This window comes from Ctenopharyngodon idella, chromosome 8 (genome assembly GCF_019924925.1).
Source record: "Ctenopharyngodon idella isolate HZGC_01 chromosome 8, HZGC01, whole genome shotgun sequence".
In the NCBI taxonomy this organism is placed as follows: Eukaryota; Metazoa; Chordata; class Actinopteri; order Cypriniformes; family Xenocyprididae; genus Ctenopharyngodon; species Ctenopharyngodon idella.
In genome coordinates, this window is record NC_067227.1 from 33,597,783 (window position 1) to 33,711,639 (window position 113,857).

At 36.1% G+C, this 113,857-nt stretch overlaps 4 protein-coding genes and 1 long non-coding RNA gene across 13 annotated transcripts in view; 3 read left to right on the forward strand and 2 right to left on the reverse strand.

Moving 5' to 3' along the window:
• Positions 1-6,835, forward strand: part of znf608 (zinc finger protein 608) — a 13,749-nt gene extending 6,914 nt beyond the window's left edge. For 2 of the 5 annotated variants that reach the window (XM_051904332.1, XM_051904336.1), the window contains exons 4-8: positions 1-1,065; positions 1,405-1,798; positions 2,865-3,004; positions 3,110-3,265; positions 6,103-6,835. The exon at positions 1-1,065 is cut by the window's left edge and continues 1,189 nt beyond it. In XM_051904332.1, the coding sequence (XP_051760292.1) occupies positions 1-1,065; positions 1,405-1,798; positions 2,865-3,004; positions 3,110-3,265; positions 6,103-6,204 (1,857 nt within the window). In that variant the 3' untranslated portion in view covers positions 6,205-6,835. Of the gene's footprint in view, positions 1,066-1,404; positions 1,799-2,864; positions 3,005-3,109; positions 3,266-4,051; positions 4,115-6,102 lie in introns of all 5 variants that reach the window. The other 3 variants (XR_007931432.1, XM_051904333.1, XM_051904334.1) reach the window with 3 other exon arrangements.
• Positions 6,836-8,109: 1,274 nt separating this feature from the next.
• On the forward strand, positions 8,110-27,428 carry LOC127517799 (centrosomal protein of 120 kDa). 2 transcript variants are annotated; one of them, XM_051903890.1, is made up of 20 exons: positions 8,110-8,308; positions 8,762-8,918; positions 8,999-9,113; positions 11,321-11,456; positions 11,778-11,926; positions 12,163-12,360; positions 12,465-12,689; positions 12,796-13,129; positions 13,951-14,113; positions 14,189-14,338; positions 14,458-14,640; positions 15,091-15,184; positions 15,281-15,412; positions 15,585-15,674; positions 17,110-17,202; positions 17,282-17,443; positions 21,294-21,416; positions 21,514-21,612; positions 26,101-26,246; positions 26,919-27,428. In XM_051903890.1, the coding sequence occupies exons 1-20, from the start codon at positions 8,260-8,262 to the stop codon at positions 27,109-27,111; spliced, it is 2,991 nt and encodes a 996-aa protein (XP_051759850.1). In that variant the 5' UTR covers positions 8,110-8,259; the 3' UTR covers positions 27,112-27,428. The 2 variants fall into 2 exon arrangements, with proteins under 2 accessions (XP_051759850.1, XP_051759851.1); XM_051903891.1 differs by having other exon boundaries at positions 8,111-8,308; positions 12,796-13,066.
• An 8,717-nt stretch (positions 27,429-36,145) lies between these two features.
• prdm6 (PR domain containing 6) lies at positions 36,146-66,235 on the reverse strand. Of its 3 annotated transcripts, XM_051902790.1 has the most exons (8): positions 65,751-66,235; positions 65,164-65,590; positions 62,641-62,948; positions 54,556-54,683; positions 46,336-46,460; positions 43,672-44,014; positions 38,671-38,847; positions 36,146-36,415 (listed from the first exon to the last, which is right to left on the reverse strand). In XM_051902790.1, the coding sequence occupies exons 2-8, from the start codon at positions 65,582-65,584 to the stop codon at positions 36,301-36,303; spliced, it is 1,617 nt and encodes a 538-aa protein (XP_051758750.1). In that variant the 5' UTR covers positions 65,585-65,590; positions 65,751-66,235; the 3' UTR covers positions 36,146-36,300. The 3 variants fall into 3 exon arrangements, with proteins under 3 accessions (XP_051758750.1, XP_051758749.1, XP_051758751.1); XM_051902789.1 differs by lacking the exon at positions 65,751-66,235 and having other exon boundaries at positions 65,164-65,699; XM_051902791.1 differs by lacking the exon at positions 65,751-66,235 and having other exon boundaries at positions 38,661-38,847; positions 65,164-65,699.
• Positions 66,236-68,688: 2,453 nt separating this feature from the next.
• On the reverse strand, positions 68,689-70,144 carry LOC127517341 (uncharacterized). The gene is made up of 3 exons (XR_007931241.1): positions 69,792-70,144; positions 69,368-69,471; positions 68,689-69,222 (listed from the first exon to the last, which is right to left on the reverse strand). It is a non-coding gene; the product is annotated as an uncharacterized LOC127517341 (long non-coding RNA).
• A 1,462-nt stretch (positions 70,145-71,606) lies between these two features.
• On the forward strand, positions 71,607-81,447 carry ppic (peptidylprolyl isomerase C). 2 transcript variants are annotated; one of them, XM_051902806.1, is made up of 5 exons: positions 71,607-72,025; positions 72,481-72,594; positions 72,682-72,772; positions 78,645-78,829; positions 80,127-81,447. In XM_051902806.1, the coding sequence occupies exons 1-5, from the start codon at positions 71,921-71,923 to the stop codon at positions 80,253-80,255; spliced, it is 624 nt and encodes a 207-aa protein (XP_051758766.1). In that variant the 5' UTR covers positions 71,607-71,920; the 3' UTR covers positions 80,256-81,447. The 2 variants fall into 2 exon arrangements, with proteins under 2 accessions (XP_051758766.1, XP_051758765.1); XM_051902805.1 differs by having other exon boundaries at positions 71,622-72,025; positions 72,679-72,772.
• The last annotated feature ends 32,410 nt before the right edge of the window (positions 81,448-113,857 follow it).

The following is a 113,857-nucleotide window of genomic DNA, read 5'->3' on the forward strand; positions in this document are numbered from 1 at the left end:
TGCAAAGATCCCCGGAGTCCCAAAAGTGACCCGATTTACACCAAAACGGATGATGCCAAAAGCACCGGGAAAGACTTTCCTGTAAGCCTCTTGAAAGAACACTTGAGCAAGCAAGATGTTGTGAATGGTCCCGGTGAAACGCAGGAAAGCCGCATGGCGAGTATTAGAGCCGAGGCTGACAAGGTGTACACCTTCTCAGACAATGCGCCGAGTCCTTCCATTGGGAGCTCTGCAAGAATGGACTGTGGCCCTCTTACAAACGGTGATGGAGGGACTGCTAAAACAAACAGCCCTGCATACTCCGACATATCCGATGCAGCCGAGGACGGTGGATCAAACTCAAGATCTAGAAGGAACTCCACACAAGATTCAAACGCCAATATCAATCCCAAAATTCCCACTGTGACCCCAGGAAAAGAGGTCCAGTCCACATCTCATGGCCATGGCTATGAATCCCATTGTATCCCAGGTTACATGCACTCTGGGCAAGCCAATTCCACTTCGTTCCATAAGGTGGCATCACCTTACGGTCGGACAAAGGATGACTTAAATGAGGATGTAAAAAGCTCAGAATCATCTAGTCACTCTCAATCCCAATCACAGCTTCAGTACGCTGAAACGCACACAGCGCTGGCTCAGTCCTTGTATTACGGACAGTACAGCCGGGGTGTTTCCATGGACCAGAAGGTTCTGATGATGCCCAGCACCCACAGGCCGCTCAGTGAGGTGTGCTGTGAGGAAATACAGTATAGCAAGCAGAGTAGAGGTCAAGTTAGGCGAGGATCTGAGCAAAAGGAACGAACAAAGGATGAGCAAAAACAATTTATGAGCTCTCCTCAGTCTATTCATAAGGGGGCGAACTCTGTTAAGATTAACTGTGCGAAACCTGGCTTCATCTATGTGGAGTTGGACAAGCAGCTGTCATTTCAGCAACAGCAGCAGCAGGGAAAGCCATCCCATATCGCCATGACAAAAGAACAAGGGGTCCTTAAGGAATCTGAAGACCTCAGTTTGGAGAGTTCAAACTCAAAATCAAATGTGGACACAAATGTAACATTTCTAAATGTAAGTTACTGATGTTACTTATCATTTACTGAGGAAATGTTCTTTTAAAGACATTAACAGACTTCTAGAAATGTCCTTGGTTATGCTGGAATAACAGTCCAACGCATGTTGTTTTGAGTGGTGTTTTTGGAAATATGGTCCTTAATCATCAAATGATCGAATTGCCAGGATTCTTTGATGATTGAGATCATATTGATGTTGCCATCCTTTTGAAGTTTTCAATGAACGCATTAAACACAGGGCTACTGTTTCATAACAAAGGGCTTCCCTGTAAGGTGTGTAATTTCTTTGGTTGTCAGAGCAGAAACTGTTTGACAGTAGATGTTCCTCTGGGTTTAGGCTTCAGAATCTCAGTCCTGGAGCCACTCTTATCAGTCCAAATATGTGAAGCAGCAAAATCAAGAGGTCAACAAGATCTCTGAGGAAATGAGTCTCAGTCCAGACAAGGGGAAAGACTGGCACATTCCCGTAGAGTCCGAGTCCAGGCTGGAGGCCGAACTCCAGAACGTCAAGTGTGAGACAGCTGCTGAGGTCACCGAGGAAAGTACCAGACCGGAGGGGGACGAAATAGCGAGCGAGATGTCTGAAGACTCGCAGACTGCTAGAGGGGCCGCCTCGTCACCCCAGCAATCCTTCCTCCAGTTTCAGCACTCCTACCCCTATTTGCACCTGTGTGAGGCGAGCAGCAATGCGTACAGAGTGATGTCTCCAGCTTTGGTGCACAATTACCCAGGTAATCATCTTCTATACGCTGTAAATATGACACCACAAATCTTTCTTGAAGTGGAGCTTGTACAACAAACTTAGGAGCCATGTAATGAGAATGTCATGTGACCAAGGGTAGAAGTGGATGTCATTAACTATGTGAGGTGTATGTGTTACGGCTGATTCACACGGGGCTTCAACGCATGACGGAGGCCGTGTCTGAAGCTTGCTGCTGACGCGACCGACATAGTGGCAACAGCCAACCAAATTACTTCTAGCTTACTTACATGCTATGCTAGTGTAGCCCCTCCAGTTCGAACCGCACTAAGCGGGACTTGAACCTGGGGTCCGCCATCATGGGAGTTGGCTGCTCAAACAAGGAGGCTAAAGACCGCAGTCTCTAGCGTCAGTCTCTAGAGCACTTCTTGAGATCAGGGGAGTGAGGTTTACACAGCTCTTACTAGCCTACATCCGTTACACTCACCCCCCTAAACCTCACTCCCATTCCCCTCCAGTTCAAACTGCCCGCTCTAAGCGGGACTCGAACTCGGGTCCGCCAGCATGGGAGTCGGGCTCTCTAACAAGGAGGCTAAATGATTCAATGATAAACAGAGTACACGGACACAATACAAGCACAATACACACCTCCTTCCAGGCTTGGTCCCTCTGGAATAATTCCCGGTACGTATATAAAGACTGATCTCCATTTTGATGTTCCTCTATTTTCCGGTGTTGCATGAACTGTCTAGCTTCTGCGCTAGGGTATTTGCATAAGACGATCTGATTGCATTGGCGCTTGAAAAGTTGATAATTTGACGCAGTGGAACCCACAATTCAGTTCGGCAACACATGACATCACCCATTCAAAGTAAATGAGAAGCATTAATGCCGATGCCCCATGTGAATCAGCTGTTAGCATGGAAGAATGGGGGTGAGTGCAGGAGCACATATTTTTGTTGACCGTACAAAGCTTTACAAATAAAACAAGATGTGAGTATCAATGATTGGCGTGTCACAGAAGTTATTCCCTCCCCGGGTATGCATTGTTTTTATTGTGCCGCTACAAAGAGTAAGCTGTGTGTTTTCCTTTCTAGGTTTCCATTACCCTCTGTATGGAAAAACGGCAGGGAGAGAGGATTCAGAAGCAGCTCAAAGCAGCAAACCAGTGACAGATTCGACAGCATTAGAGCTTCTGTCGCATCCTCTCCTGCCTTATCATGGCAAATCTCCTGTTGTATGTATTTTAAGAGCGTATGGCTTCTAACCAAATAAAACATGACGAATGTCATCGTCTTCACAGTATTTCAAAGTTTACACGTTGTATGTTTTGCCCCTTCAGCCTGGAGAAAGAGGATCTCCAGAGCAGGAGCGAGAAACTGAACGGGAGAGAGAACCGGTTCCGTACGGCCGCCACCTTCAGACGCATCATCTCACTCACCTGGGCATGAGCTACACGCTGGTGTCCGGCCAGTATGACCCCTTTCAAGGTGAAAAGGTCAAAAACAACTGAACTATATTATTACTAATAAACTCACTATAGCCTATATTAAAGGGCTCATATTGTGAGGAATCAAATGTTGCTTGATCTTGTAAAGAAGAAGTTCCTTGTACTATTAAAACATACTCTAAATGCCCCGATATACTATGGCAAAGTTCATTCACAAAAGAAGGGTAAAAAGAAGAATACCTTTGGAGTGATAAACTGTTACCGAACATCCCGACGCTACTGTCCAGCTAACAGGAAACGTTCTGGCAAGGTTCTCTCAACAAACGTTCTTCAGTAACGTTAATAGAACATTCGTTTTCTGGTCTTTAATAATGTTCTCAAGATGTTAGTACAAAAACATTGTTCATGGATCGTTTTTCTGAAGTGTTTTAGTTGGATGTTTTTAAATGTTACTACTCGTTCAGAGAACATTCAAAAGTATGCTCATGGAAAACTATGAACAGTTTTGGGTGCAAAAACTAAGTGGACAATATGAGCCCTTTGGGTGTTTACTATGGAAGCTTGCGACTTTTTATCTCTCATTTCAGATTTTTTTTTTTCTCACAGTTGCGAGATTTAAACTTACAGTTGAGAGTTATAAAGTCAGAATTGCAATGAACTCTCAATTCTGACTTTATATCACACAATTCTGAGAAAAAAAGAAATTGTGAGATAAAAAGTTGCAATTACCTTTTTTATCGTTTATTTCATGGCAGAAACAGGCTTCCATAGTTCACCGTGAATGGTTATATGGTAAGAGTTGATTGTAATGTTGTGTGATCTATGATCCTGAAGGTTTGAGCTCGGCGGCTCTGGTTGCGAACCAGCAAGTGACGACAACACAGACCTGCTCCAGCGGTGAGGAAACAAATGCAATAGAATACATCAGTGCCCGCCCACTTTTTTAGGGGTGCGGAACTATAAAACTACTCATTTAAAAATGTTTATGTATATGAAAACAATATATTTTAAGTTCATTGCAAAATATGTATAAATATATTCAAATATTTAAGTATTTTGAGAGCATGGGAGTGGTAGTGGGCGGAGCTAATGAGATGATTGGTGGAATTTTTTGTGCAGCATCATGGGTAATGTAGTTTCTCACCACAAATTCTGCTTTTTAATATGATTATTTTAAAAGTGGGCAGAAGACAATACCAAGAACCTCATAGCTCACAATAGGTCCGTCTTTGAAGGTTTATAAGTTATCGTTAAAAATCAGTTTCCCTATGGAGAAAACGAACGGAGCTTTTACTTCTCGACTGTTGCGCTCTATAACCAATACAATAAAATAAAATGAAGCAATGAAACATTTAATCAGGGATAAGGCTCTGAGTTTTACCCAGCTAACAAAAATATGTTCTAAGAACATTCCCATTAAGTTATGAAAATGTTATTTCTGAACATTCAAAACATGTTTAAAAAACAGTGTTCAGGGAACATTCCGTGTTCTCAGAAAACGCTCCATGAATGATGTATAAATAATGTTATTAAATACCGGATGACTTTCATCTTGTGCGTGTTTCTTACGATCTGTTTAATCTCTGCAGAAAACAACGTCATAATTTTATGTCATAATTTAGACTTAGTATGTCATATTTTTGACTTTTTATGCCACAATTATGTTTTGAAATATTATTTTTGAAATCAGAATGTTAACTTTGTAAGAATTTCAACTTTTTAATGTCATAAATGTCTTTTTGTGTCATAATTTTGACTTTTTATGTCATAATTATGACTTTTTAAGTTGGAATTTTAACTTTGTAAGAATTTCTATCTTTTTATGTAATAATTATGACTTTTTAAGATAGAATTTTAATTTTGTAAAAATTTTGACTTTTCATAATTTTGGCTTAGTATGTCATAATTTTTTATTTTTATGTCTTAATTTCGATTTTTTTTATGTTATAAATATGACATACTAAGTCGAAATTTTGACTTTTTATGCCAAAATTTTTGCTTTTTAAGTCAGAATGTTAACTTTGTAAGAATTTCAACTATTCATTGTCATACATATGACTTTTTATGTCATAATTTCGACTAAGTATGTTATACTGTATTTCTGACTTTTTATGTAATAATTATCAATTTTAATTTTGTAAAAATTTCAACTTAATGTCATAATAATGATTGGCTTAGTATGTCATAATTTGTATTTATTTGTCATAACTATGACTTTTTAAGTCATAATTATGACTTAGTATGTCATATTTATGACTTTTTATGTAATAATTATGACTTTTTAAGTCAAAATTTTAACTTTGTAAAGAATTTCAACTATTTAATGTCATAAATGACTTTTTCTGTCATAATTTCGACTTAGTATGTTATACTGTATTTCTGACTTTTTATGTAATAATTATCAATTTTAATTTGGGAAAAATTTCGACTTAATGTCATAATAATGATTGGCTTAGTATGTCATCATTTTTATTTATATGTCATATTTATGACTTTTTATGTAATAATTATGACTTTTTAAGATAGTGTAAAAATTTCGACTTAATTTCATAATAATTTTGGCTTAGTATGTCATAATTTTTATTTAAATGTCATATATATGTGATTTTTTTGTCATCATTTCGAGTTTTCAATTTCATCTTATAAACTTGTAATAATTTTGACTTTTTATGTCATAATTATGATCTACAAAAGCCTTTTTTCTTATGTGGTGGAAATGGGCTTCCATTCATCTATTATTTTCCATAAAAAGACAAAAGATGTGTTATTTATCTCAAATGTGTGACGTGCTCATCCGTCCTACAGGGGGACGTATAAACAATGTCGTTAAAGACCGGATGGCTTCATCCTGTGCGCGTTTCTTACCGTCTGTTTAATCTCTGCAGAAAACGACGGGAAGATGTGAGACGCTCCCGACGCACACAAGGATTCACAGACATCACTTCCATGGTGTTGAACTCATCGCCTCTTTGGGAGGCAGTGACTAATTTCCCTTCTAACCAATGAATGTAGGAATGAAGAGGCCTGAAAGACGTTCTCGAGGTCTGTGTAAACGCTCTGCTCGCTACTCTGCCTGTACATGGCTACATCTAGCTGTTCGTATGCACTTATATTGTTGTGTAACCATACTATTGAATGTATTTGCTCTCTCATCATCTCTAAAGGACGGTTTGCAATAGATTACAAGTGACTGTAAGTAAGGTGGCTCGCTCTGCATTGACTTATTAACATGAATAAACTGTTATTAACAGCCATTAATCTATTGTATCGTATAAAGTGGATGTTCATCTCAGTGCCATACAGTATTATCGTGATGTACATAGTTGTACATAGTTTCCCGAAGCTCAACAGCGACTATAACTAGCTTATGTACCTTTGTATTGATTCAGTGCAATGTCTGGTCGTCTGCCGCCTCACCGACCTTTGTTCCTTCAGTCGTGATGCATAACTGGACATGTTTACAGTGGTTTTCTGGACAGAAGTCAGTGGTGTGGCTGGGTCGAGTCCCGTCTTTAGGTTTTCTTGATGTCTGCTGTATCATCAAACTGCTGTTGCTTTTTATACTGTCTCTGCCTTAACATGTTTGGCAATCCAAATAAACAGTCAAGGTTGTTTTTACACGCGAGTCCTTGTTGTTCTTGTTGTGGAAAATGATTCCGGTGTGAGAATAAATGGAGTTTAGACAGTGTGTGTGAAATAAACCACGTCATTATTATGAGATAAATGCTGATCTTATCACATACCAGGTCATGATTATGAGTAATTCATACTTCAGAGGTTTAAAAGTCAAAATTATGAGATGAAAAATTTACTTTTTTTTTCATAATTGTGACTTTTTAAGACAATTTTTACTTTTTGACATTTGTAATAATTACAACTTAGTATGTCATAATTGACTTTTTATGTCATAATTTTGATTTAGAATGTCATCATTTTTACTTTTTATGTAATAATTTCGACTTATGTCATTTTTTCTTTTTGTCATAATTTCCTCTTAGTATGTCATAATTTTGACTTAATATGTCACAATTTTTAATTTTTTATGCCACAATTGACTTTTTATGTCATAATTTCAGCTTAGTATGTCATATTTTTTTCTTTTTGTCATAATTTTGACTTAGTATGTCAATTTCGACTTTTGTCATATTTTCGACTTTTTATGTCATAATTTCAACTTAGTATGTCTTATTTTTTCTTTTTGTCATAATTTTGACTTAGTATGTCATAATTTAAACTTTTTATGTCATGTTTTTGACTTAGTGAGTCATTTTTGACTTTTTATGTAATAAAGTCAGAATTTTACCTTTGTAAGAATTTTGACCTTTTAATGTAATAATTATGATTTTTGTCATAATTTCGACTTTTTATGTCATAATTTTGACTGTCATATTTTCCACTTAGTATGTCATATTTTTGTAATATGACTTTTTAAGATCGAATTTTAATTTTGTAAGAATTTCGATTTTTTAATGTCATAATAATGACTTTTAAGTCATAATTTTGGCATAATATGTCATTTTTATTTCTCTGTCATAACTATGACTTTTTAAGTCATAATTTTGAGTTTTCAATTTAATCTCAAACTTTTTTTTCATAATTTTGACTTAGTATGTCATAATATCTACTTTTTATGTCTTTTTATATTTTATGTCATATATATTATGACAAGTCGGAATTTTAACTTTGTCATAATTTCGACCTTTTAATGTAATAATTATGACTTTTTGTCATAATTTCGACTTTTTATGTCATAATTATGATCTACAAAAGCCTTTTTTCGTAGGTGTCGAAAATGGGCTTCAATTCATCTATTATTTTCCATAAAAAGACAAAAGATGTATTTGTATTAAATGTGTGATGTGTTCATCCGTCCTACAGGGGGAGCGCGAGTCACACACAAACACGCTTCTGTTTCCGGCGGAAGTGCCGCAGACTGACAGTTACCGTCGTTATTTGAACACAACAGACGCGCTAAAAGTAAACAAGAGATAAAATCACACTTGAGTCATTATGAGTGTGTTTAATTAGCGCAGAGAGATGACATGGCTTCAAAATCAGAGCAGCTGCTGATCGTTGTTTCGATTCTGGAAGGTAACAGATTCACTCCTGCCATCAAAACAAACTGAATACAGCGTCATATTAATGATGATTAATGATTTTAAATCATATTAATCACCTGTCTTCTCGAGGCATGACACGCTCATTAATTCTAAAAGGATTTTAATGTCTATTTTGCTGAGAAATATGTCATTAATAAAAGTACAATGGTAATATAATTATTCGGTGCACGTAACATGGTAATACCACAGTATTCTCTATAGTACATTGAAATACCACGTATTAGAACCATAGTATATGAATATGGTAATCATCTGATACCGTGGTATCACTACAGTACATTTTTTGTATTTGTAATATAATGTCTGAATGTGAATTAGTCTCATGTTTGATGAAGTTTCATCATTGATCACTGTGAAGCTGCTGTGAATCAGTCTGTGGAAATAAAGCAGCACGACGGATCTGATCCGTGTTTTCTCTCATCAGGCCGTCAGTTTCCCAGAAGTCCTCGGCTCTCTCTGGTTGTGGAGGCTCGCTTTGACGGAGAGACTTTGGCCACGGATCCGGTGGAACACAAAGAGCAGCCGCAGTTCTGCACTGAGCTGGCCTGGGAGCTCGACCGCAAGACCCTTCACCAGCACAGGTGTGTTCCTGCGCTCTGACCCGCTCATGATCAGCGTCCGTCCCTCCGTCACTCAGTGTCTGTGCTCTTCCTTCACACAGGCTCCAGAGGACACCCATCAAATTACAGTGTTTCGCCGTCGACTCCGGCACGTCTGTGAGAGAGAGTGTGGGATACATCGTCCTCGACCTGAGATCAGTGCAGGAGATCAAGCAGGTCAGATCGTCTCCCTGCGGATATAAACGTCCTGCTGCTCTATAAAGTCTCTTCTGCTCACCAATGCTGTGTTTATTTAATCAAAAATACAGTAAAAACAGTGAAATATTATTCCAATGTAAATCAGCTGTTTTCTATGTGAATATATAGTAAAGTGTAATTTATTCCTGTGATCAAAGCTGAATTTTCAGCATCATTACTCCAGTCTTCAGTGTCACATGATCCTTCAGAAATCATTCTAATATGATGATTTGATGCTCAAGAAACATTTCTGATTATTATCAATGTTGAAAACAGTTCATATTTGTGTGGAAACTGTGATACATTTTATTTTTCAGGATTCTTTGATGAATAGAAAGTTCAAAAGAACAGCATTTATTTGAATTAGAATCTTTTGTAACATTATAAATGTCTTCTGCGTCCTTGATGAATAAAAATATTAATGTTCTTAACCTCAGACTTTTGAATGGTAGTGTATCCTCCTGGTTTCTACAAAAATATTAAGCAATAAACTTGAATAATAATCATAAATGTTTCTTGATCATCAAATCATCATATTAGAATGATTTCTGAAGGATCATGTGACACTGAAGACTGGAGTAATGATGCTGAAAATTCAGCTTTGATCACAGGAATAAATTACACTTTACTATATATTCACATAGAAAACAGCTGTTTTACATTGGAATAATATTTCACTGTTTTTACTGTATTTTTGATCAAATAAATGAGCAGAAGAGACTCTTTCAGAAACTTTAACAAATCTTAATTATTACAGTCCTTTGAACGCTAGTGAACGTGTCACAATTATTTTTTAAGCCACAATTAAGTCAGAATTTTAGCTTTAAGAATTTGAACTTTTTAATGTCATAATTATGACTTTGTCATAATTTTGACTTTTTATGTCATAATTTAGACTGTCATATTTTTGACGTTTTATTTAATAATTGACTTTTTAACTCGGAATTTTAACTTTAAGAATTTTAACCTTTTAATGTCATAATTTCGACTTAGTATGTCACATTTTTGACTTTTTATGCCACTATTCTGACTTTTTCTGTCATAATTTTGACTTTGTAAGAATTTCAAACTTTTATGTCATATTTTTGACTTAGTATGTCATATTTTTGTAATAATTATGATTTTTTTAAGATAGAATTTTAATTTTGTAATAATAATGACTTTTAAGTCAATCAATATACACTACCGGTCAAAAGTTTGGAAACATTACTATATTTAATGTTTTTGAACGAAGTCTCTTATGCTCATTAAGGCTGCATTTATTTCATAATAAATACAGAAAAAACAATAATATTGTGAAATATTATTACAATTTAAAATTATGGTTTTCTATTTTAATATACTTTAAAATATAATTTATTCCTGTGATCAAAGCTGAATTTTCAGCATCATTACTCCAGTCTTCAGTGTCACATGATCCTTCAGAAATCATTCTGATATGATGATTTGATACTCAGTTATTATCAATGTTGGAAACAGTTGTGTTGATTAATATTTTTTTGGAACCTGTGATACTTTTTTCAGGATTCATTGATGAATAAAAGGTTAAAAAGAACAGCATTTATTCAAAATATAAATCTTTTCTAACAATATAAATCTTTACCATCACTTTTTATCAATTTAACACATCCGTGCTGAATAAAAGTATTAATTTCTTTCAAAAAAAAAGAAAGAAAAAAAATTATCGACCCCAAACTTCTGAACCGTAGTGTATATTGTTACAAAAGATTTCTATTTTAAATAAATGCTGATATTTTTTAACTTTTTATTCATCAATAAATCCTGAAAAAGTATCACAGGTTATAAAATAATATTAAGAAGCACAACTGTTTCCAACATTGATAATAAATCATCATATCACAATGATTTCTGAAGGATCATGTGACACTGAAGACTGATGCTGACAATTCAGCTTTGATCACTGGATATAAATTATATTTTTAAATACATTAAAATAGAAAACCATCATTTTAAATTGTAATAATATTTCACAATATTATTGTTTTTTGTGTATTTATTATGAAATAAATGCAGCCTTAATGAGCATAAGAGACTTCGTTCAAAAGCATTAAAAATAGTAATGTTTCCAAACTTTTGACTGGTAGTGTACGTGTCACTCAAGGTTTTAGTTTACTCTTTGACGACACCACCTGACTGTATTTCTGAATCTTGATTGTGTTCTTCAGGCTCCTAAATGGCATCCTCTGCTCAGCAGCAAGTACACGAAGCTCAAACCTGCCCTGCTGATCAGTATGATCTTAGAGAACGACACCAAACAAACCGCTGAGCCCTTCAGAGCAAAGAAAGCTCCACCGAGAGCAGGTACACTGACTGCACATGAACGCTTGGTTTGTGTTTGTGTCCTTCTTTCCCTCCCGTTTTCCTCTTCTTCTCTGCTTCTGTTGATGGGCTGCAAAGCTTCATGTCCTACATACGTGTTTGTTTCTCCACACTGTGTCTCAGGTTCAGTTCGTCATTGTTCAAATCAACATGAAATTAAAATGTACAAAGAATAAAATGATTGTTTTTCACCAAAATGTAATAACTGTCTCCTCCACTAAAACAAACTAATGTGATGAAACTTGACCATGTTGTGAGTGTCGTTCATGCTGACTTTAATGAGCGTTTTGTTGATGATGTCAGGTTCTCCAGCGCTGGTTCCTCTGGAAGCTGCTAAACTCAGAGCGGTTCTGAACGAGGAAGAAGGTTTTCATCAGATCGGACCTGAAGATCTCTGTACGGACATATTTGTGCTGTCCGTAACGGTTGCGTTTGCTACTAAACTGGAGCAGGTACGTGAATCTCATTACTATATCTGCTTTTGTCCATGTTCATCTGTCTTTAGTGTTGCTGTTTGAGCATGAAAAAGCTCTGCAAAGTTCCAAAGCACCAAGTTATTCTCTATATCAGTGTCCCTGTTTTTGAAATAATGAACATTCAAGCAGGAAAACCTGTTCTAGTAGAGCCTAAAAACACAAAATGGCCTCTTTTAACAAAATGACATCATGACACATTTTCTGCTCTTCAGTTGATCTCCAGCTCGACTAAGCTGTCCAGTGAGGGCTCCGAGTTCTTCTTCTATTACACTCTGCTGGGGAACGACGTCACCAGCGAACCTTTCCAGAACCTCATCAGTCCAAACTTTGAGCCAGAGCGGGCGTCCGTCCGCATTCGCAGCAGTGACCGAGTCCTGCGCCTCTTTCTCAGCCAGCAGCCCTGTCTCCAGGTGAAATGATCAGTGACAGACCTGTGTGATTAATCACATGATATCTGTATCTTTAGTAATGGTGATGAATGTACAGGATGTGATGTCGCATGTTTTGTGCACAGATCCATCTCTGCTGTGGAAACCAGTCTCTCGGCAGCACCGACGTCAGTCTGGCTGGTTTAATAAAGAGCAGCGCTGATCTGACCAAACATTCTGCCACTATAGAGGGCGCTTTCATCCTGCAGCCCCCGAACCGGGTTAAACCCAACTTGCAGTCTGTCCCGCCGGACCTCCAGCCGACTGTGGGCATATCTGTGACATTGAGAGCTGAAGATATCAGTAATCAGGTGTGATCATACGGGACGCATCATATGCAGGGTTTTTATAGTTAAATAAAACTAAAAATATATATTTTTAATCTTTCAGTGTTTTAACAGATCTTTTTATAAACAGTTAGATGTTGAAAACGGGCCTAAAACTCCAGTGAAGAAAGGCCCTGTTCCAGCCGGCCGTCATGAGGAGCACAGAGTCCCGATGAGCCCGTCACCTGCCAGGAAATCACCGGACCGCCCTGTCTCATCTCCAGCTGCTTCTCCTGAGCACCAGCACTCTGAGAGCGAGGCCGAGAGTCTGTCCAGTGACGTCAGACAGGCTCCGCCCACTACACATGACCGACAGGCTCCGTCCACCGCACTTGACAGACAGGCCCCACCCACAGCGCATGGCAAGTGTTCACACACATGCAGAAGAACTTCATTTTTTGAAAATAAAATAAAACATAAAAAAGGTAATTGCAACTTTTTATCTCACAATTCTGACATTTTTTTCAGAATTGAGACTCAATTGCGGGTTATAAAGACAGAAGACAGAATTGGGTGATAAAAACTTATAATTGCAACATGTTATAGTGTGGAATTGTGAGGGGAAAAAAGACTGACATTTTTTTCTCAGAATTGTGCAGGTTATATCTCACAATTCTGACTTTATAACTCAAATTACATGTCATGCTAAATTAGAATTGCAAGATGTAAACTCAATTCTGAGAAAAACCTCGCAATTGCGAGAAAAAAGCAATTCTGACTTTATAACTCGCAGTTCCGACTTTATGTCCCGCAGTTCCGACTTTATGTCCCGCAGTTCCGACTTTATAACTTGCAGTTCCGACTTTATAACTTGCAGTTCTGACTTTATAACTTGTTGTTCCGACTTTGTCCCGCAGTTCCCACTTTATATATTTAGCAGTTCCGACTTTATGTCCCACAGTTCCGACTTTATGTCCCGCAGTTCCCACTTTATAACTTGCAGTTCCGACTTTATGTCCCACAGTTCCGACTTTATGTCCCGCAGTTCCCACTTTATAACTTGCAGTTCCGACTTTATGTCCCGCAGTTCCGACTCTATGTCCTACAGTTCCGACTTTATAACTTGCAGTTCCAACTTTGTCCCTCAGTTCCGACTATAACTCAGAGCTCCGACTTTATGTCCCGCAGTTCCGACTTTATAGCTTGCAGTTCCAACTTTATATCACGCAATTCCGACTTTTTCACTTTGTCACGCAATTCCGACTTTATATGTGTTGAAGTATCAATAACTGTTTGGTTCTTTCAGATGTTCCTGTTGCTCCAGATGAAGCTGATGCCGCAGATTCGTCTGTGTCAGTTTCTGCTCCAAAGATCTCCATCCCTGCCTCCGCGCACCACTACTGCTTCTCTCTGGACCTGCGCAGCGTCCGGGATCTCAGGACCAGCTTCCCCGTCAACTGCATCCTCAGGTGACTCAGGACACGTGAACGAACTCTCCTGAAGCGTTCCTACTCATATCATAACACGGTTTCTTCTGGTTGCAGATACGCTTACCAGTTCTTCGGCAGTGCGGCTCCCATCATGACGAGTCCAGCGGTGGAGGTGAAGAAGAACACGGAGGTGTTTCTGCCGCAGTCGTACTGCGCCTTTGATTTCGCTGCTCTGCCCAATCAGCTTCAGGACACTTTCCTCAGGTGAGATCAGAGTCATTCATTAACCCTATAAACCTACGGAGTAATATTTGATGCTCAAATTTCTAAGGCCTCTAAATGATCAGCATGATTTAATAAAGCTGTTGTTGTTGTGTGTTCAGGGTTCCTCTGCTGGTGGAGATGTGGCACAGAGAGCCGAACTCTCCAGATGCTCTGCTGGGTTCTGTCAGTATTCAGCTGTCCCGCCTCCTCAGCTCAGAGAAAACACGCTTCCTCGACGCGTCCGGCCGGCAGCGCTGGAGACAGAGCTGTTCTGAGAGGATTCCCATCATTAAAGCAGACGGGTTTGTGTTGGGCTCAATCTCAGGCCCTGTTCTCAATCGTGCACTTGATGTGGAGTGAATGAAGGGTTCTTTACAGTCGCCTGCAGACATACTTTACTACATCACTAGGCCGTAAATAATACAGTTTCAGTTGTTGGAACATATTCTGCAGCACACAGATCTCGCCTCTAGATGGCGGCCTCTAAACACACAGTGACTGACTGCTGGTGCATTTCTCTTAAAGGGACAGTCACCCAAAAATGAACATTCTGTCATCATTCTTTCTTTTTCACAGCACAAAAGAAGATATTTTGTACAATGTTGGGAAACAAACAACATTAGACCCCATTAACTTCCATTGTATGGACAAAAAAACAAAAAAAAAAGGCGTTCTTCTAAATATCATCTTTTGTGTTGAGCAGAAAGAAAGTGACATGAGGGCGAGTAAATGATCATCTTCTGTGTCTGTAGGTCTGAGAAGTTGGCTGAACTCTGTTATGTGAGCGTTCTTGAAGATCTGGGTTTTGTGAAAGCTCAAGAAATCCTCGTCTCTGAATCCTCACAGGTGCTCGACTTATTTACACATCTGTGTCATGAAGATGTTTCTGTACTGGGGTATCTGTGAATGAACGGTAGGATTATGGGTAATGTTTGTTTGCAGGCAGCAGTGGCTCCTCCTCAGGGTCACGGTGGGTCAGAGACGCTCACCCGACCTCGGGAGACCCTGGAGTACAAGGCAGCGCTGGAGCTGGAAATGTGGAAGGAGATGCAGGAAGATCTGTTCGATGATCAGGTAGCAGTTCAGTTCATCAGTCACCTGTCTTTAATCAGTGCTCATTTCATATGCAGAGTTACTCATTGAATATGCAAAGAGTTTAACCAATCATCACCACTTCAGGGAACCAATAAAATGCTAGATATGTTTGAGTTATTGTTTTGTCCTTGTGTGTTTGTTTGGTCCTCAGCTGAAGCAGAAGGAGTTGAGTCACATGCAGGCGCTGGCGGAGGAGTGGAGGAGGAGAGATCAGCAGCGGGAGGCGCTCATCAAGAAGAAGGTCCGGACACAGCAACTAAAACTCACTGCATTAAGGGTTAAATCACCGCAGTGGAACACAGAAGGAACGTTCAGGCTGTTTAGTCTCAAATTTGTCTCTGTTCCTCAAACAATTAGTCGTTTGAACTATTGTTATGATGCTTTATGGTGTTTTTATGTGCTTTCTGGAGCTCGACAGCCTCTGATCTCTGTCTGCTGGCATTTGTATGTAAAAGAGCAGCGTGAACATTCTGATAAACATCTCATGTGATATACAGTCATACAGGACTGGAATTAGTGGTTGACTCATACTGATTTTTTGCAAGTGTAGCCGATTTATATTAAACATTGTATTTATTTAGATCTCACAGCTGGATTCACCAAGGTTTGTGAAATTAAATGTTTAATTATACAGAATATTTTAAATAAAAATGCGTACTTTGCTGGATGCTGACGATAGATGAGAAAGAATTACAGAGTTTCTATTACTAATAATAGAAATGCAAACGCTATAATACTTTTTTGTACACTGTTTACTTTGTTTAACAGTTATTAGACAGAACTGTTAAACATTTATGGAAGCTTGTTTCTGTCATGAAATAAAAAAAGGTAATTGCGACTTTAAAATTGTTCGAGAAAGTTCTGACTTTTTTTCTCGCAATTGCAAGTTTATACCTCACAATTGTGAGAAAAAAGTCAGAATTGTGGATATAAACTCGGAAATTGTGAGGAAAAAAGTCTGAATTGTGAATATAAATGCGAAATTGTGAGGGGAAAAAAGTCAGAATTGTGGATATAAACTCGAAATTGTGAGGAAAAAGGTCTGAATTGTGGATATAAACTCAACTGCGAGGAAAAAAGTCTGAATTGTGGATATAAACTCAATTGTGAGGAAAAAAGTCTGAATTGTGGATATAAACTCGGAAATTGTGAGGAAAAAAGTGAATTGTGGATATAAACTCAATTGCGAGGAAAAAAGTGAATTGTGGATATAAACTAGAAATTGTGAGGGAAAAAAAAGTCAGAATTGTGAATATGAACTCGAAATTGTGAGGGAAAAAAAAGTCAGAATTGTGAATATGAACTCGAAATTGTGAGGGAAAAAAAAGTCAGAATTGTGGATATGAACTCGAAATTGTGAGAAAAATAATCAGAATAGTGAGATAAAAGGTTGCAATTACCTTTTTTTATGTTTTTTTATTTTGTGGTGGAAACAAGCTTCTTTTAAACAGAGGTAGTAAACAAACAAAGATGGCGAATGTGAGCTCAGGCGCTGACAAAATAAAAATCCTGCTTCCAATGGCAATAATTAGAAAAAAATGCTAAATATTGGCCTTGGTGATATAGGACCACTAACTGGAAAAACATGACAGTGAGCAAGTAATGACATGATTTTAATTTTTAGGGAATCTGTAGTAGTTTCGTCACACTGAGGTTTATGAGACGTTGTTTTTCAGGAAATGGAGTACGGTCTTCTGGAGGAGCAGCTGCAGAAGACTCTGTCTGATCTGGAGAAGAGAGAGAAAGCTCTGGCTCACGCTGAGACGGAGGTGAGGCGTCGCTGCCGTGTTTCACGCTGAGCTTCAGATAACGTGATGTCTGACTGTGATTGTGCCGCGGCTTGTTTAGACGCAGAGACTGCAGCGAGAGATGCGCGCCGAACACGAGTTCAGCATGCGGGAGCTGCAGGACAGCGGCCGGCGTCTGCGCGAGGACTGCGCCCACCAGGTGGAGCTGGAGAGGTCGAAGGTCAGGCAGCTCGAGGATCTACTGGCCCGGCAGCGACAGCAGGTAAACACAGCAAACACGACCTGTGAGGTTGATCTCTGCCCTTCTAAAAGCGTGAGCTGGGAGGGGCCTGTTGACCCTGGGATCATGAGGTCATGAGGTCACGCCCCCAGCTGATGTCAGTACTCTCTAATCCACCCATTCTTAAGTGAAGAGGTTTTCCTCTAATCCAGTGTAGAGGTGTGCTGAGTAATTGTTGATCTTTATATTCTCTCAATAAATAAAGAAGTTAATATTAAGTGACATTAAGTGACATAAATGCCACTTCAGATGAAGCTTCTGCAAAGATGAATTTTGTTGATACTGATTTCATTTGATGGGGAACTATTGTTTATTATTGAATTTGATTAAATGTAAGAATTTGATAATACAAATATTTAATTAGGTTAAAAAATGGCTTTATGAAGGTAAAAATGCCCACAAAAGGTAAAAGTCATATTAGAAAAGATCATTTCTGTCTCTGCTGTGAACTGACCATCACACAGAATATGAAGGATATCAAAACTTCAGGAGTCAGCACAATAAACACACTCAGGAAAATATCATCTAATTATACTTATCGAGAAAATTAGGGATGCACAGTATATCGGCCACCATATCGGTATCGGCCGATATATGTTCATTTTTAATGTTATCGTTATCGGCCCGATAACAAAATTTGGCCGATATTTTAAAGCAATAAATAATGGATTATTTCCTCCAGCTGAGACACTTCAGATTCACACTGTTCACCATGATGGTTTTGAATTGCTTGAAATATGATTGAAATCACTTCAAAAAGTACAACATGTGTATAAGCTGCATAACATTATAATGAGAACATCATAATTGTGTGTTTAGGACATGGCTTTTAATGGTTAGATTTTTGTCTTTGTAATCAGTCTCTCAAAAATTATATATAGATTTAGATTTATCGGTTATCGATATCGGTTAATATCGGTTAAGCTCAGAATCGATTAGAAGTTTTCAGAATCGTTGAAGAGAGACTCATGATGCATCAGAGAATCTATTTTGTTCTCCAGTCCCTCATCTGAAAGTGTCTGGGTTACTGAAGTAAAGCCAGTAATATTGTGCTGGTCATGTGACTCAATGTGGCGGCCACCATAAGAGCTTTTTCTACAACCACTAAGTACTCCAAGTCTCGTGGATGTCTTGTTTTAAACATGTTTGTCAAAAGTACTATTCTTGGTGTAAATGACTTTTATCAGTTCTTTGAAGCGTCAATGAGTGTTGAATTAATTCAATTCAAGTTTATTTGTATAGTGTTTTTTCACAGTATGAATTGTTTCAAGGCAGCGATTACAACTTGTGCTCATAATGATTACAATATAAGGATAATATAAATAGGGCCCTGTGAAACGCGTTTTATTTTTTGTCCAAATTTCGTTTTTTTCCGTTTAAATTTTTCTGGATTCTGTCTTTTTGGACTCTATTTGAATGGTTAAATTACATTTTAGTAATCAAAAAGCATGTCTAATTAATTGACATCATGAAACTCATACAATTTAACAATTTATTAAAAGTTTAACAAAAATTACCTTTTTTGGGACCCTTTGAAATACATTTTGTATTTTTCTCAAATTCCATTTTATTTATTTATTTTTACCAAATTCTGTTTACTGGATTCCATTTTAATGGTTTAATTAAATTTTAATAGTCAAAAAGCATGTCTAATTAATTTAATTGATAAAAACAACAAAATGTATTAATTATTTAAAAAAAAAAAAAAAGAATTCTATGAAATGTTTTGTTTTCTTCAGAAATCCTGTGTTGTGTATTTTAATTTTTCTGGCAATCAAATGAAGACATAAGATATTATTTTAATCGATCTTTTAATCATGGGACATTAAACACTTTTTTTTTAATCAAACAAAGTGCTGCAAAACAGAGTACTATTAAAATTAAAACATGGAAGAATTGTGATTTATTCCTTAAAAATAAAGTTTTAATAATAATTTATTATTATTAGTGTTAGTATTATTATAACATTGAGACGTAGCTATACTCTACTGTACAACAGTAATATATTTGTCACAATTTCTTCAAGTTAAACCGAACTTTTATTTTGACGGGTTGCCGTGAAGACTTTCCAGTTTCAGTGTTTTTATGATGCAATGATCCTTTTTCTCAAATGGAACGGTAAAATGCTGATAAAGAGCGGCTCTGGAGATGAAGTTCATACATTCAGGTCCTCATATAGTGAGGCGACAGAGAGTGAAACAGAGCGAACGTCACGTGTGTTTTATTGTGTGTGAGGTAAAAGAAACCGCGTGTCTGCGCCATTCATTCACACAGAACATGCAGGACTCATATTTAAATAGTCTTTTTGCATTTTAATATTCACAGACAGTAGTCTATATCACGATTTGATTTAAGACCTACTTTTTATTTTTTCATCTCAAATTTGACAAATTCCGTGACATTCCGCGTTCTACTGTAAATTTATGACTGAATTCCGTGATTCTGTGCATTTTCTGCATTGCGGAAATCATAAGGCCCTATATTACAGGATAATATTTCATCCAAAGTTGCTGTCATCTAAAATCTGCGCAAGTGTCGGCGTCGCCTGAAAACATCGCAAAGTCTGGATTTTATCTGTTTTTTCTCTGTCATTTGTTTTTGAAGACGCACTTTCATATGCTGCCATAAGGGTCAGAAATTAGTGGGGGCTTGAAGTAAAAATACCCCACAAATTCAAGATAAGTGTCAAAAAACACCCCTGCACAATTAAAACTAAATCTATCAATGTCACGATTAAAATGAATGAAAAGTCTCGACTGCAGCATCACATTTAGATCATCATCAGATTCTGCAGCGGTTTGTTGAATTATCTGTTTGGTTTTTTTGAAGACGCACTTTCATATGTTTGTTTTACGAGGTGATCGTAATTGTTTGTTATTGCCATCTTTCTGCATTTCAGACATCTAGAATCATGTTCCCAGAAGTTCTCGTTATCACTGACGTAATTAATCACCAAACATAAAGTGGAGTTTTCTGCAGTGAGATCCTGCGTCTGTTTCCTGTTGAATCTGTCGGTGAAATAGAGCGTCTCACCGTCTTCAGCTCTTTCCTCAGACAGCCCACCTACTGAAATACTTCAGCCTGCCGACTCATTTTTTCCCAGAAAACATCTGGCCCGGCACAGCGCTAACAAATCAAGCAAAGTAGGTTTCTGACATGCGAAAAGAGAAGAGCCCGTGATGAGAGCTCTTTGGCCACGCAGCGCATATATCGTCTTCCCTCTGGTGTCAGTAACGTGTAAACATACATTTGTCCCGCGTCGACACACTCTAACCGGTTTATCCAGGCAGAATCCTCCCCCTTCTTCTTCTCTTCTTCTGGACACAATCTCCTCGTTTGCGAATACCAAACATGGTGTGTCAGATTTCGCCGGCATCTGCTTTCTGTCAGCGAGAGAAGCGGGCGAATGGAGAGCGCTTGTAAGGTTTTAGTTGGACTGGACGCTGTCTAACACCCTTGAAGTGTTTCAGCGGTAGCCGCTCGCGAGCTGATGGATGTGCTGCTCGACACACAGACGTGTTGAACACACACACCCCTGAACGCTTCTCTCAGTTAAACTGTCGGTTCACCTCGGACATCATTCACAGGCTCAGTTCGTCTCACTCAGCTGGTTTTTCTTCTGTATTCTCACTATATCAGACGATATGAGCCATAAAAGCACAAATATGAAACAAAACATACTTTTTTATGTCTAGAGGTTAAAAAACTGATTTTTCAGACTTTTTTGTCATATGTCAGGCTTTACAGGTTTACTTAGGTGATAATTTCTCATGCACATTTTTTCCATTTGTCTTTTGCTCAATCAATCATCACTCTGTTTTCACTCTTAAAGATGCAAGAGGCTGAGAATAAACACAAGCAGCTGGAGAAGGAGTTTCAGCAGTACCGGGATCAGCAGAGCGTTCGGCCGGAGATCCGTCTGCAGTCAGAGATCAACCTGCTGACCCTCGAGAAGGTCAGAGACACTAAACTTATTAAAGCACCATAATGTATATGTTTACGTATACATACACATATACAATCATGGAATCGTGCATGTTTTTATTGTCAAGGTGGAACTGGAGCGGAAACTGGAATCGGCGACTAAATCTAAACTGCATTACAAGCAGCAGTGGGGACGAGCGCTGAAGGAGCTGGCCAGATTCAAACAGGTGAGACATGTTAACTGTCCAAACAGACTCGGACACTGAGCGATGGTGACGTTCAGTGGTTCATGTACATCACTAGAGAGTGTGTTACTCTAGTAGTTTTGACCCGACTGTAAATGATGCATGAAAGCTTTCAGACGTTGTTCTGTAGTTTTAACCTCTCAGACAGGATCACATTATTTTGTGCATAATTATGAAAATTAATCGAACTGGGTCAATCTCATGAAAACGTGTCCCCATATCTCACACCCAAAAATATATTTTGCATGAAGAAAATTAAGCCTGTTTTAAAGACCATTGTTTATTTATTTTATTTTTTTCCCATTGTGATATTATGTTAATGACAATTAATGACATTTACTTCAGATTCTCATGACAGTAATACATCTTGATGATTTTACTTGGAATTGGCTTGTAATTCTCATTATGCAGTTTTTCTTTTTTGTTACTTAATTCAAGTTATACTAAAAATATGTTAAAAATATAAAAAATATATATTATAAATGTATAATAAAAATACTGTAATAAAAATATTATAAATGTATATAAACATTTTTACTTCATTCAAGTTAAATGCTTAAAATAATTTTACAAATATTATAAATTTAAAATAAAAATGACTGTATTCAAGTTATACTAAAATACTTACAATATTTTTAAACATATAAATATATATAAAACACTATATTCAAGTTATTCTAAAAATACTTTATAATTTTATAAATATATATTTTTACTACATTTAAGTTATACTAAAAATACTTATTAAAATACTTAAAATTATTTTAAAAAATATTATAAATGTAAAATATAAAATTACTGTGTTCAAGTTATACTAAAACTAAAATATTTTTAAACATTATATATATATATATATATATATATACATATATTTCAAGTTATTCTAAAAATACTTAAAATATTTTAAAATATAAATATATAATTTTTTACTACATTCAAGTTATACTCAAATAAATCATTTTTTAAATATTATAAATGTAAAATAAAAAATACTGTTCAAGTTATACTACAAATACTTAAAATATTTCTAAACATTATAAATATATATAAAAATACTAAAAATAAATATATATAAAAAATATAATAAATGTATATAGACATTTTTACTGTATTTAAATTAAATACTTGAAAATAGTTTTACAAAAATTATAAATGTAAAATAAAAAATTACTGTAGTCAAGTTATACTAAAAATAAAATATTTTTAACCATTATAAATACATATAAAAATAGAAAGTTATTCTAAAAATACTTTTAAAATATTTTAAAAATAGTATACATAATTTCTTACTACATTCAAGTTATACTAAACATACTTATAAACTTATAAACGTTTTTTTGTACTGTATTCAAGTTATACTAAAATATATATACTTAAAATATTACAATGTTATACTTAAAAAATAATAAAAGTATTTAAAAAAAATTATATATTTCAATAAAATTATAAAAAATTATAAAATTAAAATTTAAATCAGTATGAAGTCAGTACAACAAACACTGTAATAGAGCATTAATTCTTTAGCATTTAAATATATCTTTGTCCCATTAATGAGACAGTCATGAGGAATTCGGTGTAAATGTGCTTCAGTGTCATGAAAATAATGTTACAATGTAAAAAATCTTAATGGCTCTAAAAATAGTGGAGTTTGTGCTCTGGATCCAGTCAGACCGCAGGGTCTCGAACGCGTTCAGAAGACTAATGGACTGGTTTACTGCACTAAAGCAGACGTGAATGTGAGTTCTCATGGAAAAAAAACATTGAGAAACGGTGAGCTGTCACGAGCCGCAGTGAAACATCGGGCCGCGTCTCCAGTGAACCCTGTACGGGACCAATACAGTATAAACAGAGGCGCCGCACGGAGCTTATCGGCCTGCTAATAACTGTTACAGACACAAACCAGCTGGAGCGTCTGAAGCCTCGCTTTTTTCCTCTTCTTTCTTTTCAAGTGCCAGATATATATAAAGAAAACATCTGATGATTCATGGCGCTCTGAGGCCTTCATAACTTAATATGATATTGAACTATAAATCAGGCCTGTATTATGTTCAACATTAAACATCTGAATATCAAGTTGGCTTGTTGGAAGATCGATGGGTGAATTTAAGTGCATCGTTTTTCACTGAAATAATTCCCATGTAACTCAGTCGTAGAAACACTACATGTATGTTCGGGATCTTTTATGAGACGACAGAGAGCACAGATTTTCATTAGAAATGTACGTAAAGATCTGCAGCGATATAATCTGTCAGCTCTGTTTGGGTTTTTGGGGAAATTTCATCAGTGAAGCGGCCCAAATGTTCCCCGTCAGGGCGACTCTCTCCAGAAAACTGCTCTTGAGTCGCGTCTGGAGCGTCGAGACGGGTCATTCGCTGGTCACGCGTGTTTACACAAGCCATCTTCAGCCATTATTACAGCTGACGCTCAGCGCCACACACTTCGACAGAAACTCTGGGAACGCCGTTAACCGCGGGTAGCGAAGGAAACTCCTCAAATCTTCAGGATAATTGTGTGTGTTTTCCTTCAGCAGATTTTTGGCTGTAAGTGAAGGCCACATCTAAGTGTGTTTGTTTTTCTTGCACTTCTGGCTGCAGCGAATGTTTTACTATGTTGTAACGCATCAGGAAAACTGCAAATTGAATGAGATTACCTCAAACACATCATCAATAAAATCAAGCTCATCAGAGTTTTCACAGGCATTTTTATATTGACGCACTGCTGGAAAACTGTTCAACCTACAGATTTCACGTTTCTCATTAAAAGTTTCCCATTAAAATCATTGATCGAAGAGATGTCCTATAAAAATACTCAGTTATTTTAGGAATTAGGGCCCGTTCACACCAAGAACGATAAATACAAAGTTCTGTCATGAAACTCTAGATGCCGCAGGCCTAAAGGTTCATAACTCAACCTGATTACAATCACATCATTCTCTATAGGGCACAGCTGATTGGTTCCTGCTATATCAGTAGCCAATGAGCTCACTGCTCAACCTTCAAATACTCAGCATTTGCTGTAGCAGTTGCAGCGCGCCTCCACCTTCCCCAGCTCCACCTGTATAGATCTGCTGTGGGTAATTCATGTAAGCTATATTGTACAGCAGCAGCATGTCTTGCTCACAGCAGTGTGTCGTGTATGTATTGGCAGTGGCAAGTCCCGTACTTGCTCTGCAGCAGCAGAAATAAGCAGCAAAAGCAGGAATAACCAACAGTAGCAGCAGCAGCAGCAACAGCAATAACCAACAGCAGCAGCAAAAGCAGCAATAACCAACAGCAGCAACGGCAATAATCAGCAGCAGCAGCCAATTAGCAGCAACAAAAGCAGCAATAACCAACAGCAGCAGCAAAAGCAGCAATAACCAACAGCAGCAGCAATAAGCAGCAAAAGCAGGAATAACCAACAGCAGCAGCAAAAGCAGCAATAACCAACAGCAGCAGCAATAAGCAGCAAAAGCAGGAATAACCAACAGCAGCAGCAAAAGCAGCAATAACCAGCAGCAGCAGCAGCAATAACTAACTGCAGCAGCAATAACCAACAGCAGCAGCAATAAGCAGCAAAAGCTGCAATAACCAACAGCAACAGCAAAAGCAGCAATAACCAATGGCAGCAATAACAGCAGCAGCAGCAAAAGCAGGAATAACCAGCAGCAATAACCAACTGCAGCAGCAAAAGCAGCAGTAACCAACAGCAGCAGTGGCAATAATCAGCAGCAGCAGCCAATTAGCAGCAACAAAAGCAGCAATAACGAACAGCAGCGGCAGCAGCAATAATCAGCAGCAATAACCAACAGCAGCAAAAGCAGCAATAATCAACTGCAGCAGCAATAAGCAGCAAAAGCAGCAATAACCAGCAGCAATAAGCAGCAGCAAAAGCAGCGGTTACCAATGGCAGCAGCAATAAGCAGCAAAAGCAGGAATAACCAATAGCAGCAGCAATAACCAACAGCAGCAATAACAGCAGCAGCAGCAGCAATAAGCAGCAATAACCAACAGTAGAAGCAATAAGCAGCAGCAAAAGCAACAATAATGAGCAGCAGCAGCGTATCAGATCTATTCTGCCAAGACCAAACATAGCATTATACCCATTACCATGCCTAACACTTCGAGAGCTGTAATGACAGAACTATAATGATATTGATATATAACGATATTGTTCTGTTTATTATAAACACGTTGCAGTTTTGTCGTCTACCACTTTAAATGCTCGAACTCCTTACAGCAGGATTGATTCTGATTGTCAGTTTTTATTGTTCATCAGCTGGAAAAAGTCGCCCTGAAAATGATTCCAGTGATATTGTCGTTCTCATTGTGCTGTTGTAGACTTTGCTGTTCTTTTAATTAAATTTCTAAAACTTTATCGTTATCGTTCTTAGTGTGAATGAGCCTTTTTTGTCCCTGTGAGTAATAAGATGGTGGTGGTTCTGCTGCTGGAGTATGAAAGCGTCATGGCTCTGTGTGTGTTTGTGTTCAGCGTGAGCAGGAGAACGCCATGACACGCTTGAAGAAGCAGCAGCAGGAACTGGAGCACATGAGGCTTCGCTACCTGGCAGCTGAAGAGAAGGAAGCTGTCAAGAACGAGAAGAATGAGCTTCAGGACATCCGCAATGAGCTGAACAGGTAAAAATCGCTGCACTTGAGCATCTGTTGCTTTCAGTGACTTTTATAAAGTATACGACAATTCACAAGTCAACATGAAAGAAAAGTTGCGCTCGTCTTTTCGTATCTATTGTGCTGTATATCTGAGTGAAACTGCTTCGCAAACAAGAACAAATGTAGGGCGGGGCTTGATTTTGTCTGTGGGGAATTGATTGGATGGTTGTGGTTTGCTATTGGTGGATCTCATGTGAGTGACAGGTTGCCCCGCCCTCATCATCAGAGAAGAGAAGCTGCAAGAGAGAGGAGAAGATATTCTGATTCAAGATTATAGTAACGTGAATTAAAAAAAAATAAAAAGTCAGTTTTGTCTTTTGTTGACTTTAAATCAACTGTATTTAGATCTTTTTAATGCCAGTTTCACATGGAAATACTTCACAATACAGTCATTAATTCTGTCAAATGACTTTAACAGCAGAGAGAGCTGATGTATATCAGCCAGATTGATTAATCGTGTAATTTGGTCCGTTTTTAGATAATCAGATGGTAACTATGTGGCCAGATATGGTATTTCCCTCATAATAGTGTCAATAAATAAAACAGTTTTTCTTGTAGTCTCATAATTTCTGTGTGTCTCTATAAACTATTATATGTAGCCTATAGATATTGACATGAGGCATTTAAATCTGTGATCAGGCTGAAGGAGGAACCGCGGAGCTGGACGGAAGCGGCGCGCGCGTGCGTGAGCGAGAGCGCGGATGAGCATGTGATGCGTCTGCTGGAGGAGAGAGACACGCTGCTGCGCACCGGCGTTTACACGCACGACGACCGCATCATTTCCGAGCTCGACCGGCAGATTCAACAGGCCATGGGCGGCAGGAGCACGTGACTAAAGCCCCTCTGTCTTTTATAACGCATTAATGTTACTAATAAATAATACGCGTCAGTGAAGACTGTTAGAGGAGAGGTTGGTTTTGTTACCTCATACCATTTCACTTTGTCAGAACATATTCCATGACGTTTTGCACAGATTTAATGTAAATGTGTGTGTGAGCTTTCAGCAGGTGGTGCTGTTTCTCAACAAATCATTTTTTAACACTTTAGCGCCTTATCAGGGATTATATGTGACTTTATTTATAGTTTGTCTGTGTGTTTTGTACTAGCTGTGTGAATCTCGGATGAAATAAATATTTTTCTGTTTTCCTATTCTGTCTTCTTTTTGTGTGTGTAAGGTGGTTTAAATATAATTAGATATCATCCTCACAGCAAACAATGATGTTCTTCTCTGTGTTTGTCTTGTTTTCCAGCACAAATATCTGCCTGTGGAGTCAGAAAAATAATGTTGTTTTCTCTTTGAATTAAGATTATTTTTTCTGCCTCCATTAGCAGATATTTGATCTTGTTTTAAGCACAAACTCACTTCATTTTGATTCATTTTTCAGTCTTAATATCTTCAGTCATTTCTCTTCTCCAGTAAATGTATCTTGATTTAAGAATGTTTAGATATTTGTGCTGAAAAACAAGACCGAAACACTGAGGAAGAACATCATTTTTAGCAGTGTATGTTGTTTTAAACCCATCTTCTGTTTTTCTTGTCAGTCGTTCTGTGTGAGAAGAGCAGCTGAACGTTCTCCAGAAATCTTTCTTTTGTGTTCTACAGAAGAAATAAATTAAACGACGAGCTGAATTGTCCCTCAAGCGCTGGCTTTGGTGTCTGTGTTGTTTTGAGCTTCTGTAAGTGATGAATGAACACACGTTTGGTCTGTGATGAAGCTGCTGCGGCTCTTTATCTGCGTCTGGAGCTGATAGTGGCGTTAAACAGTCCATCAGACACGGTTCACAGCGCTGATAGAGACTGACGTCCACACAAGTGCAAACATACAGGGATCCTTTTCACGAAACATTGCTGTTTGTGCTGAAAAACCAGTCGAGAACTTTAGTCAGTCTATCTTCTTTTCTAAAGGAAAGCAGGAGAGTTTTCATATGAAAAATGAAAATATTTCTCCCAATTCTGGCTCAAAGTACCGGCCAACAAAGTGAACTGATGGCTGAATAAATTCTAGTGGTCACTCAGTTTCTATCATGTAAATCACTTCCATTTTTTTAATTTGTACACTAACCAGAGTGAAAAATGAAAAGTATTTGTCGAGACAGAGTTCATCAATGGCAGGGATTTCTGAGAATGAGCCGTAAAGGTTGTGTATTAATCAGCTGCTCTGAAGGCTCTTATTGTTCATTTCAGATCCCAAAAACAACCGAACATCTCTGAAGCATAATAAGCTTATTACAGCATTTTATGAACTAATATTATTGTAAGTGTTCCTCTTAACTTGGACCTTTTTAAATGAAAGAATAACATGCAGCTGCTGACAGTGTAAGTGCTTTCATGTGGTTTATCGCCCCTCGTGAGCACAAGAGCACATATTTCCACCAGTGTTATTATTCTAATGTGGTCATGATATCAAAGTTTGACATGGCAGTCCTGATGGTTTTCATAAATGCTTTCGTGAACTCGTGAACTCGTATGATGTTTGGAGCAGAACGCAGAACCGCTGAAAACAGCATTTGACGCTGATGATGTTTCTCTGGTTTCTCCTACCGTACGGCTCCTCCGAGACGCTCGACCTCTGCGCTGATGCTGCTGACATCACAGTCGTTACGCTTTAATATGGAAGCACATTTCTGCCACATCAAAAAAAAATAAAAATCATGCTTTGGTAAAACAAAATTATGACATAAAAAGTTGAAATTATGACAAAAAGTCAGAATTATGAGATTAAAAAGTTTAAATTTTATATATATATATATATATATATATATATATATATATATATATATAAATATAGAAATATATTACAAACACTAAATCATAATTATATTAGTGAGTCAAAACTATGACAAAAAGTCAAAATTGTCATTAAAAAGTAGAAATTTTATGACATACTGAATCATAATTATGAGATAAAAAGTCAAAATTATGACAAAAAGTTGAAACTGACAAATTGAAATGGACAAAAAGTTGAAATTATGATTTTAGAAAGTTGAAATTATGACAAAAAAAAAATCAAAACTGACATAAAAAGTTGAAATTATGATGTCAAAATTGACATTAAAAAGTGACATCCTAAATCATAATTATGAGATTATAAAGTTGAAATTATGACAAAAAGTTGGAATTATGAGATTAAAAAGTTGAAATTATGATGTCAAAATTGACATTAAAAAGTGACATCCTAAATCATAATTATGAGATTAAAAGTCAAAATTATGACAAAAAGTTGAAACTGACAAATTGAAATTGACAAAAAGTTGAAATTATGACAAAAAGTCAGAATTATGAGATTAAAAAGTTTAAATTTTAAATATATATATAAATATAGAAATATATTACAAATACTAAATCATAATTATATTAGTAAGTCAAAACTATGACAAAAAGTCAAAATTGTCATTAAAAAGTAGAAATTTTATGATATACTGAATCATAATTATGAGATAGAAAGTCAAATTTATGACAAAAAGTTGAAACTGACAAATTGAAAATGACAAAAAGTTGAAATTATGATTTTAGAAAGTTGAAATTATGACAAAAAAATCAAAACTGACATAAAAAGTCGAAATTATGACGTCAAAATTGACATTAAAAAGTGACATCCTAAATCATAATTATGAGATTATAAAGTTGAAATTATGACAAAAAATTGGAATTATGAGATTAAAAAGTTGAAATTTTATGATACTAAATCATAATTATGAGATTAAAAGTCAAAATTATGACAAAAAGTTGAAACTGACAAATTGAAATTGACAAAAAGTTGAAATTATGATTTTAGAGTTGAAATTATGATATCAAAATTGACATTAAAAAGTAGAAATTTTATGACATCCTAAATCATAATTATGAGATTAGAAGTCGAAAATATGACAAAAAGTTGAAACTGACAAAAAGTCAAAATTATGATTAAAAAGTCAAAATTTTAACATACTAAATCGAAATTATGACAGTCAAAACTATGACAAATTGAAATTATGTGATTAAAAAGTTGAAATTTTATGACATGCTAAATCATAATTATGAGATTAGAAGTCGAAATTATGACAAAAAGTTGAAACTGACAAATTGAAATTGACAAAAAGTTGAAATTATGATTTTAGAAAGTTGAAATTATGGCAAAAAAATCAAAACTGACATAAAAAGTCGAAATTATGACGTTAAAATTGACATTAAAAAGTAGAAATTTTATGACATCCTAAATCATAATTATGAGATTATAAAATTGAGATTATGACAAAAAGTTGGAATTATGAGATTAAAAAGTTGAAATTTTATGATACTAAATCATAATTATGATTAGAAGTCGAAATTTTGTCAAAAAGTTGAAACTGACAAAATGTCAAAATTATGATTAAAAAGTCAAAATTTTGACATACTAAATCTAAATTATGACAGTCAAAACTATGACATATCGAAATTATGTGATTAAAAAGTTAAAGTTTTATGACATGCTAAATAATTAGAAGTCGAAATTATGACAAAAAGTTGAAACCATGACAAATCGAAATTGACAAGTTGAAATTATGACAAAAAGTCAAAATTTTGACATACTAAATTGAAATTGTGATTTTATAAAGTCGAAATTATAATTAAAAAGTTGAAATTTTGTGACGTACTAAAACAATATTGATACATAATTATGATATTAGTAAGTCAAAATTGACAAAAAATTGAAATTGAGATTAAAAAGTCAAAATTGATGACATACTAAATCAATTATGAAATTAGAAAGTCGAAAATTATGACAAAAAGTCGAAATTATTTGATTAAAAAGTTGAAATTTTATGACATACAAAATCATAATTATGATATTAGTACATCAAAATTATTACAAAAAAATTGAAATTGAGATTAAAAAGTCAAAATTTATGACCAACTAAATCAGTTATGAGATTAGTCAAAACTGACATAAAAAGTTGAAATTTTATGACATACTAAATCATAATTATGATTCTAAATATAACAAAAAGTCAAAATTATGACAAGTTGAAATTATGACATAAGTCAATTCTAAGATTAGAAAGTCAAAATTATGACACTACAGTAAGTCATTATGAAATACAAAAAAAAAAAAAAATGATGGCATAAAAAGGTCAATATTATGTGATAGAGACAAAATGTTAAAATTACTTAAAAAGGTCATAATTATGGCTTTTTAAATTATAATTATAATTTCAACTTTTGATCTCATAAATATGCCTTAGAATGTCATAATTTAACATTTATACATCATAATTATGATGTACAAACCTTGATTTTTTTGTGGCAGGAATGTGCTTCCATACTTTAAAGCTGTAATGAGCGGCGTAACGAACACACCGGCCACATTTGTCATGTGAATAAACCGTGCGATATAATCTAGACGAGAAGAGGCATTTCTCACAGACTCTATATGTTTCCAATTAGACTTTTTGGAGACGTTTAAGAAAGTCTGACTTTATTGCTAATTGGTTGTGAAAGTGTGACCTCAGAGCGGCGAGCAGGAAATTCCACAGAAAGCAAAAGCCCAGGCGCTGAAAACCCACGGGCCACTTTCACATGTATGTTTGCAAAATAATAATTCTCATCTGATCATTTGTTTGGCCTCTGCGGTTCACAGGTCTCCGTTCCCATGGCCGGGTGCCGTGATTGATGCTGCAAATCTTAACTATTTGTTTTACAAATGTGCAACGCTCCCCTGGGAACAATATGCAAGAACTGGGAACGTTCTACTGTCTGAAGAATTATTAAAATAGTTGTGCAAGAGAAAACAGGTGGACGCTTCCACTTTCACCAAACCGCAGACGAGAACGTCAGTCGATGTTCAACGTCAGGAAATAAATTCTCAACATTGTGCAGTTTAATGTGACGTTTCCCTTGAGAGTGACACATCATTCATCAGCTTCTCTCACACAAACTCCCAGAGAACAGAGAACGTTCTCTCAAAGTTATGAACAAACCTCCTTCCAGTAACGTTAATAGAACATTCATTCAACGTTGTCTTTAATAACATTCTCAAAACATCAGCACAAAAATATTATCTGTTTCTGAAACATTTTAGTTGGACGTGCATCTTAACATTTTTACATTATAAACTACTTGTTTAAGAACGTTCCCATAATGTTTGTAAAATGGAATGTTACTTTAAAGGGGACCTATTATGCCCCTTTCACAAGATGTAATATAAGTCTCTGGTGTCTCCAGAATGTGTGTGTGAAGTTTCAGCTCAAAATACCCCACAGATCATTTATTATAGCTTGTCAAATTTGCCCCTATTTGGGTGTGAGCAAAAACACGCCATTTTTGTGTGTGTCCCTTTAAATGCAAATGAGCTGCTGCTCCTGCCCCCTTTCCAGAAGAGGGCGGAGCTTTAACAGCTCGCGCTTCGGTCGCTCAACAACAACAAAGCTGGAGAATCTCACGCAGCCAAAATGAGGATTGTCAGTAACGGTGTTCAGCCTTACATTGTTCAAACCGGAGTCGACACTGATGGAGAGACTCAGGAAGAAGTTACAACTTTTAGACGTTTCTGAATGGTTAGTGGATAAATGTATGTAGTTGCTGTGGAGTTGATTCAACTCATCCACTAGCATGTGCCGTCATGTTAATCTTTTGTGTTGAATTGACCCTCGTTTGTGAAGCAGTCCGGCGTAAAATGACGGCATTTACAACAACAACTCTTCCTCTTCTCTAAAGCAGCCCAACATGGCCACGCCCCCTTTATTGTGTGTTCTCGGGGGCGGGGTTTATGTAAATTTTAGATTTAGTGATGTCACCAACCCAGGAAGAAGCTCGTTGTAGTCCCTACCAGCCTTAAAAAGCAATTTCTGTAAAAGAAAATATCTCTCTTTGCATTGAACTTTGAGTGTCGTAATTTTGCAGATGTTGTTTATGATCAAACAATTATATTAACATTACACACTAATCATAATCAACCACCCCTTTAACGTTTGTATATAAAAAAAATTTTTTTTTTTAATATTTTTAAAAAACTGGATATTGTAAACTTTCAGAGAACCTTTAGAAATAATGTTTTCATAACTTAATGGAAACATTAACAAAATGTTTTTCGAACATATTTTTGTTCTTTCCCAGATAAAAATATTTTTGAAGAATTTTGCTAACATTCCCATTAAGTTATGAAAACATCCAGTTTTTTACATTTTTTGAAAACACCTTTTCTTGGTTTTGTGAATTTTCTCATTCTTCAAACATTATGGGAACGTTACTTTTGAATTCTCTGAACGTTCTGAAACAAGTAGAAACACTTAAAAAACGTTAGATGAACGTCCAACTAAAACACAACATGAACAATGTATAAATAATTGTTTTTTCTCCTATATGACAGGGAGGCAACCACTTGTTTTATACCAGAAGCACAAATCATCCACCAAATCCATCGGTTCTGGTGTACCTCAAGGTTCGGTCTTGGGCCCTCTTCTTTTCAATATTTATACTTTAACAATTGGACAAATAATCAAACGCTATGGGTTTAACTTCCACTGTTATGCTGATAACTTATTTTAGCACACAGTTTGTGCTTAAAACAAGAACAAATATCTGCCAATGGGGTCAGAAAAATAATCTTGTTTTCCTTTGAATTATTTAATGTCTTTGAATTTTCTGACTCCATTAGCAGATATTTGTTCTTGTTTTAAGCACAATTTTTAAATTTTTCAAGCTTATTATCTTCAGTCATTTCTCTTATCCAGTAAATGAATCTTGATTTAAGAATGTTTAGATATTAGATACAAGAGGAAGAACATTTTTTACAGTGTAGCTAACGCTCTCTGTCCGCTGGTTCGTCACTAAACGCCCAAAAGAACCTTGAACTATAATAATTATGTGTAATTGGCAGCGCAGGGACTCTGAATAGCAGCAGATTTTCCAAAGACTACAGTCAAACTAGGGGGCCGGTACTATATTAAGACCGTAAGTATTGCTCTAATAGTGGGCGGCAGCAGACGAGCCAAACAAAACACAACAAAGCCAGAAATGTTCGGAATAATGTTGATGTAATACGCTCCAATCATTTACCCCGTTTATCAGCGGCACGGCAAACAAACACACGAGCGCTCGAGCGCCACATGAAAGAAGGGCTCCAGCCTGAAATCGGGGAAAAGGTGCGCGGCCTAATAAATCAGATGGTGCGCGGGTTCACGTGCTGCGGGTCAGATGTATAACCCCTCGACAGCTGCCCGAGACGCGCCGGCGCTGGGGGACGTGACCTTCCCCGCAGACACCGCAGGGGCCCGGGGCCCGAGAGCCACCCTGATACATCACCAGCGGCCGAAGATGGATCTCACGCTTCTGCAAGAACAAGGGAAGAGCGGAAAAACTCACTCTTGTGTTTATAAAGAGGAAAACAGAAGCCGCTCCTGCGGAAAAATATGTTTAAATCAAGGTGAATTATTGTACACTGAACGCAAAATAATATCAAATACAGTCAACCAGTTTAATGTTAATCAAAGTTCGGTCATTACTTTATTCACAAGAACATTTTTTGGCCTGTTTATGTACAAAAATGTTGAAATCATGCAAACAGAAGGTGGATTTGAGCCGAACACATCTTGAAAAAACAGCACAGCGTTTCACATGATTCATAAAAACAAAATAGATTCTGTGTGTTTAGAAAAGGAGCACATTTCCATCGAGTGGCTTTGGTTTGAGTGAAACATCATAAAGCTTCATGACTTTGATTAGAAAGTGTCTCGTAATCATATTAAAGCTCTGGAAACTGAAGATATAAAGTTCAGTAACAAAGTAAACGATCCACATTCAGTCTGCTGTGATTCTCTTTACATGGTGCTTCATACGGAGTTGAAATATTAAATAATATTAATTGTCAAAAGTGCCATACAGCATGATATGGGAGAAATATAATATTCATAATTTACATTTTATACAAAGAAAAGTCATTTTTGGTGAAGCAGTCGCTGCCCTTGTACGTCATGCTGCTGAAACGGTGCGATTACACAGACGTGGAGCGATTCTGTCCGATCGACCCTGAACACACACGTCCTCATAAAGCAGTCAAACACATCTATATATATATATATATATATATATTATATATATATGAATCAGTTTTCGTGTGCTGGACAGAACCTCGACACTGCAGAAAGAGCTGCTCTTCCTCAGGACTACAGTCTGGTTTTACTGAACAAATGTCTTGTCCTGATAAACGTGTGTGTGTGTGTGTGTGTGTGTGTGTGTATTTGTGTATATATATATATATATATGTGTGTGTGTGTGTGTGTGTGTGTAGTATTTTTAATTGAAAATTTTAATATCTAAAGACACGTTCACTGGAAATGCAAAATGACGTGAGACGAGAAGTCTTATTTTTGAGAAATTGATCAAAATGAAGCAAGTTTATGCTTGAAATGCTTAAAAATATCTGCCAATGGAGTCAGAAAAATAACCTTGTTTTATCTTTGAATTAAGATCATTTTTCTGACTCCATTGGCAGATATTTGTTCTTGTTTAAAGCATTTTGATCAATAATATCTCCAGTAAATGAATTTTTAAGAATGTTTAGATATTTCAGTAACTCTTTACAATAAGGTTCATTTGTGAACATCAGCGAACTAACAATGAAAAATATTTATATTAGTTTCAACATTTACTAATACATTATTAAAATCAAAATAATATTATTTAGCTGACATGAACATGAATTGTGTTTTTATCAACTAATGTTATCAAAGATGAATAAATACTGTAATAAATGTACTGAATAAGTGTTTCCAGCGTCGAGACGTGTCCTGAGAGAGAGCGTCAGCTTCTGCAGTGTCTTCTGAACACAGTCTCATTTGACTAACTCATGAATAAATAATCTCCCCAAACCTGATGGCCCCGCCCCCGCCCCGCCCCTATCTGTGCCAGGATCAATAACTCTTAACATCTCACTTATTTTATTACTGCTTTTGGTTTTCTGCGCGTGATTGAGAGTTTCTCTTAGGAAATCTTTGGTTTTGCTTAAGTGTCCGTGACATTTAATCATGATTTTCCCTCGCCGTTTAATTCCGGCCGGTCAATCAGTTAATCCACCTCGATTGATTCGCTGCTCTCGCTGATGGGTTTGCACTCGTTGGGCATCCGCTGGTGTCTGCTGAGCTGAGTGGCCTGCGTGAAGCTGCGGTCGCATCGCTCGCACCTGCACACACACACACACACACACACACACACACGCGAGTCAAACAGAGCGGCACAGATGAAACCACAACTGACACTTGAAAGCGGTGGGAAGCGTACGGGCCGGAGAGGTGTAATTGCGAGTCCTGATGACGACGACGACGGGCTTCACAACACAGAGAGCTGTCAATAATGTGAGCGGATGGGCGGCCCCTGGAGACGCCTGTCCAGAAACGCTGTCACTTACCACAGATAAAGAATAAAAGCAGCTCTGGCGAGGCTGCTGATCAAAGAGAGTCGCGTGTCTTTATTCGGCTGGAGCAGGTCTGAGTCTCCAGAGTCTGAAACTGAACATCAGCACAGCTATTCACATTCATGCATCCGGCAGATGATTTTATCCAAAGCGTCAAGATTTACATTGATTTGCATGCATTCCCTGGGAATTGAACCCATGACCTTCGTGTGTCGCGAGCGCTCAGTTGTTTGAGCTAAAATAATAATGTTATTCTCCATATACATACTCTCTAATATATTAAAGAAAATCATGTGTAGTCATTTCTTTTTTAATTGTTTTTTTATTTAATTAGAAATTTACAGCTAAACTTTCAAGAAATTGATTTATTTAATTTTATACACACATATATATGTTTAATAATTTAATATAACTGTATTTTTAAAAATATTATATATATATATATATATTTAAATGATAAAAAATGAGAGCTTGAATAAATATTTAAAATAAATATTTAAAATATAATTATAAAAAATTATATATATATATATATATAAATTCATATTTATTTTTTGTATATCAATTATATATATATATATATATATATATATCAAAATTACATAAATATATATATAGAAAATAATATTTTTAAAAATAAAATTATAAAAAAACAAGAGCTTGAATAAATATTTTAAACAAAATGATAAAAATTATATATATATATATATAATTTCATATAGAAAATAAATTTAAAATAAAATGATAAAAAATGAGAGCATTATATATATATATATATATATATATATATGTATTCATTAATGTTTTATTTTTTGTATATAAAAGTATACATATCAAAATTACATAAATATATATATAGAAAATAATGTAGTTTTTTAAAAATAAAATTACAAAAAATGAGAGCTTGAATAAATATTTAAAACAGAATGATAAAAAATAATATATATATATTAATATTTTATAATATAAACTTATTTTTGTATATAAAATTATATTTATTATATATATAATTCTAAAATGATGATTATATATATATATATAATTAAATAAATAATACAACTAAAAAAAATGTAATAATACAAAATAACATTATCCTCTCACATTCTCAGTCATGCATGAATGTTGTTTAAATGTAAATCATCTAAATACATTTAAATAAATGTAAATAATGTAAAATATCTGAACCGAGATACATTTACTGGAAATGCAAAATTACATGAAACAAGAAATGAAGTGAGTTTATGCATGACATGCTTAAAGAAAAATATCTGCCAATGTGATCAGAAAAATAATCTTAATTGGAAGGGAATTTTTCTGACCCCATTGGCACATTTTTTAAGCATTTCATGCATAAACTCACTTAATAATATCTCAATATCATACATCAGTCTCCAGTAAAATGATCTTGATTTCAGAATGTTTAGATATTTGTGCCGATAAAAGCGTCTGCTACAGTAAACGCATGAGTGTGAGTGTGAACGAGCTCTCGATGCCGTTCGATGTGTTTATGATCTCCTGACAGACGCATTAAACTGAGGAACAGCCTGATTCTATCAAGCAGATCGGCTCGATCAGAAGAACTCCGGCTTATTGACCGACTAAAGATTTCTGTGGCGCTTTCATTATTGTCTTTGTGCTCTTCGTCTCTGGAGCTCCTGAAACGCTGATGACACGTTTGTGTTTCACTGATTGCTTATTAGATGCTTGATTTGTTACTGGAAGAGAAGAGAAGAGCGGTGAAATCAGATGTTCTGAGCTCGACATCTCTATCTTCACTTCTGTAACACTGAACAACAAAGACATTTACTAATAATCTGAACTCTAGTGGTTCTGGGTAGTGTTTCTTCAGAGCTCTACTCTGTGAAGCGCTTGTTGAACTAGTTTGATTATTTTAAAGAAAGCGTATGATAATATTCTCATGATGAGGTTTGAGGTGTGGCGTTTGTCTCCAGCTAAAGTGTGACAGAGCAGGTGAACAGTGAAGGAAGCAGTTCTAGGAATCGATGGTACTCACTGTTACTTACTTGAAAGGCTTCTCCCCGGTGTGTGTGCGGATGTGGTTGTTGAGGGTGGTGGCGCCGGCGAACGCTCGGCCGCAGTAGCCGCACTTGAAGGGCCGGTCGCTGGAGTGCGTGACCACGTGATTGCGCAGCTCCGACGGCTGGGAGAAGGACTGGGAGCAGTGTCCGCACTGATACGGTCTGAAACACAGAGCGCAGAGATCACGGGACGTCCCGATGCGGTTACCATGGCAGCGTGACCCTCATCAACACTGGGGCAAGAACACAGTTCGGGCCATCGATCAATATCTGCAGCCGGTCGCCACGCGGCTCTGAGCGTCCCGTTCGAGAGCCCGTGTCTGTCAGATAATGTGTTCACATTCAGAAACAACTAGATGAACTGATGATGCGCTTCTGTCTCATTATTCATTTGCTTGAAGAAGAAATACTGAATCGAGTTGATCTCAGCAAACAAACATCTGAACTCACTGATGAAAACAAGCTTTACAAATAAAACACTCATTTTAAAATGCTTTTCTGTGAAGCGCATTAAAGTGAGCAGATCCTCTTACAGTCTTCTGCTGGCGTCAGTCTCTGTTATGAGACAAAAATCATTGTGAAAAATAAAAGAAAATAGAAAAAATAAAATAAACATTAAAAATAATATACAGAATATATGTTTAAAAATCTAAAATAACTCTTTCTCTCTCTCTATATATAAGAATTTTAAATATACATTTTATTTTTTAATGAATTTTTCTCAATCATTATTTTTCATAACAGAGTACAAAAGAAACTAAATATTTAATATATATCTTGTTTTTGAAAAAGATAATAAAAAATATTTTATATATTATTATAATATATCTATTTTTAAAAGTATATAATTATATTTATAAAATAATGTAATATAAATTAAATGTCTATTTATGTATCTAAAATTTTAAAAGATTTTAAGAGGAACAAAACATTTATTATTTATATATAATTACATAAAAATTGTATAACATAATATATACATATGTATATATTATATTATATATTTATCTATGCATCCATCCAAAAATGTCAAAATTATTTTTGATTTTTTTAAAAAAAAAAGAAAAAATATTAATTAATAAGTCTCTGTTATGAGACAAAAATCATAATAATTGAAAAAAATAATGAAAAATAAAATAGAAAAAAAATAAATATTAAAAATAATATACAGTATACGTTTAAAATTCTCAAATAATTCTATATATATATAGACACTTTTTTTTAGAATTTTAAACATACATTTTCTTTTTTTATTAATTTTTCTCAATCATTATTTTTCTCGCATAACAGAGTACAAAAGAAACTAAATATTTAATATATATCTTGTTTTTGAAAAAGATTTTTTTAAAGAAAATATTATATATATAATATCTATCTATCTATATGTAGTATTTTATATATTATTATAATATTATATCTATTTTTATAAATATATAATTATATTTATAAAATAATTTAATATATTATATATCTATGTATCAATCTAAAACATCAAAAAAATATTTTTTAAATAAAAACAAAATATTTAATTATATTTATATATAATTACATAAAAATTGTATAATATAATATATATATAGTTATATGTTATAATTATATATATATAAAATATGATGTAATATATTATTAATCTATCTATGTATCTAAAATGTCAAAAATATTCTTTAAAGAAATAAAACATTTAATATTTATAATTGCATAAAAATTGTATATCAACATTATATATATATATGTGCATCTATCTAAAATGTCAAAATTATTTTGAATTAAAAAAAAAAGAAAAAATATTTAATATACAAACAAACAAAAAATATATAAAAGTATATAAAATTATATTTAAAAGGTTAAAAAAAAATGTTATATATGTTAAATAAAATAAAATTTAATTTATAAAATAATGCAGTGAGGTGGAAACTGACGATTTTTTGACAGTTTCTGTATTTAATGTCGGGGTTTCCTGAGAAGAGCCTCCACTGTCAGCGTAATCAAACTGAGCGTGTGACTGAAGTTTTTCTGTTTGCAGACGCAGTGATGGTGAATATCTTAAGATGATGAATGTGTGTGGAGCATTAACTACAGCAGCACTTGTGATTAATGTCGGGTTATTGTTTATTGCTGCAGCGGCCGGTGCAGGACGGGCCTGGACATAAATAACCCTCCGGACCTCCAATACTGCACTTCCAAAACCTTCGCCAGGCCTGTAGTGGAGCCATCTTACAAACCATATTCGGTGCCATTCATATTTTCACCACCGAACACTAAAAGCGCTTCCTCTAGGTGTCTTATTTTACTCTTTCAGAAGCAGAATATTTATTTGAGCTGGTTAATTCTGCTCGATATCGTAATGAATCGCTCTTTTGAGGGCTTTGCTCATTACCGGAGCCGCGCGTCATCACGTGATTGATGTGAGCAAACAAAAACAAGAAAAACACCTCGAGTCCAGACCAGAGCTCAGCAAAACACATCAGCACAAACGGATTTTTTTCCAATGATCCGATGATTTATCCTCTCTAAAATGTACATATAAACTAAACATCAATAAATATGTATAAGCCAAAGGCCATAAAGCATGTGTGAGATCATTTAAAACAGATTCCCAGAGTCACGCCGGCTTCCAGGCCAAACAGCGGCGCATCCCAGATTGCCTTGTTCAGCTAAATTTTATCTGCACCTCAGGGTCATAAAGTTGAATATTGACAAAGCCTCACATTGACTTCATCTCCTCGGGTATCCCGCAAACATTTTTCTTCTGTATGAATATTAGTTTATTGAATAAGTGGCATCTGTTTTCCTCTGCATCACCTTTGGAGTGGGTATTTCTTTGTGACGGCAGCAGCTGATTTATAGACCTGAACGCAGCCGAGAAAATAGAGCTAAGCAAAAAATTTCCAATACATCCTCTGCTGTGTTTAATTAGGTTTAGAGATGTTACACTCCGCGTTTGGACCCGGAAACCATGTTGCTTTCTGAGGCAAAACTCTGGATTCAGAAGGTAAAAGGTTCTCAGTTCAACCTTCCAGAAACTTCATTCTGGAGCTCAGATGTTGCTGTGAGCAGCTCATCAGCGTGTTCTTCACCAGCCGCATTATTCAACCGCACGATTTAGCGTGAAGACGCGGGTTTCCTGGATCAACATGTGAGAGTTGAGTTTACAATGACTGAAAACATTCAATGTTCTAGAAAGAATCCCATCATGACGCTCAGTTTCAGTTACAACAACAGAGATCAAGCCACACGCTTCATCAAAATGATCGCTGCTCTCCAGTGTGACTTCACCTTCTTCTGTTTATTGACTCTTCAAAGTTTAAAAATTGGTGTTCAAAAGACACTTAATATTCAGTAATATTGTCTGACTGCACTGACACTATCAGATGAGAATAGAACTTGAACTGAATTGATCTGAATAATGACACTATTATTGTTTCATAATAAATTAATTTTGCACCATTGACACTGTTACTGAACTGGACTGAATTTGTTTCATAATTGAACTTTTGAACATTTACACTGCTATTGAACTGAACTGAATTTTTCATAATTGATGAATTTTGCAACATTGACACTTTTGAACTGAATTGATTTAATATGGAAGTTAATTGAATTTTTCATAATTGGTGAATTTTGCAACATTGACACTATTGAACTGAATTGATTCAATATGGAAGTTTATTGAATTTTTCATAATTGATGAATTTTGCAACATTGACACTATTGAACTGAATTGATTCAATATGGAAGTTAATTGAATTTTTCATAATTGATGAATTTTGCAACATTGACACTATTGAACTGAATTGATTCAATATGGAAGTTTATTGAATTTTTTATAATTGCTGAATTTTGCAACATTGACACTATTGAACTGAATTGATTCAATACGGAAGTTAATTGAATTTTTCATAATTTATGAATTTTGCAACATTGACACTTTTGAACTGAATTGATTCAATACGGAAGTTAATTGAATTTTTCATAATTGATTAATTTTGCAACATTGACACTATTGAACTGAACTGATTCAACATGGAAGTTAACTGAATATTTCATAATTGATGAATTTTGCAACATTGACACTATTGAACTGAATTGATTCAGTATGGAAGTTAATTGAATTTTTTATAATTTATGAATTTTGCAACATTGACACTATTGAACTGAATTGATTCAACATGGAAGTTAATTGAATTTTTCATAACTGATGAATTTTGCAACATTGACACTATTGAACTGAATTGATTCAATATGGAAGTTAATTGAATTTTTCATAATTGATGAATTTTGCAACATTGACACTATTGAACTGAATTGATTCAGTATGGAAGTTAATTGAATTTTTCAAAATTGCTGAATTTTGCAACATTGACACTACTGAACTGAATTGATTCAACATGGAAGTTAACTGAATTTTTCATAATTGATGAATTTTTGCAACATTGACACTATTGAACTGAATTAAATCAACATGGAAGTTAACTGAATTTTTCATAATTGATGAATTTTTGCAACATTGACACTATTGAACTGAATTAAATCAACATGGAAGTTAACTGAATTTTTCATAATTGATGAATTTTGCAACATTGACACTTTTGAACTGAATTGATTCAATATGGAAGTTAATTGAATTTTTCATAATTGATTAATTTTGCAACATTGACACTACTAAACTGAATTGATTCAACATGGAAGTTAACTGAATTTTTCATAATTGATGAATTTTGCAACATTGACACTATTGAACTGAATTGATTCAATATGGAAGTTAATTGAATTTTTCATAATTGATGAATTTTGCAACATTGACACTATTGAACTGAATTGATTCAACATGGAAGTTAACTGAATTTTTCATAATTGATGAACTTTGCAACATTGACACTGTTATTTTCCTGTTTATCACTGTGAAGCTGCTTTGAAACAATCTGTACTGTATAAGCACTACAGAAATAAACATGACTGGACTTCAGTCCCACACCAGTGTCGTACCTGTCGGGGTTCTGTGTGCACACGTGCATCTGCAGCAGGATTCGCTGCGTGAAGGTCTTGAAGCACTGGCCGCATTTCCACAGGTGCCAGTCACTGAACTCGGAGCTCAGCTGGCTGGTGGACGTGGGGCTGGCCAGCACGCGCTGGTTCTTGGCGCTCATCTGGTTTAAACTGGACTCGGCATGGCCGGTCTTGTCCATCAGCGAGAAGCTCCGCGAACAGGGCGACTGAGGAAAGACCATGGAGCGCGGCAGGACCAGCGAGGAGGGTTTGGGGCTCTTACTGAACGGCTGGAGGGAGTCCTGACGGGTCATGGCCTCCATTACAGTAGACGGCACGTTCACTGCGACACGAGCACAAGCAGACACAAACATCTGAGTGAAAAATGAATTAAGAACATTAATGACAGCAGAACTGCAGCTATATGATCTGAGGTGATCTAACCAAACCTTTACAAAGAGTCACATGATCATTGACACTCACTTAGATACACTAGTGTTCTAAAGTTTGAGTTCGGTAAGACTTTTAATGTTTCTGAAAGAGTCTCTTCTGCTCACCAAGGCTGCATTTATTTGATTAAAAATACAGTAAAAACAGTGAAATATTTTTGTAATTTAAAATAACTTTTATATATGTGAATATATAGTAAAGTGTAATTTATTCCTGTGATCAAAGCTGAATTTTCAGCATCATTACTCCAGTCTTCAGTGTCACATGATCCTTCAGAAATCATTCTAATATGATGATTTGCTGCTCAAGAAACATTTATGATTATTATCAGTGTTGAAAACAGTTTCGTATTTGTGTGGAAACTGTAATACATTTTATTTTTCAGGATTCTTTGAAGAATAGAAAGCTCAAAAGAACAGCATTTATTTGAAATAGAGTCTTTTGTGTCTTTACTGTCACTTTTGATTGGTTTAATTCTTCTTTGCATTGCGTGTTTGCAAGTATTAATTTCTTTAAAATATTTTGAACGGTAGATTTCATTGATCACATAGAAATAGAGCACAAAAACATTTTACAACATTATTTTTCTTTGTTTTAATTTGTAAATAAATAATCGTATATCTTTAATCATGAATGCAGTAAATTTATTAAGTTAATTAATTAAAAATAAAATTAATTAAATAAATTTTATACATTTTATCAATAAAGAAATTTAATTTATTTTTCATTAATTTATTTTTCATTTAATTTTATTTATTTTTATTAAATTAAATATATATTTTTTAATATTTATTTTTAAAATATTAAAAAAAAAAACATTTTTATTTTTTAAATAAATATTTAAAAAATAATTATTTAAATAAATAATAAGGAACTGGCATCTTCAGAGGGTTTCAAAGCTGCTTTACATTCAGACAGCGGAACAGAAACGCTTCCATCATCAAACCTCATTCCACATTCTTCATCACGCAACACACTGTGCACATAAACACTGAATTAGCCGACTGTAAGACGAGACATGTGAGAGCGCTCTGATTTAATAAAGCCAGCGCATTCAATGCAGTATAAAGTATGAATCTCCAGACCTCGTCTGATCACTGCTGAGCGTCAGCTGTAGACGTGAGATTAGACCCAACGTGAAGAGACGCTCTGAAAACACACACAAATCAGCTCAGGCTATTTCAGGACTCGCACTGATTACATGTTAGTCATGGTTTTCAGGACAAACCAAAGTGATATATGTATGTTTTCTGAGTCTTCATATATTCAGATTCAGATATGAATCCTTCAGGGTGATACACTGCAAAAACATGATGTTCTTCCTCAGTGTTTCTGTCTTGTTTTCCATCACAAATATCTAAACATTCTTAAATCAAGATACATTTACCGAAGAGAAATGAAGATATTAAGACTGAAAAATGAATTAGAATGAAGTGAGTTTGTGCTTAAAACAAGAACAAATATCTGCTAATGGAGTCAGAAAAATAATCTTAATTCAAAGTGAAAACAAGTTTATTTTTCTGACTCCATTGGCAGATATTTGTTCTTGTTTTAAGCACAAACACTTCATTTTCATTAAACAAGACTTAATATCTTCAGTCGTTTTGCTTCTCCAGTAAATGTATCTTGATTTAAGAATGTTTAGATATTTGTACTGGGAAATTTTTTTTTTTTTCTGCAGTACAAACCACAGAATTTCAAAAACAGCTTTTTAGTCTCTCTGAAAAGCACATAATGAGATCGATGAAGATCTCTCATGTACAGTATCACATCCATCACACACACGACACGCTCTAGAGAAGCGTTTGGAAGGAAAGAGCGCTGTCTAAACAGAACAGTAACCAGACTGAACTCATAAAGTCTGTCTGGTGTAAACACTCAACTGTCACGTCCAGGATTTCTCAGACTCCACAGGAACAGCCTTCGCTGTGAGGAGCAAGCGCTGGTTTATACTGAGAACATGAATGATTGCTGCAGAAGTACATTCAGAACGAACACTGTCGAGCTCAAACCCGTCTGCAATGTGGGTGAAACATTCACCAGGCCATATTCTGGATGAACTAAGCGACTAAACACTACAAACAGCTAAACGCCTGAATTGCATGTGAAAGATGGAAAAACAATGGCGGAGAACACTCTCAGAAACAAGCATCAGTGACTCTGTAGTGGGAATAACGTGTGAATAAAGTGTGTTAAAGTTTGTGAGACTCTCACAGTTTTCGTCTTGTGCGACGCACTGCAGCGGGATCCCGAAGAAAGACGTGTAGCTGTCGTTGTACCAAACCAGCAGCTCGGTTCCTCGAGGGATGTCTGCGCACGCCCGATAGAAAATACACGACCTGAAACACAGCAACATTACAACAATTCACACTCAATAAAATATCCTCAATCTATTATAAAATCTATCAAATCATTCAATCATTCTTGATGAAACTTAAAATACAATAAAAACTGTTTAAATGGAATTTAATACACAAAATTCATGTGAGCAGCTAACCAGACTAAAGGCCCGTTCACACCAAGAACAATAACTATAACGATAACTATGTTAGCGTTCACACCAGCGGACGATATCATTCTGTTTATTATACGTGCTGCAGTTTTATCGTCTGTCGCTTTAAATGCTGGAGCTCTTTAAAGCAGGATGGATTCTGATTGTCGGTCAATATTTTTATCGTTCATCAGCTGAAAAAAAAATTATTCTGAAAGTCATTCCAATGATACTGTGGAAGCTTTTTTTCCACCACTAAATAAAAAAATAAAAATTGCGATTTTTTTATCTCACAATTTTGACTTTTTTTCTCACAATTGCAAGATTTAAATTGGCAATTGCAATATAAAGTCAGAATTGCAAGACATAAAGTCTGAGTTTTTATCTTGCAATTCTGACTTTATATCTCGCAATTCTGACTTTATAACTCACAATTCTGACTTTATATCTCGCAATTCTGACTTTATTTCACGCAATTCTGACTTTATTTAACGCAATTCTGACTTTATATCACGCAATTCCGACTTTATATCTCGCATTTCTGACTTTATTTAACGCAATTCTGACTTTATATCACACAATTCTGACTTTATATCTCGCAATTCTGACTTTATTTCACGCAATTCTGACTTTATTTAACGCAATTCTGACTTTATATCTCGCAATTCTGACTTTATTTCACGCAATTCTGACTTTATTTAACGCAATTCTGACTTTATATCACGCAATTCCGACTTTATATCACGCAATTCCGACTTTATATCTCGCAATTCCGACTTTATATCACGCAATTCCGACTTTATTTAACGCAATTCTGACTTTATATCACACAATTCTGACTTTATATCTCGCAATTCCGACTTTATATCACGCAATTCCGACTTTATATCTCGCAATTCTGACTTTATAACTCGCAATTCCGACTTTATATCACGCAATTCCGACTTTATATCTCGCAATTCTGACTTTATTTAACGCAATTCTGACTTTATTTCACGCAATTCTGACTTTATATCTCGCAATTCTGACTTTATAACTCGCAATTCTGACTTTATATCTCGCAATTCTGACTTTATAACTCGCAATTCTGACTTTATATCTCGCAATTCTGACTTTATAACTCGCAATTCTGACTTTATATCTCGCAATTCTGACTTTATAACTCGCAATTCCGACTTTATATCACGCAATTCCGACTTTATATCTCGCAATTCTGACTTTATTTAACGCAATTCTGACTTTATTTCACGCAATTCTGACTTTATAACTCGCAATTCTGACATTATATCTCGCAATTCTGACTTTATAACTCGCAATTCTGACTTTATATCTCGCAATTCTGACTTTATAACTCGCAATTCCGACTTTATATCACGCAATTCCGACTTTATATCTCGCAATTCTGACTTTATATCTCGCAATTCTGACTTTATATCTCGCAATTCTGACTTTATAACTCGCAATTCTGACTTTAAAACTCGCAATTCTGACTTTATTTCACGCAATTCTGACTTAATATCTCGCAATTCTGACTTTATATCTCGCAATTCTGACTTTATTTCACACAATTCTGACTTTATAACTCGCAATTCTGACTTTATAACTCGCAATTCTGACTTTATTTCTCGCAGTTCTGACTTTATATCACGCAATTCTGACTTTATATCTCGCAATTCTGACTTTATATCTCGCAATTCTGACTTTAAATCTCGCAATTCTGACTTTATATCTCGCAATTCCGACTTTATATCTCACAAGTCTGACTTTCTATGACACAATTCTGACTTTATATCTCGCAATTCTGAATTTATATCTCACAATTCTGACTTTATATCACGCAATTCTGACTTTATATCACACAATTCTGACTTTATATCTCGCAATTCTGACTTTATTTCACACAATTCTGACTTTATAACTCGCAATTCTGACTTTATAACTCGCAATTCTGACTTTATTTCTCGCAGTTCTGACTTTATATCACGCAATTCTGACTTTATATCTCGCAATTCTGACTTTATATCTCGCAATTCTGACTTTAAATCTCGCAATTCTGACTTTATAACTCGCAATTCTGACTTTATATCTCGCAATTCTGACTTTATAACTCGCAATTCTGACTTTATATCTCGCAATTCTGACTTTATATCTCGCAATTCTGACTTTAAATTTCGCAATTCTGACTTTATATCTCGCAATTCTGACTTTATATCTCGCAATTCTGACTTTATATCTCGCAATTCTGACTTTATAACTCGCAATTCTGACTTTATAACTCGCAATTCTGACTTTATTTCTCGCAGTTCTGACTTTATATCACGCAATTCCGACTTTATATCTCGCAATTCCGACTTTATATCTCGCAATTCTGAATTTATAACACAATTCTGACTTTATATCACGCAATTCTGACTTTATATCACACAATTCTGACTTTATATCTCGCAATTCTGACTTTATATCACACAATTCTGACTTTATATAACACAATTCTGACTTTATATCTCGCAATTCCGACTTTATATCACGCAATTCCGACTTTATATCACGCAATTCCGACTTTATATCTCGCAATTCTGACTTTATTTAACGCAATTCTGACTTTATTTCACACAATTCTGACTTTATAACTCGCAATTCTGACTTTATAACTCGCAATTCTGACTTTATTTCTCGCAATTCTGACTTTATTTCTCACAATTCTGACTTTATATCTCGCAATTCGGACTTTATATCTCGCAATTCTGACTTTATTTCACGCAATTCTGACTTTATATCTCGCAATTCTGACTTTATATCTCGCAATTCTGAATTTATAACACAATTCTGACTTTATATCACGCAATTCTGACTTTATATCTCGCAATTCTGACTTTATTTCACGCAATTCTGACTTTATATCTCGCAATTCTGACTTTATAACACGCAAGTCTGACTTTATATCTCGCAATTCTGACTTTATAACTTGCAATTCTGACCTTATAACTCGCAATTCTGACTTTATTTCTCGCAGTTCTGACTTTATATCATGCAATTTTGACTTTATTTCTCGCAGTTCTGACTTTATATCACGCAATTTTGACTTTATATCTCGCAATTCTGACTTTATTTCACACAATTCTGACTTTATATCTCGCATTCTTCTGTTGTTATCATTATAGTTGTGGAGTTTGCTACTGTTTTACCTTTAGAATGATTTTTAAAACTATATCTATATCTTAAACATTTAAAGTTGTCATTCTTGGAGTGAACGGGCCTTTACCCAACTAACCTCAATCCGCTGCTTTAACCGACCGGAGGAGAAATATTTGACTCTTTGGTCTCACTGGAAGTGCTGAGATCGGCGCATTTTATTAATTCTTTCCACCACGACATCAAAATAAAACAAAGGCTGAGTCCATAAATCACCAACGTCTCATGAGCCACGAGAGAGAAAACACGGCGTAGCATGAGAAACGCGCGGCTCGTAACGCTTCGTCTCTCAGTTTGGCTTCACTCAACGTAAACACTGCAGCGCACAAATAAATGTAGTGGGACTAAATGACTCAGTGGGCCGCTGAAAGAGGGCTGTTTTGGGAGCGATGGGTGGTCTCACACACGCTCTGAGCGAGTGTAAACCAACACCGGCTCTTACAAGCCTGCCGTCACCTCCAGAGCGTGCATGAATCTCTGCAGATCAAAGCCCGTCTTGGATAAGGTTTCCCGCGCTGACATGTATTTAGTATTGTGGTTGGATGAGTCATAAAGCCGCCGGCGGGACGTCCCCTGCGCGGGAGATGCCAGTGGACGTTACTGTCAGAGCAAAACAAAACAGCCGACTCGGACTCCATCCATCAGCGGTGGCTTTGAAGAGAATTCCATGAAGATATTGCAAATCATAACAGGCGGATCTGGATCTGCAGACACGACGAACGGCCCACGGTCTCCAGCTGATCACGTACACGCATCTCAAACGAAGAAGATGGGCTCAAAGTTAATGACCTCAGCGGATCATCAGATGCAGACTAAGGGCCGGTTCACACACAACACGATTTTGCTGTTAAAAGCAAGACGCAGCTCAATAAGGTCTGGAGACGTGTTTTTTAAAAAGTAACTTAGAACGCTAGTCTATAGAAGCTTGATTCCGCCACGGAATTAAAAAAAAAAGGATAATTGCGACTTTTTTCTCACAATTGCAAAATATTAAATGAAAATTGCCTGATATAAAGTCAGAATTGCGAGATATGAAGTCAGAATTGCGAGTTATAAAGTCAGAATTGCGAGTTATAAAGTCAGAATCGTGTTATATATAAAGTCAAAATTGCGAGATATAAAGTCAGACTTGTGAGATATAATGTCAGAATTGCGAGATATAAAGTCAGAATTGCGAGTTATGAAGTCAGAATCGTGTTATATAAAGTCAGAATTGCGAGATATAAAGTCAGAATTGCGTGACAAAGTCAGAATTGCAAGATATAAAGTGAGAATTGTGAGTTATAAAGTCAGAATCGTGTTATATAAAGTCAGAATTGCGAGATATAAAGTCAGGATTGCGAGATATAAAGTCAGAATTGCGAGTTATAAAGTCAGAATCGTGTTATATAAAGTCAGAATTGCGTGACAAAGTCAGAATTGCGAGATATAAAGTCAGGATTGCATGATATAAAGTCAGAATTGCGAGATATAAAGTCAGAATTGCGAGTTATAAAGTCAGAATCGTGTTATATAAAGTCAGAATTGCAAGTTATAAAGTCAGAATTGCGAGTTATAAAGTCAGAATCGTGTTATATAAAGTCAGAATTGCAAGTTATAAAGTCAGAATAGCGAGTTATAAAGTCAGAATTGTGAGATATAAAGTCAGAATTGCGTGATATAAAGTCAGACTTGTGAGATATAAAGTCAGAATTGCGAGTTATAAAGTCAGAATCGTGTTATATAAAGTCAGAATTGCAAGTTATAAAGTCAGAATAGCGAGTTATAAAGTCAGAATTGCGAGATATAAAGTCAGAATTGCGTGACAAAGTCAGAATTGCAAGATATAAAGTGAGAATTGCGAGTTATAAAGTCAGAATCGTGTTATATAAAGTCAGAATTGCAAGTTATAAAGTCAGAATAGCGAGTTATAAAGTCAGAATTGTGAGATATAAAGTCAGGATTGCATGATATAAAGTCAGAATTGCGAGATATAAAGTCAGAATTGCGAGTTATAAAGTCAGAATCGTGTTATATAAAGTCAGAATTGCAAGTTATAAAGTCAGAATTGCGAGTTATAAAGTCAGAATCGTGTTATATAAAGTCAGAATTGCAAGTTATAAAGTCAGAATAGCGAGTTATAAAGTCAGAATTGCGAGATATAAAGTCAGAATTGCGTGACAAAGTCAGAATTGCAAGATATAAAGTGAGAATTGCGAGTTATAAAGTCAGAATCGTGTTATATAAAGTCAGAATTGCAAGTTATAAAGTCAGAATAGCGAGTTATAAAGTCAGAATTGTGAGATATAAAGTCAGGATTGCATGATATAAAGTCAGAATTGCGAGATATAAAGTCAGAATTGCGAGTTATAAAGTCAGAATCGTGTTATATAAAGTCAGAATTGCAAGTTATAAAGTCAGAATTGCGAGTTATAAAGTCAGAATCGTGTTATATAAAGTCAGAATTGCAAGTTATAAAGTCAGAATAGCGAGTTATAAAGTCAGAATTGCGAGATATAAAGTCAGAATTGCGTGACAAAGTCAGAATTGCAAGATATAAAGTGAGAATTGTGAGTTATAAAGTCAGAATCGTGTTATATAAAGTCAGAATTGCGAGATATAAAGTCAGGATTGCGAGATATAAAGTCAGAATTGCGAGTTATAAAGTCAGAATTGTGTTATATAAAGTCAGAATTGCGTGACAAAGTCAGAATTGCGAGATATAAAGTCAGGATTGCATGATATAAAGTCAGAATTGCGAGATATAAAGTCAGAATTGCGAGTTATAAAGTCAGAATCGTGTTATATAAAGTCAGAATTGCAAGTTATAAAGTCAGAATTGCGAGTTATAAAGTCAGAATCGTGTTATATAAAGTCAGAATTGCAAGTTATAAAGTCAGAATAGCGAGTTATAAAAAGTCAGAATTGTGAGATATAAAGTCAGGATTGCGTGATATAAAGTCAGACTTGTGAGATATAAAGTCAGAATTGCGAGATATAAAGTCAGAATTGCGAGTTATAAAAAGTCAGACTTGTGAGATATAAAGTCAGAATTGTGAGATATAAAGTCAGAATTGCGAGTTATAAAGTCAGAATCGTGTTATATAAAGTCAGAATTGAGTGATATAAAGTCAGAATTGCGAGATATAAAGTCAGAATTGTGAGATATAAAGTCAGAATTGTGAGATATAAAGTCAGAATTGCGAGATATAAAGTCAGGATTGCGTGATATAAAGTCAGAATTGCGAGATATAAAGTCAGAATTGCGAGTTATAAAGTCAGGATTGCGTGATATAAAGTCAGACTTGTGAGATATAAAGTCAGAATTGCGAGATATAAAGTCAGAATTGCGAGTTATAAAGTCAGAATCGTGTTATGAAGTCAGAATCGTGTTATGTAAAGACAGAATTGAGTGATATAAAGTCAGAATTGCGAGATATAAAGTCAGAATTGTGAGATATAAAGTCAGAATTGCGAGATATAAAGTCAGGATTGCGTGATATAAAGTCAGAATTGCGAGATATAAAGTCAGAATTGCGAGTTATAAAGTCAGGATTGCGTGATATAAAGTCAGACTTGTGAGATATAAAGTCAGAATTGCGAGATATAAAGTCAGAATTGCGAGTTATAAAGTCAGAATCGTGTTATGAAGTCAGAATCGCGAGTTATAAAGTCAGAATCGTGTTATATAAAGTCAGAATTGAGTGATATAAAGTCAGAATTGCGAGATATAAAGTCAGAATTGTGAGATATAAAGTCAGAATTGTGAGATATAAAGTCAGAATTGTGAGATATAAAGTCAGAATTGCGTGATATAAAGTCAGACTTGTGAGATATAAAGTCAGAATTGCGAGATATAAAGTCAGAATTGCGAGTTATAAAGTCAGAATCGTGTTATGAAGTCAGAATTGCGAGTTATAAAGTCAGAATCGTGTTATATAAAGTCAGAATTGAGTGATATAAAGTCAGAATTGCGTGATATAAAGTCAGAATTGTGAGATATAAAGTCAGAATTGTGAGATATAAAGTCAGAATTGCGAGATATAAAGTCAGAATTGCGAGTTATAAAGTCAGAATTGTGAGATATAAAGTCAGAATTGCGAGTTATAAAGTCAGAATTGCGAGTTTTAAAGTCAGAATTGTGAGATATAAAGTCAGAATTGCGAGTTATAAAGTCAGAATTGTGAGATATAAAGTCAGAATTGCGAGAAATAAAGTCAGAATTGTGAGATATAAAGTCAGAATTGTGAGTTATAAAGTCAGAATTGTGAGATATAAAGTCAGAATTGTGAGATATAAAGTCAGAATTGCGAGTTATAAAGTCAGAATTGCGAGATATAAAGTCAGAATTGTGAGAAATAAAGTCAGAATTGGGAGATATAAAGTCAGAATTGCGAGATATAAAATCAGAATTGTGAGATATAAAGTCAGAATTGAGTGATATAAAGTCAGAATCGTGTTATATAAAGTCAGAATTGAGTGATATAAAGTCAGAATTGCAAGATATAAAGTCAGAATTGTGATATAAAGTCAGAATTGTGAGATATAAAGTCAGACTTGTGAGATATAAAATCAGAATCGTGTTATATAAAGTCAGAATTGAGTGATATAAAGTCAGAATTGCGAGATATAAAGTCAGAATTGCGAGATATAAAGTCAGAATTGCGAAATATAAATTTCTCAGATCGACCTGACGTCTGGGGACACGTTTATCCCCACAGCTGGTTAAGCAGATGTTGTGTGGGTTGGTTTAGTTAACCGGTACTACTAACCTGTACTGCACCACCATCATGTTCTGTTCCCCGCAGTGTCTGGCGCAGCGGATGTACCTCATCCAGCTCGACTTACTGGGCTCGTTGCCGTCGATAAAGTGCTGTAATGTTCCCTCCTGATCATAAATCTGAAACAGAAACATTGACAAACACAGTGAGGAGCTTCTGCAGATCAACTCTCACTGCTTTGAATAAAAATGATTCAATTCACAGAATAAGTAAATGTCATTATTGACAGAAGTCTCTCAGGGCCTGTTGTTTTTACTGTCTGATGGCATTTTATTAACATACATATACTGCTATAACTCTATAACAGAAAAATCATTAGATGATAATAATATGTATAATAATATTATAATCTAAATCAAACTTTTTTCCTAAACTGGGGCTTGTGAGGAAACTGCAGGCGGTTTCCTGCAGTGCACACACACAAACACACACACACACACACACACACACACACACACACACACTCACACACACACACATAAATGCATAAATAACTTCAAATCTCAACGGGACTTTATTTTAAGAACATGTTTTAGCTGAAAGTGGTTCAGACGATACTGAGGGCAGCAGCGGGTCACAAAAAAACTGATCCAAATAAAACAGAAAAGGTTATCATAAAAATGAATCAGATCAGTACTAATATTGCTGTTATAAGAGGAAACACTGAACACACACAAACACACATTCAGTTTTCAAGCATCTGACCATCTCTTCTCCTCAGTGTCCAGATTCTGTCAGTGTTTGTCTGATGGATCTCTGATCAACACAGCTGCAGTATAAAACTCTCTGTGACTGACAGGCGTCGTTGAGTCTCGTGTTTGTTACGACTGTAAGTGAGAAAGACCCTAAACAGGCCGTAAAGCTGATTAATGTGATCTGATCCCACATCAGCAGAGTTTACTGACTGAAAAACGTCTGGATTTCTTATAAACCACGACAGATTTTCTTTATATTATTTCCTACACTGAAAAAAAGGTGTGGGATTTACTTTAAAACAATTCACATTTAGAAACTGCTAGTAAATTTCACAAATAATGACAAGTAAAATATTGAATGAAACGTGAAATTTTGAAATAGTATGCCAATGGAGTCAAAAACAAGTCCGAAACACTGAGGAAAAACATGTTTTTGCAGTGTGAACAGACTGGGATCGGTCCTGATCGGTCCGTTTCTACTGAAGCGAAATGTTTCTTGGTTTAAAGACCCAGATGGACGTGATGAGACGAGTCTCAGGTCTGGGAGGCGATCGATCGCTCCTGACGGACTCCTGTCACTGCGTTACTTACTGCTCAATCTCTCTGGCCGACATTTACGCCGTGCTGATTGGTGCCCGTCACTGACGAAGGCTGTAAATAGTCCTTGAACGAGCTGAACGCGATGACCGGGCCGCGCAGAGAGACAACGTGAGCTGACAGCCGCTTTGACCTCTCGACCTTATTACAGCGAGTAAATCAGGGCCCAACAGCCATTACGCTGCCGGCGGCGCTGAAAGCTTCCAGTGCGTGAGGAGAGACGAGCACTCTGGGTAATGGAGCCGAGCGCTTTATCACGGGAAACACTTAGAGGTCCTGAGGCGAGAGGCTGGTCTCGGCCCACGAGCGTCTCTGGAGGTGATAGCGGCGCTCCTTATCGCTTCAGCCGTATTAAAACACCTCTCCAACTGATTGTGTGTTTACTGAAGAAACATTCACTACACACTGCAACAGACAATGAATGACGTGAAACACAAACCTCCTGTCTGTGTCTTTCTCCATACGGTATTGTCTTTTGCACGAATGATCAAGAGTAATTCAGTCAGTCTGTTTGTATTCAGAGATCACTGATGAAGCTTCACTGAGGAAAACATGAGAATGATCTCCTGAGCTGAATGACAAATCAACTATTGCACCTACAAAACAAGCAGCTTCTCATCTGCTTTACTGCATTTACACAAGACAGGATGAATTATTGCACTGCAAATGTTTTAAGATGTTTAATGTAAGTATGTTGTTTTATTTTGAACTTGTTTTGTGGCCAAGACACTCCTGAAAAAGAGACCTTTTCATTTCAGAAAAGCTTTCCTGGTTAAATAAAGGTTAATAAAATCAATTAATTAATGAATACAATAAAATAAATAAAAAATAAAATAAATAAATAAACAACCAAACAAACAAATACATACAAATAAAATAAAAATAAATAAAATAAGATAAAACAAAATAAAAATAAATAAATAAGTATGAATATAAATAAATAAATAAGAAAAAGTGACACGTGACAAAATTTTTAATTTTTTATTTTTATTTTTTCTTATAATTCAGACTTTATAACACGTAATTGCAAGACAAATGTCAAAAATGTGATATAAACTTGCGATTTTTACTTTTTCTTGCAATTCGGACTTTATAACTCATAATTGCAAGAAAAAAGTCAAAATTTTGAGATATGAACTTGCGATTTTCACTTTTTCTCTCAATTCAGACTTTTTAACTTGTAATTACAAGAAAAAAGTAAGAATTGTGAGATATAAACTTGCGATTTTTACATTTTCTCACAATTCAGACTTTATAAAAAAGTAAGAATTGTGAGATGTAAACTTAAGATTTTTACTTTTTTCTTGCAATTCAGATTTTATTATTTGTAACTGCAAGAAAAAAGTCAGAATTGTGAGATATATAAAATAAATATAAATAACTAAATAAAATAATAAGAATAAATAAATAAATAAATAAGACAAAGTGACATGGTGACAAAATTGTATTATAATTATTATGTATCAATATTTTCACGAACCTCATAGATCTAATTATAAGCAAAATGACTAACATGACAGACTGAATAATAAAACAGAATATTTTAAATGTATAAACAGCAGAACAAACACTGAGACGAATACTGTATTAGTACTGAACAGATTTAGAAGTGACTTTTATAAACTGGACACGCAAAGTTTGACGTCAACAAAAGATGCGTTCAGTGTTTTTCTCTCCTGACTAAACGTCATTATAAGGCTTCAGTTCATTTGATTATTACACATTTAACATTGTGTTTTTCCCTGCTGTCCATGACCATCAGAACAAACCTGCAAAACGGATCTCCGTGTCATTTCTAATATCATACCCATGTTCACATCACAATAATATCATAACAGGCTGAGCTGGACGTCAATATGTGTAATATAAATGTTTAAAGTCAGACGTGGTTTAGAAATGTACAGACTAAACAAGTCCTAAAATAACTAGAAGCAACCATAAAAAACTCAAATGAAAACACAGCGGAGACGCTCGTTCCAGAGCAGAAGAACGAGAGTAAAACCAACAGAAGAATTCGAGTACCAGCATGTTTTACGTTCAGATGAAGCTCGTGTTGACACTGAGAGTCTGATATGGTTAAAGATGCTTTCTTTCACAACAGAGACACAAATGAAGCATAAAATAACTTCAGTGACAAATTACAGTGCTTTCTGTGTCAGCGAACCGACGTTAAACAAGAACAGAAAATAAAATACTTATCCTGGACTGCGGCCCTTCACCATGACATCATCGCGTCCAGCCAATGACGGCAGACGATGACAGAAAATATTATTCCCATCAGCGGCCGACTGTATCAGCCTCATCTGCAGCGATTCTACATATTTATACTGTACGTTTAATAAAATGCATTCAGTCATGAACAGACTATTTTCTATGGAAGCTTCTTTCTGACATGGAGGAATAAAATTAAAAAGGTAAATGAAAAAAGGCTTTAAAAAGGCTTTTTATCTCACAATTCTGACTTTTTCCTCTTAATTCGGATTTTATAACTCGTAATTGCAAGAAAAAAGTGAGAACTGTGAGATATAAATTTTCAATTTTTACTTTTTCGCACAAATTGGATTTTATAACTTGTAATTACAAGAAAAAAGTAAGAATTGTGAGATTAAAACTTGCAATTTTTACTTTTTTTCTCACAATTCGGATTTTATAACTTGTACTTACAAGAAAAAAGTAAGAATTGTGAGATATAAATTTGCGATTTTTACTTGTTACTTTTCTTGCAATTCAGACTTTATAACTCATAATTGAAAGAAAAAGTCAAAATTTCTAGATATGAACTTGTGATTTTCATTTTTTCTCACAATTTGGATTTTATAACTTGTAATTGCAAGAAAAAAGTCAGAATTGTGAGATATAAACTTGCAATTTTACTGTTTCTCACAATTTAGACTTTATAACTTGTAATTACAAGAAAAAAAGTAAGAATTGTGATATAAACTTGCGATTTTTACTTCTTTCTTGCAATTCGGATTTTATTATTTGTAATTGCAAGAAAAAAGTAAGAATTGCAAGATATAAACTTGCAATTTTTATTTTTTCTCACAATTCAGACTTTATAACTTGTAATTACAAGAAAAAAGTAAGAATTGTGAGAAATAAACTTGTGATTTTTACTTCTTTCTTGCATTTCCGATTTTATTATTTGTAATTACAAGAAAAAAGTAAGAATTGCAAGATATAAACTTGCAATTTTTATTTTTTCTCACAATTCAGACTTTATAACTTGTAATTACAAGAAAAAAGTAAGAATTGTGAGAAATAAACTTGTGATTTTTACTTTTTCTCACACTTCGGACTTTATAACTTTTAATTACAAGAAAAAAGTACAAATTGTGAGATTTAAACTTGCGATTTTTACCTTTTTCTTGCAATTTGGATTTTACTATTTGTAATTACAAGAAAAAAAGTCAGAATTCTGTGATTAAAAACTTGTGATTTTGACTTTTTCTCACAATTCAGGCTTTATAACGAATTTATATCTCACAAATCTGAGAAAAAAGTCAGAATTGTGACATAAAAAAGTCACAATTACCTTTTAATTTTTTAATCCCGTGTCAGAAACTAGCTTCCATAATTTTCTACCCCAACACAGAACCAGTCGAAACTGTTTTCACAATCTGGCCTTTCTGAGTATCAAGATCTTGGTACTTTCCTTTAAGACATCCAGCGGTGAAAGAAGCGAACACACGCTGACACACTCTACATGAGCTACAGCATAATTTACCGCAGTAAAACAGCACAGGTCGAGTGTTTAGTTTATAAACGTCACATTATTTAAGCCGTGCAGGTTCTCGTGACCGTCGCGCACACGACACCATGACAGCACCTCTAACAAGAGACTCTATTTATTGGGCGAGACTCAAGCGTGTCAGCGCAGAGATATTTGAATTGGACACGCCGACCGTGAAACACGACCAAACAGAACTATTCGCCTGATTTATAGCTGGTAAATATGGCTGATAATGGGCAATATCGACGAGAGACGTGTGTACAATATTCTTAAGAAAAGCATTCCAGACTCAGGGTGGGAAAAGCCAGAATAATTCTCCAGCGCTATGACAGAGAAGCCAAAGAACTGACAGACTCAAATCCACAGACACCAGCGCAAGAATAAACAAGCAGCAGTAAATGTCCTGTAGGCCTCGCTCTTTACCTGTATTTACATCACTACATCAACACCATTTGATTTATATATATATATATATATATATATATATACATACATATATATGATCAGACCTGTGCAGCATACGGCTCATTCACGTGTGTTTCTCTAATCAACTTATCCACATTATTTTGCAGCAATTTTCTTCATGGCAAAAAAATGTTGTTCCTCAGTATTTCCGTCTTGTTTTCCAGCACAATATATCTGAATATATTTGAATTCTGTCAGTTAAATAAATACTAGATGAACTATCAGTATTATTTGCTCCTAATTGACTGAACAAATGGCTCCGATCAGGTGTTTAAGCAGCAAGACTTGCATTCATCAGCGATATGACAGCAGGAGCCGTAATAATGCAGTCAATAAAAGGTCAGGAAGCGGCGAGAGCCAGACAGTCTTAATCAAAGTGCAGCGTGCGATCTGTTTGGCTAATATTAAACTAATAGATGATCTAACAGGGGAAATATTAATCTGCCGAGCTACCAATAACACTCTCCCAAAGACTGCCAAATCCAGCGTGATTCATTTGCCATTAGCAGTGATTTCTGACACGCTCCAGAGGATCATTCTGCTCTTTCAGTTCAGCGAGCGAGTTCACAGCAGATCTGGGCTCAGATGTTTGTGTTTTACACTTCAGCAGCTTCAGACCGTCTTGTGTTCCTTTACGTCCGCTTTTATTTACTGACGTCACACTGAACCAGGAACAGCGTTGGGTTCAGACTCCGAACAACAGATTTTCAAGTCATCATCTTTCAGCAAAATTCATGCTTTAGCTGTTCTAATATGATGTTCTTCCTCAGTGTTTCTGTCTTGTTTTCCAGCACAAATATCTAAACATTCTTAAATCAAGATACATTTACTGGAGAAGCATTTTATCAAGATATTTATATGAAAAAATGTGTCAAAATGAAGTGAGTTTGTGCTTAAAAACAAGAACAAATATCTGCCAATGGAGTCAGAAAAATAAACTTCACTCTAAAAAATGCTGGAATAAAAACAACCCAAGTTGGGTTGAAAATGGACAAACCCAGTGATTGGGTTGTTTTAAACCAGTGGTTGGGTTAAATGTTTGACCTGCTGGGTAGTTTTATTTAACTCAACTATTGTTTAAAAATGAACCTAAAATATGTTGTAAATGCACCTGTCAATTTTGAGATTTTGCACTTTTTAGTGTTTTTTTGTACTGGTGGAAAGAAAACATCCAAAACACACTTTTAAGTGCATCTTTTATTGCATTTTATCTATTTGCGTCTGTTGATTTCAGTTACAGTACATCTTTAAAGGACGTTTTCTCAAAATGAGTTTTTAGTCAGAAATCTCCACTTCAGCATCTTTACAGTTTTATTCCTGAAGGTTTTTACTGAGGGGTTTGTTGATACATAATTTGCCTGATTTTAACATTTTATTACTAAAAAAATGGTGATTTTTTTTTTTTTTTTTTTCTGGCTGTTGACAGTATTTTCTGATTTATGGAGTGATAAAAAGAGATTTCCAAAATCCTCTCAGTAAAAACCTTTTACTCTAATATGTCAAAAAAATTAAACAAGAATTCTGAACATGACTTCATCCAGTATTCAGATTTTTGTTTTAGAAATGTATGCAAATCAGCACATATTTAATTAGATAATGCCTCATTTGCATATTTAAACATAACATTTCAGTAATGCAAAAAATGTTTGTGATTCTTAATGTAATCAATCGACTGGAGAAGTGTGGTGATGTCTATTAGATCATTTTTTTACCATATTCACATGGGGTGGCTCGCCATAATGTTTAATAAATGATCATTTATTAATAAGTTTACTGAGTAATAATTAAACAATAAACATTTATTAAACTGCTTGTTAATAAATGTTCACCTTTTGATTATTATTGTCGCCTCTAGTAATTATGTGTCTGATTTTTAATTTACAAACTATTTTGGGTTCATTTTAATCCAGACATATAGTCATTTTTAAACAATAGTTGAGTTAAATAAAACTGACCAGCAAACATTTAACCCAACCGCTGAGTTTGTCCATTTTCAACCCATCGTGGGTTGTTTTTAACCCAGCATTTTTAGAGTGTAGTTTTCACTTTGAATTAAGTTTATTTTTCTGACTCCATTGGCAGATCTTTGTTCTTGTTTTAACCACAAGCTCATTTTTCATCTTAATATCTTCAGTCATTTCTCTTCTCCAGTAAATGTATCTTGATTTAAGAATGTTTAGATATTTGTGCTGAAAAACAAGACAGAAACACTGACTAAGAAAGTCATTTTTGCAGTGCGTCTTGGTACTTTCCTTTAAGACATCTAGCGATACACACTTTACATGAGCTACAGTGTAAGTTACCACAGTAAAAGTTTAGTCTATAAATGTCACATTACTCAACATCTCTGTGTCACCATCCACAGAGCTTCAAATCAAGCGTTCACATGTGAAAAATAAAACAAGTTTATGCATATCTGTAACTCATTTACGCTGCAGCTGACGCTCAAGCGGTCTGTGTGTTTGGGATTTCTCCTCATGCTTGCATTCAAGCTACACATTTACATTTGATCAGTACATGCATTCCCTGGGAATCGAACCCTTGATCTTGGCGTTGCGAGCGCCAGATACCGAAACACACACTCACCTCCCACAAGTGTCTTGAGTTTCGCACGGATCCCGACTGCACCTTCTCCAGTGGCAGAGGGACGCCCTGGAAAGGCCCGATCCAGGTTCCCTGCGGGATGCGCTGGGCCGCGCAGATGCCGTATCCCAGGCCCGGGACGGTGCTGGTGCACAGGCACACCTCACGTGGCAAATCCCTCAGCCAGTCCGGGACCTCCGGAGGGGGGACGGCCACCGAGGCGCTGCTGGTCCCCACCAGCCTCCGGAGCGAGTGCAGGGGTCCGTGCATGGGGCATTCTCCGTTACGGTTGTCCGCACACATGTCACAGCCTGCGGGACGCACAGCGAGAGGGCCAGTTAGTCACCGCGCACACAGATGGGACCCCGAACGGCCCACGCAGATCCACACAAACTTTAAATTGTCCCTCTGTGAGCTGGTGCATGAAGACATTCCTTCTTCTGTGCTTCGAACGATCATGGAGACTTTAAATCTAAAGCTTTGTCCCAAAATGGATGTAAAAATAGATCAGCTTATATTTGTGACTATGAAAAATATTATAAAACTAAATGAAATTGTATACAAATACTCACACAAACAGTGGGTGCATGAAGACGTTCCTTCTACACCCTAAAAAATGCTGGGTTAAAAACAACCCAAGTTGGGTTAAAATGGACAAACTTGGACGATTGGGTTAAATGTTTTATTTAACTCAACTATTGTTTAAAAATGACTGGAAATTAACATTTATTAATATGTTTAATGAATAATAATTAAACAATAAACATTTATTAAATATCTTATTAATAAATGTTCACCTTTTGATTATTATTATTGCCTCTAGTAATTATGTGTCTGATTTTTAATTTCCAACATATTTTGGGTTCATTTTAATCCAGTCATATAGTCATTTTTAAACAATAGTTACCCAGCAAACAACCCAATCGCTGCGTTTGTCCATAATTAACCCAACTTGGGTTGTTTTTAACCCAGGATTCTGTGCGTGAAACAACGATGAATGAAGATTTTAAATCTAAAGATGAACGTAAAAACAGATGCATTTTATATTACTCATTCAAAAAAGGTGTTGTGCATTTGGACTTTAAATTAAAAGATTTTTGCATCAATTAAATGAAATTGTAAACGGCTGAAATATCTCTTGAACACATGATTAAACGCATTTGAACACGTGCTGCTCGTTAAACTGTCAAACAGAAATAAAGCGCGCGGCTCAATGTGAACACAATTCTTATTTAACTGCGCATCTTATTTCGTGTTTGCATCTGAAATTCCTCCAATCATCGGCGCAAATGAAGGTAGTGAAGCACATGTGTTCCGCTTTATAAACGAGCTCCACTGCTCTGAAATATGGGCTCAGAATCGCGCATGTAGATAAAGAAGTCTCGCTGTCCCCGGGAGACACACATGTCCGTGTTGGGATGATGAATGTGGGCCGATGGAGCAGATCGATCAGTGATCCGGAGTCACTCTACAAAACTATACAGCAATTAATTGTGTGTTGTCCGCTCATCCCTCATGTGCTGCTGCATTTATCGATGAAGATCTGCTGATCACTCACCACATCTCACATTCATACAGCATGAAGAGCGCTTAAAAAGACGGAATATAACGGGCTAAAAATCATTCGCGCGATTAATAAAGATTCCATTCAGAAGATCTCAGTTGTTGACACTGACAATAAGTGTAATTATCATATATTCGATAGGCTAACTAATTAAAAATATTTAAGACATCTCAGATTTTATCTAAAATAAGTCGATTTTAATATACAAATCAGCTAAAACGATGTTTGTGCTTTAAAATAAGGCCGAGATTAAAACGAGCATTTTCAGTGTGAATATGGATTTTTTAAAAAGCTATTTCTGTAATTATAATTTCGGGATTTTGCTCGTGTTAATTGTCGCGCGCTGATAAATTTCGCGAGATGATCGCGATGATAATAAAATAAAACTCGACACGAGAATTAATTCAATTCGATCACTACAGAACACACATTCTTTGGCCTACTGCAAAAAAAATAGCTAGTTTTCAGAAGATTAACACTTTTTATCATAAAATCAAATTATTCGAAGCATATTTTATAAATATCTTAATACACAACAGCGTATAAATTTAGATTTATCTCGATAACTACTACTATTCTGAAACACAGCGCTTATTTTGTTCAACACTCCCAAAAAAAATAAATAAGGACGATTCTGTTATTTTCAAGAACCATATTTTAGTTCATTTGAGTTATTTAAATACTGTAGGATATTTATTGATGTTTCATTGTAAGTTTTGAGTTCTTTAATTGTGATGTTTTCTCAAATACGAGAGAATAAAAAGTTCCCCTTCATGATCAGGCATTGAAACCCTTTTTTCTTCATAATCGAATCCGGTAACGCTTTATTTTACTCTTATAACAGTAAATTATACGTGTAACTAACCCTAAAACTAAGTACATGTTATTAATTGATATAACTCAGTACTAACGCATAATTAAAATAAAGTGTAATCCTCATGTGTGGATGGATGAATGCTCACGGTTGTTGGCGTCTCCGTTGTGGTTGTTGACCGGGATGATCTCCATCCGCTGCTGTCCGTACAGGTAGTAGTCCAGCTCCTCGGAGCTCAGCTTCAGCCGCGAGCCTTTATCATTCTTAAAGTTGGACGACAAACAAAGTTCTTTGGCTTGAGAAGCGCCTCCGCCGCCGCTGTCGGAGCTCAGAGTCTGTCCGAACAGCGCGAGCTGACTCAAGGAGCACGCGGGAGACGCGGTGGAGGAGCTCGAGGACGACGAGGAGGTGCACGAGATCAGGCTGGGTCTCTGCAGGCGAAGGTTCTCCAGCGGCACCGGCGGCGGCAGCGCGGCGCTTTTCAGCGGGAAGAGCTGCTGCCAGTGCTGGATGTAGGTCGGGTCCACTTTGAGGAAAGCAGAACCGCTGGGCTCGCTCGGCTTCAGCATGTCCGACTGTAACAGCAGCACAGATGATGGATGATGGACTCTCATGTGCTCTTCTTCAGAGAAGAATCGCTCAACTTAAACATGCTACTAACACAAGTGAAGAAGTTCTGCGCCTCATGTTTCTGCGCGTGAAAATGATAGTGATCGCGAGTAAAGACACACTTACCCTGTCAGAAGAGTCCAGGCTGTGACTCCCGGACACTCACACCATCACAGTGTTGACCGAGAACCCCGTCAGCACGAGCGTCCTCCCACTCTCACGCGCACCCGTCCTCCTCTCGCGCTCCCGCGCGGGCACGTGCCTCCGGACAGACAGACGCAGAACAGAAGTGATGCTGAGCATCTGTCTCACGCAGTTTTGATTTATCTTTTGTAAGATAACCGCAAATGCTTTTTTTTTTAGTTTACGCGGCAAATTTGACAAAAAAAAAACCGTCTTGCTTTTGTAGTAAGAAAGTTGCTACACTCTTGAAAATAAAGCTTCCAAAAGGGAGTTTTCGCAGTGATGCCAAATAGAGGTTTCCAAAGAACAAATTTTTCTTCTGACCCTTTTCACATGTCCGGGTTTCTCGAAACGGAAGTCGTCATAGTTGGGTAAAATTCTATGGCGGTGAATGAGAGAATACATTAAATATATTTTTTGTGTCCCCGTTTTCTCAAAAAGCAAAAGAAAAACTCAACAACAGTGTTTTCACAACTTTCAAAAAGCGGAAATAGAGAGATTGATAACGGCAGTCAGAAGAGAGAAAGATATCAACTTTACCGCCATTCACACAGCCGTTATTAGAAACACCCTCACAGCAGTGTTAGCTAGTTTTTATTTTTTTGTAATTTGATTAAAAGTTAATATAATACTAAGTATAGTGTTATAAATGTATACATTTTTTTTAAAAAATGAAAATATAAAAAACTTTGCAAGATTTACGATGCTGATGACCGTTAAAACGCGTCATCACAGTCCGTTAAAAAGGGTCTCCATTTTAAAAATCTTACATATTCAATGGATGTTAAAGGTTCTTCGTGTCAATCGACGCCATTAAAGAACCGTACGAGAGATACAGAATCATAAATGTCATAATTTTATATTTTAGTTTCTGCATGATCAATCACGCATTATTTCCTTGGATATTCATGCCGTTTCTAGCTCGAAATGACCGTACTAAGATAAGACTGTGTAACTATTCTCAGTTTCCCAGCCTTCCAGACGCTTGAGAAAGTTACAGCTGTTTGGAAAGCCGCTCTATATCTGAATGTAGGGCATTTTACAGCAGAGGAGGGGTAAATGTTTTGACTGGCAATACTCTGACAGGCCCATTCGTCATCTAGAGGTCTCTGTAGATTGATAACGAAGCAAAACACAAACATAATCGTCTGAAAATGAATTCTTGTCTACAAATGCATTTCACCCTTTAAGAATGTGAGCAATAACAACACACACAGATTTAATGTTCATTAGAATTTTCGCAAGGATAGAGTTCCAAAAACCTGGCGCAATTACCTATCATTAAAATTACGAATTAATTGAATTATTATTATTATTTAAATAACAATAATAAATGTCAAATCTAACCTCAAAACAATTTATAGTTGTCATACTTCCAAATAACATTGCTATTATGACAGCGTATTGGTGTTTTTATTCATTGATAAATGAGCAGTGAAATAAAGTGCACTCGAGGGGCCGCGGGGATCAATACATTAACTGCCCAAATATATCATTTTCCGTGCCAAAAAACCGGATTATTAAAGCTTGGGCTTCATTTGTATATTTTCAGAGCGTGAAGAAAAGTGTTTAGGTGTGTCTTTCATTAACATAGACTGCTGTTTGACATTCACTTAGACCCTTTGCATTTCTTGTTAATTAATTCCGCTGATGGCTGAAAGACAAATGAACGGGCCCGTTTGACAGGAGTCCGATAAAGAATTCAGCCACCAGCGCCTCTTATTATAGTTTTAAGGTCACGGGTTGCTGAGTATATAATTCATTAATATAGACGTATATTCAGATGGGAGTTGATGCTCGTCGTCCTGTTGTTGCAACTCATATTTATAATAAATTGCCTGCTAATAACCCGCACTGCAAATAAGAGATTTATAGAAGTGCCGCGAGTGTGTTTTACATCAATCTATTAATGATGTAAAAACGCTTTTGCTATTTATCCATTAACAAAACTCTTTTTGTGTCACTTGATAGAGGTGTTCTAGGTGAACTCATTCAGACTAGTGTGTATCGGTGTGATTTAGGACACAAGAAACCATTTAGTGATTTGCTTGCTTTCAGCTAAAAACTCTTGGGTTGTTTTATTCTACCCAAGTCCTGGGTTGAGCCTTTTGGGTTATTTTTCCAGTGTTTGGGTAGTTTTTGTGTTACCCAGATCCTGGGTCAGACGTAACAACCCAGGGGTTGAGTTATTTATCGCGGGCTTTGTGCGCCCTCTTCAGGAGAGAGCAACATACAGGGGCGCGATGTTAGTTATCTAAACGAGTGTCACGTCGGCCTTTTCGCGTGATGGCCTGATGCTTTGCATAAAATTCTATGATTTTATTCAAAAAGATACAAAATATAAATACTTAGGATGTTAAAATGTGTTCTCAGAATTGTACGCTGATTATTTACGGACAGGTTATGGAGTCAGTCACAGCATTTTCCGGCTACGAGTGAAACGCAGGCGGCGGTCTAAAGTTATCAGTTCCCCCGCCGAACGCGAGTCATCTCCGGCACGAGATCCAGCGCCGTTACGGTGGAAACAGGACAACAAAGACTGGTCCATTACACTTGAATTACTAATATATGTTTAATTTTTACTTTTAATATTTGTTAAATGATCTCAAATGTAGGCAATATGTATTAAAAATTATATAAAATATGCTATAAAACATGATTGAATATGATATCGGGGTATTTTAAAAAAGTTTAGAGAATTTAAGTTCATCCGTAAACATTAATTCATGTATTTAGTTTTAAAAAAAGCTAGTATTATAGTAAAAATGAATCAACCCATTATGCTGGGTAAAATTAACCCAACGTGTGTTCTGTCCTATATTTACCCAGCCCTTGGGTTGAAAACAACCCAAATTGGGGTATAAAAATAATCTGCACTACATTCAGTATTGCTCAATATTTATTTATATATCTTCAACCCATGTATGGCTCATTTGCATTGACTCTAATGATCTAAGTTAAATATTTAAATGTGTCGCTGTCATTCTGTCAGCCGGGACAGAGGGGGCGCACTAGAGCCTGTCATCATCCAGTCACACTTACAAACTGTGAACACCTCATTTGCATTATCATTGTCATTTATATAAAAGCTGTACTGAACAAACATGAGTCTGGCACTTTAGTTTGATTAGAGCAAACATCTCAATGATGTCTTGAGATGTATCTGTAGATAATTTTGCTGATGCTTTAATTAATAAAGCCTCACTGCAATGCTGAGTGGGGTTCGACCCAGATTGTTAACCACTACACCACAAGAGCCCATTTCTGAGCCGTCAGTGAAGACGTCAGTGTGAAGCAGATCTGAAGATGCCATCAGTGAGAGACGCTGCTCTTTCTCCTGCTGTCTTCCTCAATTCCGTTCAGTGAGTGAAGCTTGAAGCGCTTTGAGTCGCTGCTGCTCGTGTCTTCATAATACCTGTAACACGCCCCGACAGAACTGAAGCTGAATAAACCGCAATCAGTGTCACCAAACATACGTTTATGTGTGAACTATATGGGCAACCAAACACACTCATCTTCATGCATGATAAAACATGGTGAATTATTTGTCTGAAACATACCTGGATCAAATATGACTTAATAAATAAATAAATCTGGCATGTGTGATCTCATTAACAGTGATTTCTACAGCTGATGCCTGTAGTTGAATCATCTTGCAGGATCCCTGAAATGAAAATAGGTGGTGATTCATAAAACAGAAAACTGCCAACAATTTTTTTTTTTTCAATTAACTTTTGCATTTGAATGTATTTTAAATGTATTTTTCTTGAAAATAAAGGTTATTTATTGGTATTGATGGTTCCATGAAGAGTCTTTAACATCTAAGGAACCACTAAAAAGGTACTTTAGTTTATTAAAATGTTCTTCACACTAAGAAAAATGGTTCTTTTAAGAACTAATCACTGAAAGGTTCTTTGGGGAACCAAAAATCACTGCAAAAACCTTTATTTTAAGAGTGCGTGTTGCCTTTAACCATTTACTTACATGTATAATAATGCGTATGTCAGTCTGTTTTGAAGCATCTTCCTCCTCATATCTGTCAGTATTCACTGATCTCAGACCTGCAGGAAGTAAATATACTCGCCGAAGCGGCACATTCGAGCCGATTTCACAGGGTTTCCCCGTAAACACCAGTGCTGAATGAAATAAATGGTAAAATTGAGGTTGGAGCCAATGATTAGAGCAGCCGTCAGCACTGAAACCATTACGGCGAGTCCTCCAGGGGCACAGTCTCTGAGATGAGCTCTGGTGCTTTACATGGCAGCGACCAGCAGTTTAATGAAGCGGCACTTGACCTGATTAAGGGCCCCGCGGCCCCGCGGCCCCTAGATTGTGTGCTTGAGAATAAACCAGATTCGAACAGGCACCAAATATAAAAGAACACAAATAAAATATATGATTTTTAGGTCCTGCGTAAATAAAGGTTCCAAAAGGGGTTTTTCACAACCAACATAAAAGAACCTTTCATTGAACAGTTCTTAGAGGAACCATTTGCCTTCTTAGCATGAAGAACATTCAATAATATACACTCTTGAAGGATTAGTTCACTTCAGAATTAAAATTTCCTCATAATTTACTCACCCCCATGTCATCCAAGATGTTCATGTCTTTCTTTCTTCAGTGGAAAAGAAATTAAGGAAAACATTCCAGGATTTTTCTCCATATAGTGGACTTCACTGGGGTTCAACGGGTTGAAGGTCCAAATGTCAGTTTCACTGCAGCTTCAAAGAGCTCTACACGATCCCAGACGAGGAATAAGAGTCTTATCTAGAGAAACCATCAGCCATTTTCAAAAAAAAAATTAAAAATTATATACTTTTTAACCACAAATGCTCGTCTTGCACTGCTCTGTGATGCTCCACGCATTACGTAATCACGTTGGAAAGGTCACGCGTGACGTAGGCAGAAGTACCGATTCAGTGTTTACAAAGCGAATGTGCAAAGACTAAGTCAAACGCCCTTTACAAAAAAAGGTAAAACAACGATGTCGGACGATTTTGAAGTTGGATAAGAAAATGAGATGGAGTTTTTACTTCCACCTACGTCACGTGACCTTTCCAACATGATTACGTAATGTGTGGAGCATCACAGAGCAGTGCAAGACGAGCATTTGTGGTTAAAAAGTATATAAATGTTTATTTTTTTTAGAAAATGGCCGATGGTTTCTCTAGATAAGACTCTTATTCCTCATCTGGGATCGTGTAGAGCTCTTTGAAGCTGCACTGAAACTGACATTTGGACCTTTAACCCGTTAAACCCCAGTGAAGTCCTCTATATGGAGAAAAATCCTGGAATGTTTTCCTTCATTTCTTTTCAACTGAAGAAAGACATGACCATCTTGGATGACATGGGGGTGAGTAAATTATCAGGAAATTTTAATTCTGAAGTGAACTAATCCTTTAAAAATGAAGGTTTTTTATTGACATCAATAGTTCCATCAAGAAGCTTTAACATCCATGGAATCTTTCCATTGCATAATAGTGGGAAATGGTTCTTTATTAAAATGTTCATCACACTAAGAAAAATGGTTCTTTAAGAACTGTTCAAGGTTCCTCGGGGGACCAAAAATGGTTCTTCTATATGGCATCACTGCGAAAAAACCCTTTATTTTTAAGAGTGTAAAGAAACTTTTTCCACTACAAAGATGTTAAAGGTTGTTCACCACAGAAGAACCTTTATTTTTAAGTGTGTATTCATTCAGTTTCTGTTGTTTTTTACATGGCAGAATTATTTATTTCAAACGTTTTTAGAAATCAAACCAAAACCACCAGAAACTTGCACAGATTTGGAAAGTCGGTCTTGGAACAGCTAATGTTTCAATGTGCCAAATCACTTATAACTGCAATTTTTCATCTTGAATGTTGAAGGACTAGTCTTTTTATATTTCTCCCCTTCTGTACATTAGTATCCATCCTTTATGTGTGTTCTTGTATTTTAGATTACGTGTGTGCACACGTCGCAGTTTTTTTTTTTTTAGTAAATTCCTCAGACATTGCGCGCCGTGAGACGCGCACGCGCGCCCTGGAGGAGGAGCGTCATACAGGAAGACGCGCGCGCCACTGAACCCGCTGATTCTCTTCAGTCAAATACTCAGCTCACATCCATATTCAGAGATGTACCGGCCTCAGCTCTGGCACGCGTTTACTCTCCTTTATTTGCCGTTTTTAGGCAGCGCCATTGATTTTAAAACGCGGAGGGGACCGCAAGTAACGGACAAGGTGAGACGCGCGTCCTGCTGCAGCATTTTCTGCCAACCGAAGCGCGACGCGACGCGTCCTGCAGCATCACAGCGAGAACCTCAAAACAATCATTCATCCACACAATCATGAATTAAACCTGCGGTGTATCTGCTTTAGTCTTTTAAGCGTTGACAGATCGTTGTATTGTGCGCATGCGTGTTTGTAAATGCGTCTCTTCATTCCATCTCACATTGTATATTTACTAATATTTATACAGGGTGATTGGGACACTTTTTCCAAGTAATCTCAATGGCAAAAACTGTCCCAATCACTCTGAATTCACCATATCGAATACTTTTTAAAGTTAAAAATACATATATTCTGCTCCTTTTTTCTATATACACACACACACACCATATAAACCACATATATTCACACAGTGCTAAACTGTCAGGTGTATTGTGCTCTTCATCTGTGGTGTCTTTGTGCTGCAGGTGTTTTTTGACATCACTGTCGGAGGACACGAGGTTGGCAGGATCGTGATCGGTCTGTTCGGAGAAGTCGCTCCTCTGACCGTGCAGAACTTTGTGGCTCTTGCCACAGGAGAGGTAGATCTCACCATCATACACACATCTGTGAAAATACACTAGATCCACAGACTGACGACAGGCTAACACTGATCCTCTCTTCAGAAGGGTTACGGGTACAAAGGCAGCAAGTTCCATCGTGTTATCAAGGATTTCATGATCCAGGGAGGCGATTTTACAGCTGGAGACGGAACAGGCGGTGAGAATAACACTTTCTTCATCTCTAGGATGTGCACTGAGCTTTAGAAATGAAAATCTGTTGATTTACTCACCCTCACGTGAGTCCATAGAGTCTCTGAAACACAAACAGATGTTTAGGAAAATGTTCATGTCACTCTGTTTAAAATGTGCTAGTAAAATGGTTGAGGTATGTTTTACATGCACTAATTTTCATAATTTGAAATGAATCTGGTCCAATTTCAGATTCTGAAAGTTGTTTATGTGAACACAAAACTTCAGCGCATGCACAGAACTGGAGAAACACGCGATAATGTCATGTATAATTGTAGTTTAAGCCTTGATGACTTTATTTTTTTAAAAAAGCTGACGTATATATCAGAAGAGCTTTCAGGATAACAGTGAACGTTCTCAAAATGTTCTCTCAAAGTTATGAAGAAATGCTCTTCCAGTAACGTTAATAAAAGTTATTTTTTTAGAATTGCGTGATAAAAAGTCAGAATTTTGAGATATAAAGTCAGAATCACAAATTATAAAGTCAGAATTGCGAGTTATAAAGTCAGAATTGCGAGTTGTAAAGTCAGAATTGCGAGTTATAAAGTCAGAATTGCGAGATATAAAGTCAGATTTGCGAGATATAAAGTCAGATTTGCGAGATATAAAGTCAGAATTGCGAGTTATAAAGTCAGAATTGCGAGATATAAAGTCAGAATCACAAATTATAAAGTCAGAATTGCGAGTTATAAAGTCAGAATTGCGAGTTGTAAAGTCAGAATTGCGAGATATAAAGTCAGAATTGCGAGTTGTAAAGTCAGAATTGCGAGATGTAAAGTCAGAATTGCGAGTTGTAAAGTCAGAATTGCGAGTTGTAAAGTCAGAATTGCGAGATGTAAAGTCAGAATTGCGAGATGTAAAGTCAGAATTGCGAGATATAAAGTCAGAATTGCGAGTTATAAAGTCAGAATTGCGAGATATAAAGTCAGAATCACAAATTATAAAGTCAGAATTGCGAGTTATAAAGTCAGAATTGCGAGTTGTAAAGTCAGAATTGCGAGATATAAAGTCAGAATTGCGAGTTGTAAAGTCAGAATTGCGAGTTGTAAAGTCAGAATTGCGAGTTATAAAGTCAGAATTGCGAGATATAAAGTCAGATTTGCGAGATATAAAGTCAGAATCACAAATTATAAAGTCAGAATTGCGAGTTATAAAGTCAGAATTGCGAGTTGTAAAGTCAGAATTGCGAGTTATAAAGTCAGAATTGCGAGATATAAAGTCAGATTTGCGAGATATAAAGTCAGATTTGCGAGATATAAAGTCAGAATTGCGAGTTATAAAGTCAGAATTGCGAGATATAAAGTCAGAATCACAAATTATAAAGTCAGAATTGCGAGTTATAAAGTCAGAATTGCGAGTTGTAAAGTCAGAATTGCGAGATATAAAGTCAGAATTGCGAGTTGTAAAGTCAGAATTGCGAGTTGTAAAGTCAGAATTGCGAGATGTAAAGTCAGAATTGCGAGATGTAAAGTCAGAATTGCGAGATATAAAGTCAGAATTGCGAGTTATAAAGTCAGAATTGCGTGATATAAAGTCAGAATTGTGAGATATAAAGTCAGAATCACAAATTATAAAGTCAGAATTGCGAGATATAAAGTCAGAATTGCGAGTTGTAAAGTCAGAATTGCGAGATATAAAGTCAGATTTGCGAGATATAAAGTCAGATTTGCGAGATATAAAGTCAGAATTGCGAGTTATAAAGTCAGAATTGCGAGATATAAAGTCAGAATCACAAATTATAAAGTCAGAATTGCGAGATATAAAGTCAGAATTGCGAGTTGTAAAGTCAGAATTGCGAGATGTAAAGTCAGAATTGCGAGTTGTAAAGTCAGAATTGCGAGTTGTAAAGTCAGAATTGCGAGATGTAAAGTCAGAATTGCGAGATGTAAAGTCAGAATTGCGAGATATAAAGTCAGAATTGCGAGTTATAAAGTCAGAATTGCGTGATAAAAAGTCAGAATTTTGAGATATAAAGTCAGAATCACAAATTATAAAGTCAGAATTGCGAGTTATAAAGTCAGAATTGCGAGTTGTAAAGTCAGAATTGCGAGTTATAAAGTCAGAATTGCGAGATATAAAGTCAGATTTGCGAGATATAAAGTCAGATTTGCGAGATATAAAGTCAGAATTGCGAGTTATAAAGTCAGAATTGCGAGATATAAAGTCAGAATCACAAATTATAAAGTCAGAATTGCGAGATATAAAGTCAGAATTGCGAGTTATAAAGTCAGAATTGCGAGTTGTAAAGTCAGAATTGCGAGATATAAAGTCAGAATTGCGAGTTGTAAAGTCAGAATTGCGAGATGTAAAGTCAGAATTGCGAGTTGTAAAGTCAGAATTGCGAGTTGTAAAGTCAGAATTGCGAGATGTAAAGTCAGAATTGCGAGATGTAAAGTCAGAATTGCGAGATATAAAGTCAGAATTGCGAGTTATAAAGTCAGAATTGCGTGATATAAAGTCAGAATTGTGAGATATAAAGTCAGAATCACAAATTATAAAGTCAGAATTGCGAGATATAAAGTCAGAATTGCGAGTTATAAAGTCAGAATTGCGAGTTGTAAAGTCAGAATTGCGAGATATAAAGTCAGAATTGCGAGTTGTAAAGTCAGAATTGCGAGTTATAAAGTCAGAATTGCGAGATATAAAGTCAGAATTGCGAGATATAAAGTCAGAATTGCGTGATATAAAGTCAGAATTGCGAGATATAAAGTCAGAATCACAAATTATAAAGTCAGAATTGCGAGATATAAAGTCAGAATTGTGAGTTATAAAGTCAGAATTGCGAGTTGTAAAGTCAGAATTGCGAGATATAAAGTCAGAATTGCGAGTTGTAAAGTCAGAATTGCGAGTTGTAAAGTCAGAATTGCGAGATGTAAAGTCAGAATTGCGAGATGTAAAGTCAGAATTGCGAGATATAAAGTCAGAATTGCGAGTTATAAAGTCAGAATTGCGTGATATAAAGTCAGAATTGTGAGATATAAAGTCAGAATCACAAATTATAAAGTCAGAATTGCGAGATATAAAGTCAGAATTGCGAGTTGTAAAGTCAGAATTGCGAGATATAAAGTCAGATTTGCGAGATATAAAGTCAGATTTGCGAGATATAAAGTCAGAATTGCGAGTTATAAAGTCAGAATTGCGAGATATAAAGTCAGAATCACAAATTATAAAGTCAGAATTGCGAGATATAAAGTCAGAATTGCGAGTTGTAAAGTCAGAATTGCGAGATGTAAAGTCAGAATTGCGAGTTGTAAAGTCAGAATTGCGAGTTGTAAAGTCAGAATTGCGAGATGTAAAGTCAGAATTGCGAGATGTAAAGTCAGAATTGCGAGATATAAAGTCAGAATTGCGAGTTATAAAGTCAGAATTGCGTGATAAAAAGTCAGAATTTTGAGATATAAAGTCAGAATCACAAATTATAAAGTCAGAATTGCGAGTTATAAAGTCAGAATTGCGAGTTGTAAAGTCAGAATTGCGAGTTATAAAGTCAGAATTGCGAGATATAAAGTCAGATTTGCGAGATATAAAGTCAGATTTGCGAGATATAAAGTCAGAATTGCGAGTTATAAAGTCAGAATTGCGAGATATAAAGTCAGAATCACAAATTATAAAGTCAGAATTGCGAGATATAAAGTCAGAATTGCGAGTTATAAAGTCAGAATTGCGAGTTGTAAAGTCAGAATTGCGAGATATAAAGTCAGAATTGCGAGTTGTAAAGTCAGAATTGCGAGATGTAAAGTCAGAATTGCGAGTTGTAAAGTCAGAATTGCGAGTTGTAAAGTCAGAATTGCGAGATGTAAAGTCAGAATTGCGAGATGTAAAGTCAGAATTGCGAGATATAAAGTCAGAATTGCGAGTTATAAAGTCAGAATTGCGTGATATAAAGTCAGAATTGTGAGATATAAAGTCAGAATCACAAATTATAAAGTCAGAATTGCGAGATATAAAGTCAGAATTGCGAGTTATAAAGTCAGAATTGCGAGTTGTAAAGTCAGAATTGCGAGATATAAAGTCAGAATTGCGAGTTGTAAAGTCAGAATTGCGAGATGTAAAGTCAGAATTGCGAGTTGTAAAGTCAGAATTGCGAGTTGTAAAGTCAGAATTGCGAGATGTAAAGTCAGAATTGCGAGATATAAAGTCAGAATTGCGTGATATAAAGTCAGAATTGCGAGTTATAAAGTCAGAATTGCGTGATATAAAGTCAGAATTGCGAGATATAGTCAGAATTGCGTGATATAAAGTCAGAATTGCGAGATATAAAGTCAGAATTGCGTGATATAAAGTCAGAATTGCGAGATATAAAGTCAGAATTGCGAGATATAAAGTCAGAATTGTGAGATATAAAGTCAGAATCACAAATTATAAAGTCAGAATTACGAGATATAAAGTCAGAATTGTGTGATATAAAGTCAGAATTGCGAGTTATAAAGTCAGAATTGCGAGATATAAAGTCAGAATTGTGTGATATAAAGTCAGAATTGCGAGTTATAAAGTCAGAATTACGAGATATAAAGTCAGAATTGCGAGATATAAAGTCAGATTTGCGAGATATAAAGTCAGAATTGCGAGTTATAAAGTCAGAATTACGAGATATAAAGTCAGAATTGCGAGTTATAAAGTCAGAATTGCGAGTTATAAAGTCAGAATTGCGAGATATAAAGTCAGAATTACGAGATATAAAGTCAGAATTGTGTGATATAAAGTCAGAATTGTGTGATATAAAGTCAGAATTACGAGACATAAAGTCAGAATTGTGAGTTATAAAGTCGGAATTGCGAGATATAAAATCGGAATTGCGTGATAAAAAGTCAGAATTGCGAGATATAAAGTCGGAATTGTGTGATATAAAGTCAGAATTGTGAGTTACAAAGTCAGAATTGTGAGATATAAAGTCAGAATTGCGAGTTATAAAGTCAGAATTGCGAGTTATAAAGTCAGAATTGCGAGATACAAAGTCAGAATTGCGAGATACAAAGTCGGAATTGCGAGATATAAAGTCGGAATTGTGTGATACAAAGTCAGAATTGTGAGATATAAAGTCAGAATTGCGAGATATAAAGTCAGAATTGCGAGTTATAAAGTCAGAATTGCGAGATATAAAGTCAGAATTGCGAGATATAAAGTCAGAATTGCGAGATGTAAAGTCAGAATTGTGAGTTACAAAGTCAGAATTGCGAGATATAAAGTCGGAATTGCGAGATACAAAGTCGGAATTGCGAGATATAAAGTCGGAATTGTGTGATACAAAGTCAGAATTGTGAGATATAAAGTCAGAATTGCGAGATATAAAGTCAGAATTGCGAGTTATAAAGTACGAGATTATTTATGATTGAATAAATGGTCAGATTTAAGCGTTTACATAATTTATTTTTCTCTGTTGATCAGATTATTTCAGGTCTACACATCCAGTCGAGCTCAATCGGATCGGTTGAGGTGTTTACATGAAGGATTTTCAGTCTGATTGAGCCATCAATCCTATTATAAACATATTATTTGGGTGCATGTAAACATAGCTAGTGTAGAGCACCATGTGACTCCAGTCATGTGTTCAAATTTAAAGGGGCTGTATGTAGATTCAGAAACCCTTGTTAGTAGCGACACCGGTGGCCGTTAAGTGAACTGCAGCAGCAACTTACTGTGAAACTTTTTCGTTATTTTTTCGTTACAAGCTGTTCACACTTTGGCAATAAAAAAGAAATACGTGAAAATTCGTACACATAAACATTCACTTAATGTGACGCGTATTCAAGAGGTGTAATATAATTCCTCACACAAAACACTGATTATTTGTAACGTGGCGGTCGACGGCCGAGACTCTTATCCTCAGTTCTGTGTTTCAGGTAAAAGCATCTATGGAAACACATTTGCGGACGAGAACTTCAAGCTCAGACATCTGGGCGCAGGTTGGGTCAGTATGGCGAACGCCGGGCCCGACACCAACGGCTCTCAGTTCTTCATCACTTTAGCCAGAGCGCCGTGGCTGGACGGCAAACACGTGGTCTTCGGCAAAGTCTTGGAGGGGATGGTATGATTCCTGCAGAACACACACACATTTAGGGCCCTATGATTTCAGACAGAAACGGAATCCAGTCATAAAAATGGAATTTTGGATGAATAAATCAAAAGTAGGGCTGCACATTTAATCATATGGAGATATGGACTAGTGCCTGTGAATTTTAAAGCCTAAAAAGACTATTAAAGGGGTTATGACATGGATTTTTAAATTTTTTTAATATGTTCCTTGAGGTTCACTTAAAATGTTAATAAAGTTTTTGCACACACACACACACACACACACACACAAAAAATTATGTATGCGGAAAAACAATTATTTTCAACCTTCACAAACTCAAAGCTCTTCACTGCAACCCGCCAAAATAAAAAGTTTGGTTTAACTTGAAGAAATTGCGACAGAAAAATATTACTATTGTACAGTAGAATGTAATTCTTAAATAATAATAATAAAATTATTAAAACTTTATTTTTAAAGGAATAATCACAACTCTGACACTAATAATCACAATCATAATTTTTTATTGCACGTTTTATTTTTTGTATTAAATCAAAAATCCAGAAAAAAATTAAAACAGAATTTCTGAAAAAATAATTTCACAGGGTCCTATTATTGTTCAATAAATAAATAAATTATTAAGTTGATACAATTTTGAGAATTCAATTTATTAGATATGATTTTTAATTAATTAATGGACCATTAAAATGGAATCCAGAAGAATGAAAAAAAAAAACAGAATTTGGGAAAAAAATAAAACAGAATTTGGGAAAAAATAAAACATTTCATATGGCCATATTATTGAGAAAAAAAAAAAATCAATAAATTATTAAGTTGTTAAAGTTTTAAGAATTCATTTGATTAGACATGCTTTTTAATTATTACAATTTATTTAAATCATCAAAATAGAATCCAGGAGAATTAAAACGAAACCACACAGAATTTGTAAAAAAAAAAAAAAAAAAAAAAAAAAAATATATATATATATATATATATATATATATATATATAGGGCCTTAAAAATGTAATTTAATAAACAACAATTTTCCAATGATTTCTATTAATTAAGCTTTTTGATTACTAAAATTTAATTTAACCATTAAAATCAGGAAAAATGAAAATGGAAAAAACTATTAAAAAAAATAAATAAAGATGTTTTTTTGGGATGATTCACATAACATCTGTTTCCTAGTACAGACACAAAGACAGAGTGAGTGATGTCACTATGGTAGTAAACCAATAGCAGCGCTGCGAGCGGATGACATCACTCATCAGCGGTGTGTGTGTGTGTGTGTGTGTGTGTGTGTCTCAGGCTGTGGTTCACACCATTGAACTCCAGGACACGAACGATCGGAACCTGCCGTACACCGAGTGTGTGATCGTCAACAGCGGGAAGATCAAGGTGAAAGAGCCTCTGGTCGTGGAGGTGGAGGGATGGTGAATGATCACAGATACTGTACGTCTGTCTGATTTATGCTTCATGTCAATATCTTCATATCTGAGTTCTGCTGTGACTGTATTCATCAGTGTATTTTTTCTCCATCGTACCGTCATTAGATTATTCTCTAACCACTATGCAGCACTTTTTGTAAGTATCATATCAGTCCATATGTGACGTGATCTAATGTGTAACGGCCAACTCTCTCCTCACTGCGCAGCACTTTATGATCTGCTGTAGGAGTTTAACTGCACAAATCAACCTGAAATCATCTGCGAGTGCCATAAGAGACACAGACTTGAATTCTGTTTGAAATCTTGAACATTTGAATTATGACTTTGAATTTTGTTTCTAATGACATTTAGGAAAATAAATAATAATGTCTGTTAGAATAAGCTGTATTTAAATTTATGTAAATTTGGTTCATTTTGACCTTGTAGTTTTTATTTAGAAACTAAATTTATGTACTGTATGTATGTTTTTATCAATATATGTGTGTGTGTGTATATTATATATATACACACACACACACTACCGTTTAAATTATATACTATTATTCATCAAGGATGCATTAAATTGATCAAAATCGACATTTATAATGTTACAAAAGACTCTATTTCAAATAAATGCTGTTCTTCTGAACTTTCTATTCATCAAAGAATCCTTTAAAAATAAAATGTATCACAGTTTCCATAAAAATATGAACTGTTTTCAACATTGATAATAATCATAAATGTTTCTTGATCATCAAATCATCATATTAGAATGATTTCTGAAGGATCATGTGACACTGAAGACTGAAGTAATGATGCTGAAAATTCAGCTTTGATCACAGGATATAAATTACACTTTACTATATATTCACATAGAAAACAGCTGATTTACATTAAAATAATATTTCACATTTTTTACTGTATTTTTGATCAAATAAATGCAGCCTTGGTGAGCAGAAGAGACTTTTGAATTGTGTGTGTATATATATATATATATATATACACACACACACAATGGGTATCAACAATTAATTTAGTATATACTGTCTGAACAATAAACCATATTAGTTCTATCAGTTATAGTTTGCTAAACACAAATGTTTTGTATTCAGTTCCTAAAGTAAACATGAAAACATTTTACGTCCATTTCATGTTGACTTTATGATTGCTGCTGTCTCAAAATAAAATACTTTTCTCCTGAATGTGATTTATATCCTTTATTTCTGTGCAAAAACCTGATCTGAACACCATGTGACTGTTCATCTCACCTTGTGTTTCCATGTTGTGATGATCACAAACGTCAAACCCGACGGCAGGAGATCAGGACTGGAACAGGATTCTGTAAATTCATGTAAACATGATCCTTCATCCCAACGTTTTCTCAAGGTTCTCTCAAAGTTATGAACAAGCGTTAATAATAAAACATTATCTGGTCTTTAATAATGTTCTCAAAACGTAAGCATAAAAAAATTATTTATACATCGTTCAATAATTCAATAAAACATGACGAATGGTGCGACATAATTTTTGGCCAGAAATTATGAACACATGCGATATTTGTCAGCTTTTTGTTTTTCTGTGCATTTTGCATAGTAAAATAAACCCTGTAGCCGTAGTTTGACTTTAGCCGTAGTTTGCCGATGTTTTACTCAGACAGCGTGAGGTTAAAGCAGCACAAACTCACAGATCTGCAGACGTGACGGCGCTGACGTCTCCGCTGTGACCTGTTACAACATCTCCAGCCAACAAGTGCAGCTCTGAAGAGCTCTGGGAGGGAATTTCAGCGAGACGCACAGAGCCGCTTTGGAAAATAGCAGCGAATCGATGGAGGAGCCGTCCGGAGCTGGAAGTGTGTCCGGCGTGGAGGTGAGCGGAGATGACAGGCTTCATTATCAGCAGAGCTGGAGTCCCTGAGGAGCGCTCCTGCTGCATGATGGGACAGTTCGCTGGAAAGGTCAAGAGCAGACAAATCAGCCTGGCAGAAACCATCTGAAACTGCGCCTGATAGAGCCTGCAAACAATGATGTTCTTCCTCAGTGTTTCTGTCTTGTTTTCCAGCACAAATATCTAAACATTCTTAAATCAAGATACATTTACTGGAGAAGAAAAATGACTGAAGATATTAAGAAAAAATGAAGTGAGTTTGTGCTTAAAACAAGAACAAATATCTGCCAATGGAGTCAGAAAAATAACCTTCATTTAATCCATTGGCAGATATTTGTTCTTGTTTTAAGCAAAAACTCACTTATTTTGATTCATTTTCAGTCTTAATATCTTCAGGAACAATATGTGTTGTGAAAAGTGTAAACGAATAAACCTGAATTGAATACTGTTTCTATTAGATCATCAGTGTTGACTTCACATTAACTGAAACAAGTAATTGTAGCCGTTTTATCTCCGGTTTATGTCCTCCTCTAACATTTAAACATAATCCATTAAACGTAGTCTGCTTTTATAGAATAATGTCAGCGTTGCATATTGATTCGGAGGGCGTTTGAGCGCACTAAAGTCTCTGGCCATCTCCGCTGACAAGCGAATCATTTACAGATCTCCTCTCAGTTTCTGCCGTATTGACGTCCCTGTAATGACACGTCTAACCCTGTGTAACTCTGACAATTATTACCCAGAAGCTCCCAGTCCTGCAGGTCTTTACAATTAGAGCCGGAATCATCATGCTGACGAATCTGACACCTCGACAGAATTCTGCTTCAGTTCATTTCACACTCACTGATACACTCACATATACTTTTGATGAAATGTTTAATTTCAGCAGTTTTACGCACACCACTGGTTAAAAAGTTTGGATTAATTATGAGTTTTTAAAATAAAAAATACAGTAAAAATGTTACATATTTTTGTAATGTAAATCAGCTGTTTTCTATGTGAATATATAGTGAAGTGTAATTTATATTCAGTGATCAAAGCTGAATTTTCAGCATCATTACTCCAGTCTTCAGTGTCACATGATCCTTCAGAAATCATTCTGATATGATGATTTGCTGCTCAAGAAACATTTATGATTATTATCAATGTTGGAAACAGTCATATTTTTGTGGAAACTGATACATTTTTATTTTTCAGGATTCTTTGATGAATAGAAAGTTCAAAAGAACAGCATTTATTTGAAATGCATACGGGTCAATGACGTGACGCGTCATTTTTTTTGTCCAAAGGCCTTAATAATAATAAAAAACAAAGATATGACATCCAAAGTATGTAAGGTAGTACAACTAGATCTCTTTTATTGAATCCAAAAGGTTTTAATTATATTTTGCTACATATAAAGGTATTTTAAAGATTTTGACTTGTCAAAAGGTCATTCGGTTTAACCGTCCAAACGTTTATTTGTGATTAAAATATCTTAAAATGTAATAAATGTATATATTTTTTATTCTGGCATGATTTTATAACATCATATATCAACATAGTGCAAAATGGTATTAAAATTACGTGTAGAAGTCGTTACTTTGTTATGAGAAAGAATGTCCGGAAAAATGAATTTCATTGATGTCATTCGGAGTAACCAATATAAAGGGGCCATTTTGGATCAAGTCATGCGGTCAATATCATGTGACAGGATGTGACATCATTCAGACACCTGCAAACGACCACATGATCATGAAGTAAAGTAACGAACTCTCTTTTAACTATTTGATAAATTCATGTTTTCACTTGTTCATACGCATGTCCCTGAAACATCAGGTCATTCGGTACAACCGCTATAAAACATGGACAATGTTGTAATATTTTAAAAACTTGTACTAAATATAAAATGTTTGATTGTCCTTTTGCTAGCTAGCTAGATATCAGCCTGTTAGCATTGTTTGAAAATATCGTCATTCGGTAAAACCGAAATTTTGGTTAAACCGAATGACTTTTTTGGTGACAAATTTTGTCCATCTTGTAAAAAATGACAAAAGCAGTTTTAATTGATTATAAAACCACATAATATCATTGTTAACACTTAATAAAACTTAAAAATTAATTATATCTACATTATATTCGTCAATGACCCAAAAATGCCTGTTCAATTTGATGCATCTATTCTTAATAAAACTATTTCTTTAACCCCAAACTTTTGAATAGTAGTCTATCACTGTTTTAAACTATTTTCAACATTGATAATAATCATAAATGTTTCTTGAGCATCAAATCATCATATTAGAATGATTTCTGAAGGATCATGTGACACTGAAGACTGGAGTAATGATGCTGAAAATTCAGCTTTGATCACAGGAATAAATTACACTTCACTATATATTCACATAGAAAACAGCTGTTTTACATTACAAAAATATTTCACTATTTTTACTGTATTTTTGATCAAATAAATGCAGCCTTGGTGAGCAGAAAACACAAAATGTGCATTTCATTTGCAGCTATTGAATTATGTAGTGTTAAACAGTATATAAAAGCATCAGTTGGGTCATTAAAATTTACAATCAAGATTCGTTTGCAGTGCAAAAATCTATGAACCTTCAAATTGTGACTTTAAACATTATTCACGGTGAACAAGTCGTGGAATAAAAAGCCCAAATTCAGCACAGCCGAAGCAATCGGCTCTAAAAATGTGTCCGCGGCCCCAGAAATCAATAGCGCCGTCTCTTTACTCGGAGAAGACACCTGCTGGACAGCATTGATCGTCCCTTCAAGCCCTCTCAGCGGCTTCCCGCTACGCGTCACCAATTGTCTGCCTTTTTCTCTTTTGCCCGTTAAAATATGGTCACAAATTTACAAAAGGGACTTGTTCTCTCCGACCCCGGCGAGGTACCATCACTCAGTGGAAAAACATTGTGAAAATATCAAAGGGAAGCGCGCTGCGACAGGGGAGAGGTATAAACAGCGTAATGATTTCCCCAGAGTTTCTGCCAAGAGCCGGTGTCACCCGAAAGAGGAGTAAATGGTGACATATCCTCACTCAGGATCCCGGGGAAATCGAACACTGACATTCTTTTTAGGGCCCGAGCTCCTCATCAGCCAATTACCGCGGTAAGCGGAGAGCGAGAACGCCGCAGCCCTTCTGAGATTACGACCGCGCAACGCTGCCAAAACAGCCTCGACCGCGCCGGTGCCCAGAGGAACTATTTATAAATGAACTCAAGCCGCTTCAGATCAAACGCCCTCGACTTTTTTCCAGGCAAAAGACAAAGGAAAAGCGAGCGAGCGGCGCATGCTTGAAAGATGCTTCCAGTTGACAAAAAGCCCTTAAACGCCCTGAAACGCTGTTGACAGAGTTTAGTCGCGCAGGATAGATGAACGCAGTTAGGCCGCTGATCAGGGCAATGTTTAATCATTAAGATAAAGTGTTCACGCCGGAGCCGTTGTGGTAAATTTATGCATAGCGCCACATTCATCACAGCCTCAGAAGCCAGAAAAGAAAGTGTTGCTTAATAAATCAGCCGGTTTGAGGCGGGACGGAGAATCGCCCGCTAACAGCTGTTTGAATAAGCCACTGCATATTCCCAGCAGCACTAATCATGCTGCCGGTGGTCCGACGGCGGTCCGAGAGCGACAAACGTGCAGAAGTTCGGTCTGGGGGCAAATGAAAACAGATTGCCGTGTCTGAAGATCTGATGCTCTCGAGAAGCCCTCGATATGGCAGTTTTACAGCCGGCCTCTCTGTATTTGTCTGGATAATGTGAGCTCTCCTCTCTCGGATGTGTGGGAAGGGCTCGTTCTCGGCTCCCTCTGAAACTAATTAGCGCTGAAGGCCGGGGCTCGGGGAGCACGGTGACGCAGAGACGGTGGAGCCGGTTCGCAGCTTCAGAGGAGCAGTCACCCCTGAAACAATGGATGCTGCGGCACGGCTAACCTGATCGCGGCATCAGCGCTTCATTATCGCCGGATAACTGTATGATGATTTCCAGTCAGTCACTCGGCCGCTCGTTCGTGTTTGTCGGAGGTGTTCGTTCGGGTTAATGGCAGGAGCGGCCGAAGCATTCACCATAATTTTCCTACCAATATCAAGGAAAACACAGACTATCATTTCCTCACCTTCATCATGTCACTCCACACTCTTCTGTGGAACACAGAAGAATAATTAATAAAATTAAAGTAATAATATTTGTATAAAAATGGTATTAAACAGCAATATTACATTGGTGCATATCAATGAAAATGATTAAAAGTCGGTCATCCTTGTGTTCATTTAGTAAAAAACAAGCCTTTGTTGTTTAACTAGATTTTTACTGTATTTTCCATCAATCTACTTGCCACTCTTTAGTTGAAATGATGGTCCCTTCTGACATATGAATGTACTGAACCCTATAAAGCCACTGTATAATATTTCAAACACAAATTTCTAAGGCCTCTAAATTGTAAACATGATCAAAACTTTGCTGTCACACACAACCTGATTGTCTTTTAGTGTAGTTGTACAAACGTCCTTCAGCTCGTGTCTTTCTGCTGCCAAATCTGCACTGATTTTTATCAAGTAAACATAAGAATGAGTTTGATATTGCTAGTAATATTTCAACTGGACTGAAGTAGGTTTACTTGATTATCCGGACATCATTTATTAGAAAAATCACGAGTATCAAAAGGTTGATCATCTCTCAATCATCATTGCTATTGTATTGCATTATATGTTTTAAAACTACTGAGCTTTGATCATAAAACTAAGCATTTAATTATGACATATTATTAGCAGATATTTATATTAGTGCTGTCAAAGTTTAACGCATGCATTTAATTTTTTCAGTTTAATCGCGTTAAAAATATTTAACGCAGCATCCGTTTTCTCCATCATAATTTGGCTAGCGTTACATTATATGATCACGCTCTTATTCACACAAATGCTTTTAAACCATTCAAGCGCCACAAGACAAACGAGAACGCGCTGTCTGTGAATGCCGTGTCATGCGACACACACAGATCCGCGTCATGTCCGGCAGCGGCAGCTCTTAAAGTGACAGCAGCCTAATAAACCAGTCGCTGTGATGGCGGTCATTAATGTTCATCAAAGAAAACTGAGAAATTTTTAGCTTTAATAAGGATTAATCTATATTTCGTTTATACTTTATGCAGTGAAGACTGTAAAGTGTTTCACAACTTTATTCACTTTCTGTATATTTAGTTATACTGTAATGTTGAATGTCTATAGTTAACGTTTTTAAAAAATCAGTTTCAAAGAGACATCAGCAGCAGTATTAGCATCAGTGACACTGGCCTTCATTCATAAAAAGATGCCATTAAACAAATATTTAAAATATACTGTCTTTAAGTTGTTTCTACATTAATTTGGAGAGTAACTGTGAAATTATTACAATATAAAAATATTAATAATCTTGATTAATTACAGAAAAAAATGTGCGATTAATTAGTTAATTTTTTTAATCGATTGACAGCACTAATTTATATAGATTTTATGTAAGTATCTGCTGTACTGTTATATACATCTCATTGATTTACATTACAAGCTTCAGAATTTCCAACACTATCTCACGACTAATTGTCTGACCTCACACATACAAATTCATACGATTGGTCTAAACCCCAGTGATGGGTAGGTTTAGGTGTAGGTCATTCATACGAATTCATACAAATTTGGCAACTCATAAAATACGCATGATTAGGTAAAAAATGTACGAATTCATACTATCCCACTAGCACAAATTCATACGATTGGTCTAAACCCCAGTGACGGGTAGGTTTAGGTGTAGGTCATTCATACAAATTTGGCAACTAGTAAAATACGTAAGATTTAGCAAAAAACTTACGAATTCGTACTATCCCACTCATGCGAATTCATATGATTGGTCTAAACCCCAGTGACGGGTAGGTTTAGGTGTAGGTCATTCATACGAATTCATACGAATTTGGCAACTCGTAAAATATGTACGATTTAGCAAAAAAAGGTACAAAATTGTACGATCTCACTTGTACGAATTCATACGATTTGTCTAAACCCCAGTGACGTGTAGGTTTAGGGGTGGGGTTAGGGGTAGGTCATTCGTAAAAATTCATACGAATTTGGCAACTCGTAAAATACGTACGATTTAGCAAAAAACGTACGAATTTGTACTATCCCACTCGTACAAATTCATATGATTTATCTAAACCCCAGTGACGGGTAGGTTTAGGGGTGGGGTTAGGGGTTGGTCATTCATACGAATTCATACTAATTTGGCAACTCGTAAAATATGTACGATTTAGCAAAAAAAGGTACAAACTTGTACGATCTCACTTGTACGAATTCATATGATTTGTCTAAACCCCAGTGATGGGTAGGTTTAGGGGTGTTGTTAGGGGTAGGTCATTCGTACAAATTCATACGAATTTGGCAACTTGTAAAATACGTAAGATTTAGCAAAACACTTACGAATTCGTATGATCTCACTCATATGAATTCATACGATTTGTCTAAACCCCAGTGACGGGTAGGTTAGGTGTAGGTCATTCATACGAATTTGGCAACTCGTAAAATATGTACGATTTAGCAAAAAATGTACGAATTCGTACTATCCCACTCGTACAAATTCATACGATTTGTCTAAACCCCAGTGACGGGTAGGTTTAGGGGTGGGGTTAGGGGTTGGTCATTCATACGAATTCATACGAATTTGGCAACTCGTAAAATATGTACGATTTAGCAAAAAAAGGTACAAAATTGTACGATCTCACTTGTACGAATTCATACGATTTGTCTAAACCCCAGTGACGTGTAGGTTTAGGGGTGGGGTTAGGGGTAGGTCATTCGTACAAATTCATACGAATTTGGCAACTCGTAAAATACGTACGATTTAGCAAAAAACGTACGAATTTGTACTATCCCACTCGTACAAATTCATATGATTTATCTAAACCCCAGTGACGGGTATTTTTAGGGGTGGGGTTAGGGGTTGGTCATTCATACGAATTCATACTAATTTGGCAACTCGTAAAATATGTACGATTTAGCAAAAAAAGGTACAAAATTGTACGATCTCACTTGTACGAATTCATACGATTTGTCTAAACCCCAGTGACGTGTAGGTTTAGGGGTGGGGTTAGGGGTAGGTCATTAGTACAAATTCATATGAATTTGGCAACTCGTAAAATACGTACGATTTAGCAAAAAACGTACGAATTTGTACTATCCCACTCGTACAAATTCATATGATTTATCTAAACCCCAGTGACGGGTAGGTTTAGGGGTGGGGTTAGGGGTTGGTCATTCATACGAATTCATACGAATTTGGCAACTCGTAAAATATGTACAATTTAGCCAAAAAAGGTACAAATTTGTACGATCTCACTCGTACGAATTCATATGATTTGTCTAAACCCCAGTGATGGGTAGGTTTAGGTGTAGGTCATTCATACGAATTCATACAAATTTGGCAACTCGTAAAATACGTACGATTTAGCAAAAAATTTACGAATTCGTACTATCCCACTCGGATGAATTCATATGATTTGTCTAAACCCCAGTGACGGGTAGGTTTATGGGTGGGGTTAGGGGTAGGTCATTCGTAAAAATTCATACGAATTTGGCCACTCGTATAATAATTACGATTTAGCAAAAAACGTATAAATTCTTACAAGGTCGTAAGAATTAGCCACCTCGTAAAATATGTATGAATTGCCGTGAGATCGGGTTGCAATTTCATCTTACTTTTTGTCCATATAAATATCAGCATCTGCAGCAAATTGCCAGTTTGGGCCTCTGAATAAAATTAAGCTGTTTTTTCCTCCATATTCTCACTAATATCAGCCTATATGAGTCATAAAAGCCTGATGGATCAACACAAAAATGTTTTTTTTTTTCTAATTTTGTCTAAAGGTTCAATAAACTGTTCCATTTCAAAAAGGGATTTTCTGACTATGATTTCCTCCATCATCCAGCCCTAGTTAACAGTAAAGATGCCATTTCATCACGCGTTCATCAAATCACGTGACGAGCTGCTGCTGAAAACTCTGACGGGTGTTGGGACAGAGAGCGGCGTCTGATGTTTCTAGGAAGGCTTTGGGACGGAGCGGGAGCGGACAGGCCCGTCCTCCAGCCTTCAGGACCGGATCAATAGCAGCTGAATGCCATCTGCTTGGGGCAGCAGAACGCCAGCGCAAGCCCGCACCATGCATCTTCCACTATTGAAAGGTTATTTTTATGCAAGTAAACAATTCATCCTCTGGTCTCCACGCGTTCTGCTCATTTACTCACTCCCGGTCGATAGCATATGCAAAACGGGCGGGGAAAAAAAATTGAATCCTAGGAGTGAAGCTGATGCCCAGGTGACAACTAATCGATTAGCCTCTCCGCGAAACTGTGACGTGCGGTCAGAGTGTTTTATAGCCGCTCATGCAAATCCAAGCCCCAACAACACAATTCTCCAAGCGCTCCTGAACTCTTTAACCGCTCCGAGAGGGAGATAAGACAGTCAGCGCGGGGAGAATCTACTTTTTAGCTTCAATTAATGACACCGGCGCGCCCGTCTCGCTCCTGTTTTTCGGCCGAACTCGAGGACAGACGCGTCTGACGGGATGATGATGCCGTCCGGGGGAGACGTGGATATTTCCAGCGCACGCTCCGGCGGCCGCACCGAACCTGTTACGGCTCCGCGGGGGATTGTTCGGCTCTTATTAGATTTTCTGCAGTCCAGCTATTAGTGATAAATGTACTGCTGCATTCACTGTCAAGTTAATCAATGCTGCCAAAGTTTTGTTGACCTAACAGCAATCTATAAAGCAAAGGCGCTCCATTTTTTACCCTGCCCGAACCGTGACAACTCTGTCGGCCCCTCGCTGCTCTGATACTCCTTCAAAGAGGCCGGCGCTTCACTTGAAGGGCTCTCGGCAAATTGAAATACTGTCTTTAAAAGCGGGGCAATTGCTGTGACGCCTCGCCTGTCAAAGAAATTGTTTAAAAACCAGAGTCGCTCAAACAGATCCAGTTTGATGGTTAAAACACTGGCAAATCGATAACTTCACAGATGATAGAACGTTGTCAAGTGTTAAAAAAAGCCCCATTTTCTTTGACAACAAACCCCTTGTTTTCAGCGGCTGTAGCGGTGAAGAGACGAGCGCCGTGAGATCGAAAGAACTGTGAGAAGATGAAATAAGAGCCCGAGCTCAAATGTATGGTTCTGTCAGCAGCCGTCCGCTGAAACAAATGACCGCCGCACACTTTCAAACGCAATTATGGCCTTATGAAATATGAATTTGCATTGATTTTTCCCAGCGTTTCCCATGATCATTCAGGTCTGTGCATGAAATACTCGCAGTATAAATTATGAAAGCGAGCTGACGTCACGAGTTTCTTCTGCTCCACAAAAATATGTTCTAAGAACGTTTTGCTAAAGTTACGAAAACTTATTTTTTATTTCTGCTATTATTATTATGACCTCCCCCCCCACGGACGGACAAAACTAACGGCTGGTCCTTCACAGGAACCACAATTACTGCTGAGAGGGAGACGGAGGGCCGTAACCCGGCTGGAGAATACTGATTAACCTTTTTCAGGCCGTTGACAAATGAATTGCATCAACCGTGTGCGACAGCATTTATCACTGCCCGACCACACTTAGAGTCCCGACCGGCCGCAGCAAAATAACAGGCTTGTGCTAATAAAACCGAGCTGCGTGCCACAGCGCATTATGTCACCGGCCGAACCGCCTGACATCCGTCTTCTTTGATCCAGCACAGAAAACCAGAAGTCACTTTCAGAGTCGTTGGATGTGAAAAAGACACAAATGCATCAACATAACACCAGCTGTGCCAAAAAATGAGTCTTGTTTTACAGCACAAATATCTAAACAATCTTAAATCAAGACACATTTATAATTAATGAATATATTAAGTCTTATTTAGTCAATAATGCATCAAAATGAAGTGAGTTTGTGCTTAAAACAAGAACAAATATCTGCCAATGAAGTCAAGATTATTTTGAAAACAAGATTATTTTGCTTATTTTTTCTGAAAACAAGACAATCATTTTTACTTGTCTAGAAAATGCTTCTTGATTTAAGAATTTTTAGATATTTGGACTGGAAACAAGACAAAAAAATCTAAGTAAGAAAAGCATTTTTTGCAGTGTACCATGATGGTGTTTTGTGTTTGTGTGAATGACTCTGTGTTTCTTCTATATACTAGTATATACTTCTGCCTGTGGAAAAGCTACTTGTGATGAACTTATTCATGGTGCATTATGGTGGTTGTCAGTATATGTTAAAGGAACACTCTAAAAAATACTGGGTTAAAAACAACCCAAGTTGGGTTGAAAATGGAATAACCTAGCAATTGGGTTGTTTTGACCCAGTGGTTGGGTTAAATGTTTGCTCAACCTGCTGGGTAGTTTTATTTAACTCAACTATTGTTTAAAAATTACTATATGTCTATATGTCTAAGCAATTAAATAAATGTTTATTGTTTAATTATTATTCATTAAACTTATTAATAAATGTTAATTTATTAAACATCAATTAATGTTAATTTCCAACATACTTTGGGTTCATTTTAAGCAAGAATAGTTGAGTTAAAACTATAAAACGATAAAACTACTCAGCAGGTTGGGCAAACATTTAACCAACAACCCAGTCGCTGGGTTAAAACATCCCATTCGCTGGGTTAAAACATCCCAATCGCTGGGTTAAAACATCCCATTCATTGGGTTAAAACATCCCAATCGCTGGGTTAAAACAACCCATTCGCTGGGTTAAAACATCCCATTCGCTGGGTTAAAACAACCCAATCACTGGGTTAAAACATGCCAATCGCTGGGTTAAAACATCCCATTCGCTGGGTTAAAACAACCCAATCGCTGGGTTAAAACATCCCATTCGCTGGGTTAAAACATCCCATTCGCTGGGTTAAAACAACCCAATCGCTGGGTTAAAACATCCCATTCGCTGGGTTAAAACAACCCAATCGCTGGGTTAAAACATCCCATTCGCTGGGTTAAAACATCCCATTCGCTGGGTTAAAACATCCAAATCGCTGGGTTAAAACATCCAAATGGCTGGGTTAAAACATCCCAATCGCTGAGTTAAAACATCCCATTCACTGGGTTAAAACATCCCATTCGCTGGGTTAAAACAACCCAATCGCTGGGTTAAAACATCCCATTCGCTGGGTTAAAACAACCCAATCGCTGGGTTAAAACATCCCATTCGCTGGGTTAAAACATCCCATTCGCTGGGTTAAAACATCCCATTCGCTGGGTTAAAACAACCCAATCGCTGGGTTAAAACATCCAAATGGCTGGGTTAAAACATCCCAATCGCTGGGTTAAAACATCCCATTCACTGGGTTAAAACATCCCATTCGCTGGGTTAAAACAACCCAATCGCTGGGTTAAAACATCCCATTCGCTGGGTTAAAACAACCCAATCGCTGGGTTAAAACATCCCATTCGCTGGGTTAAAACATCCCATTCGCTGGGTTAAAACATCCCATTCGCTGGGTTAAAACAACCCAATCGCTGGCTTAAAACATCCAAATGGCTGGGTTAAAACATCCAAATGGCTGGGTTAAAACATCCCATTCGCTGGGTTAAAACATCCCAATCGCTGGGTTAAAACATCCCATTCGCTGGGTTAAAACATCCCATTCGCTGGGTTAAAACATCCAAATGGCTGGGTTAAAACATCCAAATGGCTGGGTTAAAACATCCCAATCGCTGAGTTAAAACATCCCATTCACTGGGTTAAAACATCCCATTCGCTGGGTTAAAACAACCCAATCGCTGGGTTAAAACATCCTATTCGCTGGGTTAAAACATCCCATTCGCTGGGTTAAAACATCCCATTCGCTGGGTTAAAACAACCCAATCGCTGGGTTAAAACATCCCATTCGCTGGGTTAAAACATCCAAATGGCTGGGTTAAAACATCCCAATCGCTGGGTTAAAACATCCCATTCACTGGGTTAAAACATCCCATTCGCTGGGTTAAAACAACCCAATCGCTGGGTTAAAACATCCCATTCGCTGGGTTAAAACAACCCAATCGCTGGGTTAAAACATCCCATTCGCTGGGTTAAAACATCCCATTCGCTGGGTTAAAACATCCCATTCGCTGGGTTAAAACAACCCAATCGCTGGCTTAAAACATCCAAATGGCTGGGTTAAAACATCCAAATGGCTGGGTTAAAACATCCCATTCGCTGGGTTAAAACATCCCAATCGCTGGGTTAAAACAACCCAATCGCTGGGTTAAAACATCCCATTCGCTGGGTTAAAACATCCCAATCACTGGGTTAAAACATCCCATTCGCTGGGTTAAAACAACCCAATCGCTGGGTTAAAACATCCAAATGGCTGGGTTAAAACAACCCATCGCTGGGTTAAAACATCCCATTCGCTGGGTTAAAACAACCCATTTGCTGGGTTTGTCCATTTTTCAATCTTGGGTTGTTTTTAACCCAGCATTTACAAAACATATTTTAGTAGCAGTGTGCGTTGTTGAATTTACTGGTGTAAATTACAGTTTTATACTGTAAAATTTATAGGTTATTCTGTACATATGTTTACATTTTTACTGTATTTTTTTTTACAGAATTTTTCTGGTAACCACAGCTGCCAACATTTTATTGTAAAAACAATGTTTTTTTTTTGTTTTTTTTGTTTTGTTTTTTTTTACAGTAAATGTATTAGAAAACGTAACATTTTGCAGTTTATTTAATAATTGTTTAAGGCCATTTCGTGATTTCAATCATAATACAGTAACCCCCCAACCATTTGTTTTTTCTCAGATTTACGCAATTCATGTGGGTCATACTTTTCATGTGGGAAAATACGTAAATCTGTATAAATACAGAAAAAAATCACATCTCTGATATTTGTACTGTAAAACAACTCAAAAACACTGAGGAAGAACATAATTTTTCTTCAGCATCATTTGAGGCAAATCATTTACAATCGCAAACGCCTTTAATCCTTAATAATTGTAGTAAACACTGCTCTAGTGATGAACGGTGTGACTGTGAATCATTTTGGCTGAACAATCCACAAAAGGTCACTTATCTGACACGTTACAGTGCCATTTGCATTTGGCCGTGCATTTATTGACCTCTACGCTGAGCGTTTGCCATTAATGCCTTTCTGGGTGTGATGTGTTCACTCAGCAAACGCTGCGACGGTCAATTAACAGAGATCTCTAATTGCACCTCTATTCAACGAGCCTTCCGTTATTATGCGTCCGTTACCGTTGAGGAGTGAACTATAATGAGGAATTAGAGGGAAACGGCCGTACAAATGATGATACAACTCGTACCCAACGCTCATCAATTTTCCCTGTTTGTTTTCTGCTGTATTTCTGCCGCTCTGAAAGCACCGGCTAACAAGAACAAAGCCTCCTGCGCTCGTGTCCACACACATTTTGGGGAAATAAGCCCAATCGGGTGCGAGGGAGAATTATTTTTCTTTATTAAGTGACCTGTGTCCCAGGAGATACAAAAGAAAGCAAACAATTAATCTTTTCCTATTGGTTGGGTGCAGAACGGGCTCGGGCCGGGATGAAGGCGGTCCGTACCTGTGGAGGGGTAATTAGGCCTGGCCTGGGGAATAAATGGATTCCAGCTTCAAGTGTGCTGAGCTTTCAGCCCGTGACAGCGAGCGCTTTCACCCCCACAAATAACATCTCCGCTGGAACCATCACCTATGACCAAAAACAGCAGAATAATTAACAAGATTCAATGTATTAATTGCTGCGAGCCATTAAAAATGGCCAGAGAAGGTGCATTAATTGCTGCTCCTAACAAAGTGTTTAATCAAATTAAGGCGGGACGTTCTGTTCACAGTTGGCTAAGCAGGAAAAGCTTCTGCCAGCCTGGAAAAAAACAACCAACATTATCAATAACGCTGGGAGCCGTTCGAATAAGCTTTCTTTGTTTTAACACTTTAACTGATCAGTGTGTTTAACTCTTGCGCTCGTGAACCAAGCTTTAGGAGGGAAGAAACTGAATCAGATTTCTCTGGAACATATCGGTTATTATTACTGGGATATTAAATATATATGTCGACTGATGTTGGATATTTAATTGTACATGCTTATTTCTCCCATACACTGCAAATAATGAGGTTCTTCCTCAGTGTTTCTGTCTTGTTTTTCAGCACAAATATCTAAACATTCTTAAATTAAGATACATTTACTGGAGAAGAGAAATAACTGAAGATATTAAGTCTTGTTTAATGAAAAATAATATAAAAAATGTAAGTTTTATTAAGTGTTAACAATGATATTATGTGGTTTTATAATCAATTAACACTGCTTTTGTCATTTTTTACAAGATGGACAAAATTTGTCACAAAAAAGTCATTCGGTTTAACTAAAATTTCGGTTTTACCAAATCACACTTTCGGTTTTACCGAATGACGATATTTTCAAACAATGCTAACAGGCTGATATCTAGCTAGCTAGCAAAAGGACAATCAAACATTTTATATTTAGTACAAGTTTTTAAAATATTACAACATTTTCCATGTTTTATAGCGGTTGTACCGAATGACCTGATGTTTCGGGACATACGTATGAACAAGAGAAAACATGAATTTATCAAATAGTTAAAAGAGAGTTAGTTACTTTGCTTCACGACCATGTGGTCGTTTGCAGGTGTCTGAATGATGTCACATCCTGTCACATGATATTGACCGCATGACTTGATCCAAAATGGCCCCTTTATATTGGTTTCTCCGAATGACATCAATGAAATTCATTTTTCCGGACATTCTTTCTCATAACAAAGCAACGACTTCTACACATAATTTTAATACCGTTTTGCACTATTTTGATATATGATGTTATAAAATCATGCCAGAATAAAAAATATATACATTTATTACATTTTTAGATATTTTAATCACAAATGAACGGTTGGATGGTTAAACTGAATGACCTTTTGACAATTTTAAAATCCCTTTATATGTAGCAAAATATAATTAAAACCTTTTGGATTCAATAAAAGAGATCTAGTTGTACTACCTTACATACTTTGGATGTCATATCTTTGTTTTTTATTATTATTAAGGCCTTTGGACAAAAAAAAAAAGACCTGTCACGTCATTGACCCGTTTACATGACCTTTGAGATGTGCAGTAAACTTTTTATGCCACTGGGCAAAATTATCCTTTTTATATTCTGTCCTATTTTAGTTTAGACACACATGTGAAATGTCAATTATTATCTCTTATTTTTATTTATACACCTAACACTGAATGTTTAACTCGTTAACAAGCTGGTTACTCTCTTAACTAGTAGTGTCCCAGACATCCACCTCCATTATAATGAGGAACTGATTCTCCGTACGGCAGTTTCTTCCTCTTACAGCAGGTTTCAGAAGGAATTAATTTATATAATATCATATAATTATTCATGACATCACACAATGTTTTATGAGGTGAATTACAAGGCAATACTTTTATAATGCATAATGAAAAATTGATCAAAATGTAGTGAGTTTGTGTTAAAAACAAGAACAAATATCTGCCAATAATGATACCAACTTCAAATTCGGTTCACATCTTGGTTAGACATACGGCTTTGGTTTTCTGGCAATTTTAGAGTCCAAATTAGTTTGTAAAATATATATTTTGTACAAAATAAAAATATTTAGTACAGTACATTTACTTTACAGTAAACTTTTTTACATTTTCATGTTTGTTCAGCAATAATCTGCTGAGTGTCTTCTTTAAACAGAGACCAACCTTTCATGAACTACAACCGTTTCAGCTCAGATCTGCTCAAAAAGATCACATGACAAACTGAATATGAACATGAAAACAGTGTGTTGTTAACCTCAAAGAGAAGAAGATCAGCTGACACAGGCGTGTAGAGATGTTTCATGATACCTCAACTTTCGCTCCGACCTCCTGAAAGATCTCGGCTCCTCTGACAGATAACAGAGCGCTCCGTGCTGTCCTACATTCCTGGGCCGGTTCTCCTAAAAACCTGTGGACTCAGGAGAGAGGAGCGAGGCCGAGCAGTGATGGATTCCAGTTATTAGCAGATCAAAAAGATGGATGGCATCCTGCTCCACCCAATCAACATCATCATCTAGATCTATTTAAAGATAGCGCTTGTGCTAATCAACTTATTTAAGCTGCTGATAATATCAGAGCCCAGAATAATCTGCCGTTCTGTGCCACATCTCGGCGCTGATCGATAAAATCACTTGAGCCGGCGCAAAGCGAGGTAAGTAACGACTCTCCAGGTCATTAATATTATTTAACACTCTTCAGAGCGCACTTAATGAAGAAGAAAAACTAGAGGAAACCTCACCGCTAGCGGTACAACACTCACTCACTCACTCGATCCGATCCGATCCGATCCGAGCGCAGCTGATGATGTTCACTGGATACAGTTCATAGTGTCTCATCAGATCCTCTTTAAATGACTTCTGTACTGTACAGAAACAGCTCTGATTTGAGGAAAACTGTGTAAAAAATTATTATTCATCTGGAAAAGAAGAAAACAGAAAAAATTATGAATAATCTGGGGGAAAAAATCAGCAAAGTGATGGTTTGAAAAAATTACTTAATCTGAATTTAAAAAAAAAAAAATACTTAATTTGAAAAAAACAAAACAGAAACAGTAAAAAGAAGAAAAAAGGGGGAAAAATAATTTAAAAAAAAAGGGGAAAAATAATTAAAATAAAGAGGAAAACAGAGAAAAAAAGGGGGAAATAATCTGAAAAAAATCAGAACAAGTAGAAAAAAGAAAAATAGAAAAAATTAATTAATAATCTGGAAAAATTCAATAATCTGGAAACTGGTGATTTGAAAAACAAAAATCTGAATAAAAAAAATAATCTGAAAAAATAATCAGGACAAAAACAGAAAAAAGGGGGGGAAATAGAAAAGAAAAAATGCAAAAATATCTAATAAACTGATGTTTTGAAAAAAAATAAAATAATAATGACTTAATCTCAAATAATAAAAACAGAAAAAAAAAAGGAAAAAAATAATCTGAAAAATCAAAAAAAAAAAAAAAGTCAGAATAAGTAAAAAAAAAAAAGTAGAAAATAGAAAAAATAATAATCTGAAAAAAATGTAAAAAAAAAAAAAAAAAAAAAGACGGAAAAAATTATCTGAAAAAAAGAATTGATTATCTAATAAACTGATGTTTTGAATAATTAATAATGTTCTAATATTATGAACACATCAGTTCTTCATTAAAAGATGGACAATTACTGTACAAACATATCTGTAAATATCTGTAAACAGAAGTGTTTGTATTTAGAGTAAAACTGTCAAAATTAATTAATAAGAAAAACAAAATCATATTAAATAGAAAAAATAATCTAAGAAAAAAAAATAGAGCATTGATTATCTAATAAAATGATGGTTTGAGTGTACAGTATGAACACATCAGTTCATTAAATTACTGTACGATCATGTCTGTACATTTTAACAGCTGTGTTTGCATGTAGAGTAAAATTTTGTGTCAAAATATAAATAAATGGATGAATAAATAAATAAATAATCGTAAACACCTGTTCCACCCAACGCTGTTTTCAGATTTATGAACTCTAGTGAATTACTGAGCGGTCACCAGTTAACCGTCATATGTGTAGTATTTCACAGGAACCATTTACAACAGGTAAAAGTGTCTTTTGACTTCCTGTGCTCGAGGCTCTGGACAGGAAGCATTAAGAGCAGCTGTAGCTGAATGAAGACAAACTGAAGACAAGCCCAGTTTCCAGCAGAGCTAAAGCTGCTTACAAGATAAATACGGCGGAGCGAGCCTTCAGCCGTGATGAACGAGCCCTCGCGCCTCGCAGCCGGACCCGAGCAGCTCCTCAGGTGGAAAAACACCGTCAGTGTGTGGATTTACAAACCTGCGCGGATCTGTTATTCTGCCTGGATGAAGTCAAGGAAGGAAAAACACATGAGAAGGAAAGAAAGCATCATGTTGGGGTTAGAGGTCACTTCTGACCAGCGTTGAAGTTCCCTATTGTGACGTAAAAGAGTCAACGGCTTCTGGAACGAAAGAAGAAGTAGGGCGGGGAATTGACTGGATCGTGGGAAGTTGGGCGCGAGTTTTGATTTAAAGGAGACCTTTCACAAGATGTAATATAAGTCTCTGGTGTCCCCAGAATGTGTCTGTGAAGTTTCAGCTCAAAATCCCCCACAGATCATTTATTATAGCTTGTCAAATTTGCCCCTATTTGGGTGTGAGCAAAAACACACCGTGTTTCCCTTTAAATGCAAATGAGCTGCTGCTCCCGCCCCCTTTCCAGAAGAGGGCAGAGCTTTAACAGCTCAACAACAACAAAGCTGGGGAATCTCACGCAGCCAAAATGAGGATTGTCAGTAACGGTGTTCAGCCTTACATTGTTCAAACCGGAGTCGACACTGATGGAGAGTGAACAAAATGGCGGCGCCGTGGGTGGAAACATGCAGATTAAGGGGCGGTAATATTATAATAAGATCCCCTTCCTACGTCACAAGGGGAGCGAAATCTGAGCGCTTGTTTTTCTCATGCTTGCAGAGAAAGGCTTACCAAAACAAAGTTACTGGGTTGTTCTTTTTCACGTTTTCTGGGTTGGTAGAAGCACTGGGGACCTGATTATAGCACTTAAACACGGAAAAATTCAGATTTTCATGATATGTCCTCTTTAAAATGAACAATATCGTCCACTGGTGTGAACGCTAATATACACTAACAATCAAATGTTGAACTTTGGGGTCTGTAAAACATTTTTTTTATGCTTTTAAATGTTTCTTGAGCAGCAAATCATCATATCAGAATGATTTCTGAAGGATCATGTGACACTGAAGACTGGAGTAATGATGCTGAAAATTCAGCTTTGATCACAGGAATAAATTACACTTTACTATATATTCACATAGAAAACAGCTGTTTTACATTACAAAAATATTTCAATTTTTTTTCTGTATTTTTGATCAAATAAATGCAGCCTTGGTGAGCAGAAGCACTGTGGAATGACCCGCAACCCTCACATGTTCTTCAGAAAGTGTAAAAATCGAGTTTGAATGCTGTAATTGTGTTTTTCTGGGTGCAACAGCACAAGCAATTAAAGCGCAGATGCACAAAAAGCCTCCGTCCGTCCGTCTGATCGTCCCACAGCGAGACCGAGGTCAACATCAGGTGCACCGGCCACCCTAATTACAACCAAAAGACATGCGGCGGAGGCGTCCTGGGGTTCAGAGGTCAAAGGTCGAGCAGTGGGGGTGGGGACAGCCAACGGCCCACTGCATGTGAAACATCATTCAGCTTCTCTTTAATCTGTTTGATACACATGAAGACTGAACAGAACAGAAAACGTCCAGACGTTCTCATAACACATCTTATTATCAGTCCCTGTAATTCCTCATCATTCCCGCTCGCTCCCTTCGGCCTTGTTTTTAAAATAGAAACAGGTCTTCCTCTGGTTCAACAACTTTACCTGTTTACACTCCTGTAAAACAGAGCTGCTAAATTACTCATCGGCCCTCTCGAGGCAGACGAGTCCAAACAAAGCAGAGTTTTTTTGCTCCGAGTCTAAAAATAAGCCGATGCTAAAGGTTTCCTGCGGCTCGTAGCCCCGCGGCCCTTAACCTTTCCCAAAGTTGTAGATGAAATGTCAGCTGGAGACCCTCAGGTATAAGTTAGCTGCCTAACCAGACAGCAGCACCATATGAATCACTGTCATTCTAAATGTAGAATCAGCAATTCTACAATCGTCCTATCTGGAAACGTAACGGCGAGGAAGAGCCGCTCCAGGAGCTCTGCTATTGATTTTTCTCCCAAACAAAGAGACTTTTGCAAATACATGATACATCATAATCATGTAATTTGTACCTTTGCGTCAAGCGAGGAAACGCAACAAAGACGTGGACCTGTACGAAAACGAGGGTGGCAACTTTTACAGGGAACTGACGAGAAATTGAACAAACGTCAGAAGTTTTGAGGAAACTTCAGGAGAGAAGCTTTACTGCAATACGTGATTGTGACTGTAAACTCCACACTCTAAAAAATGCTGGGTTAAAAACAACCCAAGTTGGGTTGAAAATGGACAAACCCAGCGGTTGGGTTAAATGTTTGACCTGCTGGGTAGTTTTATTTAACTCAACTATTGTAAAAAATTACTGTAGACAATAATAATAATCAAAAGGTGAATTTTTTTTTATTAATAAGCAATTTAATAAATGTTTAATGTTTAATTATTATTCATTAAACATTAATAAATGTTAATTTTATAATTTGGATTCATTTTAAGCAAGAAATACAGTAATTTTTAATCAATAGTTGAGTTAAATAAAACTACCCAGCACGTCAAACATTTAACCCAACCGCTGGGTTAAAACAACCCGTTCGCTCGCTGGGTTAAAACAACCCAATCGCTGGGTTAAAACAACCCGTTCGCTCGCTGGGTAAAACAACTTGTTTGCTCGCTGGGTTAAAACAACCCAATCGCTGGGTTAAAACAACCCATTTGCTGGGTTAAAACAACCCGTTCGCTCGCTGGGTAAAACAACTTGTTTGCTCGCTGGGTTAAAACAACCCATTCGCTGGGTTAAAACAACCCGTTCGCTCGCTGGGTAAAACAACTTGTTTGCTCGCTGGGTTAAAACAACCCAATCGCTGGGTTAAAACAACCCAATCGCTGGGTTAAAACAACCCATTCGCTGGGTTAAAACAACCCGTTCGCTCGCTGGGTAAAACAACTTGTTTGCTCGCTGGGTTAAAACAACACATTCGCTGAGTTGATCCATTTTTAACCCAACTTGGGTTGTTTTTAACCCAGCATTTTTTAGAGTGCAGCGCTGAAATTTTGAAGAACTTGATTATTTGGTTGTACTATATTTTACATTTTATATTGGCACACTTTTTGTGTGTTTTATAATATACACTATATGCTGGGATAAAAACAACCCAAGTTGGGTTAAAAATGGACAAACCCAGCGGTTGGGTTAAATGTTTCCCCAACGTGCTGGTCAGTTTTATTTAACTCAACTATTGTTTAAAAATGACTATATGTCTGGCTTAAAATGAACCCAAAATATGTTGGAAATTAAAAATCAGACACATAATTACTAGAGGAAACAATAATAATCAAAAGGTGAACATTTATTAATAAGCAATTTAATAAATGTTTATTGTTTAATTATTATTCATTCAACTTATTAATAAATGTTCATTTCTTAACCATATTAATAAATATTAATTTCAAACATACTTTGGGTTCATTTTAAACAAGCAATACAGTAATTTTTAAACAATAGTTGAGTTAAATAAAACTACCCAGCAGGTCAAACATTTAACCCAACCACTGGGTTTGTCCATTTTTAACCCAACTTGGGTTGTTTTTAACCCAGCATTTTTTAGAGTGTAGTTTGATTTTGTTGACATGATTTCTCTTTTTATCACTTCATAAATCAGAGAACACTGTCAACAGATAGAAAACCATGTTTTTAGGAACAAAATGTTGTATAAATCAGGTGAATGATATATGAACAAACCTTTAGATATGAATAAAACTGTAAAGTTTGGTGTGTGTAAAGCTGCTGAAGTGATTTCTGACTCAAACTCAAATCTACAGACACATTAAAAGTGCAATAAAACAAACACTTAAATGTGTGTTTTGGAAGTTTTCTTTCCACTAGTATGAAGTTATGGAAGCAAAATAGAGCTCAAAACGACAGGTGCAACAAAAAACAATGTTTTTGCCTTAAAAGATAATCATACGTCAAATAATGACTGTCTGATTATACATTATCCCATAATTATCCCACACAACTGTTGAATTGTTGATTCATTTTCTATGAAGTAACTCATCAGTTCATTTCACCAAATTGTTACTTTACTTTGTTACTTTCAAATTTCCTACAAAGCAATGTAATGACGGCTTGAGCTGTTTCAGCTGAACATTCACACACATTTCCACCTCTGCAGTGCATTAATGTTCAGTAACAGACAGTCATGTGACCTGCTGCGAGACGCTTCAGTATCAGTGATCTGCGAGGAGAGAATCTCTCTGTTCTCCCAGCATCCCCGGCGCTCGGTGCCACGCTGCATCACACCCAGTTTGCCTCCCTGTTCCCGGACAGTCTGAAACACTTTTCCTGATCTCGTTCATCTTGATGGATTGTCAATATATGGATCGTCCTGCTCTCTAATTCAGTGAAAAAATCTAGTTTTCCATTAGTCTCTGCCTTTCTAATTTTCACTGCTGCTTTGCCACGTGTAATTATTAAAGGCAGATTCAAGAAAGCAATTACTGAACTAGGGTTTGTATCTTTGAAATCTTAATAAGCAGAAGAAGTTGTGCTGGGAGAGCAGATATACGGCTCTCGGCTGTGGCATTCTGGGGGATTTTCTTTGAGACTCGCGCTGTTAAGTAACACATCAAAGCGGCCGAACGAAACAAAATGTAATACTGCTTTCCCAGCTACTTCAATCCATTTCAAATTATGACTCTCCCCAACGATAATAATCAATATCTGTTTAGCGTGTGCAAGGGCTTTTGTGTCAATACAGGAGTTTACAGAACAGGTCAAAGGTTAGCTAAGCATCATGGTCATTGCAATATAATGTTTCGTAACATTTTCGAATAGTTTGTGTTAAATGAAAATACAACCTGACATTAAAGACAAAAAGAAAATGTTATTTTTAGAGCCTTTTAAAAGAAAATATATTTTTTGGCTGCATGAGATTCTCCAGCTTTGTTGTTGTTGAGCTGTTAAAGCTCCGCCCTCTTCTGGAAAGGGGGCGGGGAGCAGCAGCTCATTTGCATTTAAAGGGACACACACAAAAACGGCGTGTTTTTGCTCACACCCAAATAGGGGCAAATTTGACAAGCTATAATAAATGATCTGTGGGGTATTTTGAGCTGAAACTTCACAGACACATTCTGGAGACACCAGAGACTTATATTACATCTTGTGAAAGAGGCATAATAGATATCAGATATGAACCGACTCGGTTACAAGCCGATGACGATAATCTGTAAATGTATTCGTCAGCCTCGTCCAAACCGTGCAGCATTAAATGGCACGACGCCAGCAGAATAACGGCAGCGTTAACGCATCGAACCGGCCATCATCTGTTTTATTGCTGATGGGCTTTTTCCCCGTTCGTAATGTAGCAAAGGGAAACTGTCAGGCTAGTTTCTGACACGCATTAACATTCTCCAATGACAAGTGACACCAGCAAAAGGCCACAGAAAACTGTTTATTGATCAGCGTAAAACTATTCAACGGAGCAGATAAGGTTATAGCTAAAAGAGGCAGCGTGAGCGCCTTGAAGAACACGACTTCATTACATGACGCCGGCTGTATTTCTGTGGCGTTAAAGAGCTGCTGATTGGTTGGTAAAGATGTTGATGGGTCCGGGCCTGCCGCTCATCACGGCTATTAACTTCTCACTGCGGTCATTCATAATCTCTTGCATACTAAACGGCGAGTGTGTCACGGCGCATTTACGGGGTGAGGGATTGGAAAACGGCCAGCTAATGAAATGGGAAGAACTCACAGCCAAAGTCATTTGACACTGCCAGCGGCCGCCGTCTCACAATTAAATGAATTCCCACTGCATTCTGACCTTTAGCACAACACAACAAAAGAAACCGCCAGGAATCTCTCATCAGCTGTTGAATCAAAGCAAAAGCGCTTTACATGTCCATAAATTAAAGTCCCGATCAAAGGACTGAAAAGAGCAAAACAGAGTCTTTTATGAAAAGCAGCAGAACTTCCTTTAGTCGCATCCATTGGGATTGACTGGGAAAGATATGAAATGCATCCCATTAAGTTCTCAACGTTCAAAATGTCCAGTTATTTTTTTTTTTAAATGTTTTTCTTGGTTATGCAAACATTAAGGGAACATTCCATTGTATAATTCAAACATTATGGGAATGTTACTTTTGAATGTTCTCTGAATGTTCTGAAACAAGTAGTAACATTTAAAAAACGTCAGAAGAACGTCCAACTAAAACATTTCAGAAAAACACTCCATGAATGATGTATAAATAATGATTTTGTGCTATTGTTTTGTTAATAATAATAAAAAACAAAGATATGACATACAAAAGTATGTAAGGTAGTACAACTAGATCTCTTTTATTGAATCCAAAAGATTTTAATTATATTTTCTACATATAAAGGGATTTTAAAGTGGTATTTGAAGTGTCAAAAGGTCATTCGGTTTAACTGTCCAAAGGCCAATACAGCCATTTCATTTGTGATTAAAATATCTTAAAATGTAATAAATGTATATATTTTTTATTCTGGCATGATTTAATAACATCATATATCAACATAGTGCAAAATGGTATTAAAATTATGTGTAGAAGTCGTTGCTTTGTTATGAGAAAGAATGTCCGGAAAAATTAATTTCATTGATGTCATTCGGAGTAACCAATATAAAGGGACCATTTTGGATCAAGTCATGTGGTCAGTATCATGTGACATCATTCAGACACCTGCAAAGGACCACATGGTCATGAAGCAAAGTAACTAACTCTCTCTTAACTATTTGAAAAATTCAACAATTCACTTGTTCATACGCATGTCCCGAAACATCAGGTCATTCGGTACAACCGCTATAAAACATGGAAAATGTTGTAATATTTTAAAAACTTGTACTAAATATAAAATGTTTGATTGTCCTTTTGCTAGCTAGCTAGATATCAGCCTGTTAGCATAAATCATCAGCAATCGTTAGCATTTTAAATATCGTCATTCGGTATAACCAAAAGTGTCAATTGGAAAAAAACGATATTTTGGTTAGACCGAATGACTTTTTTGGTGACAAATTTTGTCCATCTTGTAAAAAATGACAAAAGCAGTGTTAATTGATTATAAAAACCACATAATCTCATTAACACTTAATAAAACTTCAAAACTAATTATATCTCTGTTAAGGTTTTTACACTTTTAAAAACCTTATTCGTCAATGACCCTTATGTTACTGGAAGAATGTTTGTTCATAACTTTGCCAGAACATCCCCCGTTCGCCGGGTCCTGTTTTTCTGAAAGCTACGCCATAATGCAGATGCCATAAACATCAGGTGACAGCGGCTGTCAGAGTTCATTAAACGCTCGTCACAAATGATAATGCAGCACGCACGAGTCAGCAGCCTTGTGTGTGGCTGGAGATTCATTGATGAATGTCACATCGCCAATAGATTTATGTATGCAAATGAGCGGTCAATACTTCCACCAGCGCCTAAATGTACTGTAACGCTCGTTGTCCATGAGATCGTTCTCAGTCAAATAAAATCAAGGCAAGCAAGCAGGACCAGGCTCTGATTAACTAGATTTTCTGAATGGAAAACTCTGCAGTTTTTCCTTTGCTTCTAGTAAAGCTCGTCTGATGTCTTAAGGCAGTTTTCCATGAGAGCGTTTATGAGCGTCCCGTGCTCATATTCTCTGAATTTGCTTAAAGGGCCCCACGGGACTTCACAAATTCAAAGCAAAGGTTGCAGTTTGAGTTTAATCATTAGGCCTCAGACAGAAAGTCAATTAGTGGAGATCAATATTTTTAAGAAACATTGAAATCAGGCGAGGGCAAGACTGCCTCTATTAAAGAGCGCTAATGCATGCAAATACACAATTAACAGAACAGCGCGTGCGTTCAGAAACACAGAGAACCGGTTCACTGCTGATTTATTTTTTAACTGAATTGATCTGAATAATGAGACTATTGTCTTCTGTAGAGCTGCTTTACAGCTGAATCTGAATTGGTCTCATATGTGATGATGTTTACATCATTGATTCTGTTATTTTCCTGTTTATCACTGTGAAGCTGCTTTGAAACAATCTGTACTGTATAAAGTGCTGTAGAAATAACGCTGTTTTTTTTTTCTCGCAATTGCAGGTTTATATCTCATAATTCAGACTTCATAACTCAAAATTCCAAGTTATAGCTCTCAATTCTGAGAAAAAAGTCAAAATTGTGAGTTATAAACTTGGAACTGTGAGAAATAAAGTCAGAATTTAGAGTTATAAACTTAGAATGTGCAAGAAAGTCAGAAATGCAAGAAATAAAGTCTGAATTAAGAGAAATAAAGTCAGAATTGCATGTTATAAACTCGGAATTTGCGAGAAAGTCCAAACTGCAAGAAATAAAGTCTGAATTGCGAGTAAGTCAGAAATGCAAGACATAAAGTCAGAATTAAAAGAAATAAAGTTTGAATTGCAAGAAATAAACTCGGAAGTTGCCAGAAAGTCCGAATTGCAAGAAATAAAGTCCGAATTGCATGAAATAATGTCAGAATTGCAAGTTATAAACTCTGAATTCGCGAGAAATAAAGTCAGAATTGCGAGAAATGAAGTCAGAATTACGAGAAATAAAGTCAGAATTGCGAGAAATGAAGTCAGAATTACGAGAAATAAAGTCAGAATTGTGAGAAATAAAGTCAAAATTGTGAGAAATAAGTCAAAATTGTGAGAAATAAGTCAGAATTGCGAGAAATAAAGTCCGAATTGCAAGAAATAAAGTCCAAATTGTGAGAAATAAAGTCCGAATTGCAAGAAATAAAGTCAGAATTAAGAGAAATAAACTCACAATTTGCGAGAAAGGCCAAATTTCAAGAAATAAAGTCAGAATTGCAAGAAATAAAGTCTGAATTGCGAGTTATAAACTCTGAATTTGCAAGTAAGTCAGAAATGCAAGAAATAAAGTCAGAATTGCAAGTTATAAACTCTGAATTTGGGAGAAATAAAGTCTGAATTGCGAGAAATAAAGTCAGAAATGCAAGAAATAAAGTCAGAATTGCAAGTTATAAACTCTGAATTTGGGAGAAATAAAGTCCGAATTGCGAGAAATAAAGTCCGAATTGCGAGAAATAAAGTCTGAATTGCAAGTTATAAACTCTGAATTTGGGAGAAATAAAGTCAGAATTACGAAAAATAAAGTCAAAATTGTGAGAAATAAGTCAGAATTGTGAGAAATAAAGTCAGAATTGCAAAAAATAAAGTCTGAATTGTGAGAAATAAAGTCAGAATTGCAAGAAATAAAGTCCGAATTAAGAGAAATAAACTCAGAATTTGCGAGAAAGGCCCAATTTCAAGAAATAAAGTCAGAATTGCAAGTTATAAATTCAGAATTGTGAGATATAAAGTTAGAATGGCAAGTTATAGACTCTGAATTTCGAGAAATAAATTCAGAATTCCGATGTTATAAACGTAATTACAAGAAATAAAGTCAGAATTGAGAGATAAAAAGTCGCAATTACCTTTTTTATTTTTTTTATTCTGTGGTGGATATTAACCTGACCCATCTAGTGTAGTTTGCTCAGATTAGCGCTTTAGATGTGAACACATTCCTGCACCTGTTTAGCCACGACCCCTTATTTTCAATGCACCCTGAACACAGTTTAATAGTCACCCGAGTTTATCCGCACCGAATGCGACACACTCCATATCTGATACTCTGGAGTTTCATCTGCTCTGACCCTCACGAGAGAGAAATAAACGCACACGCACACAAAGGTCCGGCCGCACAAATCATTCCTCCTGCCTGCCGCAAAATGAGCAGGCGCTGGATTATAAAGAACCACCACAAACAGATAAGAGAAATGAATTAACACCGGCCTTATCGCGCCGCTTGCCAACATGATGGTGAACTTCAAATTTGCCAAATCAGGAATCGCGCATGTGGAGCGATTCCTCAAACGGCTGCGGCTGCACACGCTCTGGAAAAATGAAACAGAAAAACTGTAATTTTAGTTTTAAAACTGATCATAGTCAGAGTTAATTAATATAAAATCACGGAATAGGAGAGATAAAAGCTTGTGCGTTATATCAGCACCTGTAAAGGTGGACATAAATACATAGAGAGGAAATATAAAATGGATATATTTCATTTGCAGTTATTACAGCACCAAGAGACATTCATCCCCACTGAAGAGATGTTTCACACACAGAGAACTGAGACTCACATTTGCAAGCAGATGATATTGTTTGCGGTCTGGCAGCAGCGTTCATGACAAACTGATGCAATTTCAGCGGTGTCGCGAGCGCGGCCTGATATTTGTTCCTCACAGCTCCCAGATTTGAATCGCAGGGTCCAGAGGCCCTTCTGCTGACAGGACACAAATAATTACAGGCCGCTCTCTTCATTGGCTCTTATATTGCTCCTCTTATCTGAAGGCCTGCGGTGCGTTTGATCAAGTAAGGTCACTGTATTCTGACCATAACACAACATAACACTGCTATTTGGAGATACGATAAATAAAAAACAGACAATGTTTTATCAGTTGTGTTTATATGTGTGTGTGTTTTCACTAAATATGTGTTTTTGTTACAAGTGTGACTGAATTTTTAGAATCTCTTCCAGTTCAGGTGATATAAGAGTCTGAATTTAAATGTGATTTAAATATTCAGTACATCCTCTGAGCTGCAGGGGGCGTGTTAGCGTGTGTACTCTGATATTTCTTATTTTAAAAGGGTATCTTTAATGCCACAGTTTACATGTGTGTGTCAGTTATTTGCCTTTTTTATAGAAATTTACTTCCCTCACAAAACAGTCATCAATGTATTGACAAAACACTAAGTTGTATCAACAATAATCAATAATCAAATGCAGCACCCTCCCAGCTAACATGATGGAACAGAACTTTGGCAAACGTTCTGACAAGGTTTTCTCAAAGTTATGAACAAACGTTCTTCCAGTAAGTTATTTGGTCTTTAATAATGTTCTCAAAACGTTTTATACATAAAACATAATTTTAAACTACATTCAAAAGTAACATTCTCACAATGTTTGCAAAATGGAACGTTCCCATAACGTTCGCATAATCGAGAAAAAGACGTTTTGAACGTTCAGAAATAACGTTTTCATAACTTAATGGGAATGTTAGCAAAATGTTCTTTTTCTTAGTTGTGTTATACCACCACAAAATTGTTATAACAGCAACTAGCCTATAGAATTACCATAACAAATTAATTCAAGTACTTTACTATATGGTTCAAAAACACCCTGGTATTTACTATGAATTACTATAGTATTTGCACGAGACTTGAATAATTCAGTAAAAATATCATTCTGTCATCATTTACTCACCCTCATGTCGCCTTCAAACTCGTATTATAACGTTCTTGCTCCTATAGAACACAAAATGATATTTTCTGAAGAATGTTCAGCATCTCTTTATTTGAAATCAAGCTCCATAAAACCGTAAATTAGCATCGTGTCGCGTGCTACACGAGTTAAAATTCGAGTTTTAAAGCGACAGTTTATTGAAAAATGATCATTCCGTCATCATTACTCACCCTCATGTCGTTCCAAACCTGTCCTTTTACTTTATTAAGGACAAAAACACGGAGACATTTCTCAAAATATCTTCTTGTGTTTTCCACAGGATTAAGTCAGTCAGGAACAGAACCGTTACTCATTCAAAAGCTTCCCGCCATTTCTCAAACTTGCATATGGAAGCACATTTGCGCCAAAAAATAAATTAAAAAAAATCATGCTTTGGTTAATCAAAATTATTAAATAAAATCTCATGACATATTACATGCAAATGATGATGTTGAAGTGTTTATCAAGATTTGAAGAGATTATTTTAAAAAGTCGAAATTATTACTTTCTATGTCATAATTAGACCCTATAACATTTCAAGTCATAATTTAAAATTTTATATCATAATTTTGACACAATATGCCATCATTGTTACTTTTTAAGTCATAGTAATGATAGTATGCCACAGTATGTCAATTTTGAATTTTCAGACAATTTCAACTTGTTTCATGATTATTTATGATTTACATTTTGTGGACCAACAGCAGAACATACCCCTCATATTTCAGTTTACAATCACTTTTTTCATCTATTTTTATAATGAAAAGAGATAAAGGACATTTCAACCCCAAAAATATTACTGTAATGCAAAAATAAAAACTAATTCTCATTAATATTTATTTATTTATTATTTGTAATACACAGTAGTATTTGTTATACTGCCTTTATGCAAATTTAACTGTGAAAACATTTTATTACAGCAATTTGACAGTAAAATGACTTTCACAGTTATAAAAATCTCATGAGAATCACCAATGAGAACTACAAAAAATAAAGATAGTAAATTATAGTCCAATTTTTTGGCATGCTCATTCATCATGGACAGAAAGCTGAACATATATTTACCTTCCACTTTCTCAAGCATTACATAAACATGTGAAACTGGTGGGAAAATATGCTTAGGGACCAAGAACACCATGTCAATGTGCAACAACCCTTAATAAAATCCTAAAAATAGGATTCATTTTCTGTATGCAAAATGTTTTTGCTCCCATATTTTGGTGGGAATCACCCACAGACAGACAGACACTCACCTCCACTATCAGAAACACCTGCAGGTAAAAGCATCAGACATTCAGATGAGTAATGGATCTGCCCTACAGACGGACACAGACAGCCTTCATAATGATCTTCCTCAAAGATGCAGCACATAATGCGACGCCGCTATGACAGCTTGCCGATATGACGGGGCGAGCGCAGGACGGGCGCTGGGGTTTTTGACGTATATGCAGAGCGCTGAAATGCTCGGCGGGCCTGTCAAGAACACTGTTTCTTTTATTTCTCTGTTTAAGTGAGTTTAAGCAGCAGATGTGACATCCTGAAGACAATTCACAAGATCGACTGCTGCTTCTGCTCCCTCTGAAAAAGTAAAGACTAAATGCACATTTCTCAAGAAACAAGCTTTTCTCTTTCTGAAAGAGATCAAGAAGTTCATGTTTAGTTGGAGCCAAAGAACCTGCTGTGCAGTAAAACTACAAACCTAAAACACATTCACACACCATCTGCTGGATTCCCTACAGATCACCAAGACTTCTCCAGTGGCTTGTTTTTACAGGAGTAATATGGAAGCTTGTTTCCGCCACGGAATCCAAAAATTAGAAAAGTTATAATTGTGAGATATAAACTTGCAGTTGTGAGAAAAAGCCTGAATTGCGATATAAACTCTCAATTGCGAGAAAAGAGTCAAAATTGCAAGACATAAACTCACAATTGCGACGAAAAAGCCTGAATTGTGAATTGGAATTGCGAGATGTAAACTTAAAATTATCAGGAAAAAAAAGGTCTAAATTGTGAGATATAAACTCGCAATTACGAGAAAAATGTCTAAATTGCAAGATATGAACTCGAAATTGCGAGAAAAAGAGTAAATTGTGAGATATAAACTCGAAATTGTGAAAAAAAGGTTCAAATTGCAAGATATAAACTCAAAATTGCAAGAAAAAGCATGAATTGTGAGATATAAACTCGCAATTGTGAAAAAAAGGTTCAAATTGCAAGATATAAACACAAAATTGCAAGAAAAAGCATGAATTGTGAGATATAAACTCGCAATTGTGAAAAAAAGGTTCAAATTGCAAGATATAAACTCAAAATTGCAAGAAAAAGCATGAATTGTGAGATATAAACTCGCAATTGCGAGAAAAAAGTTGGAATTGTGAGATGTAAATTTAAAATTATGAGAAAAAAGGTCTAAATTGTGAAAAACTCATAATTTAGAGAAAAAGTAAAAATTGCGAGATATAAACTCATAATTGAGTGAAAAAAGTCGAAATTGCAAGATATAAACTCGAAATTGTGAGAAAAATGTCTAAATTGCGAGATATAAATTCGTAATTGTGAGAAAAAGTAAAAATTGCAAGAAAAAGTCTAAATTGTGAGATAAAAACTCGAAATTGCGAGAAAAAGGTTTAAATTACAAGATATAAATTCGCAATTGCAAGAAAAAAGTTGGAATT

Excerpts from the sequence above, each read along its gene's own strand:
- ppic (XM_051902805.1), top strand. The coding sequence starts at position 71,921 with ATGTACCGGCCTCAGCTCTGGCACGCGTTTACTCTCCTTTATTTGCCG. Across the intron at positions 72,595-72,678 it reads TGGCTCTTGCCACAGGAGAG|AAGGGTTACGGGTACAAAGG; the intron begins GTAGATCTCACC and ends TCCTCTCTTCAG. Across the intron at positions 78,830-80,126 it reads GCAAAGTCTTGGAGGGGATG|GCTGTGGTTCACACCATTGA; the intron begins GTATGATTCCTG and ends TGTGTGTCTCAG.
- prdm6 (XM_051902789.1), bottom strand. The coding sequence starts at position 65,629 with ATGAGAGTCCATCATCCATCATCTGTGCTGCTGTTACAGTCGGACATG. Across the intron at positions 38,848-43,671 it reads TGCACACAGAACCCCGACAG|ACCGTATCAGTGCGGACACT; the intron begins GTACGACACTGG and ends TCTGTGTTTCAG. Across the intron at positions 36,416-38,670 it reads ACCGGGGAGAAGCCTTTCAA|GTGCGAGCGATGCGACCGCA; the intron begins GTAAGTAACAGT and ends GTGTGTGTGCAG.
- LOC127517799 (XM_051903890.1), top strand. The coding sequence starts at position 8,260 with ATGGCTTCAAAATCAGAGCAGCTGCTGATCGTTGTTTCGATTCTGGAA. Across the intron at positions 8,309-8,761 it reads CGTTGTTTCGATTCTGGAAG|GCCGTCAGTTTCCCAGAAGT; the intron begins GTAACAGATTCA and ends TTCTCTCATCAG. Across the intron at positions 21,417-21,513 it reads ACCTGCTGACCCTCGAGAAG|GTGGAACTGGAGCGGAAACT; the intron begins GTCAGAGACACT and ends TTTATTGTCAAG.